This window comes from Doryrhamphus excisus, linkage group LG4 (assembly GCF_037039965.1).
Source record: "Doryrhamphus excisus strain RoL-2023G ecotype Guam linkage group LG4, RoL_Dexc_Guam_v1.1, whole genome shotgun sequence".
Lineage (NCBI taxonomy): Eukaryota > Metazoa > Chordata > Actinopteri > Syngnathiformes > Syngnathidae > Doryrhamphus > Doryrhamphus excisus.
Window position 1 is genome coordinate 11,471,395 of NC_136360.1, and position 121,896 is coordinate 11,593,290.

At 45.8% G+C, this 121,896-nt stretch overlaps 11 protein-coding genes across 25 annotated transcripts in view; 7 read left to right on the plus strand and 4 right to left on the minus strand.

Annotated features, from left to right (window-relative positions):
- The window catches only part of frem1b (Fras1 related extracellular matrix 1b), an 18,108-nt gene extending 11,245 nt beyond the window's left edge, over positions 1-6,863 (minus strand). Inside the window, exons 1-16 of the mRNA XM_078790147.1 lie at positions 6,627-6,863; positions 6,465-6,559; positions 5,822-6,081; positions 5,512-5,711; positions 4,820-5,143; positions 3,408-3,516; positions 3,203-3,334; positions 1,838-2,182; positions 1,628-1,770; positions 1,354-1,550; positions 1,190-1,280; positions 947-1,114; positions 676-884; positions 521-614; positions 147-399; positions 1-62 (exon numbers count right to left, since the gene is read on the minus strand). The exon at positions 1-62 is cut by the window's left edge and continues 127 nt beyond it. Of these exons, the coding sequence (XP_078646273.1) occupies positions 1-62; positions 147-399; positions 521-614; positions 676-884; positions 947-1,114; positions 1,190-1,280; positions 1,354-1,550; positions 1,628-1,770; positions 1,838-2,182; positions 3,203-3,334; positions 3,408-3,516; positions 4,820-5,143; positions 5,512-5,711; positions 5,822-6,081; positions 6,465-6,559; positions 6,627-6,854 (2,910 nt within the window). The 5' untranslated portion in view covers positions 6,855-6,863. The remainder of the gene's footprint in view (positions 63-146; positions 400-520; positions 615-675; positions 885-946; positions 1,115-1,189; positions 1,281-1,353; positions 1,551-1,627; positions 1,771-1,837; positions 2,183-3,202; positions 3,335-3,407; positions 3,517-4,819; positions 5,144-5,511; positions 5,712-5,821; positions 6,082-6,464; positions 6,560-6,626) is intronic.
- A 12,536-nt stretch (positions 6,864-19,399) lies between these two features.
- On the plus strand, positions 19,400-58,873 carry nfia (nuclear factor I/A). 8 transcript variants are annotated; one of them, XM_058073934.2, is made up of 12 exons: positions 19,400-19,611; positions 30,769-31,297; positions 49,677-49,742; positions 49,821-49,895; positions 54,657-54,774; positions 54,850-54,974; positions 55,191-55,238; positions 55,450-55,785; positions 56,412-56,590; positions 56,798-56,963; positions 57,347-57,438; positions 58,710-58,873. In XM_058073934.2, exons 1-12 carry the CDS (start codon positions 19,444-19,446, stop codon positions 58,722-58,724), a joined length of 1,917 nt encoding a protein of 638 aa, XP_057929917.2. In that variant the 5' UTR covers positions 19,400-19,443; the 3' UTR covers positions 58,725-58,873. The 8 variants fall into 8 exon arrangements, with proteins under 8 accessions (XP_057929917.2, XP_057929918.2, XP_057929921.2 ...); XM_058073935.2 differs by having other exon boundaries at positions 56,412-56,575; XM_058073938.2 differs by having other exon boundaries at positions 55,630-55,785.
- A 3,773-nt stretch (positions 58,874-62,646) lies between these two features.
- On the minus strand, positions 62,647-64,257 carry tm2d1 (TM2 domain containing 1). Its single transcript, XM_078789896.1, has 6 exons — positions 64,088-64,257; positions 63,745-63,814; positions 63,574-63,682; positions 63,410-63,501; positions 63,210-63,283; positions 62,647-63,118 (listed from the first exon to the last, which is right to left on the minus strand). The coding sequence occupies exons 1-6, from the start codon at positions 64,223-64,225 to the stop codon at positions 63,008-63,010; spliced, it is 594 nt and encodes a 197-aa protein (XP_078646022.1). The 5' UTR covers positions 64,226-64,257; the 3' UTR covers positions 62,647-63,007.
- A 273-nt stretch (positions 64,258-64,530) lies between these two features.
- patj (PATJ crumbs cell polarity complex component) lies at positions 64,531-90,005 on the plus strand. Of its 7 annotated transcripts, none has more exons than XM_078790148.1 (48): positions 64,531-64,603; positions 69,212-69,244; positions 69,311-69,489; positions 70,357-70,554; positions 70,648-70,784; positions 71,177-71,375; positions 72,089-72,217; positions 72,528-72,776; positions 72,845-72,947; positions 73,076-73,164; positions 73,247-73,376; positions 73,448-73,507; positions 74,213-74,274; positions 74,346-74,402; positions 74,485-74,619; positions 74,806-74,976; positions 75,080-75,151; positions 75,467-75,634; positions 79,783-79,992; positions 80,094-80,171; positions 81,473-81,733; positions 81,880-81,907; positions 81,993-82,050; positions 82,184-82,261; positions 82,355-82,426; positions 82,526-82,703; positions 82,893-83,003; positions 83,096-83,158; positions 83,274-83,367; positions 85,474-85,670; positions 85,840-85,931; positions 86,118-86,184; positions 86,263-86,358; positions 86,429-86,506; positions 86,582-86,626; positions 86,819-86,873; positions 86,952-87,076; positions 87,161-87,244; positions 87,308-87,501; positions 87,874-88,021; positions 88,095-88,169; positions 88,244-88,385; positions 88,448-88,479; positions 88,547-88,669; positions 88,756-88,860; positions 89,013-89,110; positions 89,175-89,298; positions 89,364-90,005. In XM_078790148.1, the coding sequence occupies exons 2-48, from the start codon at positions 69,217-69,219 to the stop codon at positions 89,508-89,510; spliced, it is 5,424 nt and encodes a 1,807-aa protein (XP_078646274.1). In that variant the 5' UTR covers positions 64,531-64,603; positions 69,212-69,216; the 3' UTR covers positions 89,511-90,005. The 7 variants fall into 7 exon arrangements, 6 of the variants coding, with proteins under 6 accessions (XP_078646274.1, XP_078646276.1, XP_078646277.1 ...); XM_078790150.1 differs by having other exon boundaries at positions 88,247-88,385; XM_078790151.1 differs by having other exon boundaries at positions 87,164-87,244.
- Positions 90,006-91,021: 1,016 nt separating this feature from the next.
- On the plus strand, positions 91,022-96,582 carry scinla (scinderin like a). Its single transcript, XM_078790154.1, has 17 exons — positions 91,022-91,182; positions 91,698-91,890; positions 91,965-92,119; positions 92,257-92,418; positions 92,500-92,649; positions 92,866-92,946; positions 93,013-93,148; positions 94,152-94,240; positions 94,321-94,536; positions 94,611-94,744; positions 94,823-94,913; positions 95,015-95,185; positions 95,263-95,437; positions 95,512-95,630; positions 95,697-95,774; positions 95,839-95,899; positions 95,966-96,582. Exons 2-17 carry the CDS (start codon positions 91,710-91,712, stop codon positions 96,124-96,126), a joined length of 2,160 nt encoding a protein of 719 aa, XP_078646280.1. The 5' UTR covers positions 91,022-91,182; positions 91,698-91,709; the 3' UTR covers positions 96,127-96,582.
- Positions 96,583-96,604: 22 nt separating this feature from the next.
- On the plus strand, positions 96,605-98,849 carry LOC131129059 (retinol dehydrogenase 8). The gene is made up of 6 exons (XM_058072174.2): positions 96,605-96,836; positions 97,419-97,580; positions 97,647-97,826; positions 98,011-98,104; positions 98,210-98,393; positions 98,459-98,849. The coding sequence occupies exons 1-6, from the start codon at positions 96,740-96,742 to the stop codon at positions 98,687-98,689; spliced, it is 948 nt and encodes a 315-aa protein (XP_057928157.2). The 5' UTR covers positions 96,605-96,739; the 3' UTR covers positions 98,690-98,849.
- A 199-nt stretch (positions 98,850-99,048) lies between these two features.
- dr1 (down-regulator of transcription 1) lies at positions 99,049-101,498 on the plus strand. The gene is made up of 3 exons (XM_058072179.2): positions 99,049-99,780; positions 99,855-100,018; positions 100,793-101,498. Exons 1-3 carry the CDS (start codon positions 99,561-99,563, stop codon positions 100,937-100,939), a joined length of 531 nt encoding a protein of 176 aa, XP_057928162.1. The 5' UTR covers positions 99,049-99,560; the 3' UTR covers positions 100,940-101,498.
- Positions 101,499-105,136: 3,638 nt separating this feature from the next.
- On the minus strand, positions 105,137-106,337 carry LOC131129062 (growth arrest and DNA damage-inducible protein GADD45 alpha). Of its 2 annotated transcripts, none has more exons than XM_058072182.2 (4): positions 106,246-106,337; positions 105,923-106,024; positions 105,636-105,849; positions 105,137-105,559 (listed from the first exon to the last, which is right to left on the minus strand). In XM_058072182.2, exons 1-4 carry the CDS (start codon positions 106,284-106,286, stop codon positions 105,446-105,448), a joined length of 471 nt encoding a protein of 156 aa, XP_057928165.1. In that variant the 5' UTR covers positions 106,287-106,337; the 3' UTR covers positions 105,137-105,445. The 2 variants fall into 2 exon arrangements, with proteins under 2 accessions (XP_057928165.1, XP_057928164.1); XM_058072181.2 differs by having other exon boundaries at positions 105,137-105,562.
- Positions 106,338-106,688: 351 nt separating this feature from the next.
- sec16b (SEC16 homolog B, endoplasmic reticulum export factor) lies at positions 106,689-112,005 on the plus strand. The gene is made up of 16 exons (XM_078789923.1): positions 106,689-106,963; positions 107,153-107,404; positions 107,470-107,546; positions 107,625-107,706; positions 107,880-108,037; positions 108,128-108,270; positions 108,330-108,391; positions 108,459-108,585; positions 108,658-108,879; positions 108,948-109,045; positions 109,290-109,371; positions 111,054-111,171; positions 111,245-111,356; positions 111,420-111,525; positions 111,656-111,793; positions 111,862-112,005. Exons 1-16 carry the CDS (start codon positions 106,917-106,919, stop codon positions 111,985-111,987), a joined length of 1,950 nt encoding a protein of 649 aa, XP_078646049.1. The 5' UTR covers positions 106,689-106,916; the 3' UTR covers positions 111,988-112,005.
- Positions 112,006-112,207: 202 nt separating this feature from the next.
- Positions 112,208-113,911, plus strand: LOC144898365 (uncharacterized). Its single transcript, XM_078790155.1, has 7 exons — positions 112,208-112,409; positions 112,489-112,606; positions 112,666-112,820; positions 112,888-112,916; positions 113,000-113,050; positions 113,124-113,176; positions 113,247-113,911. The coding sequence occupies exons 1-7, from the start codon at positions 112,307-112,309 to the stop codon at positions 113,251-113,253; spliced, it is 516 nt and encodes a 171-aa protein (XP_078646281.1). The 5' UTR covers positions 112,208-112,306; the 3' UTR covers positions 113,254-113,911.
- Positions 113,912-116,694: 2,783 nt separating this feature from the next.
- glulb (glutamate-ammonia ligase (glutamine synthase) b) lies at positions 116,695-118,576 on the minus strand. Its single transcript, XM_058072173.2, has 6 exons — positions 118,296-118,576; positions 117,849-118,010; positions 117,637-117,783; positions 117,438-117,565; positions 117,176-117,375; positions 116,695-117,109 (listed from the first exon to the last, which is right to left on the minus strand). Exons 1-6 carry the CDS (start codon positions 118,459-118,461, stop codon positions 116,791-116,793), a joined length of 1,122 nt encoding a protein of 373 aa, XP_057928156.2. The 5' UTR covers positions 118,462-118,576; the 3' UTR covers positions 116,695-116,790.
- Between the last annotated feature and the right edge of the window lie 3,320 nt (positions 118,577-121,896).

The window sequence follows — 121,896 nt, forward strand, 5'->3', positions numbered from 1 at the left end:
GTCACCATCAGAGATGATGAGGGTGACTGTGTCGTACACAGGCTGTGGTCCGATCTCTCCTCCTGCATATGAAGATATAAAGACGCCTTTTAAGGATAACTACCCCACCCCCACGTCTCCTTAGGGTACCTCCCATGATGCATCACCTGTGTGCACATAGTACACATGACCCTGCAGCAGGTCCTGCTGGGAGAACTTGTCTGCGGGTAGACCCGCCCTCTGCAGCTCCCCTCGGCCAGGACGTCTTGCCAGCATGTAGGTCAGCCGAGCATCCTCGCTGTCCCGGTCCGTAGCCGACAGGTAATCCGCCGTCACTTGAACCCGCCCTCCTTCCTGGCAGCTAAGCTGGCCTCGCAGACCCCCACCCAGCTGAGGGGGCTCATCGTTCACAGGCAGCACCTGAAGAAGCAGAGACGAGAAGATGAGCGAACAGAATTCACCTTGACTAGCATTTTTTTCCCTCTGCGGTCATTCCAGCTCATGCTCGAGAACATTCCCAGTATAACTGGCATGGACTCACCTGGATCAACAGTATGACTTCAGCCGAGTTGACGCCATCTGTCACCAGCAGAGCCACGTCATCCTCGTTGGTCTCTGAGTCATCATGGATGTACCTGCATCGAAGCAAAGGTCATCAGGACCAAACAAGACATCTTCCTGACGCAGGACGCCAACCTGACAGAGAGCCGTCGCAGGTCGCTCAGCATGAACCACTCTCCCTGACGTAGGGTCTGCCCTCGCAGCTCCAGACGACCTCGGCGAGCTTCCCGCTGAAGCTCCACCCTCAGTGCTTCCTCCAGACTGTCACGGTCCCGGATCAAGAGGTGCTCCTCTGTTACGAAGGCCCCGCCCCCTTCCTCCACTCTCAGCAAGTTGGTGAAGACCTGACCAGGGACACAGGGATTAGCAGTCAACTTACAACATGAAGTACCTGACGACCTCTCACCTCTGGTGCCTGGTCATCCACTGGGGTGATGGTGATGTTGAAGTGTAGGCCGGAGATTGTGCCGCCGTGATGGTCGCTGACAGAGAAGATGAACTGGACGAAGAGAGGGTGTGGACCAATGTCCTCCACTGGTGGCATAAATGCTACCTTCATATGGTCCACTGCATGCTAGGACGGCAAAGCAGACATTTGACGTCTACGTCCATTCTCAGACAATTAAACATTGAACGTGTTGTGCTCAACCTGCGTGAAAGACATTAATACTGGCGCCATTGGGTCCCGCCTCATTGGGGTGCCACTGTCTGTATAGAAAAGACGCCCGGAGTCCATCAAACTGGAAATGGAAAGGAGGTTAGCACTATGCTGGTATTGTTCGTCAGATCATCAGCCACATCATCAGGCGTTACTCAGGATGTAGTGGGCTGAAGCAGGGGTGAGTGATGACGTATGTAAGATCTGTGTCCGGGTGTTCTGTGTGGCTGAAGTGCAGGTGGGACCGTGTGATGTAAACCACTTCCGTCTCCTTCACCGTCAGTCGGCGGCTGCTTCCCAAAACTTCCAAAGGCAGCTGGTCCTCCACTGGGAAAATGCTCACTACCACCGTCTGTGAACGAGCAGAGCGATGAGCAAAGCATGCTGGGAGGCGGCGAGTGGGGTGGTCCACTGGCGGTGGTGACTCACGTAGGTGTGCGAGAGGTTTGGCGGCTGCTGGCTGTCCGACAGAGTGAAGTCAAATGAATCTTCAAAGTGTTCCTCTCCTGAGTGCTGGTAGTAGATCTTACCCAGGAGCACATCCCGTTGGAGGAATCTGTCCACAGGAACTCCTGCAATGACGACTCACCATGAGCCTGTTTTCTTCCACTGTGCCTCCAACAGGCAGTGCCACCTCACCTGGCTCCTGGGGGGAGGTCTTCTTGACCAGCTGCCCAGTCTGAGGGAAGGTGGTTATTTGGTAGAGGATGTAATCATCGCTGGAGTCCAGGTCAGAGGCCAAAAGTGTGGATTCCTGCAGCCGCACGGCGCCCCCTTCCTGAACCTCCAAGGCCACGTTATTGACCAGGAAAGGTGGCGAGTCATCTTTGGGGAAAATGTTGATGGGGAACTTGTGGCGGATGCTATGGCGGCCGTCGCTGATGCGAAACACGATGTGGTCACTGGTGGTGTCGCTGTCCGAGTGATGGTAGACCACCACACCCTCCCTCAGGTCCCGCACTCGGAACATGAAGGCCTTCGTGCCTGGAGACAAAGAATCAAATACGATCAATCTGAAAGCTCCATTTCCCGAACCCTCCTCAAGGCTTTATGGAGACACTTAAAAGCAAATAATTGTACTGTTCATAGAGTTGTAACGTTTTTGCGTTACAAGCTGAATCCTTCCATTGTTGTGATGCTGTAAGAATAAAAAGTAGGTCGCGTCATCTGTTGGCGCTCGTCTGCTGGCTGGCCTTTCTCGCAACATGCTAACGCTAACAGCACGGTGTCACATGACCATGTGTTGTTGTGGCGTCTGCGTTTCGCACTTTGATTCAATTACCGACTGCGACACGTGCGGCATCGCCGCCTGGAAGTAACACGTTTGTCTTGGCGCCCGAAGGCCCGCGCTGCTGTCAACACCAAAACATGGCGTCCGTCCCGGTGGTTGCCCGCGTGCCAGGATGGAGATGGGGGGGAGGGCTTCCTGTGTGCGTGCGCATGCCAGGGAGACATAAGGCCAAGGTCACATGACAGCTTGAGAGACGAGCGGTCGCCAGCCCAAAACTCATTAGCGACGCTAGCGATGGTCCAAGTGATGGAGAGACATTGGTAATTGGGCCCAAAGGTGGCGTTGGGCACGCGGCCCATCAAGGACCGCCGGGGATGGGAGGGGCGTGTGTGCGGTGGGACAGGCACACGTCCATTTGGCTGAAGGCGTTGGACGAGTCCCCATGCTGCGCCGTCCTCGCCCCCACAGTTGCTGCACAGGGGTCAGCCGAGCCCCCAGTCCCTCAGGGACGCAGCGTTCCTCATAGGCGTGATGAAGAGGATGACAAAACTTGGATTAAAAGTTTTTTGTTGACATTTCACAATAATAACACGTCAACATGGAATCATGTAGCATCCAATAAAATCATTTCTCCCTCATAAAACAATTCTCCCTCTATGTAAGGTCAAAGGTCCCTGCCTCCTAACAGCTAGCTGAAGTGACATGCACCCTCCAATCAGCTCAGGCATAAACAAGGACATGAGTACAAAAACAAACCCGCTACCCAGACTCACCTTTCACACTGAGACGTCCGTGAAGAGGCCCATCCACGGCCACCAGGAAGACGGCGTCAATGTTGTCGTTGTCCACAATTTGCAGCTGCTCCCATGTGATTGCTCGGGCCTGACCCTCCAGCAGGTCCAGACCTGAGTGGCCACAAGTACTGTCAGCATAAGAAATTCTAGTAATTTTGTGCTGTGTTGATATTTGCACGAGTACCCGTGTTCCATGACACTCTGGGTGCGTTTGTCTCTGCCACTCTGATAGACACGTGGACCACGATGGGTGGGCTTGATGCAAAAGAACCATCTAAGGCCTGGAACACCACCTGAGACAGGACCACATCAATAAATTTAGGCACCATTTCCATCTTCACTAAGTACACATAATGTTTGTCTTGTGTCTAATGTGTGTCTTGTTGTTTAGCTTGGCAACAGGCTAGCACACTAACTTCATAATATTCGTATGAGCTTGCATAGTAGTTAATGGAGCAAATTTAGACAATTAAAGCTAAAAGAAAAAGCAAAACTTTGCTTTGCTTACCAACTTAGGGATATATACAGTATTTGATTATATTTTCATTACCAAAACACTCAGCCTGGCAATGAGATACTCAAATGATACTCCAATTCTACTCAAAAATGGCTAATCATTTCATTTAATGTAGAGGTCTACACAGCCCCACAGCCGTGGCACGACAGCCACAGCCGTCCACAGCTGTGGTGAGATTTGAGCGGCCAGCCGAACAAGCGCAGAAATTAAATTACCTCTTTTCAGCTCAAGATTGTATAAATTGTGTGAAAAAGATGATATAAGGAAGGATTATGGACAATATAGGTGACCTTTCAAGAAACAAATGAGGCTATCAATATTTTTTATATTAGTTTTCCATAGCCGTGGCCACAGCCGTGGCCATGTTCTTGAGATTTCTTTAGCCGAGGAGTCCGGCCAGCCATGGGGCCAGCCGCTCCGTGCAGACCTCTAATTTTTATGTATGCCTCTTCTATAACCAAAGACATACATTCCAAAGGAATAACATTCAAAAACCGTCACAAAAATAATTCCAAAAAACAGAACCACACAGGAACCTGAGGTTACATGCTTTTTAGGTTATTTTACAAATATTTGGGGGGAAAATGTGCCCTCTAAAATTGCCAGAACTTGGGTTTAGTACGTGCATTTTAAAAACGTTTAATTTCAAGCGGATCTGTGATGCTTTTTCCACTATTCTGACCTATAAATGTAGTTAGAATGTTGTATTTTCATGTTAAACGATGCCAAAGTTTCAGATAATGAGGTCTGCACATTTGGAAGTGAGCCCAGAAAGAAGTTTGGGATGGCTCAAAACGCTCAGTTTCAAAAAGCGGGGTCAAACTGCCCCTTCGTGATGTCACCGATGAGCGGACTTCCTCATATGAGAGTGGTGGTAAGCCAGATAAACTCTCTGCCCTCCCCCGAGCTCTGCTCCTCTGTTTACGAAACACACCTCAGGCAGAAGTTATTGCATCTGATGATTATATTTGAATATATTTTTATCATCTAACATGTTGTTTCAGGTTAGCCAGCATTGGCATGTTGTATTCAGTCCAAGCATAAGCAAACAGATGTTTTGATTCGTGACGACGTCATACCTCCATGTTGTTACGTTGCACTCGGCTGCTGTTGGGCGGTTGGTAGGCCACCTTCAGGTTATGGAGGTCCAACCATGTGAAGGACCCGATGGGCTTGGTGTGGTCGTCCAAGTGGGCGATATAGCCTTCAGGGGGTGGGACAGTCACATTAAACATTAGGTGGTCTTTGGGGGTCTCGTGGTCTTCGGCATCCAGAGCAGCAGTGGTGAACGGGGTGAGGATGAATTGGTCCACTTCCAGGATGAAGGAGGCCATGAAGGCAGCCTTAGGCAGCTGGTTGGGCATGGCTCCACTTATCAGAACCGGTAACCACAGTGTCTCCATCTTGTTGGGAAAAGAAAACAAAGTCGTCAAGTGCAAACTGGGGTGTGAGGATCATGCAACACGTTGTAAAGACGTGGAGAAGAATATTTATTGATGCCAAATCTTTTCAGACGTTCAGCGAGAAAAGTGCCGGGAAGCGACGCCTCTTGCCTGCCAATGAACATCAGAAAATATCACATTGCTACGACTCGTTGAATTGATGGAGATGTGGATTAGCGTGAATCATCTTTGGTGTTACACTGCTATGGTACTGCTATGGTAGCATTTGCAGTGGTTAGCTACAGTAGCATGTTAGTGTGTTGTGATGTGTTTAGAGGACTTTTTTTTAAATAAAACAAATGTGGTCCAGATGGCCACATGACATTTACCTCCAACAGTGCCCTGGTAGCCTTCTCTCTCAGCTCCACACTGATGGCGATGTAATCGATATCAGGAGATGGCGGGCTTAGGTGTTGATACTTGAGGCCTGAGTTCAGGAAGTCCTGGCAGCTGGTTTTCAGGAAAGGGACCTGTTTGGTACCCCCCACACAGGCTTTGTTTCCTGGGCAGACTGCCACCACGTCACGACCTGCATGGCAGTGGAACGTTTGTGATAAAAGGTTTTATTTTTAAAAGCTTTGTTGACATCTCTAAGTGTCCACTGAGAACTAAGCAGTGGTTTGTCTTTTCGCCTCGTACCTTTCCTCTGAGAGGCGTCGTCCTCTCTTACCAGTTGCCCAACAGCCAGCACACCAGCGCCGGAGCTGACCAGTCGTACCGTGCATACTGCATCACCTCTGGTTCTGATGGTGAGCACCGAGCTGTCAATGGCGTTTGACAACGCGTAGAAGTCAGGAACCACCAATCCAGTACTACCCAAGTCCACTAGGCTAGATCCAGAATTCACCACACGCACCAGCAGAACCACCATCTCCACCCAAGTCTCTGAAGATGTGAACCTACATGGGACAATGGCAACGTCTTAGGACTTCATCAAACTTGCCTGGACTTTGTACTGGGCCAGCTCTACTAGTGCACTAGTCTAGGGTTGAATGTGACCTTGGACTGGACTGGGCTAAGGACTACATGAAGAATTTGGTCTTAATTGCGGGATTTCATATGGATCATGGGCTCAGGACTCAGTGACAAAAGACAGGACTGAATTCATGACTAGAAAAAAATAACATAAATGAATTGTGGACAAACAACAGATGTGGACTCAGGACTAGATAGATAGAACAGCACTGGATTCAAGACCTAAGATAAAGAACAGGACTCAATTCAGGGCAAGAGAAACAGGACATGACTGGATTCAGGACTAGAGACAAAGAAGAGGATCAACCTGTAGACCCGCAGCAAGACAGAATCACGATCCAGCAGAGGACTTCCATGGTGTTGGTACTGGACTTCCTGGGGCAGGAAGTCGCAGTCGAACACCTGACAATAAAACAGTTGAGTGCATACTGATGAGGGAGATTAGAAGTCAAAGTGGCCGTATACGAACCTGTGGTGTGAGGCGGCCCACTCGTTGCATGACGGGCTCGTTGAGGACCACCTCCACCTTGCACTGAGCGTCGGCCTCCACGCTGATGGTCAGCTGCTCTTTGGTGAGGAAAGCAGATCGTCCCCTCGCCACATCCATGCCTGTATTGACTGCCACTAGCGTCCCACCACCCACAGATGCTGCCACCGCCAGCAGGAGAAAGGCACTAACGGTGGCCATTTTGGACATTTGTGTGAAGACTTCCTGTCAGGAGGTCAGCATGTCACTATTTACTATGCTAATGATTGCACTGAATTTTGACCTGTGTGTGTAGCTAGCTGACTTAAAGCCCCCCAAACATCTGACTCTGCCCACCACTGTTCCACTGAGCATTTTTTAAAGCTGAAAACAATCAAAAGAACTTTAAAAAGCTGTGTCACCCCACTCTGGGGCTAGACTGGAGAGGGTTGGTCTTGGTGAAGGTGGGTTGTGGTCAGGATCAAAGCACCAGTAGAAGCCCCTGCGTCCCTTCCTGTAACGCCATGTGGTTTGTCATAGTGGAGGCGGAGAGTGGTGTGTTTGTGAATAGTCCCTGCTGGTGTCCACAGCTGGACAACCGTTCAACGTGCAGTCATGTGACTCCATGCATTGTGTGTTCGTGTCCACAAAGGCACTCTAAGAACAACTTTGTCGTGTAGCTGTGCGAGTGTGAGGCTAGTTGTCACTTACCTTGCTGAGTGTGTGTGTGTTGCTTTGTCTTCAGTGCACGTACTCATACACACACACACAGATAGACGTCAGGAGCATGAGAGTTCTGCAGCGTGAGAGTCAGCGAGCAGACAGGAAGTGTGCTGACAAACTTCAAGACTTTAACAACCCCCCCAACACACACACACACACACACATAGCCACCCCCGCCTCTGCTGGGCCCAAACTACCCCCCTCCCCCCTTTTGTCCCACCTAAAGAAAGACAAGACAAACTTTATTGTAATAAAACACAACACTACATGATTACACACATGCTATATTGTCCCCACTGAGGTCTGGTAGCTTAGCACATGCACTCCGGAAGAGGTCATGACCTGGCCCTCATGGCGACCTGGAGCTCACATCAAGACGCAACCACCCGTAAAATCGATTCCGGGGTCAAACTGAGTCCATCAACGGCTATGTTTGAAGTGCCATGCAAGTGTAAAAAGAAATGAAGCAGTGGTAATAGTATAAAATGCTAACTGTGCTAACAAGGAAGCATATATTGATGCTGGAGTCTTGCTGCTCTGAATGGAATGTAACTTTCAGTCTTTCTTCTTCTTTTCTTCTTCCCCTTGTTGACGTTCTTTCTTTTGGAAGAAGGACAGAGAGACAATTATATTTTTCTCGAAAATGATCATCTTTTTATCTTTTTCGTGGTCACTGTAAAATGTTAGCCAGAATGTCCTTTTATTTTAGCTGGAGAAACAAGAAGTGAGTGATTGTTCTTTGTGATGTTCGTGTCTTTTGCAGACAAGACAAAAGTGTTGACAAAAAGGAAAAGTGCGTCGTGTTGGACTTCCACTCGACTGTCCGCCTGCTCTGATGTCTTCTGACTGTTAGCCTTTGCGTGGTGACTCCAGTGTTTGGCCCCATGCCCACCTCGGCCCCCGGGCCCTGTCAGCCTGACGTTAGCACTCCTCTGCGGCCTGGAATTAATTTCCCTTTTTCGCTGACCTGGAATGTCACCCTGCAACTAAAGCGGGCTAAAAAGGAAGTAGGCGCTCAACTGTATTGGTGGACTTTTCCTAAGATGAAGCCCCGCCCCATGCTGGCCGCGCTAACTGCAGGCTGGGAAGACTTTTAAGAACTTTCTGGACTCTACTTCCAGGTAGACACCCCCCCCCTTCTCGATCCCGCTTCCATCCTTGACCACAGTAAGAAGCGGTGCCTCCAGAGCGTTGTTGGTAGCGGCATCAAAGCGGTGTCTGAAAATATTCTGTGTCAACATTCCCAAAGACGCCATCAAAGACGAGTCAGACGGGACAGATGCACGCTCAGACGCTGCTAGCATATAAGCACGTGTGCTAGGTTAGCAGCATAGCTAGCTAATAAAACTGACAGGCGCCGTTCAAGACCCTGAATGGTGACCAGCGGACCCTCAGAATCCCGCTGACAACTTGTCATGTCCAATATGTCATAGCCACAGACTGACCCCGCCCCCCCCTCTCCCCCAGCACCCCAAGCAAGCGGGGGTCATCATGAAGAGACAGTGATCGTGTACACACACACACACACACCCCTAGCCTTGCCGTCAGGATCAGGTGAGGCAACAAGGGGGCTATCACCTCCAGAGGAGAGGGCGGGGGGCATCCCTGGCAGCCAAGAGGAAGGAGGAGCTCATCCTCAAATTATGCTAATGAGGCGTCGCTTTGATGCAAAACAAGCCAGACTGGCCGCTAATGTTTGTCCAGTCGTGAAAGGGCGAGACTCCCTGCGAGAAATATCAAGAAAGGGGGGGTGAGGGACAAAGGGGGGGCAGTCTGGGCTATAAGCGGTGCAGCGCGGGGGGCTCCCGCAGCGTTATACATTATCATATTTCCACGTAATTACTTGCTTTTTCCACATGAAATGAGGAAGCAGCTCGACGGTGCGTTCACTGCCCGCAGGACACGCTGCCTCACCGCAGTCTCCGCCCTACCCGTTACATGACCTTTGACCTTTACTTCCGCTCTCACACACACATTCTACATAGCATTGTGCATGTACAGACATCAAACAACTTTTGCTAGCTAGCACAATGGAAGGGGTGGGGTTTCATGTGTCCCCTTCGTCTCTCTCCATCTCTGATGTGACATCTCTGTGCTCTCCCTGGAGGTCCCAATGGAGCGACCTGAACAAGTTGTGCGGGTGGGTCGGGGCTCTGCGTGCTGCTGAGCATACTCAGTGAAGCAGCAGACGAGCAGTAGCTTCACATTAGTGGCTGGAGGCAGGAAAAGAGCTGGCTTCTATCCACTTCCTGTCTGTATATCCATGCAAAGACTGAAGGTCGCCAATCACAGTCTGACATCACAACTTTGTCCTTCATCTCCATGTGATCACTTTCTTCTTTCCACATTCTGCAAATGTCAGGTGACCTCAAAGGAAGTGACCTTACACACACGTGCACACACACTTCAATGGTTAATGAACATGTTAGTATGATCATGTGATCTAATGATAGCTGATTGGATGCTTGTCTCGTCTTCTAGGTGGGGCTCAAAGGAACAACTCCTCACCCCACCAATGGCCCTTGTACCACCTTGGCATCAGTCTGAGGCGTCTTATTGCCATGGAAACAAGATGTAAAGGTGAGAAGCGTCAGTGTGAAATAATCTTCACAGTCTTGGCTGTTAGAGGTGTGTGTGTGTGGAGGGGGGGCCATGGCGGCGCTCCAGTGGTCTGGCCGCCGCCCAGTTGCTTCTTCATCAGAGTGAGCGGTCAGCCACCGCCTTTCACAGCCAGCTGACATCACTGTGTGTGTGTGGGGGCAGCTGGGATTGCCCTCCTCATCCCACATGGAGGTGTGTGATGTGCAGCCAGGAGGGGGCGTGGTGGTGTGTTGAGGGTGTGACCTGCCAGTGGTGTGTACGTGGCGGTGAGGTGCTGCCAAGTGTGTTGACTGACAACAAACTCCTTGTGCGTGTGTGTGTGTGTGTGTGAGAGAGAGAGAGAGAGAGAGCGATAGGTTTAGGGTGTGAAAAGAGCACACGGTGACCGTTTGCCGGTCCAACATGGTGGCCGTGAGTGCTGCTTTGATGCTATGTCAAACAAACTGTTGCACTGTGGGATCCGACTGTTTTTACGTCCCAAAATAATACTTTCCCAACAATATGCACAATGTTAGCATGTGCTGATGCTAACAACTCATGCTATTATTTAGTTTGCTGCCTTTTAACGTAAACACCGAGCTATGCTGTGAAGCTATCATGTAATAAGAAAGTGACCCTCATTTGACCTCAAAGAAAACTACTTGTTCACGTTGCTAATGTTGTTTGTGACTCTTTCCATGCTTGTTACATGGTGAGCGTTCATGCTAATTAGCTAATGTGCACACAATAAGCAGAGTGCACAAAAATGCATGTCATGTCTCACTAAGTTACACACACACACACACACACACAGTGTTGTGCTCAACATCACAGCAGAGGTTAACGCAAACATCGTCGAGATGTTTTCAGGTCACATGCAAATTGGAATTTTACTGTGGCGGGGTGCACGCAGCCACATTGCAGCCTCATTAAATGTCAACGACCACATCTCATTAAAATAAATAGAACTTTATCATCAATGAGTTTTTAGTGCTTGTAAAGGAGTGCCTTTTTAAGCGCCAACAGAGTGTCATTTGATGTGAATGCATGTGCTTTTCCTTGTGCTGTGGTATAAGCTGGTTACTGCAGCCATCTTATGTACTTTCAATTAAACAAAATAAGAGCTCACTGGTCCAAATATGGTTCGTTAACATGGGAGGCTAATGAGCGCCGTTGTTGCTGTTAGTGTAACGCGTAACGCTGCAGCGTGCACGCAAAGATGACTTTGATGCCTACATATGCAAATGAGCTTGTAAATGTCAAATTAGCATAGATTAGCGTGCGTCCAGACGGCTGCTTTGCATACGTCAGCGGCGCTTACCACCAGCATCCCGTCGCCACGGAGACTGATGGAGAGCGACAGAGCGGACGCCTGATTGATGGATGGACGCGGGGGTTACAAGGGAGGGGCTGTAGCTGAGGGCCCAGAGAGGAGGAAGTTAAAACACAAAATTATGCTAATTAGCTAATTAATTAAATGTGCCGGGGATGGGGCGTTCAGTGACCCCCAGACAACTTCCTTTCATTACTTCCTACTTTGTTTCTCCTTATTGTCTCTTTTTTGACCAGGGTTAAGGTGAGGGTTAAAGATTAATATTATTAGTAGCAGTAATATTATGGGATGTAGGTTGATCGCATCGCTCTTTTAATTAATTACAGTGCTTAGACATCATTAATAAATGAATAAAAACAACTTATGGATAAGTTCTCTTATAAACTGTTCATGCCTTTTATTCACATGTGGGCCTAAGCTGCAAAGCTCCCCCTGCTGGTAAAGCCTCAGAACACACATGCACACACACACGCACGCACACACACGCATTAAAGATACATGAAGGGGGGGTGTCAGTCCAGATGTTTCCATGTTGTGCCTGTTGTTGTCACTTGAATAGTTAAATCATCTTAAACACGTTTCATTTATTTATTCAACATTTTTTACTCTGCTCACACACTTCTCATGCAAATGTGCACATCATACACACACACACACACATATACACTTTGTATGACTATAACAACAATGTTATTTGTTTAATTTCTTTTCAATACCGTTCACATTGGATAGTTACTTTGTCAGCATGTTGATGCCGTACGGTCGCCATGTTTTTGTGGCAGCTTGGTCCCGCCCCCCGCTGGCCAGATTGACTGGGTTAGGTCGGTTGTGCTGTACTGGGCTCATGTTAGCTTGTGTCATGCTGACAGGTGAATGAATGAATTCAATATAAATATAGAGAAGGTGGTTCTAACTCAATGTAAAGCCTTGTCAACATCACTGGAATGTTCTCGAGGCTTTGTGTAAAAGATTTTAGAACAACAAAGCAAGCTTTCATTGTGAAAAGCACTTTCAATAATTGTGCTCATGTTAGCTAAATTATTCCCAAAGTGACGGCGCTCGCTGGCTTCATGGCTGAGAGCAAACGTTGAAGGCCGTCGAGCGTGAACGTTAGCGGGCCGCCAGCGGCCTCGGAATCTGCAGTGAAATATTTAAATGGACTCTGGAGCGAGGCCACGCCAGCGTCTTCTTTGGCCCGCGGGTCGGCGGCGCTACGCTGCTGAGGGTCAGACGTTCTCCAGAATATAAAAGTGGATGTAAATGCGACATATTGTAGCGGTTACGGGCTCGCTGAGTTTCTGCCTGGGGGCCGCATGCTGGAGTCATCCGTCATCGCCTGCGACCGCCGCCACCTGCTCGCTGGGGACCGCAATATGGCCGCCCCTCCGTCATTAGCGGCCCGTACTAACTGCTGTGACAGAGGCGGGGTGCGGCAGGAGGGGGCCGGCGTGGCTGATTAGCGTAGATGAATAGTGGTTAATATCATTGTGTCAGCCTCTCATTAGCATCATTAGCATCATTAGCCTGAGCTAAACACAGCGTTTACCCAACCTCAGCGTCCACTTGTGAGGACCACTGGGGACTTGGGAACATTTCTCCACGCCTGCTTAGGCGGGATATTGTCTACATCGCTATGTGGCGTCCTCAGATCAACATCACACAGATCATTAGATGATATCAGTGTCTCCATGACACATCAAATACTTGAATGACAGCGACACAATGGCTGTTAAAGCTGGAATTCCCTCACTCTGACTCACTTTTGCAGGTCAAATGATGTCCTCATTGCATTGGAACAGGAAGTGTTTTGACGTTTGACCAGTCACAACAACATGAGCATGTCATGTAAATTTTTAGCATGTTTACTATGGCATGTCTTCGCAAGCTTCATCACAGTCAAGTGTCCTAGAAGTGCTTTCTCAGCCAGATGACAGCCAATCAGAACTCTGCAAGGATCCTTTCATCTGGATCTGCATCCTTTACCCTTGGATCTCTTCACCTTCTCATCTTTTCAGCTTTTCGTCTTTCCAACCTTTGTCTTTGTTCTTTTACATTTTGTCGTCCTTTCCCCCACTGCATCTTTATTTTCATTTTTTCCTCTCTTCATCCTTTCATCCATTCATCTTTATCCTTTCGTCCTTATCTTCCACTTTGATGAACTTCCTGAGGAAAAAGAGGCGTCCATCTTTGTAGCGCTCTGTTAAACATGGCCGACATTCCCCACAAGCAGATTGACACTCGTGTGTTGGACATCTGCTGTTGGGGGGGGTTCAACATATGTGTGCCCCTCCCCAACTACCACCAAGACGACCAGCTGACGTCATCCAATCAAAAACACCAACACTGACTTACGGACTGACTTCAGGACTTCTAGGTCAAAAGGTCATTGTTACCTCACATCAACTTGACTTATAGTAAAGGTAGATAACAATATAGATATAGTGTGGTTAGATAATATAGATGTATATGTCATATAGATCTACTGTAGGTAGCATAGATATGATATGGATAGCACTGTATAGATGTAGATATACAGTGGAACCACGGTTAGCATTCGCCCTAGTTTGTTGCCACATTGTGCCTTTGGGAAGGGTCGCATCTTCAATGAAGGTAAAAGTAACCTTAAATGTTCATTTATCTCTTTCACTCGTCATTTTTATCCATCCATCCATTTTCTATATCGCTTATCCTGGATAAGCTGGAGCCTATCCCAGCTGGCTTTGGGCGAGAGGCAGGGTACACCCTGGACTGGTCGCCAGCCAATCACAGGGCACCTATAGACAAACAACCATCCACACTCACATTCATACCTATAGACAATTTAGAGTCACCAATTAAGCTAGCATGTTTTTGGAATGTAGGAGGAAACCGAAGTACCCGGAGAAAACCCATGCATGCACGGGGAGAACATGCAAAGTCTCTCTGTTTGGCATGCACGCTAACCACTCGCCACTGTTCAGCTTTCTATGCTTTTAGAATTGTTTTCTGCATGTATAATTATGATATGATATTATGATGGGAAATGATAAAAACGTTTTTTGTGTTAAGGGGGACCTATTATTCTATTTTTTGTGGCCTTTGTGGTCCCCTGTAGAGCAGCTCCACACAATAACCCGCACAAAAGCGTTCTAGATCTTCCAGGCGGCTTCTCCTGGCCAATACTGTGGTCCTGGATGGACGCACAGTGCATAGTGTGTCCGACACCTTTTGCAGCTAGAGCGTGCTGCTTCTGGCTTCAGCAACAGTTAGGCGGAGTACTGTGTGAAGTGCCTTTGACAAATATTTTTCTCTAGCTGGGAATCATTAACTCCAAGATTGAAGAAAGATTTCCTGGGAGCCATAGCTAACAACCATGGCGAAGCAGAGCTGTTGGGACAGCAGTCCCAGAAGAGTCCTGGCCTACAGCCCATATAAGGAAGACCAGCTTCCTGTGAAATCACCGGGAGCTAGTGTTAGAAAAAACTCTGTGAAAGCAGTGTTCAGAGCCATTCTAAACTTCTCTCAGGGCTCACTTCCAAATGCTCAAACCTCATTACCTGAAACTTTGGCATAGTTTAACATGAGAATACAACATTCTAACTACCTTTAAGGGTCAGAAAAGTAGAAAATACATAATAGGCCCCCTTTAATGTTTTTGAGGGGCGGCACGGCGGTCGAGTGGTTAGCGCACAGACCTCATAGCTAGGAGACCAGGGTTCAATTCCACCCTCGGCCATCTCTGTGTGGAGTATGCATGTTCTCCCTGTGCATGCGCAGATTTTCTCTGGGTACTCCGGTTTCCTCCCACATTCCAAAAACATGCTAGGTTAATTGGAGACTCCAAATTGTCCATAGGTATGAATGTGAGTGTGAATGGTTGTTTGTCTATTTTCCTCGTGAGGAAAAATCAGTAGAAAATGAATGAATAATGTTTTTGAGATGAATGAATAATGACATAGAGATGCTCAAGTGGAGAATCAAACCTGGATCTTAACCACTCAGTGATCATGCAGCCCAAACTATCATTGTAAAAGTATATGTGTTTTGTGTTCGCATTTTCGGCTGTCTGGAATGGATTCCATTTTTTTCTTTCAATTTACATTATAGGAAACATGGATTTGGTTAACATCCGTTTTGGTTAGAGTCTGACCTTCTGGAACAAATTAATGGTGCTAACTAAGGTTTCATTGTACTGTAGTATAGATGTAAAATAACTAGATGAAGTGTAATACGGTGATTCTCAGTGTCAGTATGTTAGCTGTGGCTGTGGGCAATCAAATTAATTATGCTAAGTAGCAGTAAAGGTGGGGGGTGAGGGTCTGGATTTGACAAGGCTGGTGGCATTGTTGGCAGCCATCATCAAACAATTTTACTTACTTTTTAACAATCAAATCTTTATTACTTGATCTTTCCATAGCCTGCTCATTATCTGGATGGTGTGCACCCTCAATGCTCCGTCGTAGAAAGGACATTAACAACAAGTCACCAAGCTAACACATGACTCTGACTGGAGAAACCGGGGGGAGGTGTCCCTTGAACTTTGGAAATATTACTTTTAATTGATCCACTGTGTGTGCGCATGCGTGTGCGTGTGTGTGGATGTGTTAGCAGGCCTCATTCAAAGTTGTGGAAATGTTGGTTAGCCCTGCCCACCTGAGCTCAGAGCAGGAAGTGGGCGTAGGCCTGAGGGGCGGGGGGGGGGGGCTGTCACAGGCCATGAAGATGATGGACTTGGCCGCCACTCAGTGTCGCTCCTCCTGATGGGTCATGATGGGCCAAGATGGACGCTGGCGTGTGGCCCCACCCCCTCCAAGGCCGCCTCACAACATTGTGTTGTCGGGAAGCTGCGACGGCACTTTTGGCATAGAGGATCCGCCTCGGTGCCACTTGGCTGCTGTTCCCGACATCCTTGGGGCCTTTTGTAGCAAGCGGCGTCGCCTGCGTGTGTTTGTGTGCACGAGGAGCGCACACCGCTCCACCGGCTCCAAAGAGGGAACGCCGGACGCCACAGTGCACGTCACAACGGATGAGTAGGGCCTGGTAATTCATCAGGACGCCGCCAAAGGTCACCAGCAGAAATAGTCACGCTCGTCTATCAAACACCTGACATGTGACTTTAGTGACCTCATTCACGGCTAGGTTTATCTAACTTTATGTAAGGCTAGGCTACGGCATGCTAATTAGTGATGCAAACATTATTTGAATACATTGACTTTTGTTTACTAGCTGTCAAATGTGGAAAAAGTCACATGTGGCTGTAACTTCAAAGCAAACTAACACGTTTAACGAAAGTAAAATAAATGTGTCTGATAGTCAAAGATACAACAGGCCCGTCATGAGTGTGTGATGCGGAAAGGTCATTAAATATGGCCGATATGGTGAGTGTGTGGTCATGTGAAGTTGTCCAGGAGGCGGGACACGGCACCGGGTGGCGTGCGGCCGCCGTGACACCCTCTGGCGACACCCCCACAAGGACCAAAGACAAAACAGATGTCCAAAATAAGGACCACGCTCTACATGTATGTATGTGTGTGTGTGTGTGTGTGTGTGTGTTTGCGCATGCGCACCTTTATAGGAATATGTCAAGGTCACATCAACATGAAGGTCAACACATGTAATTTATTTTATTTCGTTTTAACTTAACGTAACAGGATTGACACAAGGCAAAAGGTCATCCCATGTGGCTGTAGAGGACGTCAAAGCGTTAAATGTAAGTCGACCTTTTTTACGTGACATTATATGTTGTAGAAATACTTTCATGACCTCGGCCAAGGCTGCGGTGAATATTCATGAACAATCACACAGCTGATGTGTATTTGTAGGATGAATATTCATGAATAATTCACAGACTAATGACTTCTCTTTAACAGAAGTCATGTAAAGTGTAATGTACCCCCTCCACACACACAAAGTCATTTATCAGTTGTTATCAAACCCCCCAAAACCTCCTTGGTGGAGGTAACAGCAGCATAGACCAGTCATGTCTTCAAGGTTCACGTTACACCCCCCCTCACAAACACATTCCTGCTGTGTCGCCACAAAGGGGGCTCTGTGTGATGGAGGGCCAGGTATTCCCCTCCACCTGAACCCCGCAACACACACACACACACACACACACAAACAATGGCATCTCTTCTTGATGTTTGTTGTTAAGACTTACCGTTCATAATTAGCGAACAACACAATGAAAATGACAACCTTAATCCTAAGGTAACTGCTGACCCTGAACATGGACAGCGACCTGCAGCTGGTGGTGCTCTCAACAGCAAATACAAGCTTATTATTGACGTTAACAGCGCTAAGAAAGTTAGCATCTTCCTGATGACATACCCTCATGACAAAGACACCATGTGTAGCACTTTATAAATATAGTGCAACCTTGGTTAGCTTTTTTAATATTCATTCCAGAAGTTCTGACCCCAACAAATGTTAACCAAATACATTTTGTTAATCAAACTAATCCGTTACAAAAAACCTAAAACTAAATTTGTTTTTATAGTTTTGACATGCATAAAACAATTCGAAATGCATATAATCCATATACATTTTGAATGAAAGGGACAAATGACTTTTACCTTCATTGAAAAGGTGTGACTCACAACAGGAAGGTGATGGTGGTTAATCTCGCTACAACATGGTATCTTTGGGATACCGTTACCTTCACAGTGAAGGTAAAAGTACCCTTAAATTTTCATTTATCCCTTCCATTCATACAATTTTTAATGCAATTTAGATGTGATGTGTGCATATCAAACTATAATTGCAACACTGTAAAAACATGATTTTTGTTAACATTTTCCTCAACCACTGATGACATCATAGATGGGCGACGTAACTTCCAGTTCCGGTTGCCATTTGTTAGATAGCTAAAAGGATGCTAACAAGGAATCTGTTTTGTAATAAAGAAATGCACAAAGTACACATTTGGACTCACATAGTGTATTCACAACAAGACGTGCTATATTTTTGCGCTAACCAGAAAATGCACAGAAGCTGAGGCAAAATTGTATGGTGTAAATTTTCAACGTTAACTGAAAAACACGCTAACTGGGGCTCATGCTTACTTATTTACTTTTTTCTCCTAAAGTACATCTCATATACCAAAGGTCTGGAAAATTATACTGCATACAATACAACATACATACATATATTGTACGACACAATGATGATGGCGGGTTCCTGTGTAGCTATGCGAGCACAATTTTCTACAGTCATCTTTCTTACAATCACAACATACAGCAAGTTAATTTATTATTGTTAATTCCTTACTGGAACAACATGTAAACGCGGATGCATCTTGGATTGCTGATCATGCAGAGCTGCGTATCACAAGGTGATGGAAGCCGCTGGACAGCAGACACAAGTGTAGTTGTACTGCTTGTCTGACCACCAGGCTAAAGGCTAGATTGTGGATCTGAGTACCTATACATGCCATCATTTAAAATATGCTTTAGGCTGGCATTTAGCTTGCTGTAGCTTCCTTTGTTGTGAGTGACCAACTGTAATTATTCCAACAGTCACTTTTATTGCAAATGTTACTCCAAAATCCGTATATCAATGTCAAGCTAGCTGGAGGGTTTGCAGCGGGAGGAGTGTCAAAAATAGACTTTGTTTTTTTTATCAATGACTCATTCACTTGCAGGATTTGGTATTCACAGGTGGTCTCGGAACATAGGCCCCATGGATAGCAGGTATCTCCAGAAAATATGAAAACAACATGAACATTTATAGGGGAAATAATGAACACTACATCACTATTACTATTACTATTACTCACTGTTGAGTATTTTTACATAGTCTTTTTAGTTTATCGTTTATGCCTGTAATTTTTCCTCTTGTCCGTTCATACAAACATAAGTGTAAAGGTGGTTTGATGTCACTTTTATAACATTTTTGAAGTCAAATAAACCAGTAGCATTATTTAATATAAACATAAAGATGGATTGACTGCGTTCAAGTCATAATCTACTGTTTTATTTTAACACTCACTGTAATATTTTGTCAACAACGCCTGAAATCATTTCACAGAAAAATATAACTTTCTTAGTATGTGTGTGTGTGTGTGTGTTTGTGTGGTAGGAGGGCGTTATTGAAAGGGGGGGGCGCTCACCTTGCTGAGCAGCTCTCCTCCTCCTCGTCTTCTTGTCTAGTTCTAGTTCTACTTCTAGTTGTACATGTCCTGGTCGTGGCTCGTGCACGGCCCATATGTTCTGGAGCGGACGTGCACATGTTCTCGTGTCAATCAGGTGTGTAACTTCCGCTGAGCGAGCGCACCACATGAAGCTGACTGACGGCGCCATGGCGGGAAAAAGCGCAGAAGGTTCCATCAAATGGCAGCTGTGCTACGACATCTCAGCCAGAACCTGGTGGATGGTGAGTCTGAAGCTTGACTTTTTTTTTTAAACCAACCCTAAAAGTTGAGCAAACAGTGCCGCTTAAAGTGCCGCTTTGTTCCGCTTACGCCGGCCGAGTCCAGCAGGTCGATGTCCCGCTGGACCGTGGAAGAGGAGGCTGTCTCTGTTTTCTTTAAAAGTATCTCGTTTTTGTGTTTTGACATTAGCAGTTTCGGATTTCAAATAGTCAGAATTATTATTCCGAATCCGGTTTCAATTTAGTAATTAAAATAATAATTTAAAGTTTATTTAATTAATATAGAAATTCAGTTTTTAATAAAATCTACATTTATTTATTATAAGTGTGTTTGCATAAACTATTACAATCAAATGGAGCATTAATTTTAAAATGTTCTGTTTTTATCTGCCTTTTTTGATCGTGTGTTCAGTCATGACATACAATTCCATACAATACAATTTAAACTACACTTACATCAAGCAGACCACAAAGACGTCTCTAAAACGTTTGATTGTATTTTGCCCTAATTACATTTACTTAATTTGCATTGTCTATATTTTATTTCAGCACAAAATTACTTTGAACGCGTGCACATTTTAAATAATAAAGTAATCCTAATAATATTAGCAAGAATTAATAAGAAGAACAATATAATAAAAAATACGTAATGGTTTGACAGCAACATGAAAATGAAAATTTTATTCACACGCATTCGTCACTCAATCTGATGAAAATATTATGCAATGCGCTTTAAAGGAACAAAGCGTATTAATGAACTCAAATTAAATTCATCACATTTCAACGCTATTTATTTCCTGCTTGTGTGCGCGTGCGTGTTTGTGTTTCTAGCAGTAAATGAAAACCAGTGAGACTTTTTGGCAACTTTGACACATACGTGTATTTATTTTCTTAGTTATAGTGTTCATTATTAAGATGTTACATTAAGATGTGACGGCAAATTAATTATAATGATTTTCCAAATACATATTTTTTCTTAGCAGGAAATGTAATCAGCTCGTGACGATGGTGTGTGTGTGTGTGAGCGCACGTGTGTGCATGTGCGTGCGTGTCAAGCTGTCAGTCATCGTTTGGCCCCTCCTTCATGCGTTCAGGCCCTCCCCACCGTCACCTGATTGGTCCGATTATTTCGTTAACAAAGTTGAATCATGTCCGAACTGATTGGTCATGGGTGGGGGAAGAGCCCAAAAGCAATAGATTCTTGTCAGAATCCTCTTCATCTTGTTGTGTGGTGATGTGTGAGCTTTCATGTGATTGGTTAGTGAGCTGCAGGTTGTTGTCATGTTTGAAAGCTTAGAGGAGGAAATTGAAGATTTAACTTGTCTGCCCTCCCCCTGACTGTTCTTCATAACCATGACAACCAAGCTTTTTCTTCTTCTTCTTCTTCTTCTGGATGCACAAGCAGCCGTCCAATCAGACGGTGACTTCCCATTACTGAGTCCAGCAGCCAGTGAGGTCACCAACATGGTACCAGAAGATAATATAGGCTGTGATGCTCAACTGAACGACATTGCTAAGATAGGCCAATATGCTATGCTAAACTCTGATGCTAATATACGCTATCAGCATAAACTATATACTTCAATGCTAAGCTAAGGCCTGATGCTAAGCTAGACAAATTTTCTTCTATCTTTATTTGAATGTTTCATTAAATACGTCCTAAACAAGCCCTTTTTCCTCCCCATGCTGCTTGATGGCTGCCCCCCCCCCTTGAGAAGGATGGCAAGCAGCCAAGGCAGCTGCTTCTTCTTCGGCCTTGTTGTTGTTGTTGTTTGCTGACGGCCTGCTGGGAGGACAATAGCATGATGATGATGATGAAGGTCTTCTTGGTGACTGTACTCATTGGCCAAATGTAATATTTTTGGTGACCTTTGAACTTTGCAGGTCACATGATGATGTCATGAATCTTTTTTCCAGCATGGCCGTGCTGTAATGCTATCATAGTGTTTCATTCTATAATGAGAACGAGCGCTACTTAGCGCTACTTAGCTCGTTAAAGCCCAGCAGCCAGATGTTCCCATCTGCCCCCCCCCATTATAATATAGCAGCGTGTATTAGCTGTGCTTACTCTGGGAGGGTGCGACCTCCCACCGGTCCTCCATTAGCATTAGCACAACAGCGCTAGTTAGCATGTATGCTAAAACACGTTAGGAGCACATTGCTTCCAGCTGTCCAGTCGGGGGCACACAGCAAGACCACCGTACTGATGTTGACCCCATCAGGGCAGGCGAGGACGAGCAGCTGGTAGCAGCATCATGGGTGACCTGGGCCACTGTGGGAGGGATTTTTAGCATCATCGCTGCACATATAGAGTAGAAGGTGAGGGTGTTCTTAACATTGTTGTTTGTTGAAAGCTTGTGTAGATGTTGTCTTCTAAAATGTCTCTAGGACAACCCCCCCCCCTCCCCGTCCCATGCATGACTCCCCCCAGTGTGGGTGACGAGGGTCTGAGTTCTGCCTGATGGCGGTCAGGCCGGGTCTGTGTACAGATGTTCATGGCAGCTTTTGCAGGGGGTCACCTTGAAGAGGCCATGGCATCATGTACAACTCCCCCCCGCCCTGACGCCCACCGCTACAGCTGGCTCCTTGCTTAATCCCCCACACACGAGGAAGGGGGGGTGGTTTGCAGCGGGGGTCATGCTCATGTGAGACCATGGTGGTGTTCTCTGGTCTCCGTGTCCAGGCGACACCCAATCTGCTTCATTAAAGCTTCCTCTCTAGTTTCACCTGCATGCTTAGGCTCCACCCACATGCTACACCATTGGTCGCTCTAATAACAACAATGTTTTTCATCAAATGTCTTTAAAACTAACCTTCTCAGCTAATTAGCAACATTGCAATTGTTAGCTCAACACTTTGCTAACTGGATGAATTGTTTCTGACTACTACAGCTAGCTCAGAAGTTAGCTTGTGAGTCAGCTAACAAGTTGGCCTGCTCGGTTGTAACACCAGCGAGGCTCGGTTCCGTTGTTAATAGCCGCAGGTTCTGGCAGAAAGATCAGCATTACCTTTGTTCACGTGTATAAAGTTAAGCCCTTCATGGAAGTTAGATGGAAGCAATTTAGGATGTGCAGATGTGTGACTGATTAGAGCATGGATCCACTTTGGACCTCATGGTCCGCACCAGCACCAGGACGACAGCCCAACTGTGACTTTGAGAGGAAGTCTTCCTGTTGAGTTTAAAAATATAGAGGTGAGTACTATTTATTTTTAGGCTATAGTCAAATAAATTGGAAAGTGGAGCAGAACCATGCATGCCGGGTCAGACAGGATGTTTGGTCTCCAAAGAAGCTCTTGATTGCTTCCTGTCAAGCAGGTCAAGGCCCACACCGCAGCAGGCTTACCTTCATGCTCACCCTTGACCTATGCGTGCTCATTGAATGATGGCTGGGGTTATGACGTTAGAGGTCACAATGTTCCATGACCTCTGACACCTGCAGAGCGGATGACTCATCACAAGGTTCCCCTCCCCATGTTGGCACAGTGTCATGTGACTGCAATGGATACCTGCTCACTTCCCTGATACCCCACCAGCACCCCAGTGGGCTGTTGTTCTCCTGCCCCCCAACCCTGGTGACGTGGTGTTAGCATATTAGCACTTTGCATGCTAGTGGAAGTCACATGGCTACAGCTGTGGCCGGTGGGAGACGTTCTCAGAAATTCTACAACTCACTGACGATATTGTGGTCACTGCTGTGTCGTTTTAGAACTAGTTTTCCTCTAAAAGCATTTTGGACACGGCAAGCTTGGGGGGGTGAGCTAATAAAAGTCAGCAAATGGGGGGGGCACGGTGGTCTTTATTGGAGCGGCGCTGTAAACAAAGGAAGCACTCTGCTGCTATCTGATCACATGCTTTCTCCTCACGCCAGCAACATGGCGGCTCATTAACACCCACCATCTGGTCCCGCCTGCATGCCGCCGCTCAGACGCCATCTTTGAAGGGTCAGGGGTCAACACCGTGACGATCCCATCACTGTGACATGACATCATCGCTTGTTCAGATGATTGACACCTGACTCGTCACAGCGAACGAGACCGCGATTGGCAGCTGCAAACATGATGCACATGATCTCACAGAACAACATTACACACCCCGGACCCTTAACCCATCCTGGGCTGTGTGTTATTCCCATATTACCAGGGAGATGTTAAATTTGAAGCGAGACGTCCTCCTCTCTCCGTCTTTATCCTGCGTGATGGTGCCTGAAGGGAGCAGCGGGCTGGGGGGGTGGAGGGAGTCGCTGGTGTTTGGGGGGGTCTACAGAGCAAACAACAGCCATGTGCTTCTCGTTAAGCTCTGCGGAAATAAGTTCTGACCCACTTCTTCTCGGGAGGGAACATCTATTTATCGGGCCCACAGGCGGGAATCCCAGCCTCTGTGTGTGTGTGTGTCGAGGATGTGGGAGAGAATACCAGAGACAGGGTGAGTGTGTGAAGGAGGCGCATCAGATGGTCAATGGGGTAGTCGGAGGATGTTGATGGTGGGGGCTGTAGGATGATGTCACCGCTGTAGTTGTCTGTAGTTCGTTGTCTATAAGTGTAATTCTACATATGACCTGTGGGTCATTTGTGTTCACACCTGAACACACCTCTCCTGCATCCCCCAAGCCCGATGACGTGTCACATGAGGACATGTCCTTCATGTTGTCATGTGTTCAGCCTGTGCATCCTGTCTCAAGGACACGCTGGCCTCTGTGGGGGTTGAGGACGGAGCCCCCTGTGCCCCCCCGTGGCAGGAAGTGAATGAAGGATCCAGATTTCCTGACAAACATGTCTGGACGCGTGCCCAGGTGCAGCGTCCACGCCCTCCATCTTCCATGGACCTAACCATGAGTAATGGCGCCCCCTACCACCTCCCCCACGTGTCCTACTTCCTCTCCAAGCATCCTTCATCGCCCCCGTCATGTTCATCACTCTCCTACACGCACTCACGCACACGTTCACATATGGTGAACGGTGATGATGAAGGAAGTCAAGACCCTTCCACTTTCCTGCTTGTAACAGTTTATTTTCACTTGTTTGTAAAAACAAAAACTTTGTTGAGGACTCTAAAAGGGGCGTGGTCTGTTCAGTAATGTCTTTTGTAGCTATGGTTACACGTAACCACGTGGTGTTCTCTACTATAGTGTGTCTGTCTAGCAGCCACTGCCATTGTAATGTAATAATAAAACACAACCTACAGTAATGTAATAGCAGCAAATGCCCGCTAGAGGGAAACATTGCACTGAGAATAGAAGCAGTGGTGAACCTCTGTCTACTACCTTGTATTATTGTCAACTGTCAATAATAAATATTTATATTGATACATTTTTATCACAATTTCTCAAATAGAAAGTGTAGCTTTGGACCAAATCTTATTGTATTATTATGACCCCCCCCCCCAGCCCTTCTGCAGTGCAGTGTGAAGACATGAAAGAGGATTGGAGGCCCAAAGAGCAACGCATGTTGCAGGAAGATAGCCGCCACCTTGGCGCAGTCTCCTCATGTTAGTCACGCCGCAGGAGACAAGGCCCCGCCCATCTGTAGACAGACACACATACAAGCTACATAAAACCTTGATCACATTAACTTAAGAGTAAACAACGCGTCATAATTGGAAATCAGCGACACTACAAGCTTTATTTTGAAATCCCTGTATCAGCTTCCAGTCACCAAAGGTCTCTGGTCACTTGACAGAAACGTCAACAACTACCAAATTATCAGAATATTTTTTTTGGTTGGAATCGAATCACAATACTTTAGCTGGTGTGCATGTGTGTGCCTCTCCAGCTGTGTGTGCAGGTTGTTTTTACGTGAACAGCTGGCAGGTGTCCTCTGTTGCATTCACTTGTGTTCGGGGAGTGACTGCACGTCTGTTATTATTTGTGTGTGTGTGTTTGGTCTTGCTGATAGAAGCCTTTGTGTGTCATGTGACCATAAAGCTTGTTAATCTGCGCCAGGTCACATGACAATACAATAGTTACTCTACAGTGGCACCTCGAAGGTGGAACACAGGTTGTTCTGGAATGCTTGGCGGCGTATGAAGTGTTCAAGTATCAAATCAATATTTTCCATCGGAAATAATAAGCACACAAATAAATAAACTGTGGCCACCATAAAAGCTTTATTAAGTGTAAAAATATGTGAGGCAGATTAAAGGTGTGTGTAAGCAACAAGGTGATGAGTATGAAGAAGAAACATCAAAACATTGTACACATTCCATCTCCTCTTCTCTGGTTATCGTCACATTTTTCCCGTTAGCTGAGGTCTAACGTGATGTTGCTGTGAACACTTTTCCAAAATATTTAGTTTGAGCTGAATTACACACTTTATTTTAGGGGGTTTGACGTTGGCTAGTTAGGTAGCTGCTGGAAATGACACACGTTTATTTTCAAAAGTTCAAAGGTCATCTTTCCATGAAGCTGATTTGAATATTTGTGTCAAACATGAAGACGTGTCACAGTTTGACATGCTGCCATCCTATTGGCTGCTGCTCACTCCATGTTTCTGTGTGAGGACATATGTGACGCACACACACACACAGACTCTCATCAATGAAATTCAGTCGGGGGGTGGGGGGGTGTTCCGGCCTCTCCCCGTGCTCTGCCAGGCCATCTGTTCATCACTTCACCACACAACTGCTTCCTGTTTCATCCCCACACACACACACACACACACACACACGCACACACACACACACAGTGCGGTGGACTGGTTGAAGTGGACTTCACATGCGCTGATGACATTGTGTGTGTGTATGTGTTGGTTCTGATGGGTTCTGTGAGGGAAGGTGCTGGTCCACCAAGCTGACTTGGTCTTGTTGTTAGCCTTTAGCCTTCACACTAATTTGTGTTGAGCTGTCAATCATCTTTGTTCTTATTTAGTTCTTCTTCTTTACTTTTGGACTTGTTTTTGTTTCCTCCTTTCTGACCTTATTTTCTTCCTCCTCCTCCTCGCCCTTGTTTCTTCTCTCTCTCTGGGCGAGCGAGCTTGGCGAGGCTTCAGGCCCGCTGGTTCTGTTGGCGTCGGTCCAGCCTGGCAGCGCCTCAGTGGGAGCAGGTGGAGCCCATCCCCCGTCTCACACAAACACACACACACTTTGTGTATCTTTTTGCCCAAAAGGCTGCCAACATCAGCCCGTCTCCATGGCGACGTCCATGCTCACTTTTTACATTGCTGCTCACGTGTGATTGGTTCATGTTGGAGGATGGGAGTCGCACCATCAACTCTTCTTCTCCTTTGTTTCTTTGCTTGTTTGTTTTGCTGTCACTGCGACGCTTGCAGTTTGTACACATGCTTTCATTTGAGGAGCTCGCCAACTTGTGACTTTGTTACCCATCATGGTCGCCAAGCACGAGAATGACGTTGAAGAGACAAGCCGCCATCTTGTGTTACCGTGCAGGATTCCATACAGGAAGTCGATGTAATCGTGTGCGTTCTTTCTTCACTCCCTGCACGTTTGACGTCATCCTGACATGACGGCAACAGTTGAGGAACAACCTCAGCAACAGAAACTGCTATTAAAGTGGTCAATAGTGTCACATGACACAAACAGGAAGTGAGAGTCACATGAGGTCAAACTGTAATCAGATTACTTTTTTCTTGGTCATGTTATTTGGTTAAGATTCTAAAATGTTCTGTTCATGACATCATCACCCACTTCATGTCTGTGATGTCATGTCTGATTGTATGACCTCAGTAAAACATGTGAAACACTACATGTCCGTTAACGCACCTTTAAGACTTGGCAGAGGTCACAGTTCATCAAGGGTCTTACTCTTGTTGACAAAAGAGTGAGTGATCACCCGCAAATAAGAAACAGAACCAAAAGCACTTGAGTGGACTTAGTGTTGTTCTCCAAGTTGAGCAGTCTGCTCGTGAGGCCACAATCACTTAATGCACTCACACGCACGTACACACGCACACCCTAGATCGATAGCCAGTGTGTGATCAGTTCGTGCTGCAGGGCTCGCGCGCGCGCACGGAGGTTTCACTCAGACTGTCCTCTGGCGGAGAGCAGAGGTGTTGGTCTCGGTCTCGGTCCCGGTCTCGGTCCCCATCCCGGAGTTCGGAGCGGCAGCAGGCAGGACAGGAGAGAGGAGGCGGCGCTCCTCCTATAAATCCTCCGAGCAGTCAGCGGGCGCTCAGAGGCGAGGCGGCCGAGCGGCAGCGCGGCGATCCCGGCTGCCTTCTTCGCTTGCTCCCGCTCTCTCCTGTTTCCCGGGGCTCGGCAGCGCCGCAGGCCGACCACAGCGCACCGCAGGGCGGATAGGCGAGTGGCGGCGGACCGGCGCTTTGACATGCTGGTTCGGGACGTTGTAGAGGTTCGCTTGGTCCCGCCTCAGCGGACTTTCCGTCCTCCTCCGCGACACTTTGGACTTCTCTAACGGGACTTTTTGTCCTGAAGCTGACATGTTTGACGCTGGACGGCCCTGGGCCTCTAACAGGTCCGCAGAGCGCGTGTAAGCCAAGGCGGGGTCAAAGTTCAGCCGAGCTTGGAAATGTGAGAGCTTCGGGGGCAACAGGAGGGCTCCACCCCCCCACTAGTTTTTTCTCACGCACATACGAGCACGCGCACAGTGGACCAGACATGTACTCTCCTCTATGTCTCACGCAGGTGAGTGCACGCGCTTCTTCTCACGCACGTCAAACTTTGCTAAAGTTCACATGCACACACGCGCCGTGTGTGTGCATGTTCGGACACGGGATTCAACTTTGTGTCAAACTTTGCTGACGTGCCGGCTCGCTGATGCGCGTGCTTGTGCACAGCCACTCTTGTGTCTGTAAACGTGCTTGATTGAGGCCGCAGACGACCTTTAGTGTGCGCGCGCGCGCGCGTGTCTGTAACCAAATTGAACTTGGTTGTGTCCTCTTGTTCGTGTTCAGGGTCAAAGGTCAGCCTGCAGCATGTTTTTCATGTTCAATAATCCAAATGGCAATTGTACAATTTAAATGAAATGACTTTCATTGAAATATGCCAGTAAGTAATTGTATTTCATTTCAACATTTACAAGTGTGTGTCAAATTCGGCCTGCTGCTGATTTATCACTTATAAAACATTATTTAAATTCAAGTCATAAACATCCATAAATAAAACATTTGTCATGTTTTTCATGGGATGCCTTTTAAATAATCTGCATGAAGACACTTGTGTGATTATTAATGTGATTAATTATGTGATTATTAATGCAATTAATTGTGGGATTTTTAAAATGTGAGGATCAGGCAGTAAAGAGCTAAACTAATTTCAAATTCACTCCATATTGACTGTATTAGTACATATATTGATGTAAATTCCTCAGCATTAATCTAATAGTAGAATTTTGCATCATGAATTAAAATGTTTGTGTTGCATTAAAAATGTAAAATGTCAAAGCAGATGAAAATAAATGTTCATCTTTATAATGAAAAAGAATCTAATGATCTACTATTGCTGTACTTCGTTCTTATTGATTGGTAATAAAAGACCGATGATGTCTTAGTTGGGGGGGGGGCGTAGGCGTGAGCAGAAAATAACAAATAAAAATAACGGCAGTTAAGGCGGTGGGTTGGGAGGGTCACGTCCTGTTCCGGTTCTTGGTGGACCTCAAGTCCACTTGCCGTGCACGTATCACAGTGTGTCCCCGTGCGAGCCGCCAGCCTTGCTGTGTGTGTGTGTGTTTCATTGGGGGGTGTACTGCAAAAAAGAGATGTTCCCATTTATGGCTATTGAACGTGTCATTCATGTTTCATCTAGAATGTTGGAAGCTGTCTGTTTTTCATCATTCCAGAACATTCTAGAACATTAGAGCATCTCCTCATGATCACCATGTTAGTGAAATTTCATCAAAATGAACAAGATGGTGAATACATCACAGCATATCATGGCAATGCAGTGGACTGGGAAAGAGTTCTTTTAACTTCCTGGTGGCTGTGACATCACAGCAATGGTTAAACGTTTAAGAAAGATACAACCTTTGACCCTCTTGCTGAAAGAGTGTACATTTGACCAATCATTGTAAAAATAATCTTACGGTTATTGATAGTATTCCTTCTTTTTAAACGTCTGACTCGTTAGAGTGGAGTGTAAAAAGTGATACACTGTAAGGAATGTTGGAATGTTCCTCCGACCAACATCTACAACTGCAGCGCACACTGGAATGTGTGTGTTTCCTAATGGCCGCCTGAGGACACACACACACACACACGTCTCTTGTGGCGGTGTTTGGGGTCGTCCTGCAGTGAGAACCCGGCGCCGGTGAAGCGGGTCGGGCCGCTGGAGGAGCTTTGAGAGACAAACCCGTCGACTTGGAGCGCCTCCAAGAAGAAACAATGTGTTGTATTCAGGGCCCGCGACTAGGGGGGCTGGGTGGGGGGGGGCGGTGTTAGATTAAAGAACGCCGTGCAGCTGGCGCTCTGACGCTTCAAGTTCAAATTTTAATTTAAACAACTGAAGATGGAACACGGAAAAAAATAAAGAAGCATTTTGTTGCGCTTTGCTCCAAGTCAACGTTCACATCCTAATAATACAGCAACAATGTTAGCATGATAGTCAATCAGAAGGATTGAAAAGTCAAAAGACTTGACAATGTTCACAGCTGCTCTAAATAAAAACAAATAAGCACAAGAAGCGATCAAACAATCACAAATAGAAAACAAACCAAGATGTAAATAAAAAGTGTTAGTGTGCTTATGATTAATTAAGCACACTAATGAATGACGGCTGTGTTTGTGTCAAGAGCAGGTGCAAGGGCCCCCCAAATGACGTGTTGTCTCCAACATGGCATCTGTATGCGTTCTAGCTTCTTTTAGTCACCTGCATGACTTTTCACGACTTTGTACCGTTTTCAGTCTGAAGCTGTTGAAGATGCAGGAGGCCTCCTGCCTGGAAAAGCATCAGAACCAATATGACACAAACATTCTCACACAACACCTTTTATGCTGACTTTACCAGAAGAGCGCTGTTCTGTTTGGCCTCTTAGGGTGCGGTCACATGTCATGCTTGAGTCGCTAAAAAGGAGCTCCAATATGAACGCTAGACACACCAGATACGGACCTGTGTTAACATGACGGTATGAAGAAATGACCTGTTTGTGGATGACAATGGCGCTTTAAAAGTATATTGTAGAAGCTTTTGGGAATACCGAGTAGTGAATCAATGTGCCTTACAATCATGCTGACTGACGTTGTTGTTGTTCTCAGGATGAGTTCCATCCATTCATCGAGGCTCTGCTGCCACATGTCCGCGCCTTCGCCTACACGTGGTTTAACCTGCAGGCCAGGAAGAGGAAGTACTTCAAGAAGCATGAGAAGAGGATGTCCAAAGAGGAGGAACGTGCTGTCAAGGACGAGCTGCTCGGCGAAAAGCCCGAAGTCAAACAGAAATGGGCGTCGCGCCTCCTGGCCAAGCTGCGTAAGGACATTCGGCCTGAGTTCCGTGAGGACTTCGTGCTGACGGTGACAGCCAAGAAGGCGCCATGCTGCGTGCTGTCCAATCCTGACCAGAAGGGAAAGATGCGACGCATCGACTGTCTGCGTCAGGCCGACAAGGTGTGGCGCCTGGACCTGGTCATGGTCATCCTCTTCAAGGGAATTCCTCTGGAAAGTACGGATGGCGAGCGCCTCGTCAAATCTCCGCAGTGCGCTAACCCTAGCCTATGCGTGCAGCCGCATCACATCGGCGTCTCTGTCAAGGAGCTGGACCTCTACCTGGCCTACTTCGTGCACGCAGGTGAGTGCAATCTGACAAATTGCTGGTTAGCTGTCAAACGTTTGTTAACAGACTTCATAACGTCTTGCAATGTGTAGTTCAGGTCATGGGGTGAAAGGGAAGGGGACAGGGCAGTGATGTGAATGGCAGATTGATACAACCAATGAGCTGTCAGCTAGTACCCAGTACGTCTTGCACTGCAAGCTTCTACCAATGACATCCTTGAGAAGTCATAACGTGAGTGTGAAAGAGACAAGCTGGGAGTCAAAGGTCAACCCCCCCTGCACCCTCTAATTTACGAGATAACTCGGGGTGGCGGCCCCCGCGACACACAGCACGTGCTGGAAGGTCAGAGGTTGAGACCTCTATCATGTGACGGTTTGAGAGTCTCGCCTCTCATTAGCTCATGCCCAGGCACACACACACACAGAGCACAGAAGAAAACACGAAAGGTCAAGTGCTGATCAATGGTTTAAAAGAAGACATTAATGACAGCGGATGATATTTATCATTAACGTGCAATTCACCGCTCACTTTTCATCAAGAAGGAGTCCTGTGTGCTGTTTGGGACGACTGGTCACGGCTAACGAGAGCAAATCTCGTTAAGAGCTCAGAAGGGAGCTGGATCACACAAACACACACACACACAGAGACAGAGGGTCATGTTAGGTGATAGGTATTCAGACAACATTGTAAAACATTCTAGAATGTGGACGTTATCATGATGCATTGTAGTCTGCAGTGTGCGTGTGTGTGTGTTTTGAGAAGAACACAACATGGCTGCCATCATGTAATGACACACTGACTGTGTTATGGTTCTTGAAGTGCACACACATGTTGTAGTATCAATGAGCTGCATGCTCATCAATGAGGTATCACACAAAGAAAGTTTCAGCACCTTCTTACCAACATCTGACAGACCGACATCGTCCAGCTCTTCATTACAGACACCGAAATCAACTTCCCACAAGCTAATATCAGGTCAGATCTCATTAATGAATGAATGAACACATTATGCCGCACGGTAGAGAGTGGTTAGGATGTTGGCCACATAGTCACACATCTCTGTGTGGCGTTTGCATGTTCTACCCGTGTGTGCGTGGGTTTTCTCCGGGTACTCCGGTTTCCTCCCACATTCCAAAAACATGTTAGGTTAATTGGCGACTCCAAATTGTCCATAGGTATGAATGTGAGTGTGAATGGTTGTTTGTCTATATGTGCCCTGTGATTGGCTGGTGACCACTCCAGGGTGTACCCCGCCTCTCGCCCGAAGTCAGCTTGGATAGCATACCCAGCATACCCTCGTGAGGATAAGCGGAGTAGAAAATGGATGTATGGATTATGCTTCTTGTACTGTGAGGCCACTGGTTGCACTTTGCAAATAAACACTGTTTTTGCAAAATAAGACAAAGTGTGCAATCTAAGTTGTAGAAAAAGTGCCATATTTGCTTGAAGCATTTTGTCTCAACAGTCTTTTTTTTTCAAAATCATGACCAAACATCAACTGAAATAACAATAAATTCACAAATAAGAATACTAGTACATCACAGTATGTACGTCGTATACGTATATCAGGGTGCACCCACCTTCTCAGCATGCAATTTACAAGTCAGCATGATATATCTCTTACTATTTTTTTGCATGTTTGTTTCAGATCATCAAACAAATGTAAATATTAGTCAGTGACAACACCTGTGAACACATTTTTAAAATTACACTTTCTCCTATTAAGGGAGAAAAAACAATCCAAACCTGGCAAAACTGCGCCTGCACTTGGTGGAGGTAATTAGTGCCCTATGGGTTTTGGAATCACAGACGGAATGGCAGAATTGGCCAAGATAAATGAAATTTGCTGTTATACGCGGAATATCACGGAAAGTGACATGAATGAAATAATGTCAAAATGGGGAAGTATTTTCCCCGCGGACTGCTCAATTGTTGCGGAATCTCATCACAAACACGACGAAACATGTTGAAACAACCTTGGCCGCAGCTCCTCTTATGGAGCAAGGATGGATGTTAGCAGGGTTAGCTTAGTTTAGCAGAGCATGCTAGTGCAGCTGTGTGTGTGTGCGACTCAGGATGAGTATATTTTCACAGATGAGTATATGTTTCAGCACTTTAAAGACCATGTCACAATGCCCGCCGACGACGTGCAGGTTCTGATCGAAAAAAAAAAGCCAAGAGGCATGTTTATTCCTGCACCCAGCTCGTCTTAACCGACATTCTCAACATGCACAACACACTTCCAACATTGCCACATCTTGTCTAATTGTGCACATCTTCCTTAATCACAAGCACAGAGATTACAGTTTGTTGAAGACTTTAAAATTTAATTAAGATTTTGTGCAGAGACTGACATCCCATGAGAAAAGTTAGCCAAGCTACCCCACCGATCAAAGGTGTTACACACCTATTCTTCCAGTTATTTATTGAAATTCAAGTTGTCCAACAAATAGCTTGAAATGGTACAAAGTTAAGTAGTGAAGTGCCAGAGGTAAAAAAAAAAAAAAAGGTTATCCAAAACTGAGAATTATCCGAAAAGGCCTGTTTAAGGGACCAAAAAATGGGTCAACAATTTAAATGGCAACTGCGCTTTTTAAAAAATTTGGCCCATCATTCACAATCCAATTCCAATCACAGTATGTATATCAAATGATGCAATGTTGTTAGAAGTTGAAATATGTGTATCCCAATGACAGCATAGTAATCTATCTCATATTAACTCGTATTCTCGTGTTATAATGCACAGAAAAGCGAAAGAAATATGTGTTCATATTTCACATAAGGAAAATGATGGGCAAAATTCCAGAAAAAGTGCACTTCCACCTACAGGTGTTCCAAGTTCTGGAGTACTTACTACTATACCTCCTCTGCCTGCATGAAAAACAGTGTCCAGAACACACTGTGGTGCTATACGCTCGTGAACATCAGTTGATCGGCATTGTACTGGTGAAATTAATACATTGGCAAGAAAAAAATGGAACTAACAGTGGAGGAGAGAAACGTTTTTTACGTTTGTACGTAAAACATTTGACCGGTAGTCCGAATTACTGGACAAAATGAGCCAATGATGTGTTGCATCAATAAAGGTAAGGATTTCAGGATTTGAATTAATGGAGAGTTTATTTACCAACCTAAATAGCACACATTCTAAGCTGGTAAAATAAGTAGAAAAGATAAAAAACATAATACTAAAAAAATGAAAACAGAAAAAACTAAACTGGGGAAAAAATAAAAAGTAGATTTTGTAGGATCCTGGATAATGCTGGCAATGAAACAATTTGGAAAGGAACACATTCCTATGGGGCACAAACATCCGTAAGAACAATGTAATGTACAAAGTATGACATTATAAACTGGGCTCATTCAACATGTCTCCCGTCACTTATGAATACTGACTGCAGGTAGATGTGTGTAATTAGTAGTATTAAAGGAAGACGCCTTACTCCCTCCTCACTGCACTGAACGGTCATTGCAAATTGCATATTTCTCATCCAAAGGCAAAACCTGTCTAATATGAGTCGGCTTTGAATTTTGTTTTTGCTTGGGGGGTCGTGGGTCGTCTGTCTGTATTGATGGGGGACGTGCACAACTGCTTGGCGTGCGTCCAGGAGGTGAAAGACACAAAGAGCTCCTTGTTGTGTTGTTGTGTTGTGCAGCTGCTGGTCACATGTTCTTAATTATTGACAAGTCAACAATTAGCTGAGCTGCTAACTGAATTATTCACGTCTTTCTCTCGTTCGCCACTCGGAGGTGCTGCCAGCGACCGTGGCGAGGCGGAGTCACGATTCCTTAGAACCACAATCAGAATCAGTGGTTGGGTGTGCTACCGGAGATGGGATAGTAGCATAGCTAAGACTCCTGTGCTGTGTTTTAATTGCATTTTGAGTCTAGCTGTCCTCGACTAAGGATTTCATTGTCAAACCTCAGTTGTTTAGCTTTAGTCCGTAGCCAACTAATAGTCAAATGTTTTGTGTTTGTTTGTTTTTCAAGAGCAGAGCTAATGGTGATCCCAACAAATAGATTTCATTTGCAACTCAAAAAAACAGTCTAAACACACACAGGAAGTTGGTTTGCAATGACAGTATTTAAGTTAGTGATACAGAAAGCTAGGCGAACAAAACCAAATACAGTCACTGTTGGCACACGTTACCAGTGCACACAAAATAGGAACGACATAGCTTCAAAAACAACAACTTGCCAAAACTCGGTTAGCAGCCTAATTTATTGCATTAAAATTGACTGTCGGGATATAAAATGAGGTTGGCCTAACAGCCTTACATGTTTTATATAATATATATAAGAAGCTGCAGACACAAGTTGCGCTTCACTTTCTGGAGTCATCTTTAACCTTTTCAACATACTTTCACACTTCCATCCTTCCACAGGATTTTTTTGCGGTCATTATGAGCCAATAAGCCCATCAATGTTGAGCGTCTTTCTCACTTTCAAAGCTAGCGCTCACCTCAGCTCCTTTGGATTGTGCCAAAGGAGTCAGGACTAAAAGTCAGGACTAAACATGGCAATTTTATGCTGCCAAAATCTGGAACAGTCTTCTAGAAGATGTGCAACTCGCCTCAATTCTGGCAATTTTCAAATCCAGTCTGGAAAGGTTTCTATTCAGCCATGCATATGACAAATGAAGATCTGGAAGATCAGGGTTTGAATCTTCGTTGGGCGTCTCTGTGTGAAGTTTGCATGTACTCCCTGCGCCTGCATGGGTTTTCTCCGGATACTCCTCCGACATTCCAAAAAGATGCATGTTAGGTGTGCCTACTGCCTGAAGTCAGCTGGGATAGGCTCCAGCATACATCTGCAACTCTAGCGAGGATCAACAGCATAGAAAAAGGATGGATGGATGGATGGAGGGAGGGAGGGATTTTAGGCAATTTTATGTTATGACCTTTTTCAACCGAACATTTTGAGCCATCCCAAACTTCTTTTAGGGCTCACTTCCAAATGTGCACACCTCATTATCTGAAACTTTGGCATTGTTTAACACATAATACAACATTATAACATTTATAGGTCAGAAAAGTGGAAAAAGCACAATAGGTCCCCTTTAACAGAAAGTAGGCGTTTTTTTGTATCAAAATATGCTAAAATATTCATTGTAGAAACTTTAAATCTCTGCTAAGTAGGATTCAGTATTAATAAACAGAATATTTTGTTTTTTTTAACAATATTTTGTTAATATTGTTAGAACATAGGAAACCGGTTTATGCCGTTCTAAAAAGATTTTTTTACAGTATTAGAGCTCTGTAAACATGAAGTAATAACCTTATATTCACCTTCATACTTGTATTATCTAATATAGATAGTAGACATGGAAAGCAATAGTTAGATATAATAAATTATAAATGTATGCATTGGGCAAGCTCCTTGTTGTAATATGGGTCAGTCGTAGATGGCGTTAAATAAAAAGATCAGCCTATCATCTACCCTCACAATGACGTTGATATAGTTAGTCTCTTGATATAGTCTCGCCAGTCTGACATGAATCTGGCAGACATAGACGTACACGCCGAGACTACTGCTAGCCAAAGACGGACGCCGCTTTAAGCATGGCAATATACTAACTAGTGAGCCTCCAATTTGAATGGGTTTGAAACTGAGTGAGGAAGAAGGACAAAATTAGAAGCCAAAAACCACTTCCACATGGAATAATAGGCACCACAACCATACAGTGTGGGAACGATGTTCTGTAGTCAGAATGTGATCGCATCACATTTTTATATGATTTGATGGTGAGATTGATAGTCAAATCAGAAAAGTCTGAATGCAACGGTCGATTAGTGGACTATTCTAAGACACCCCTAATTTTGAGTACATAAATTTGTTTACACTACTGAGAAGTACAGCGAAATGCAGTTCACTGTCACAACACATACGTTGCACTCAACATGATCAAAATGTGCAGTAATGGACACTTGCTGCCCTCCATAGTCACCATCTTGGCTACGTTGCAGAAGGGGAGGGACTACCAAGCAAAACATGACAGCGTGATATTGACCTGCAAATGAGAAAAAAATCATAACAAATTCTTTTTGAATGACTGCATATTTGAGACACTGGCAGTTGTTTTATGGAGCAATCCAAATGTCCATCAAGTGGTTGCAATTCACACTCATGTACATTGTATACTTACTGTAGTATTCCGTTTGAGGAACAGTATTGGTATTCCCAGACTATGTCCTCGACCAGTACCAAGCCTGACCCGACATGCATGGAGTGATGTCATCATGGATGGAAACGTGCTCGTGCACATGTGTAGGACAAGCAAGCAGACGTCCTGCTGATGAACAGGGTTTCCACAGAAGGACAGCAGGGGTCGTCCCCCTGTTCGTGCACTTACACACACACACACACACACACACAGAGTACACATGCACTGCGGCTTCCCGCTAATGAAATTCCGGCGCTGTCCATTAGACGGATGGAGTGAGCGGAGCTGCTGACTCAGCACAGGTAGGACAGCTCCTCGTCGTAATGGTCCGCAGAGCAATTCATTTGGACCCGCGCTTTACGTCCTCGGGTCAGCGCCGCCTTTCAAGGGTGCAGTTGGGATGTGGGGGAGGAGGGGGTGTCTATAAGGTAATAGTATTCATTCTTAAAGAGACGCTCTTCAAAGACATGTCCTCAAAGTTGGACTTTGTGAGGTTCTGCCTGGCGACTCACCGGAACTAGCCCCCCCCAACTTCCCCAACCCCATATATGGCATCAAGCGCGAGTGTCCCAATCTGACAGCAATGCCCCCCCTCCCCAGGTCACTGCAAGAACAATTTAGGCAGTGACAGCCAGTAAACAATGACGAAGTGACGGAGGGGATGCTGACTGGCTGCTTCAACAGCTCAATGTGGGGGGCGGGGTGTTCTCACCCTGCAGGTGGACACGCCTACTGAGGAGAGGCTGCTCACCTATGACCTCGTTAGCAGAGTCAGTGTTGACTTAGCAAACATGCCCTGCCTTATGATTCCTCTCTGTGACTCCGCCCACCGGGCAAAGGCATTTACTGTCTTCCATCACCATGGCAACAGTTGCTGAGGCTCATGGGTAGTGTAGGACGTCTTCCCACGTCCTCATCCTCCTCTGAGGTTGCCGTAACAACGCCTCCTTCCAGACTCAACAAATTGAGAAACAACAACAAGCAACACCCATATTAGCATGTCAATGGCTGCTTTTTTGGGGGGGGGTGCATGGATGGATTGAAGGGATGAAAGAAGAGGAGAAGGAAGCTGCCTTCCTCATTCCCACACTTGTCTTCCTCCAGGCTTTGACTTTTTGCATCATTAGCATCTCATTTGCATAACTTGTTGCTGGTCTCCAACAATGGCCACCACGACATGGACACTTTACCTCTGCAGCATCACCATGCTGACAGAAAAGCCCCGCAGGCCTCCACTGGACCACCGATTCAAACGTTTCAATGTGACAGATTTACACCAGCTGGTCACATGATGCAATAATAGAGGCGGAGCTTGTGTGGCTCAGACTCCACCCCTTTAGCTACGTTCCATGAAGTTTCATTTCCTCTTTCTGAACGCGACCCCCCCGAACCACCCACCCACCCGCCCATCCGGTCCGTCCTGGCTCCCCTCCTTGTTTCTTCCCTCCTCTTTGTGTCCTTCCATCATTTCCTTTCCTTGTCTCCTTCCCGTCGTCCTGTGTCAGCATGTCCAAGGTCTTTTGGAGGGGGGGTGGACTTAAAGATGTCACCACTGCAATTAGCTGCAGGCTCTATTAACCCCCCACCACTCTTCCCCCTGCACTTAAATCACACAGCCATCTTTAAGGTGCTAGGACTCTTCCTCCTCCTCCTCCCCCTCTTCTGTCTTCAAGCTCCTCCCTGATCCAACTGGACCAGAACTTTCATTTCATCCACCCCCCCTTAAAAAGACTGATTAAAACTTGCTTTGGCACTTTGATAGATTCTTTATTGACTTTTACATTTATCAAACATTCTCTGGCAGACTGTGTGTGTGTGTGTGTGTGTGTGCACAGTGCTGCAGTGTGCGCACACTCTTAACTGCGAGCATGGTTAGCTTAGAGCGCACTTCACACTTCACGTTCATGAAGACAGTAGATACTGTACATGCAAGTAAGAGCGGCAATGAAGACTAATGTTTCCCTTCAGTATTGTCCAATCATCTCTCTCTCACTCTTGGCTTGGCTCCGCCTCCTGATATTTAATCAGCCATCTTTGTTATGGTGTCCACACAGCAACAAAGCTCCACTCCATCTGGACAGCGGAACGCCTTTTCTTCTTGGCACTGTGTACTGTTGTTTGTATGCGGGAAGGGGGGGGGGCGTCAACACATATGAGACACCTGAAAGCAAGTGGTCATGTGACATGTGTGGAGCTCCTCAAGGTTGTGTAGTTTGACTTTGTCACTTTCACATCTGCTTCTTTTTCCCCCTGTGTTTTGTTGTCGTGCCAACCACAAGTTCTGTACATGCTGGCAAACTGCTGACCTGTTGAACTTTGAAGTTTTTAATGGTGCCGTGTACTGCTTTGTGTTTGCGTTCACGCTGGAAGTCGACATCTCCTGTCCCGCTAGCAACCATTCATCATGAGTACATGTCACAGCTGTATACACGCGTGTCACACATGCTACGTGACACGCTATCTGACTTACTGTGTGTATGTGTGTGTGTGCATGCAGTCTATCCTGCCGAGCAGTGAAACTTTAGACACAGACGTCATCACACACACACAGAGGTGGTCCTGCGAGCACAAATGTGGACTCGGTAACCTCCATGAGAATATTTACCGGTCCTGCTCGTGCTGCCTAAAAAAGGACAATATGGAGCTGAGCTTCATCCATGCAGACCTGCACCAAGGCCCAATTATATATCACAGTGTCATGGAAACAGGAGTTGAGAACATTGACAGAGCGAATCTTCCCCTCCCATAAAAACAATCATTTAAAAAAGGGAATTCTTATTTTTGTGTATCAGATGACCGCCACTCTTGAAGGCTGTGATACTGTCATCATCATAATCATAATAATAGCATCATGAGAGGCTGTGATTGGCTGGTACGAGTCACATGAGCAGCCTGCCTCCTGCTGCAGGGAGGTGGGGGGACGGCGGTGATTGCGTCCATATTGCTTTTAAAGCTCAGCCATAAATGAAAATGTCAGGATGGCTCCAGCGCCTCCATTTTTAAGGAGGACCTGCAGCGCCCTAACTCCGCGGAGAGCACGGGGTGGGTGGTGGGTGGGGGTCATCCAAACAGGGCAGAGTCAGTCCTCATCTGAATGTGGTTTATGTGGAACAATCTTTGTTGTTGGGTCGGGGGCCTTTCTTGGGGGGGTCGGTGTTGGAGGCAGCAGATCATAGCTGGGGGGCGGGGCAAGGAAGCATCCAGACACAGGAAGTTGTTGTCAATAAAGAAGAGTGTTTAGCCAAGAGGGGAAGGGGAGGGGGGCAGGAGGGCAAACCCGGGGGAAGATGTAAGCTGACAGACACAGGAAGTACACCACCATTACACCACCACGACCCCCCCCCACCTCCCTAAATCCCACTGCCTACAGCATATGGCCCCCCACCCCTCTTTAAGAAATCCTTCCCTCATCCCTGTGAGGCCGTAAGGATGAAGGAATTCTTCTGCACTTTCTTCCTGGGGGGGCACTCCCTCCTCCTTTTTCTTAAAATACTTGTGATGCTTCTCTGCAGTTGGACTGTGTGTGTGTGTTGGGGTGCAGGTGCTTTGGCCCCCGAATACAATAACAAAGGAGTTCTTTGATGGGGGGTGCATGTTGGAGACGTGAGAATGGAACGGGGGGTTGTTTTGTAAAAAATTGGTCTGGTCTGTAAGTGTGCACGTGTGTGTCTTAACTTCCTGACTCTCAGCCAATTGTGTGTGTGTGTGTGTGTGTGTGTGCGCGCACCAGCAGCTGACTGCATGGCAGCTTAATGACACTATTGACTGACACACACAAACGCACACACACAAAATTGTGTTAGAAGTGAAAGTGAAAGAGAGACGAAGCGAGGTGTGCGAGACACCAAAGTGGGAAGCGACACGTCCCAGACCGCCTGTGGTGTGGCGAGCGAAGATCAATGTGACCACAGCAGGCGGCCATGTTTGTGAACAGGAAGTAGGGGGGGAAAAAACAAAGTGGGGTTGGTGGAGGGGAACTAGTTTGTCCTGTGTTTACAGATCAATATGTTTGCTATGTGGCTAATTAGCTGCTGTACATCTGACCACTACTGACCCACATTGTTCTGTTGGGGAGGGTCACATGGGGGTTGAGCTGCTCGCTTAGATGTGTGTGTCTGTGCGTAGTGATCTGATGAACAAAGTCGTATGAGGTGACTTGACCTCGTTAACACCTCGTTAGCGTCGGCAATCCTCATTAGACCTCATTAAACTATGACATCATGGCGTCCACACACGTCAACATTATTATTATCTGCTTCATTACTAACATGAAGGTCAGAGGTCATAAGTGTCCTTATATAAGATGGAGGTGACCTCGTGGGACCTCAGACTTTGGTGTACAGATGGTTTTTACTTTCACGTCGCCATGTTCTCTGGCCTCCAATCCGCTTTGGCATCAATCTGCCACCATGTTGCACCTGTCGCATGCCATCAGTCTGCTGGCGGTCACCTGACCACCTGGGCCGAGACAGCAGAGTCGTTTGCTTCTTCCTGCGTCATGGGGTGTGTTCAATTGGTCTTGACCTGATCCTTCTCAGAGTGGCTGATCCGTCCCATGTCCTCGTATGGCACACATCGGACAGGACGCTGGCAATCTGGACTAGAAGGAGAACTTGATCACTTCCTGTTTGTCTCCTAAAACTTTAATTCAATGGGGCATGAGCAGTCCAGAAATGAGTTTTTATTGGATTGAGAGAAATAAGTAACTGATCTCAGCGCAAACCCTTGTTTGCAAGCACAGAATTACTATTATTTTGTATTTCTTCCATTTATAAATTATTGTGGGCTCTTTCACACCAAGCTTCTTGTTGATCATGTTATAGTCCATTCCAGTCTTGTCCCTGAGGTTCTTTGACAGCTCTTTGGTCTTGCTCATGTCGGTGGAGAGGTTTAAATAGAGGAAACTGAGAAGAAGATACATAGTTTAGGGATACTAAGGATACAACTATTTTGTCAATTTTATTTTTCTGTATTTTCTTATGTTTGTCTATCTCTTGTAAAATAAACCTACCATAAAAAATATGGACTGCTCATATCTTTGGAAGGGGATAAACTTACAAAGTCAGCAAGGGGATAAAATACTTATTTCCCCCATCTCACTGTCCAGCTCTAAACAAACATTACAACTCTATTGTGTGTTTATTTGTTGTCATATAAAGGCATAAGGATTGCAGTCAACAGTTATGATAAAAAAATACTACTCAAAATCAGCTGGTGAGATAGGAGACCCCTGGGATAGTATCACCATCATAAGACTGGACAGTGGACACATAGTTGTTCAATGACACACGTACCCCAGGAATGTAATATACACTTGTGGCTGTCCTGTGGGACAAAAACAAAGTCACCGTGGTAAAAAGTCACATTTGGAGTCCGAAGACCAGAAGCTAGCAGACAGTGACAGCTCGGCACAGCATGTAAACAAAGATGCAAGAATAGTCACATGAGTGATCAAACACTAGTTGGCATCAATTAGCGTAGCCTGTGGCAAGCTCGATACAAGATGCGTTCGGTTTTTGTGATCGGCTTTTAAAGGCGTTTTGATCACGTGTTTTCATGAAATTCGGCTTAGCATTCCTACTTACTATGTTTCATTATTATATATTTGCATTATTATGATCACATGTACAGTACTTGTACAGTACATGATTATTGTGACACATTATTATGTATAGAAATTATGAATTTACATTATTGTACAGGACAGCACAATGAAGCAAAAAAAAAAAAAGTCAAAAGAGTTTCAAAGATTCCACAACGACCTTGCAGCGCTCGTAAGTGTTGAGCATCATTTATATAGAAAGTGTGCACGTGTGTGAGCATCTTGAAAAATGGCCATCTCCATCTTTAGGTGGCCGAGGCTCTCCATTACCAGAATGGGCTGAGTCACTGCAGCGCGGGAATGTTAATGAGGGCCAACCCCGCCCCCACCTCAGACGCCCCGGCACCCCCCCGCCCCACCCCTTCTGCCGCCCGCCTCTGGCTTTCATGCGGCCTCTTATCTCATGATGCAGCACATCAGTCCATTGACTTATTTAAGCGCCGCCGCTTTATGATCGGGATTTTTACTGTGCACCGTGCGCCCCTGCACACCCCCACCCGCCTGCCTCGCGTCACTGAGCTCGCCACTGCGACAACAAGCAGTCATGCTGCTTGTAGGGACGCGTCAACACCCAACAGGAAGTAGATGAGTGCAGCAACATGGTGTCATACTTGTTCTTGTCGCCGAACAAAAGTGTTAATGAACTTAAATTCGCTAACTCACTAAATGCATTTTATAGTGTAATGTATGTAAATACGACCAGCCTAGGGTGTACCCTGCCTCAGCTGGGTTAGGCTCCAGCATACCTGCGACCCTCGTGAGGATAAGCGGAATAGAAAATGGATGGATGGATGTAAATATTGGAGGCCTTCATTCTATCAGCGATTTTAAAACTAAATGTGACAGCTGATATACAATATACATGTACAACGCATGAAGACGAGCACCAATGTAGCATATCCGCATTATTAGTATCATTAGCATGAGCTAGCATTAGCCAGCTATGCCAAATAATCATCTCAATGACATAAATATTTCCCTCTCACACTTCCCCCTCAGCCCCCTCTTTACAGCACGTAATCCCCCCATCCTGCCCCCCCAACCAGACGGGAAAAAGCAGTTCCAAATCCCCTCCAACAATAATGAGCCTAGCATTGGAGGATCAGCCACCTTATCCTCGCTAAGGTTGTTAGCTTCCAGAACAAGTCACTCGCAGCCCGCTACCCGCCCACTGACACCCCCCTACCGCCTCCCACTGGTGCGTCTACTTCACAAGATAGATGTTCGTGCTCAGCCTCGCTAAAGATGGCCGTGCTGATGACCTCACTCGTCATCAGGCTCATCACATGGACGCCATTGTCATTCAGCCAATATATCACTCTTCACTGTTGATTCTCATGTCCTAGTTGACTCTCATGGCTCTCATGTTGACACAGCTCGCCTGATGTTGACTTATGGTTCTCATGTTGCTGAGGTTGGCTCATTGCTCTCATGTTGATGCATGTAACTCTCAGAGCTTTCATGTTGTCGTTGAGGTTGACTCAGGCACTTCTCATTTTGCGGTTGGTTCTTGTGCTGCTGAAACTCACTCAGGAATTTCAGGAATTGATTGATGGTTCTCCTATTTTTGAGACTGACTTGTAGCTCTCATGTCGTTGTAGTTGACTGGCATGGATCTCATGTTACTGTAGTTGACTCATGGTTGTCACGTTGCTGAGGTTGACTGACACTGGTTCAATCGAACCACGTGTCAACAGTGACATGTACTGCAGAACTGTGATTGGTTAGCTTTTTTTTTTACAGTGGAACCTTGGTTAGTGTACGCCCCGATCAGCGTGTTTTTCAGTTAACGTTGAAAGTTTAAGCCAGAATTTTGCCTTGGTTTGCATACATTCAAATGCCAGCACTTGCAACTGTTTTTGACTTTGGGTTATTCAAGTGGGAAACACTTTTGAATTCAAGAAGCAACTCATGGCAAAACACAAAGGTGGTGTTCATGTTGACCTTGTTGCCACATCGCCAAGAATCCCGTCTTCAGCAAAGGTAAAAGTTAATTGTGTTTACATAATTTCTTATGGGAATAATGTATGAGGATAGTGTCTGCTTTGGTTTGTGTCAGACCTTGTGGAGCTATTTCATGGCCAATGTTCTACAGTACATTGTTTCCGGTTTGTAGTCTTGCCTGTTTTTCCTTACTGAAAGCGCCATTTATAAATCCAGAAGAAACTGAGGAGTGTATCAACAATGAGCACTTATAATATTTGCTTCCTCCTATCACAATAAAAGTGAGTGATGTCCCACATCAGTTAGTTCCAGCTTCAACAACGATCTATGTATGGCTTCAGTCGTTATGGAAGCTAAATAGTTAGTCAACAACAGTTGTGGTTGCGATCCCTTAGCGATTTGGCACAGAATTGCAAGTAACATGCTCAGCCTCCGCCAAAGAGCTCCAAAAGAATCAAGATGCGATCAGAAGGGTCGGTCGGTGTAGGGACTATGCCGTAGCATAATGAAACCTTAGTCGTGTTGTAGTTCTAGGACTTGTTTCAGTGGTGGGCTGCTAACAGGCACTCCCCCTCCCCACCGGGCCTCGGGGATCCTCCTGCTGTACAGATGCCGTTACAGATGGGACCCTCGTACCTGCCTGCACTGCACAACCCCCCCCACTTCCTCCCCTCCTGATCTTCTAATCCATAAATATGTAATTTGTTCATCTGTCTGCATGAAATATGCATATGAAAAGCAGACGTGTGCTATTGTGTTTTTGCAGGTCATTAACAACGCATTAAGCTAACATGTGACACCACGAGAGGAGGGGGCACACCACTAATCAGATGGCGGCTTACCCACCTTTACCTTTAACCACCTCTTCGCCTGTTCACCCAACTTTAAGGCTAAACTTTATCCATAAAGACATGTTGGTGATGTGTGTGTGTTTGCATGTGTATGTTAATATCAAGATGTCTGCTGATGTCTGAAGCTGAGTGAATCAGGCAGAAAGGAGGATAAACAGGAATGTTCTCTTTCCGGTGTGCGCCCACTATACACAGAAACACACACACACAGAGGTCACTGAGGTCTCATTACGTCTGCACACGCGCATGTCATGTCATGACTGCTCACAAGACTGTCAAGTTCTGCCATGACACCACTCGGGGGCGCTGTTCGTTTGAAACCCCTCCCCCCCACACACATTTCACCCTCAACATCCTCATGGCCGTGTCGCCCTCTAACCTTTGGGCCTAGCTGATGATGCGTGTCGCCATAGAAACCTCTCAGGGTCATCATCTGAGAGTAAAATAAATGAATAATAATGTGAAAATATATTTTATTCTTGTGGTGTCATGTGCACGGACGCCGTAACACTTGCACGTTGATTGTTTCTTTACATTTCTAACTCGGCTTCACCCACCCACCCACTGTGACCAATGACCTCATCTCCCTGCAGCACTTCTCTGTATTTGTGTGCGTGCATGTGTGCATGTGAGCCTGCTCTTCATCCTCCTCCTCAGTGATGAAGAATTGTGATAATCGTTGACATGCGTCACCATGGTGACGCTCGTTAAGCACAGCCGCGAGATGGCGCCAACGCTGGTATGATGACATCATGAACATGAATCCTGACCTATAAGTCCAGGTCAAAGGTCGGAGAAGTACAGCGTCTTTGTGAAGGAGTGAGCAAGATGATGGCAACGAGGCGTCGTTGAATTGGCGGCCATGTTTGTTTATTAATAGTAACGAGGACGAGGATTAACGTCCTCTTTGATGTGCTTTGCCAACATCATCGCTCCTCTTGTTTGTTTGCAACACACGTTTGTGTGCACGTGTGTGTGTGTGTGTGCACATCAGAGGCAAAGACAACAAATGAAAATGTTTCCACGTTCGCTCTTTCTCTCGCTGCTCTTTGTGTCTTTTTCTTGTTTTATTGGATGCCCAGTGGACACACTAGACCTCACCACAAATGACCACAACCCGCCTGGCCTGCCCTGGCCTGGTCTGACCTGGTCTGACCTGGTCTGACCTGGTCTGACCTGGTCTGGCCTAGCAAATAAGATGAGACATGATGGAGGGCAGCAGTGTGTGTGCGCGTGTGTGTGAAGGATTGTGTGACTCGTCAGAGTGAAGAGAAAGGAAGTTCACTTTAAAGTTAAGGAGGCAAAAGAGGAAGTAGACAAGAGGAAGAGGAAATGTCGCATGGTTGAGGGTGTGTGCATGTGTACGTGCGCGCCATGCTCCATTAGAGAGTTATAATTATGGAAAGTGAGGCAGCGCTCAATCGATACAGCAATTCATCAGTGTGACTCCGCCCACTCAACACACACTGCTTCGGCCCGCCGTCCACACGGAACCGCTGACCACAGGCATGTGCACACGCTCACATGCACACACACTTGTGTCGTGTCAGCATTTAAGAAGTAAATTGTTTTGAGTTGATGTCAGGTAAAAAGCCATTTTTAATGTCACTTCTATTGTTGTTATAATTATTAGTATTTAATTTTATACAACAAAAATACATTATGTTAAAACGTGTTTTATGTTATATTCATGTCAGTCCAATCAATTCAATGTTGCAAATGTTTTGTTTAACTGTCGAGTGAAGCGTCTCCCAGGCGTGAAGGATCTTTGAGGAGAAAAGTACGGAAAATCAATGTTAGTTGCTCACCAAGCAGAGGTCAAAGGTCACACATATTTACATCCGTATACCAGTTAGCTGGCTGCTTTCCAGTTTACAACTCTCATTGTGACTGGGCCGCCAGTCTGGAAGGTCCTGGAAGGTTTTTAGAGGGTTTACGACTGCGTGTGTGTTTGTGTGCATGATTGTGTATTTGCGTGTGTGTGTGTGGCATCTTTTGTTCTGGCAGAAGGTACAACATGGCACCCGCTCAAAGAAAACACACAGAAGCTTCAAAATGGTTGCCAACGATTTAAGATGGCTGCCAGACTGGAGAGAGAGGGCACACACACGTGCACACTCACACGCACAGACGCGCACACACGGGGCATGGGGTAAGTGTGTGATAGCGAGTGTGACAAAATCCCTGTTTGTGTTACTTGAGGGTGTGTGTGTGTGTGTGTGTGTGTGTGTGCAGTTGGCACGGTCCAACAATGGAGACACAAACAGGATTTTCACACACACACGGCGGGTGAGTTTCTTTAAAATGGCGGCATATTGGTCAAGTTATGAAGATCCTTTAACAGTTGAGTAGTTATTATTTAAATTATTATTATTATGTACATGTAAATTAATTAGTATTCAAATAATAATTTATTTGTTTATTGGCAATTTATTTTGTGAATAAACCTGACATTTTTAGATAAAAAAGAAACAGGGTGGTTGTTAAACACTTTGAGATTATTGCAGTATTTATGTGTGTTTTATTTTTGATGGTTGTGATTTATTGTCAACACTGACACATAACATTGGTTTTCCATAGTCATTAATATTGTAGTTTTATTGTGCATTTGTAGAGTAATTAAAGAAGCTTCAGAAGGATAAAAAAGTAAAGTTTACAACGTGAACGTGATGCTTGCAGGGGGTGGGATTGGTGCCATGATTGACAGCTATGTTCATTCTCTGTCTGCAGGGACGACGGCCGTCGTCTGATTTGTGGCCCTTAGCAAAATGAATTGTGTCTCCTCATTTCATTAAAAGCTCAACGGGATCGATAGCTTGTTTTTGTGCTCGAAGTCGCGCAGCCGGGTGGGAACGTCCAAGGAACTCTTCCAGGAAAAATGATTGTACGAAATGTTATAAGTGTGTGTGTGAATGTCAGTCTCTGCCCAATACACACCTCTCTGCTCAAACACACACTTACACCGAGTGACTTTTCCCACTGAAACCTCTGACTTCTTCCTCTCCAGTCACAGGAGACCACACACACACACACACACACACACACACACACACATACACGCACACACACTACGTGAAGTTGTAGAGATGTGTGCTTTTATTGTGAAGTCTACCAGAGATAGCAAGGAGGCTTTTACATTGAAGTGTTCGTGGTATCACTGTTCGGAGGGTGGGTGCAGACGGGCCACTCGGCTCCCACGCCTCATTTGCATATTTAATTAACCTGGACTGGGGGGGTGACGGCTGAATGAGCTTTGAGGGGTAGGGGGGCAGTGTGTGAAAGTGCCCTCCAACACACACCCATTATCACCCCCCCTCGCCAAACCCTCCATCCCTCCTCTGGTTGCCGTGGTTTCAGTCTGATGCTTTTTGTTTTAGGTTGCTCACATACACACAGCATGCAAAGTGTGCATATACACGCTTGCGTGTGTTCCGTTGTTGACCTGTGATCTCTTGGTGAGCACTGCTTCCATGTAGCATCCAGAAAAGAAGGTTTTTGCCTAAAAAGAGCTTTTGGGATGAACGAGTGCAAGAAGTGATCATAAATTTGACCTGCGACCCGGCCGGCCGCGTGCCATTCGTCTCCTGAGTCACGGCCTGCAGCCTCAGGAGGATGCCTCATATTTCTTTGCAGGGCCGCCGATCGATGCGCCGCCCGCCGCTAAATCATGTGTCTGCGTGGGAGCACAGTGCATGCTGGGAAAGGAGGGGCGGTGGGGGGCTCGGGAAGGGATGGCCTAGCCTCCGTATGCACGATGTGGCGGGCGTCTGTGGGGGTGTCAAAGGTCAATGCCCGGTCTTGTCACATGACATTCAGGTGTCTGTATCCTTGCAGAAAGTGGCCAATCGGAGAGCCCCAACCAGTCCAGTGAAGCAGACATCAAAGAGCAGGCAGAGAACGGTGAGTTGCATGTGCACGCACGCGCACACACACATATCCATGTTATGTTATTAATGTGCATGTACGCGTGTTTTCCAGGTCATTTGGGCTTCCAGGACAGTTTTGTCACACCAGGAGTGTTTACAGTGGCTGAACTTGTACGAGTGTCGCAAAGTAAGTCCACACACACACAGAGAAGAGCTGTCAATCATGGTCAAGTGTTGTCAGGAAGTGTGGTCATATGACGCTTCCAAATAAAGCTATGCAACTTTAATAATCAATTCACACATCAGAGGTGTGTGTGCGTGAGAGTATGTGTATGTGATGGATTGCGCTCTGGTGGGGGCGGGGCAAGGGGGCGGGGCTCTGAGTGTGCTGACAGGCACTTTCCAGCAGCAGCAGCAGCGATCGACATCCTCGTATAGATCTCACTGTCACTCTCTCTCTCGCTCGCTTACTCGTGCACGTCGGCACTTTTTAAAGGTCACATCCTCACTCGCCCCCCAGACCCTTTCTTCCCCTCCTGGGTAATGATTGGCTGCAGCGGATGACGTCATAACCATTCTACTGTACAGTGTTGTCATAAAAGAGACAAAGTACTCTGCATCGTCAATGTGACGACTATTCTGATCAAAACTTTTTACTCACGCTAATTCTTTTAAACTCCGTATGTGTGCATGTACGTGTGTGTGTGTGTGTGTGTGCATGATGGAGGACCACTTTGACTTTGACACACACAACACACACACTCTCCTGCGTGTGTGTGTGTGTGTTGTGTGTGTCAGCAGATTTTCAGCGATGCGGCTGTGGAGGAATGTCTTATAGATTAGTGTGTGTGTGTGTGTGTGTGTGTGTGTGTGTGCAGGTGCAACAACACAAATGAGCATTAAAGAAGACAACATCTTGTTAGTTTGGTAACCACGACAACGCTTTGCTGACTTGACTTCACTTCCTGTTCAGCATGGACAAACATGAGGTCAATGCACATCAATGGGCCACATGAATAGGGACACCAATTTAATAGACACACACACACACAGATGCATCAGGTGACCTTGGCGTTGTGCAGCCATTACACAATTCACTGTGTGTGTGTGGATCAATATTCTATTAAAGCAGCACACACGGGGGGTGGGGGGGTAGATAGGGGCGGGGTCAGTGATGTAGTGTACTTAGTGTAATTGGTCACTTGACTGAATACTGCACACTGCTACATCATCATCTGGTCCTCTTCATGTCCTCAACTTCCTGTTAGCGACGTTGCAGTGAGAGCCGAGCACAACATGTAAACAAGATAGCAATGTTAAAATCCTAGTGATATAACACTTAACAACATTAAAGCCATTATCATTATATACAGTATATTGTCATAAAAATTTACAGTTTTGTTTATAACATTTTTAAAACAATTGTGAACATTTTACTGGCTGCCAATATGATATTACTGCACTCTCTCTCTCTCTCTCTCTCACACACACACACACAAACTGTGTACAAGAGACATAAAATTCATAAAAACAAAGTTTTTGTTGCAGTTGGAGCTGATGGTGGTAAGGATTTAGGGATTAAGTTGATAGGAAGGAAAACACCCCCATGTAAACAGATAAGCAGGAAAATGACCCACTTGGCACCTTCTTAGTACCTTCTTCTGGAGCCTTTCCCACCACACACACAAAGACATCCTGCATGCTTCATCCTGCTCTGCTTCCTCCTGCCCTCCCTCTGTCGCCCCTGGCAACACAGGCACGCACACATATACATATGCAATCACACACATACACACTCCTGATCAAAATTTGAAGATCCGTTTGTGAGAATGCAAAAAGAAGAAATTGGAGTGAGACCAAAAAAAAACAGAGTTATAAATGTATTGCAAACAATCATTAAAGTGAAATAGGCTGTTCATCATCTGATCAAAAGTTTAACATCATTGCTCAAAAAACTCAAATGACCCCCCCCCCCCACTCCTAAAATAGAAATAAAATGTAATGTATGGCCGTGTCATTCCAATTATGTCACATTTGGTTTGGACATGCTTGATGCCAGTGTTTCAAGGAGGCTAGTGGGAATGTTGCTCCAGGTGGTGAAAATGGCTTCACGGAGGGCATCCACTGTCTGGAACTTGATAAGCTTCCCTTGCCATCCATCCCAAAATGTTCTCAACTGGATTTAGATCAGTAGAACATGCAGGATGGCCCAAAAGAACTTTGTCAGGCGGGCATTGTGAACTGCCATAGAGAAGGGCCTTCAGTCATGAGGGATGCCCCTTGCAACATCTCAACATAGCCATCTGACCATTTGACGCCCCTGCACAACCTGAAGCTTCACTGTTCCATTGAAGGAAAAAACACACCAGATTCCCTCCACTGTGCCCTATGTAAAACATCCCAGGTGGGATCTCCTTGTCATGCCAGTAACTTTGGAATCCATCAGAGCTGTCAAGGTTACATTTCTTCTCATCAGGGAATAAAACTTTCTTGATGTTTGGTACTCTCATGCAAATTCTTTTTGTTGAAGGAAACAAGGCTTTGAAGGTGTATTTTGTTCTTAAAACTCTACCACTTGACTTTTTTGCAGAGGTCACGCGACTTGGACTCAAGTCAGACTGGAGTCGTAATTTTGATGACTTTGGATTGAAATTGACAATATCATCAAAGACTTGCAACTTGACTTGAATTTTGACTTCAGACTTGACTTGAACTGTCTTGTCTTGACATGGACTGTTGAGAGCTGTTGAATGTCTTTATTTGTGAATTGACTCAAGGCTTGGGAAGTCTTACAAAACACTGACTCTGCTTTTTGGTTCCATAAGCGTCAGGATGTTTTAAGAAGAATTGAGTAAGATGTCTTCAATTGACTGTCTTACTGCATCCAACATCAGCAGCAATGGGGACCTTGTTTATGCCGCTCAACAATCCCACCGCTTCAAAGAGAGAAAACGTTTTTGCCTTTGCCATCAAGAGATCATGACAATGTCAATACCTGACATAAAATTACATTGAATGCAAATGCAAGATTTTGGCTTTTAAAGGCTGTGGTCTTTAACTTATAACCAGCTGATTAACAGCCTATTTCCCTTTAATGCAATGAATTGCATACTCAAACGTTTTTTTTCTCATTCCAATTTCTACTTTTTGCATTTTGAAACTCTACTTAGAAACGCCTTACGATCCAACAGTGTATTGAAGTGTTTTTACATTGAGCTAGTGAGTGTGATGTCACTGACATGGATGGAATGAAAGTTGACAAGAAGATAAATATTTTGACATTCAGTCTTTTATAAATGACATAATTCACTTGGAATGTTCATTTTACCAGAAGAAAACTCTAAAGAATGTGTTTGTGTGTGTGTGTGCGTATGTGTGTGTGATAGATGGACAGCGCTGAGCTCAGCACAAAAGTCCAACTAGCCAGCAGGTCTTGTCAGGACTCCTCCTCCTTTCATCCCGCCATCTTGTTCTCTGTCAATAAAGCGATGAAGTGGTAGTGGAGGGGGAGAATGAAGGAAGGCTTGTCTGGAGGCGCGGGATTAGACGGATGTTGAGGTTTAATGCTGATTGTTGTCTTTGTTCAGCAGCTTGAGCATAAGCTTTTTTTAAAAGGAGGTCCTCTTCACCTGATGTGACCTAACGGACGCCGTGCCTAGATTCATCTCCTAATACGTAAATGAAACACCAGGTGTTGCCCCTTGGAGGCAGCATTGACTTTACTTAACAGGTGACAGCATCATGTGATGTCCATGCAGCAAGTGTGGCATCTGTAAAGCTGAATCTTAACACGAAAAAAAAGGATGCGATGTGATGGCAAATACATGTTGTCGTATCGTCATATATTAATATTGGGGCTGTAAACATTTCAAACAGATTAATCCTTTTTAAAATGAATTGTAATCATGATTAATCATGGTGGCCATCTGCACATTGGAGAGTGGTTAGCGCGCAGACCACACAGCTAGGAGACCCGGGTTTGATTCCCCTCTCGGGCATCTCTGTGTGGAGTTTGCATGTTCTCCCCGTGCATGGGTTTTCTCCGGGTACTCCGGTTTCCTCCCACATTGCAAAAACATGCTAGGTTAATTGCCGACTCCAAATTGTCCATAGGTATGAAAGTGAGTGTGAATGGTTGTTTGTCTATATGTGCCCTGTGATTGGCTGGTGACCAGTCCAGGGTGTACCGCGCCTCTCGCCCGAAGACAGCTGGGATAGGCTCCAGCATGCCTGCGAGGATAAGTGGTATAAAAAATGATGAATGGATAACCATGTTGGATGAGTGGTTAGCATGTAGGCCACACAGTTAGGAAATCGGGAAGACCTGTGTTCGATTCCCAATTGGGAATCTCTGTCTGGATGTTTTCTCTCTGCATCTGAGTAGTCTGGTTTCCTCCCACATTCCAAAACCATGCATGTTAGGTTAAACTGTCCATAGGTATGAATGTGAGTGTGAATGGTTGTTTGTCTATATGTGCCCTGTAATTGGCTGGCGACCAGCCCCGGGTGTAGTTTACAGCTTACTTAAATGCAGCGAACTGTACATCCGAATTATAAGAGTTATGACATGAGTGATATCCTTATCACTCATGTCACTCACTTCATGTTTTTCTATTTATATGATTCCTGGTTATTTACACACACACACATTATGAAGCCATTTGCGGATGTCCACTGTGCTGCAGTCTGCCGTCATAACAGAGAGGCGTGCTTGCTCTGGTGCGCATGCATTACTTACAGTAAATTGAATGTAATTAATATAATACATTAGTCACAGCCATTCACGCATTATTTTCGACCGCCATAATTAATATACATATATTATTGCCTGTTTTGTTTTAAAACATGATGTAATATACAAACAATGGCCTTGTGCTCTCTGCAGTTGAGTAAATAGCATATCCTGATAGTTGTGATGTTACTGACTGTTACTGTTGTTGTCTGTCAGCGCCCATTGCTGCTGGTAGCGCACCAAACTTCTCCTTGGCGGACCTGGATAGCTCCTCCTACTACAGCATGAGTCCAGGAGCCATGAGGAGGCCCCTCCCCAGCACCTCCTCATCCAGGTACACACACACACACCCACACACATGACCTGGTGTCCACCATGACCTCAGCCTAAAAGGTGACGATGTGTGCAGCTCAGCCAAAAGGATCAAGTGCATGGAGGAGGACGTGGACAGTCCAGGGGAGGAGTCCTACTATCCTGCTCAGGGTCGTTCTCCAGGTAGCGGAAGTCAGACCAGCAGCTGGCACGAGGAGCCAGGTACTCTGTCGCCATGGCAACCACCATGCCCCCTTCACCACCAGACACACACTTCATGCCAACTTTTTAACCTGCTGACTGTGTGTGTTTGTGTGAGGTGTTGTGTATGGCGCCCCCTTTGGTGTTGTTTGGAATGTTCACGCTGCTTCTCTTTTTCTTCTTCCTTCTTTTCCTCCTTTTGCTTGTCATTCCGACTTTCCCGGTGTTGGAAAGCAGGATATAAGCTGCGCGGCTCACTAGCTAGCTCCTTCATCTCCCGACAAGGTAAACACTCTGTCACCTTTTCCTTCCTTCTTTCCTCTCCTCCTCATTTGCCTACCCATTTGCCTCCACCCTGACCCCGCCCATCTGGCAGCGTGCTGATGACATCATCAAGCCTCATACATTGGCCGTAGACATCATGTGTGTGTGTGATGAAGTGGATGTCTGGTGGGAGGGTCCTCCTCTCATTTTGTCACTTGGATGTGATGGGCAGATCAAGAGACCCAGAAAGTCGTGTTAGCATCCTCCCAGCATGCACCTGGCTGCAGCTGTCACACAGGCCCCGCCCCTAAAGATAAGCCACACTCTCTGTACCCACCCCTTCCCCAGTTCCCCCATGTATTAAAGAAAATGCTTACAAGCTCCTCCCCCTCATGGTCATGGTTCTTGGCAGGGATGGCGTTGGCCGGCGGCGCCTTAAAGAGGTCAGCTTTCTACGAGGCCACGCCTCCACCTACTGGCCCCGCCTCTTCCTCCTCTTCTTCTTCTTACTCCTCCCCCCGAACGGCTTTCACGCATCATCATCGCCCAGTCATTACCGCACCTCGAGGTGAGGTTCAGTGCCCCCCCAACCCCCCACCCCCGCTTGTCAACCTCACACCCCCACCACCCCGTCAGGAGAAGAGGAGGAAAGTGCGTACGTGTGTGTACGTGTGTGTATGTGTGTGTAAAGTTCACATGCAGCCATTAAGCAACACAAACATATTAGGGTGAGTGTGCATTGCATTGACTACAGTAGCCAATCAGTAAAGCTCATCTGCTTCATCTGGATCTTCTCCAGAAGATTCCACAGCTTCTCTTCATCCTCCTCCATGGAAGACATCTTTGTCAGGGAAGAGGAGGAGGAGGAGGCAGTGAAGCGATGCAGTGTGCAAAGTGGAACTAATCCTGACTTGTGTGTTCTACACGACCCCCCACCCCACCCCCTTACATAGACAGAATGATAAATGTGAGCAGACCGTCAGTGTCTCTTTAAACGAGGCCTTTTCACTAACGAGCAATCACACGCTATTGGTCCAATTACAGCCTTTAGACTACATTTGATTGACAGGTGTGGCTGATTCGTCATGTGTCAGTCACTGTGTATTTGTGTTACTCTGAAACCACGCCCCCTTTTAAATGTCCTTCTGTCCTCTGTCCCCCTCCTTTAACTTCTTTGTCCTGCCGTACCCACAGCAAGCCCCCACGCCCCGCCCTCCAGCCTGCATTTCTCCTCCTCCCCCATCCTGCAGCAGCCTGCCTCCTACTTCTCGCACCCGGCCATCAGGTACCACCCCCAGGAGACCCTCAAGGAGTTTGTGCAGCTGGTGTGCCCTGACTCCGCCCAGCAGGCCGGACAGGTGGGCTTCCTCAACGTAAGCGCACGCAAGTCAAATACACAATCATCCCTCTTCAGAGGGGCGGGCCGCAATGTGTGTGTGTATGTGTGTGCGCGCGCATGTGCGTGTACGCGTGCGTCTACACTCAATCAATAAACACACACACACGCTAGTGTAAGAGACCTGTTGCTTTTTAAGATGTGAGTCATTCTTTAACACCCGCCATCCCTTGTGCCACCCCAGCCTAATGGTAGCTCCCAGGGAAAAGTCCACAATCCTTTTCTGCCTACGCCCATGCTGCCCCCCCCTCCGCCTCCCCCCATGGCCCGGCCCGTCCCGCTGCCAGTCGACGCCAAGCCGCCCTCCACCTCCTCCACTGAGGGAGAAGGCAACTCACCCACCTCGCCCAGTGAGTGCACACACACACACACAATGTGAGATAAAAAGTAACTAGGTAAAAGGTGACTACTTAAAATAATGACTAGATATGAAGTAACAAGATTAGATAGAAATTAACAAAATAGAACGTGACTACATAGAAAGTGACTTGAGAGTGGCTAGATGGAAAGTGACTATGAAAATGAAGAACATAAAACATGATAGAACTCGATAGAAGCTGACTCCAGTCCGACAAGATAGAAATCAAATCATAGAACCTTACTAGATATAAAGTAGCTAGATAGAAAACAACTTGATACAAAGAGACTAGATGACTAAATAGAAAGTGTCGACAAAGTGACTCGATAGAAATCATCTACATAGAAAGTAACGACATGTTGATGTCGTTGTCAGCCTACTCTGCCCCACCCACCACATCTCCTGCTCAGCGATTCGTCAGCGTGGGACCACGAGACCCCGCCTTCAACATCCCGCAGCAGCCGCAGGTAAGAGCACACGCACGCGCAAGCACACACAACAAAAGGAACAAAAGTGGTCCTGATGGGACAGACATCAGTTAGAGTGTTTGTGAGAGCGAGCCCCCCAGGGAGCATACTGTAAACAGTCCCCTGCCTCTCATTGCCATGGTGATCAACTGGACTGTCTGTGCATCCCTGTGTGCATGTATCTGGGTAGGTGGTGGGGGAGGTTGGGGGCAGATGGCAGCAGCTTTGTGTGAGGGTGGGCATCGTGCCCGTGGCGGTCAGCATGGTGGTTGCTGTGGACGACAATGGCGGTTGTCCATGGAGACAAAGATGGTGGGCGTCATCATGGCAGCAACACACACACCAGGGTGGCGGGTGGTATCATCTAGAGGCAGGCGTCTGTCACGTCACATGGTAACGTCCAGGAAGTGAAGTTCACTCTGAAGGGATATCAGTGTGTGTCCTATGTGCACATCGTCAAGGTGACTGTACGCATGCGCGTGCGTGTGAGTTGTGCTGACTCAACTGAACACTGGAGGGGAGAAAAAGACACAAAAAAAAACGTCGGCCATCTTTGTTTGTCTTCACTTGTCGCACGTGTGTATGTGCATGTGTGCGTGTGTTTGTGTGTTTGTGTGCGTGTGCCTCTCACACACACACACACACACACAGACACCATGTGACATGGATATTTGCATTAGCATGTTCATTGGCTTCATGTTGTAAGGTATCTTCTTCCTTGGTGGGGATGACCATCTCTCACACACACACACACGCACACACACACACACAGTGAGAGTGTTGTGAGGACAGTCTGCAGTGCAGAGCGAGGAAGAAAAGTCACAACGTCAGCAAGTTGTATTGATTAAAAACTAACCTTCCACTCTTCTTCTCCTCTCACTACTACACACACACACACACACACACAGCAAGGGAATCACAACAAGTCAGTAGTGTACACACAGCCATACACAACCACACTCGCTGCAAACTTTTTCGTAAATGTCTATTGTTTAAAAATGTGTGTGTGTTGGTTTGGCTATGGTGGTCACATCCTTTGCTATCTGGTTGCCCCTAGTAACCAGACATGGCCAACCCCTTTGGCCAACTTTGGGACAGCGAAGAAGAGAGGACCGAGGGAAATTGGACACACACACACTGACATACGTTGTCTGTGCTGAGTTCAATGTCTCCTGTCAAGGAGACAGTGGGACATAGCAGCATTGTGCTGAGTTCAGGGTCGCAGTGGACAGGTGTGATGTATCAGTCATATGACATACGTCTCTCCACAGTGGTACCTGGGATAACAACTCCAGAGGCCCCTCCCCCTGCCTGCACCTGTACAACAATGGCTGCAGCCCCTCCTCCTCTGACAAGAAAGATGTCCCACCCCTGCACCCTCTCCCCCGGACCCCCGCGCCTGACTCCGCCCCCACCAGCGCCAGACCCGGCAGCATCAGCATGGCTCGGGCGGGTCCAAAGGTCCAGTAAGGTGACTGCCTGGGTCACATGACTTTGTTTGGTGCCAGCCCCGCCTCCTGAGCCTTTCTTTTTTTGGGGGGGGGGGGGACAAGACTGAAAGACAGAGCTTCTTCCTGAGGACCCCCCCCCCAGCTCAGTCCTCACACCTCTCCTCTAGCAAGAGGGGGGTCTTTCCAAGGACAAGGATGCCCCTTGATGGAATAGTCTGTGAGTGGGCGGGGCTTGTTCAGTTTTCTTTCTCTTCACATCATTTCGGCTCCTCCCTCTCCAGTGCGATGACGCGAGGGGGCGGAGCCACGTGGAATATCGACGTGAGGAAAGTGCAATTGTGTTGGCTAGCTTGTTAGCAAGCTAGCTGCTTCTTTTTCCCACCAGTCCGCTCACACCTCTGGACTCTAAACTAGTGAGGTACAAAAGATGTACGATTACTATTACTATTCCTATTATTATTACTATTATTACTATTCTTCTCATGCTTTGTTCGTGGTGGAAATCCCTTTAAAAGTTCCTCATTCATCGGACTGAAATTAACTTATTTGCTAAACGAGCACATGTTTTGTTTGTTTAAATCCACGACAATGTGACTTTTGACCTTTTTTCTTCTTGCTTCGTGTTTGCGAGATAATCTCTAAGGGGCGTGGCCTGGTAACGGGCTGCTCCGTGATTGGCTGGCTCTCCAAGAGGCTTGGTCCAGTCCAAAGCACTTAGAATCAGGGGGTGTGGCCTGGTGAGGACGCTCTACTATCTATGTATATGACTATAAAGTAAATATGAACATATAGAATATATACACGTGCATGTTGTAGTGTTAGTGATATAGATGACGTAGTTAGTCACATGACATCACCGCTTCCTTTTCTATCTCATGTTAACTCCTCCTCCCCTCCTGGCCCCGCCCCTGGCCATCATCATGTTGGCTTAGATTCCTCATGGACGTGCCTTGAGGAATGCCGCAAACCACCCGCTGACTCCCGACTGATGACTTTTTGTGAAATGAGCAAACTCCGCTAATGGTTCGCTTCTACTTTATTGTTCAAATTAGCAAATAAGCTAACGGCTAAGGCGGCCGCTAAAGACGATGAGTCTCGTCGTAAGCTAACAATATGCTAGCTATGCAGACTTCAGCCAAACAATCAACATAGTGCCTAAAACAGTCAATTGAATCCAGCTAGCTACATGGGCTAATGGCTTAGCCTAACAAGCTAACACTTAACAACTTGTAAAATGGAATTTGGCCACTTTAAATGCCAACTTTTCTGAAAGGAGAAGACAATCAGTGGTTGAGTGAACTGATAACAATAAAGTCAGCTGGCTTGCAGCTGTGAGAACCTTCAAAGGCGGCGTGCTTATTTCACTATATCCCCTCACCTGGCGGGTTTGGACCATGATGCTGGTCATGTGATGCAGAAACGTCTTCCTGTTTCTTGTTGTGCTAATTCCTGAGAGACGACAATGTTGATTTCTGACTTTATTATGCAAAACTTGCACTTCCTGTGGGCTTTTCTTTCTCTTTCTGTCAACCAAAGTTAGCACGCGACCGGCGCCGCCTAGTGGTCGGTCCCTAAAAAAAAAGAAATCCATAATCACGACGACGCCCCCAATCCCCCTTTGTGACGATCTCGCCAAGCTGAGCCACCGTCACTCCGGGGACTCGACTTCCTCTTCTGACTCTGCGGTCGCTAACGAGCCTTAACGAGTCCTAACGACGAAAAGGTGTTTACACTTTGTCATGTGATCACGAACTTCCTTCCTGCTGACGTGCACTAAAGCCCACAAAGGGGTCACATCCAAGGGTCACTAAAGGTCGTGACCCACAACGACTGGTGAGCCAAGGTCAAAAACAGGTCAAAGCAATATTTGTGTTGTTGTGTGTTGTTGTGTAGCTGTTGTGGTGCGGCAGCGAGGACATCACACCTTTGTGTACCTGGACTCATGATGCTGCCCCCCCCCTCCCCCACATACACACTCTTTTTTGTTTTCGTGTGCTTGTAATGATGATGATGATGATGTGATGAAGATGGCTCAGCATCTTTCTTTTCCTTTGTGTTTCTTCATTCCATGCGGAAATAAACTGCTTGATTAGATCAAGATTCTTTTTTCTTTTACATCTTTACTCCTCATCCTCATTCACACCTCACTTCCAGCCATGGTGGCCCCGCCCACATCATAGCGCCCACGATAGCAGCAGTCTCCTGATAGTACACTGCACAGGCTGATTGTTTGTCACGTGACCAGTTCTGATGGCGACTTTGTGAGCGTGCATGTTGTCACCTGCAGCCATGACGACACATGATGGCAGTATGACCACAAGTCAAAGCCCCGCCTCCAGATAAAGCCTTGCTAGAATGTTATGTGACTAGCTCTATCTGCCCCCCCCTTCCATTACTGTCCATCGACTAGATACCCCCGCCCCCCAATTCTTTTCCTGCAGGAGACCAATCAATGTTGTGTTTGTGCTGAGCTCAGCATTATCCTGACACAACCCCTCAATAGGTCTATCTGTGTCGCCACAGCAACACTTCAAACGAGCCAGCCCTGCCCACCACCTGAGAGAAACCCCCACACCCCTCAGTCCAGTTGGGGTCGATGGGGGTGTCTACCACTATCGCCCCTAAACACCCTTCCATGTCGATGCTGCTTTGATCGTTTCCTCAAGGCCATAAAGTCTGCTCACAAAGTTAGCTGAAGTTGAAGGACGCCACCAGTTGGGGGGTGGGGGGGTAGTACCTAGTGTAAACCTGCACCTTGAATACTCACGACGTGTCGCCCCCTTGAGGCAGCAGTGGGACTATGTGACATCATCATCATTGTCACGTTGAGGACGGCATCCCAGCATGCTCTGCTCACCTCTCCACTTCCTCATCCACTCATCCTCAGACTCCTCTGTGCCTCTTTTATGCCACCCACTGTCCAATTCCTGTATCCATCAGTGACTTCCTGTTCAAACAGGAAGCGTCTCTATGCAACAGAACCACAACAGAATAAAGACGCTAACATGCACACAACGCCTCTGTTATTCTTCTGTTTTCAACAGCCATGCTAACAGCTCTAGCATAAACATACCCACACTCTGCCCCCCATTCCACCCCACCCTTGGGTGCTTTCTGGAGTTTCCCAACTCTCAAGTTTCCCCACCACAGAAGAAGAGTTGAATAATTCACACACAAACACACACAGTGACCTGATGTGAACTCAGTCTGACTGAGTGTGTGTGTGTACTTTGAGGATACCATTTCCTGTGTGGCCAGAAGGTCAAAGGCCCTCATGTGATGTGGTTATCAAGACAAATGGGTCACACAACTTGTGTGATCATGGCTGATGATGTCATCAATTATTCATGAAGCACACACACACACTAGTTGTAGTCCAGTTGAGGAGTCACGTCTTCAAGGTTGTTCAAACATTAAGTTTAAATATGATTTTTCATCTCTTGACATTTAGTTTTGACAGGCTGACTCCGGAGGGGCCACTTCCTCTTTCTGGATCAGGTCATGTGACCTTCCAAACACAGTTAGACTATTTCATCAGTGAACTTTTGCTTCTTTTCACACACACACAAGGAATATTATAGACTTGTATTTTTTTTTTACAAAACTGTGTTGCTCGTTGCATGTTGAAATACGATTGTATTCTTTTGTTTCTCCCATTAAACTGAAAGACCATTTTGTATTCATTAGCGCAACACCGTGCTAACGCAAGTGTTAGCGCCCTCTCGTGTCCAATCAATGACATGAATAAGTATATGATTTAAATACTTTATTTACAATTTTGTAACTTAACAAATGACACTGTACATATAACTAAAGTCACACTTATTTTAAAACGACATATTTTTCTTCTTATGGAGGAACCTGAAGACATTATTTACATTTTATACACAGCATGAATCACATTCATGAATCATGTCAGAAGATCATCGCACATACAGTATAGTGACGTCACTATAGTGCTTACAGCCACTCAGGGTACATTGGCATGCTATCTGTGCATTGCTATCAGATGTTGTGATGATATTACCCTTTTCATAAAGTTGAAACAAGTTCTCAAGTCGATAGTGCTGGCTTTGATGTAGAAAGTGACATTGGAAAATGAGTGTCTCCACGTGACCTCACAGAGACAGGTGTGGCTTCCTGTACGTCTGGTTGGTGATTGATAGGCGGGTCAGGCGGGCACCGTAATAGTCAACGATGTAGTCAGAGCCGTCTGATGGACCTACGATCTGAATGTGACATGATGATAGTTAGCGCCCCTAGCAACCACACCAGAAGCACCGTTTCCTCCCCTTCAACATGACTGACGTCCCGACTGACCTGCATGGCGATCAAGATGAAGTCGATGAGCGTTCCGATGCCACAGAACCCGACCGTGCAGAACTTCAGCAGCCCTAAAAGGAAAACACAAACAGCTGGCTGATGTCTTTGTGATACCAAAGTGAGCAACATCATGTACATCTCCAGAAGACAAAATAATCACACAAGGTGTGGGCATGAATGCAAATCTGTGTGTGTACCAAGTGCAGGATATCCAAGGTAGAAGCGATCGGCACCCAGCCAGCCGAGGAATAGAGACAATGCCACCGCCACCTTGTAAGAGTAACCACTCCTGACAAAACCAACGCACACACACGTGTTGACAATATGTGAACTACATCAGAACGTTTGTGTGTATACTCACACATTCCTGCAGGGAATGGTTTTGTTAAAGCCCACCTCCTTCCCACTGAACCTGAACTCTGTCCCATTGGAAAGACGGCAGATGATATTTGGAGCTGGGAGACACTCCACTGTGCACACGGAAGTTAGCAAAAGGAATAGCATGTATGTTGGAATTCATGCTGATACTTACCCCAAGCTGTGGTGTCTCTGCAGTTTTCAGGCTCCTGGGTGTTCTCGTCTATCTTTGGATCGTTACACAAATATGTGAGCCCAGTCAAGGAGTAACACGGGAAATCAGAACCGAAGAGACATATGGTTATATTACATCACTGTCATCAAATATTGCCACAAAAATAATTTTCCTACATATAAATGTACACATGGCACCTTACATTGTCACTCAGTATGAAATCATCAACACTAATTTGCACCGCGAATTAATGGAGCTTAGCTCTCAGCTAACTAGCATGCTAGCCGCGTTAGCACTCGCTACATCAACTTCGCAAGGTGGACATAAACAGGTCATGTGAAGGATATTGTCCAAGTCTCAGGTTGTCGCAGCTGTCCACTTCCTCCGCCACGACAACCTTTAAATGGGAATACACACAATAAAACAAAATGCCCCACAGACCGGAGCGTAAACAAACGACCCTTCTCCGAGTGGACGACATGTTTGATTCTATGACGTCACAATGTGTCGCCTTCAGAGCCTATGGAAAAGATAGAACTCCCCAAAATACCAGGTTTACACTGGTCACGGGAAACAGTTCAGAAATCACTATATCTGAGGATGCATGTTTTAATTTATAAGATGATTAATTTGTTAAATCAATCATTTGAAAAACAAAAAACAGAATATACACATTTCAAATGTATTTTACTCATTGTAATCGTTATGCTTGTTTTTCCATTGTATAGTGTAATGTGACGGATAATGTAGCGTACATGAACATGTTTCTGGCGACGCGATTGAGAGCAGTCTCGGTAACTCCAACAGTCAGCGAACGCACCATTAAAGCGACACTGGCATCAAACTGGATTCACTTCAAGTAAGTTTGATTTCACTTTGAATTCTCTTAAATTCGCCATGAACCGACTCTCGTTTGAATGAAGGCTTTGTTGCCAGAGGGTTTTAGCCTTCAGCTTTATATTGGAACCGAAACAGACTTTGTTGGCGGGTAGAGATATGAGTTAGCATGCTAACGGCTAGCCGACGGAAAAGTTGTTAAAGTCAAGATGAAAACATACAATGTTATTATGTCTAACATACACGCAAACGCACGCGCATACGCACACACGCACGCACACAGGGGGCACTGTGTCGTTTGTGGTTGTTGTATTTGTAGTTGTTAGAGGGCGGATGCACCTGCTGGTATCAACTTGATCGTGGGCATGTCACATAGAAGAAATATTGTATATATTAAACGTACGTAACACAACAGTCAAGCTTTATTTCTACCTTAAAATTGTTTACCGAAAGTCGCCCCTCCCCCCTAACAGGCCCAGTTTCACTTCCTGCGTTCAGGTGTCCATAGGTGAGCAACACGCGCTGATGATGAAGTTGTCAATTTTTGTGCAATAACGCTACATTCTAAGCTAACGATTTGTGTTAAAAGGCAAAATAATATATTGTCATTTGCTTAGGTTACATTACAGTACATCAGTACTTTTAAGTACATCACATGTTTACAGTTTCACAATACAACATGTCCGACATGGAGTTGGAAGCAACAGTTAATTTAATCCTACACCTTCTCTATTTCACAGAAATTACCAATAATTTGATCATTTATTTATGTTCATTTATTCATTTGTGTTCATTATGTACCAGTTTACTATTTTTTTAATAATAAAAGAAAATGTGTGAAGATGTGTAATGGAAGAGTTTGTAGCTAACGTTCACAGTACAATACAGACAAAGGAGTAAAAGTTTGGAAATTAGGAAGGTCAGAATTTGTAAAATACCACAATTAATGAAAAGAAGACACAGATGATGTGTCACAAGATCTAAAAACAGATGAAAAAGACCTTAGCACTAATAATACATTTTCCAACCTCAATATATTACCATGTGCACGTGTGTCTGTTTTCCTTGTCTCTCGCCTTCAAACAGCTTGGAAGTGCACTTACCGGCACGTTTGTTCGATAGAAAAATTACATGAATGGGGGTGAAGTCTTTTGTAAGTCTCTCTGTCTGGAGGTGGTGCTGGTAGCATACATACAGTGTAGAAGAGTGTAGCCTCATGCAGAGCAATGAAAGGTAACGTAGTAGAAAGTGAATAAGTAGCTTGCAATATATTGACATAGACTTTTTTTTTATTTTTAATTGTACCTTTTGTAAAAGGGGACCTATTATGCTATTATGCTTTGTCTTGAGTTGTGGACTCCTATAGAGCAGCAACACACGATAACCTGCACAGAAAGTTTTGTAGATCTTCCAGAATCTGCACCTACTCCCGTTGCATTTCCTTGGCTTTCCAAAATGGTTTGTTTTAATTTATTACACCCACAGCCCGCCTCTGGGCACACCCTCTCCACTGTGATTGGTCACTTCCAGACTACTGCCAAACCCCACTTTCTAATTTTGCAGGTATAGGAGTTTATAATAAATGAATAAACCATTTGCAGATCTTACAATGACTTACAATGACAATGAGACTTACATTGTCAGACTACAATCCTGACACAAAATAAAAAAACATTTGGTCATTAACATTTTTTGCAGGACTACCTGTGTTTAGAAAAACTCAGACTGTGGTGGAAAAGGCTATTAGCAACTCCAGACATCAGTGAGCTTGTAATTTGCATGCAAAGTGTGCAGAGTGTGCAGGTAATGCACACTCTATAATGCTACACAGACAACGGCATACTTAAAGAGACCCAGTTAGGACAATGATAAATTAATTTGTTACTTACAGCTACTGACTCTTCAACATGACCAAGTAACGTTGGAAAGGCATCAGGCTTCAGCAACAGTTTGGGAGATAGTCCAGCTTCGCCCATGTTCACAAAACAGTCCCACATTTGTTTCATCAGTGGTCAGAGCTTACTTTTTTAAATGGTCATATAAGGTTTAGTACAAAAACTAAAATTGTCACATCCGCTTATGATCCATATTTGAAACAAAACAGATTTAGATTCTTTTTACCCAATGTGTAGCCATGAAAGTATTTGAATGAAGAACTGCTTTCTATCTGTGCTGTTGGGTTGCCGGGGGGGTAGTCTAATTTGCATAATTGATCATGATGCAAAACTCACATAAGACTGGGAATTTTCACAAACTCGGACTCAGTGTCTGTGTGTGACATTAGCTCATGCTTGTAAACTTTAACAACAGAACATGAAGATCTTAACTTACCAATCACAGTGGAGTGGGCTCGGTGGGAGGCGTGCGAGGAGGAGGGTCAGGGATGGAGTAAATTATACAGACCTTTTGGATGGGAGGCAGGAAACCCAAGGAAACACTGCAGGATTAGGTGCAGAGTCTGGATGATCTAGATAGCTTTCTGTGCCGGTTATTGTGTGCAGCTCATCTGTAGGAGTCCAGAACTCAATGCCAAGCCCCCAAAATGAGTACACTGAAAGAGTTTAAAAATGCAATTTTTGATGTGACTGGGTTTTTTTAGGCCATGGGTTTTGATTTGTTGTTTGTGTGTTTTGACTGCAAAGTTTCCAAGTCACACCTCATTGCACCATAGTAAAGAATTGTTGACTATATGGTATTGTCGTATACCATGTTCCTGGAGTCGTGGCATCGTGAAACATTGAATGAATGATGCCATTTGTGTCTGTCTTTTATAGGCCATCCTGGTGGTACACATTGCTGTACAGCAATGCTCAATAGGTACTCCCTTTTGAGTCATATCACCAAACTCCAGTGATTTTAAGAAGTGGTCCATGCAGGGAGACGTGTGTGATATCTACATCTAGTTACTATGGGGCATTATATGGAAACTTTGCGCTCAAAACACACAAACTATAAATCAAAGCCCATGGCCCTAAAAACCAGCCACAACAAAAATTGCGTTTTTAAAGTCCCCTTTCGTTTTAACAACTCCCCTTCAATGTAATAATGTAAGCCACACAAACAGTCCCATTATTATATGTTTGTGAGCAAGTCCAAAATCGTGAAAAAAAAAACCCCAAAATGGTACCGTCAAATCTACAGTGCATCCGGAAAGTATTCATAGCGCTTCACTTTTTCTACATTTTGTCATGTTACAGCCTCATTCCAAACTGTATTAATTTAATCTTTTACCTCAAAATTCTACACAAAATACTCCATTATGACAATGTGAAAATTTGGAAATATAATAACTGTCTATATAAGGTCCCACAGTTGACTGTGCATGTCAGAGCACAAACACCAAGCATGAAGTCAAAAGAACTGTCTGTAGACCTGCGAGACAGGATTGTCTTGAGGCACAAATCTGGGGAAGGATACAGAAAAAATTCTGCTGCTTTGAAGGTCTCAATGAGCACAGTGGCCTCCATTATTCGTAAATGGAAGACGTTTGGAACCACCAGGACTCTTCCTAGAGCTGGCCGGCCTTCCAAACTGAGCGATCGGGGAAGAAGGGCCTTAGTCAGGGAGGTGACCAAGGCCCCGATGGTCACTCTGTCAGAGCTCCAGCGTTCCTCTGTGGAGAGAGGAGAGCCTTCCAGAAGGACAACCATCTCTGCAGCAATCCACCAATCAGGCCTGTATGGTAGAGTGGCCAGACGAAAGCCACTCCTTAGTAAAAGGAACATGGCAGCCCGTCTGGAATTTGCCAAAAAGCACCTGAATGACTCTCAGACCATGAGAAACAAAATTCTCTGGTCTGATGGCTTTCGTCTGGCCACTCTACCATACAGGCCTGATTGGTGGATTGCTGCAGAGATGGTTGTCCTTCTGGAAGGCTTGGTCACCTCCCTGACTAAGGCCCTTCTTCCCCGATCGCTCAGTTTAGAAGGCCGGCCAGCTCTAGGAAGAGTCCTGGTGGTTCCAAACGTCTTCCATTTACGAATAATGGAGGCCAATGTGCTCATTGGGACCTTCAAAGCAGCAGAAATTTTTCTGTATCCTTCCCCAGATTTGTGCCTCAAGACAATCCTGTCTCGCAGGTCTACAGACAGTTCTTTTGACTTCATGCTTGGTGTTTGTGCTCTGACATGCACAGTCAACTGTGGGACCTTATATAGACAGTTATTATATTTCCAAATCATGTCCAATCAACTGAATTTACTGCAGGTGGACTCCAATTAAGCTGTAGAAAGATCTCAAGGATGATCAGTGGAAAAAAGATGCACCTGAGCTCAATTTTGAGCTTCATGGCAAAGGCTGTGAATACTTATGTAAATGTGATTTTTTTGTTTTCTATTTTTAATAAATTCAAAACATGTCAAAAAAAAGCTTTTTTCACATTGTCATAATGGAGTATTTTGTGTAGAATTTTGAGGTAAGAGATTAATTTAATTCAGTTTGGAATGAGGCTGTAACATGACAAAATGTAGAAAAAGTGAAGCACTGTGAATACTTTCCGGATGCACTGTATCTGTGGCAGTACAAATGTATTTGTGGCAGTCTACCAGAAATGGGCAGCTTTACCATAAACTGTAAGGCTCCAAGCGGCAATTTCAATGAGGAATAACTGTCTTTCCAACTGTCCTTCCAGACGGAATGACCATGTTTGAGAACATTGGAGAAGGTAACATCACTTTATAATGACCTTTATTCAGTGTAGACACCTAATATCCACACTGTGTTTCTCCAGTGTCGCCAACCGAGCGCCAGCAGGTTCTGGATGCTCTGGAGCGTCTTCAGTCCAAGCTGGTTCAGAAGGAGGAGTGGAGCCACAGCGAGCATGTGGGCACCCTGAAGGAGACCCTGCAGAGTCCTCTGTTCACTCACATCCTGACCCTGCAGCACTCCATCAGGCAGCTGAGGAACCAGGTCAGAATCCAGCCAGCACAGCGCACATGAAGGAAGTAGACTGTGGTCCAGTGAGGACATGGTGCATGTGGATCAGTATTCTGTAGCGACCAGCCTTGACAATAAACAAGCTGCACTCCAAATTAAGATAATGGCAGGCTTCATATTGTAAGTGCTGCGAAGGTCACACTGGAGTCTATGAAGGCGTCGCCCAAGCTGTTGGAAGCTTTATTTATACCCCCTCGCATCCCCCCACCTGTGCACGGATCTATCAAGCTTTAATATCTGCTGTCCCGCTTTGACTAACGGCCTTGTCCCGCCGCTATTGATGAAATGGCGCTGGATGGTGCGCCGTCAGCCCGGCCCAAATAAGCCTCAGACTGATACGCTTCTACAATGTGAGAGTAAAGGTCATTAATAGATTACCTGCTCACGGAGCACAGCAATCTATTGATTTTCTACACAGCTCACTCTCTGCTTCATTACTTCTTATTCCAACATGTCCTTGTGTCTCTGTGTGACCACACTTTGTCCTCTTTTGTCCACTTCTGTCCCACGCGCCACTCTCACTCTTAGCACTTACTATTAGCATTTTTTCATTAACGTTCATTTGCATTTAGCATTAGCATCAGCATTTACCATTCGCATTTCTTGGCATGTATTTTTTGTATTTACCGTCAGAATTTGTTATTTGCCTTACCATTATCATTTTGCAATTATTATTAGCAATTCCTTTTGCATGTATTATTAGCATTTACTATTTTCATTTAGCATTAGCATTTGGTATTTGTAATACTGTTAGTGTTTACTGAAAGACCAATTTTCACTTTTTACTCCTTTCTGGTACTCATGAAAATAGTCCTACTAACATTCCATCCTTCTCTGCAGCTGAGCAGTATGCCACCAGCTGCTGGCGGCGAGTTCAGTTTTTCCAAAAAAGGTCAGCTGATTATGAGCGCAGGGGGCTCAACTCCGCCCACCCTTTCTGCCTCCTCAGCCATCCTGACCGATGGTTCGGCTCCACCCTCCCGTCAGACTCCACCCCCACCTGCCGACCTTCAGGAATGGATCCTGTCCGCTGCCAGGGTGCGCGCATGTGAACATGAACAGCACTGCACAGCACTCGCATGAAAAACCTCACTCACCAATTTGTGCGCATATGTGTGTGTGTTCCCTCAGGGCCGACACACAGAACGCATCAGGCTGACTCGGCCGCAGTCAGGTGGTCTTGGTTTTAGTGTGGTGGGTCTTCATCCAGGAAGCAGCAGTCAGGATGTCTTCATCAAACACATCCAGCCTGGAGGCGTGGCCCAAAGGTAACATGCCTCTCAATTAAAACACTTGTTAACCCATGTTAACCAAAAAAAAAGGAGATGAGCTGAGGTGGGAGTTTTTGTTCAAGTTCTGGACTCTTGTTCGATTCCGAGTAGTTCAACCACTGCACTGTTTGGGTTCAACGTTTGTAAAAAGTAAAGCTAACAATAAGAAGGTAGCATTAGCATGTGGCTAGCAGAGCTACATTAAATGCAGCTAGCCGAATGTCTTGTCTTGTCTTCATATTCATTCATCAAATTGGAGCAGCAGTATTTTAGCAGCAGTAATGCTAGCTCATGTTTTTCAGACACATTAGTCAGCACTTAGAATGAATCGTTATTGTTGGAGCAGCGTCTCCATGGTGGTGATGTTGGCCATGTGTTGGCACTGGCAGGGATGGGCGGCTTCAGGTGCGGGATCAGATCCTGGTGATCAACGGACGCCCTCTGGAGGCGGGGATAAGCCATCAGCAGGCCCTCACCTTGCTGCAGCAGCCTGGAGAGACGCTGGAGCTGCTGGTCGCGAGGGACCGCCCACCCAGGGAATCACCAGTAGCAGTTCCTGCCGCCTCTACCATTGATGATAAAAACATGGTAGGTGATGTTAAATAGCTGATCTTGCTGGCACTCCAAAAGGACATAAGTCAGTCATACGTACATGTAGGTCACGCTCCCACATCACAGGGACACCGATTGTAAGTCAGCTGACTTTGTTTCAACCTCAAAGTGAGCATCGGAGTCGGCACTCCTCATGTGTAGGGTGAGGCGGACGTGGTACTGCTGACTTTTCTCATCTTTCAAAGAGTGACCTAGATATTAAGCAGCCCTCATGCTAATTGATGGTCATGTGATGTCAGCTTTGTGTCTAATGATTCTGCCCTCCTCATTAGTACACTCGCTCACACTGTCCCTCTTATTTGTCCTTGCTGGTTAGACCCGACCACGTCCCGCATTCCTGGCCTCCCGACCACCTTCCTTTCTCCTATTAAGACCTCTATTGAGGTCACATGAAGCAACACGGTGCTGAACCGTAGATTTGTTAGCTTTTGTGACTGGAGACTTGGACCTGCCATCACCGCTGATCTTGTAACAAAGTCTCGTGTCCAGACCTGACAGATCCACTTTGTCCTAACATGTAAAAGGTCACAGAAAAAGACATGTGTACATCAAAAGCGTTAGCATTAAAATTGTTATCATCTAAGCCAGGACAAACTCATGAATGAAGACTCCTGGGTGTGAAACAGCAAGAAAAGATGCAACTCTTGGAGAAATATACCCTCTTGTCTAATGTCCTGTTTTCCTCTAAGGGTCAGTGGGGTCACGTGGAGGAGATCCAGCTGGTGAACGACGGCTCCGGTTTGGGCTTCGGTATCGTGGGCGGGAAGACTACTGGTGTGGTGGTGAGGACACTCCTCGCAGGCAGCGTGGCTGACAGGGTATGTATGTTTCTGCGGGGGCACCGCTTGATGGTCTTCTTCAAAAGCTCCTCCTCCTATCTCCAGGTCAAAGGGCAGGGGAGCAAGGAGGTCTTGGTCATAGCAGAATGCACTTGTCAACCAAAGTTTAGGACAGTACAGCTCAGCTGACTTAATGAGGCAGTCGGACTGGAGTGTGGAGGGAATGAGCATTGCTCTTCTTTGACCTTGCACTCTTCTCTGTGTTGTCTCATGTCGTTTGTCACATACAAACATCTGGCCCCTCCCCGAACTTTCATGGTGACTTGTCTTTTTTTCCTCCTCCAATCAGGATGGGCGTCTCCGCACAGGTGACCACATCCTTCGCATTGGGGCCACGCCCACCAGCGGTCTCACCAGTGATCAGGTGGTCAAGGTGCTGCAAGCGTGTGGGAGTCATGTGACCATGCTGATCGCTAGGGACCCACACAGCCAGAGGACAAATGCCCCGCCTCCCCCGCCACCACCAGACTCTTCCCCAGTGTCCACATTACCCCCACCACTTCCAGAGCAACCTCCCCAGCGGCGAGTCAACAAAATGGTGAGCAGCGCATCTGTCTCTTGATACTTCCTGCTTCCTACTTCCTTCTTTCTGGTTGTGTGTATCAGCCCAACTTGGAGGGGTATGAGATCCATGAGGTTCCGCTGATCAAGAAAGACGGACAAAGCCTAGGAATCTCCATCATCGGCCACAACCCACTCACCAGTCAAGGTATCTTTTTCCGTGACATCACAGGGCTGTCAATAACCAGAACTTTCTTCAACTTATGTTAGCTTGCTAGAAGATGCTGAAGTGTTAGCGTCAAGGTCATGCATTATCCCGTCTCTTGTTGTCCTCAGACGCAGTGGGCGTGTTCATCAAGCATGTGGTCCCAGGCAGTGCCGCGGATCACAGCGGGAACATCCGAGTGCACGACCGTCTGATTGGCGTGAGGGGAAGACAACTGAACCATGTGACCTTCTGAACTTTTGAGTCCAAGTTTGTCATCTCTTCTCTTATTGTCCTCGCAGCTGGACGGCGTCAGCGTGCACGGTCTGACCAATCAGGAAGTTGTGGAGGTGATGAAGCAGACGGGCCGGACCGTGGTCCTGACGGTGGTCAGGAAGAAGACCAGAACTCTGGAGAGGTCCCTAGACAGAGGTACAGTGTCAACTCATTGTCCTTAGGGACTGTGTGTGTCAGTGTGTTCTCATATTTGATGTGTGTGTTAGTGGAATCTTCTCGCGGGTCACTGCGAACGTCACTGGAGGTCAAACAGAACAGGAGCAGTGGTGAGCGAGCACACACACACACACACACACACACATGAAAAGTTGACGCTGGTCCATAAAGGTGTCATCACACTGCTTGTTTCCTTTCCTTTGTTTCCTTTTTGACTCCTGATCATGTCCTCTTTTGTGGTTACATCAGCTTCAGTTGTTGATAATAACAAATCAATAAATAAAACACACATTCCCATTCAAATGCTCCATAGCATATTAGTTTTATGCTAAAGTGTAAAAGATGAAACATTGTATGCTCTCTTTGTATTGCTTGTTAGCTTTTCAAGTGGCCGAAACGCCACGCTCGCCATTGGCACACCTTGTTGCTGCTGGCTGTAGCTTCTCTGACAGGCTGGCAGCGATGTACGAGCGTGTTTATTCATCTGTACGCTGCAGATTAATGATACTGGTAGGCACGCTTAGCAATGCTAATTTAATCTAAACACTTCCACCACTGCAGTGTTTTGTTTTTTTTCTTGAGTAGCGCCATGTTCGCCAGGATGTGCAGTGCATGTTTGCACCACACCTTAACAGTCAGGTAACCATGGCGACAAGTCTTACATTCCTGAAGAAGACTGCCAGTACATCTAAACTTCAGAATCCTGACGACGCACTTAAGGAGGACTTCCTCTTGAACTTTTTGACGGCTATGATGAGCGATGAAGCAAGATGAAGACTGTAGCTAACATTTTACTACACTCATGTCGCTATTAGCTCCAGATGCAGCGCTGAAGGCCAAGTGGCAGCAGTCTTTGGGTCCGGAGTACCAAGTCCTGGTGAGATGTCCACTTGTGGTGTGCGCTTTGCATGTTGTGTTTTAAGTTTATGACCTGTGTGCGTGTGGCAGGTGATTACGTTGCATCCTGTGATTGAAGACGACGCTGAGCTGCAGAGGTCCTCCAAGGTGACACAGCGGCACATCACAGCCTACCAACCCCATGTGACTTTGCCCCTGTGGTCCTGTGACATGTTGTGTTGATGTGCAGCTACTGCCTGTCCACATGCTGAGGCTCGGTGTGGAGTTAGACTCCTTTGATGGCCACCACTACATCTCCTCTGTGGCCCCAGGAGGCCCCGTGGATAAACATGGCGTCCTGAGACCGGAGGACGAGCTGCTGGAGGTGAGGACATGGAGCATAGACAAGCTAATACTGAGCTCATTTTGTTTTGCTTCTTGCATTGTTTACATGTCTACAAGCAAGCCTAAGCTGACAAAATGACATTTTTCACAAGGCTGAGCTCTAACATGTTGTCCTCTTTGTGACAGTGTTCATGATGTAAATGTGTGTTCTCTTCATATGGGGCAGCTAAATAATGTGCAGCTGTATGGAAAGTCTCGTCGGGAGGTTGTCTCTTTCCTCAAGGAAGTGCCTCCCCCTTTCACGCTGGTCTGCTGCCGACACGCAGCCTTTGACATGGAAGCAGAAACGGAGTCGGAATATGAATTAGGACAACGACCAGTAAGCAGCATGGAGGACGTATGTCCTGTTATCCTCACTATAATAATAATTATTAAAATGGAATAGAACAACCAATAAACCACATGGATGGGATTGTAAAGTGTTTGTGTACGTTTGTCAGCTGGAGATGAAGCTGGCGTCGGCTCTCTGCAGTAACACAAGTGTGGTGCAACAGGAGCACCAGGTCATGCAGGTGAATTCTGTTCTCATGTGTTCTTTGTGAGGTTTAGCACAGAACTGGTCCATATAAAACAACACAAACCATGTGACATGTGACTAGCTTACTAGCTAACTAAGCTAAGATGATCCCTACAAAGATCACACATCATTGCTAAGCTGTAATTGTGCTACTGTGTGGAGCCATATTTGAAGGCTTTGTCACACAATGGCCACTTGCTCCGTGGCCATCTTGTAAGCTGACTTGGCGGACCAACCGGTGCCGCCTGCTGTTGATAGCTAATGAAGAAGTTTAATAGCCAGGGAAGTTTTACGAAATGTGATGTGACAGCAGGTCATTGAGGCTATGGAGGAAGAGGAGGAGCACGAGAGGCGTGAACACAGCCAAGACGACGATGAAGAAGAGGGGGAGCTGGCTTTGTGGTCGACTGATGTTGACATTTTAGAGCTGCACAAGGAAGCAAATAGAGGTCTCGGCTTCAGCATCTTGGACTACCAGGTAACATGTCTGTTTCTTAAATGAGCATCCTCTATGCTTTGTCTGGGGGGGAACTTTAGGAAACGCCTCTCAGCCGACAACCCCTCCCCCAAACCTCCACATTCCGAGTACTTTGTCTTTAGGCACAGCTTCACCTCTAAGACCTCCTCCCTGAGCTGAGGGGGAGGAGCGAACTCCAGGTGAAGTCCCGGGTGGTCTTCATGCATTCTACACCCGCCGGGGGGGGGGCTTCCTCCCAATCTCGTACCGCTGTGCAGGAGCGCATGTGTACATACATAGAGTGTTATGTGTTATGGCTAATCAATCAAGGCCCTCACTGGAGAGATTATGGTAGATATGGTAGATAAATAATTATAAAAATTAAATATTTTATATAATTTAAAATAAAACATTTAATAATAGTATATTTAAAATAATTTAAATTTAACTAATTTGTGCACACCTGGAGGTAAGAACAAATCAATGTTGGATTTAACAAATGGTACATATGTACATATACATTTGTCCTAACCAAATATTATGACATCACTACTATTAGTGTAACATAAAAAAATTACAAAACTGTGGCTCGAAAAGCTTTTACTAGCCAATGGTCGGTTATCTTTATCTTCAATGAAGATAAAGAGCTGGTCATCCCGTGCCATCATTTCCATTATAAAATCACAAATTGCTTTCGCTCTCAGGTTGTCTCCGGCAAACTTTCAAACGGCAGAGTGATGGTAACAAGCCCCGGGCCCCTTAGCAATGCTGCCGTTTCAGGCGGCTGATAGTTTGATGTGTTGTTTGTTTTTCCCTCGTCGCGGAATGTTTGCAGAGCATTAGGCAAAGCGTCTTCCTCTGAAACAGTGACACATTTGCTCACCCTAAACCACGTATAGCACAGTACGGGAGTTTTTCCATTGGAGTTTTTTTTTTAAATACATTAATGTTATCGGATTTATTGGTATGACACCATAATTCCTCATACTGGCTCCGTCTGGTCCGATAATTGTCATAGATAGATAGATAGATAGATAGATAGATAGATAGATAGATAGATAGCTTGAACTAAAGTACAGTAGATTTACTGGGACCACCAGCGAGGGTGGAAAAACCATGAATAATTGATACACCCATAAAAAATGCCTATTTTTGACACATGGCTCACTCGGCTCAACATTTGCAATAAAAGACACTAATTATACTCAACTAAAAACAGTAGAGTGGAATCAGCCCCAGAACCCTCTCTTTCACTTTTAATTGTTTTCAATTGCCAATGTTTACTTGTGACACAATACAGTTTTAAGCCCTAAATATGCCTCACACACTTATGTAACACATTTAATGTATTCAATAGTAGGTAATCACCACTAATGAATGATAATGTCAGATGAATTATGAACAGATTTAATCAGAGTCACAGTGTAGCTTTGAGGCTGGTAGACAGGCTAGCGTTAAAGCTAGCAGGCAAGTTTTATGGCCCGGATTAATTGTCAAAGCTAGTGCGTCTGCAGCTAAACACACCTCTGCATCTCACCACTATGGTGTGTTCAAGGACCGCAGAACAAATTGAGAAATCTCAACACTTGACGAAAAAAGATTCAACATCGGTGAATGTAAAAATGGTGGCTTTTATAAGAGTGGTATTGTGGTATAGATATGTATCTATTTTTTACGACTTATAGTAAATTAGATGTGTGTTCTGTGGAACAAATGGCATATTTTCAAAGAAAAAAAGGATTTTTCAACCAAAAATGTACAAATCCACCGTATTTACAAAACTTAATAATTTCATGTATGCTGACATGTTGTATGGGAACAACTGTAATGAAAAGTGGTGTATTGTTTGTATTGGACTTGATGAAACTTGTAAGGTGCAAACATGTCAAAAGTACAAGTCAAAATGTTTTTTTTCCAGCTGCTAGGAATACTTTGACATGGTAAAGGTCTTCCAGTTCCCAAAATGAAGTGTAGCGCTTCTGTAGGAGGAGACTCTGACTCTCAGCACCTGTAGCCATCTTGGTGCATCTAAAAATACAAACTTGGCAAGCTGCGCAGCGCCGACGCTGCCCCGGCTTCACCACCAGGGAATGCACCAAATGTACGTGCGCGCCAGCCAGGAGAGAGTGTGCACGATGCTTTGAGTGTCTCTGAGGTGTTTGCCTTCCGTCCTCGCGGTTACTTGGGTTGGCTGCTTGAGCCCTTCGACCTCCCAAACTTTACTCTCAGTCAGAGCAGATCATTTCCTGCATCAAGTGTACAAACTTGACTGCCCTCCAGTCAACATGCTACATACTACTGCAACACACACCTCATTCTCTGTCCTGTCACGAGAACACACGTGTCCATATTCTTCTCTTTTTTTCTGCCTCATGACAGCAGAATTCAATTAACACTTGGTTACTAGGTACGAAATCTCTTGCTAGGCTTGTCACGATAAAATCAAACTCGACAATTTTGCCGGCCTAGATATATTGAAATGTGCATGCGTGCTTCTTTTTGTCCTCTCTCTCTACCAAACAGGCTAGATGATAAGCGGGATCACTCACTTACATTTCAGTGACAGTGACTCTCAATGTATAACACCTTATTGTGCATCAAATACTAATTATATTGCTGCATCCAAAACATGTAATTTCATTTTGTAATTTTATTTTTATTGGCGTTTTTTGTCTTTTTGTTTGTTTAATTTATTGTATTGACAAGCTATTCCAATGACAATGTTAACTACTCTACTACTACTACTACTACTAAAAATTACATTGTTATGCCACATAGTATTGTATTATCAATACATGAATGAAAAAGCGTTCTCAAAATAATGTGGACAATAATATCATTTAGTGGCAATTATTGTCCAGCAAAATTAGATACAGTGTTGTAACAGGCCAACGTCTTACCTGTGCCTTTGCAAACATTCACTTTTGATTGACACTTGACAATTGACATTGAAGCATTTATTTAACAATATGCAGGAGATCTCTCATTTTGCAGGGGTTATGTTCAGTTGACTATAATAATTTAGATGCCCATAAAAATGGCTATTTTGGACACATGGCACTAACCCCCTGACCACCTCCAACCCCTGTTGCTTGATTGATGTTCATGTTCTCCTATGATTTGGGATCAATATTTGCATTGAGAGTGACGTAGATTAGATTAGGCTCCAGAATTCTGGATGTGAATTTCTCTCAGAGATGAATAAGGTATCTAGAACCCTCTCCTTCTTTCCTCAGCATGACTCTCACATGCTTATTAAATGCATTTCAAAGTATAAAAGGAAATTTATAGATACTCACCACTAATGAATGATGATGCAATGTGATCAATGAACCGATAGAATGGGAGTCACATGGGGAGAGGTTGTATATAAGTTTCACTGTTGCGTCTCACTGTGTTTTTTGTAACACAGTATGTTTTAAGGCCGGATTGACAAGGTCAAAGGTATTGCGTCTGTAGCTTAACACACATTTGTGTCTCACTGCTTTGGTGTGTTCAAGAACCACCAAACAAAGCGAAAGCTCAACGCTGAAAGAAAACATCAGTGAAGCATAAGCATGTAACAATTTTGGGCTGGTACATGCTTTACATATTATCACATATTTGTAAATTATTCCTGACCTAACGTGAATGAGACATGTTTTCTACATAAAAAAACGGACAGTACACAGTACAGTTTTACAAGTGCAAGGATAAATTATTGACGGTAAAAAAAATACATTCCAATTACAGTTGAGTTATTTTCAGTGTTTGTTTTCAGTGATCTGGCTTCTCTTTGAGCTCAGCTCATGGACTGTTCACTTCCTGGGTGTCTTTCATCACTTTCTATCATGACCAGTGTGCATGCTCGTCAGTGACCTCTGACCTTTGTGCTTCTCGCCAAACAGCTTGTTGGTGTTCAGTGGTCTTTGTCTCCCCCTGCCGGTCACTGCCATCTATGTCACCTGTTGTTCTTCACCTTAACCTCACCTCTTGTTTATTTTACAAGCACAATATTCAAAGACTTTGCTTTACTGTGAGGATGTCTCACTTTGTTGGAAATTAAATACCAGCTTGTTCTTTTTTTCTTTTTTTGGATCCTCACCCAACAGTTCAATAAAATAGGAAGGTATTGCTAAAATCGATAGCAGTGATGTCATCAGACGCTGAACCTTTTGTTTACTCTCCAGGACCCAGTGGACCCCGCTCGCTGTGTGATGGTGATCCGCTCTCTGGTTCCTGGCGGCTCGGCTGAGCGTCACGGTGGTCTGCATCCTGGAGACCAGCTGGTGTCTGTGAACCGCATTCAGCTGGACCAGCTAAGCCTGGCCCAGGCCGTGGAGGTCCTCAAGTCTGCTCCGCACGGCATCGTCCGTTTGGGAATCCGCAAGCCGCTGGTGGTAAGGGCCCACCTTCAGGTGCTTATTCGAGTCTTTAGAAGGGGTGGGGTTTAATTTACATGGAGGCGGGTGGTTATTTACTGCCAGCTTCCGGCTTACAGGTGGAGGGAGACAAGCGAGGAACCAACAGCGATGCCGATCAGATGTCAGTCACAGACACGGAGACACCTCCACCGCAAGTAATGCCACATTTACAATATAATCACCAGTATGGCCGCCATGTCTCCTAACTGAGATACGTCAACTCTTCAAAGTGTCTTTGACGTCTTGCCAGTACTTAGTGTTTCATCTTCATCCTCCATCTTTATCTTCGTCTGCCCCGATGTCTCGCTCACCCTTCTTCACCCTCCCTTCCCTGCTCATCACCTTCCTCCTCTCCTTCATCCTTCCTGCTCTTCTTCATGTCTCCTCCTCTCCTCTGCTTTTTCCCTTTTCTCCTTCCCGCCGTCTCACAGAGTTGCTGACTCAGCTGGATGAGGGGATGCAGCAAAGTGCTCCATCAGCTCAACAACCATCACTGCACTCTTAAGTGGAGCGGGGGAGGGGCTGCAGGGGTTGTTGGGGGTTGCTGTCATGGACACTCCGCTAGAAAGTACTACTGCAGTATAATATCAAAGTACAGTAGTCATGGTGGTAGTGTGGGTGGAGCACTTCCTGTTTTGCTCCCATGTCTACTGAGGAGTTGTATTCCATGAAGATGTTTGGGGTCAATGTCGTCAGGGTGGGTAGTCCTGCCAGGTTCACAGCTAGTGGGCATAGAAATCAGCCGCAGTCGAATGCATGTGCGCTGGTGTTTGTGTTTCCATGGCGACGTTGACAGCCAAGGAACTTCTGGAGTCAAACATTGCATTGTGGGTCAGTCCACTGTTGGTGGAGCCATTACAGCACTAGTGAAAAGTCACTTTTGAAAGTTTGATTAATGCTTCTGATTATCAAAGTATTTTCTAAATGTAACCTTTGACCTTTGTGCACCACACGGGTCAGAAGCAGCCTCCATCTCTTCTCCCGTGACGAGTGCAATGTGATGTCAGCAGCCCTCATCACCTAATGGCGGCGGTGTGAAATGACGAGGCTCTTTAAATCTTACGAGCGTGAGGCCAATCATCCTGTTAGCGTGATGAACTCTCCGCCGCCGTCTGCTCCTCGCCTTCATTAAACGGAGTCTCGGCCCAGATGAAGAGATGAGGAGCAAAGTCCTTGCGGAGGGAAATTATCCTAAGTGTTGTCATTAATACGCCGCGGTGCAGGCTAATGTGTGCGTCGTAACGTTTAGAACAGGAAGTGCTGACGAGGCTCTTTGGCGACTTGACGAAGACCTTTACATGCACGCTGATGAAGGCCGCGTTCAAAGTCAGGACACTTTTACTGCAAACGACGGAGGGGTGGGGCTTTCATGGCCGGTGTTTGAGTAGCGACAAATCATTGTGAGATGAACATCATCCTCATCACCTCTGACTTCTGACCCCGTGGTTCTTCGCAGGGCTCTACAGAAGATGACTTTGGTCAAAGGCAAATGGAGGAGGAACCAGAGCTGATCCTGGACGGCGGCCTGCCTCGCTATGCCACCCCTTCTCTGACCTCTGACCTTCCTGTGGAGGAGGGCAGGGAGATGGCTGTGGATGATGAGGAGCAGAAGGAACAGATAAAGGAAAAGAAGATGAGCTCTCTTCCCAGAAAAGCTCCTCCATCGTGGGAGGAGTGGAAACTGGCGTCCTTACTTCGAACAGGAAGAGCTGGGGAGGCGAGTTAGCATCTTAACTTAATGATTGCGAGAAGATGGAGGAAATTCTTTTATTTTGAAACTTTAACAAGAAGAAAATGGAATAGATTAACACTTACCGTAGAGTACAGGTTGAATTACCGCTGGTGTGTGTGTTTTCCTTTCAGAGTGTGAGAGGAGATGTTGAGCTTCCAGGTGAAACATTTTTTAACATTGCTTTGTTGTTCTCCTTCCAACTATGTTATGATGACATGATGTGTATGTGTGTGTATATGTATAGGTGAATCCAGAGACATGGAGGCCGACTCAGAAGTCACTGTGACAGATACAGACACAGAGTCAGTAGCTCCTTCAGTTTGTCATTGAGCTTTTGTCGCCCCCTGCTGGTCAAAGGCGTCTCATGTTGTTCGTTTGCCCCTGCTTAATGTAGACGGGATGTGGTTGACTTTGTTGTTGTTGTCTTTTGCGGAGGTCCATGAGAATGATAGACATGGAGAAGAGGAGGAGGCGGAGTCAAGGAGGATATTCTGCAGCTCAAAGTGGTCACAAGTAAGTCACCTGTTTAATTGTCAGGCAATTCATGATTGATACCTCTTTTTGCACTGTGTGTGTGTGTGTGTGTGTGTGTGTGTGCGCACGCAGAGACCTTCCTGAGCGTGAGGAGGGTGAGGGAGAGGAAACCCCAGCCTTCAGTCACTGGGGACCCCCCCGCAGGTAAACAAAACAATTAAAAATGTCTCACTGTGATTTGCATTCCAACACCATACAGTATTGGCCACACAGGCATCCTATTGTGCATGTGTGTTTTTTTAGGGTGGAGGTCTGGCCTGAGGAGGGCCAATCGCTGGGCTTGAGCATTGTGGGAGGTCATCACGTCATCAAGCGTCTGAGGAACGGAGAAGAGCTCAAGGGAATCTTCATAAAGCAGGTCCTAGCTGGAAGTCCTGCTGCCAAGACCCAGTGTCTGAAGACTGGAGACAAGATCCTGGAGGTGGGATGGGACACCTGCAACACTTTCATCTGAGGGTGCAGTCTAATGGCGGCATCTGGCATGTTATGAATTGCAAGCCCAGTGTGATAGCTGTTTGTGGTCTGGTCAAATATCTGAAGGTGTTGTCCTCATGGTGAAAGTAGGTCTTCATGAATTGAAAACCAACATGAATGAATGTGTGTCTCTCAGGTGTCAGGCATGGACCTGCGAGCTGCCAGTCATGAAGAGGCTGTCAGTGCGATCAAAACAGCTTTGAGTCCTGTTGTCTTCATCGTCCAGAGTCTGTCTGCTATACCACGGGTATACACACACACATTAAAAAGTTTGCGTGATAATTAGAATGTTACATGTACACACCAACATCTAATGTAAAAAGTGTGTGTGTGTGTCAGGCGGTGTCTCTACCAGTGGCCATGTCCAAAAGACACAAAGCAGACAAGAGGACACACTCTCTGGTAAGAAGTGTAACCACAAACGAATGTGTGAGTGTTGACTACCAACAACTGGCGATATCTGTATACATCTCAATGAACGGAAATGTAAAAATACATTGTGTGTCTCCCATTGCAGGCCCCGGCATTAGCCCCGCCTCTTGTGCGGCAGCCGCCACCTTACAGGCCTCCCAGTCAATTAGAGCTGAGCTCAGAACTGAAGCAGGCCAAAGGTCAGTGACACACATTTTATATGCTCCACCAGTCATTCTTATAGATCACATGTGTCGACAGAGGGCCAAAACACTGCAGGTTTTCTTCCCAACCAGTTTCCCCAACAGGTGATTTAATTGACGAGCTCCTTCCTTCAAACCAAAGGCGGGTTAATCATTAAAATCACCTGCTTTAGTTACCGGCTGAAAAGAAAACCTGTAATGTCTCGGCCCTCCATGGCATGAGTTTGAAACCCCTGTTATAGATGGCTCGCTAGTAGATGAGGGGGGCGTGGCTAATGACAGCAGAGTTGTCCTCTTATGTTCACTGCTAGCAGTTAGAATCTAGCTGTACACTAACAAGTGTTTCTCTGTCTTTGCAGGCCTTATATGACAACCCCCACCCTTCCCCACTTTACAAAGTTCCAATGTGTTCATTTCTTCTTCTGTCACTGCATTTGCTTTTTTTGCTTTGGTTTGGTGCATCTCGTACAGATGGATGGGGCTTGTCAGGGCTTTACTGCTGCTGGTTGGTGGGTTTATCTTGTTGTCTGCTAGTGGGAGTGGCTATAGGCATGGTTAATACGGAGGTGTGGCTCGGGGGAGTGGGTGCATACCCTCAAGTGGGTGTGGCAAGTAGAGTGAGTGGCTGTGGTCAGTGGAACGCTAGCCTCTGTTTACGTAAATGAAGCACATAATTAATGACTTGATTTAATGACATTATTCATAAAATAATTTGGTTAATGAATGACAAGGTCTGTGTTTGTAAACAGCTGGTCGTGTTGTGTGCTTGGGGGCAGAGGAGGAAACTCTTCTATTTTAAAAACAATATTCATATGTAGTGGCTAGATGTGTTGTCAATATTATAATAAACTCCATGTTGTTAGAATGTTAGTGTGTGTTATTTGTACTGGAGGGGGCGCTGTACTAGTGTGGAGTCAGGTGGGGGCTGATGGGGATGGGAGTGTGTACAACTGAGCCATCGCTTTCTGTCTGCCTCATATCACAGCAGCACAGCAACGTGCACACCCGCATTCTCACACACTCTCTCTCTTACACACACGCTTGCACACGCTGTGTTTCTGGATGTGAACGTTTGGATGTCGTGACTGAAGTATGGACCATGTTCCTGTCAGGTTAGTGTGTGTGTGTACGTGTATGCTACAGTGATTATGTCACAGATGTTACCTCTATGTAGAGGTCACCTTTAACCTCATACCATACACACACACACACACACAGTCGTCATGCTGCAGTGTTTTTGAGGGGGGGCAGCTCTTATTTGAAAGTGACAGCATTCTCCTGATGTGTCTGTGTGTGAATTGCGGGGGTTGGGGGCTGAAGGCTACACACACAGCCTCATAACTGCTTTCTGCATTAGCCTGTGTGTGTCTGTGTGTGTGTGTATTATTGGGCTCTCTGTCATATGACAAACATCCTCATGCCTCGGTCTTGATCAGCTATCCCATAATATTTACTACCATGCCGGCATTGCTGCAGAAATGCTAACAGTTAGCTATGCTAGCTCAGCATGTTGTGAAGGGAAGGCTGACTTTTTTTTTGCAGTAATCATTCGTAAACAAACAAGCATATCCTGAGAAGCAGGAGTGTCAACGTCTTTCAAAGACATTGGACATTACAATATATACAGTACAAAAAACCAAGCAGTCATAATAAGGATATGATAATTATGAGATTTTTACCTGAGGTGATGTCAGTAAACTACATGCCATCTTGAATGGGAAATGCAGCAGCAATACAGCTACTTTATCTCATTGACACTGACTAGCACTACCTCAGCTGTACATTTGATTTCTTCTTTTCTAATGCTGACCTGTCAACTTTCTGTGCACCACTTGCTCAGATAACAGTGGTGTCCTTCTTAATGTGCACGACTGGTTTGTGCACAGGCTCAGCAGCATGAGGGTACAGTGGGAAGAGAATGATTTATACTCCATGGTCACCTTCCTCCTTGTGTCCGTGTACTTCCTTTTTGGTGTCTGGTCTGTGTTGTGGTGACAAAGCTATTTAAAAGTTAGCATGTTAACAAAGGCTAAAGGTTCCTTGCATGGTTCTGTACGGGATATGTAGAATGCTAACTCCTCACCGCCATCCCTGCCACTGCAGAGCGTTGGTGTGAGCGTTATGGTGACCTGCGGGGGGAACTCTTGTGTGTGGAGCTGGAGAAGGAGCGGCAAGGTTTGGGTCTCAGCCTGGCAGGGAACCGCGACCGCTCCCGACTCAGCATCTTTGTGGTGGGCCTTCACCCCGGTGGGGTGGCTGCACGTGATGGACGCATCCATGTGGGGGATGAACTCCTAGAGGTGAGGCCATGCTTTTGTCTGTAACATTTTAACACTTTGTATCTCAGAAGTGATGGAATTTGATTTACAATGACATTGCACAGCCTTACAGATAACACTTAGGGCAAACTTTGTATTTAATTGTCATCATTTGTCATTGACGAGATGATATGCTGAACGTGTTGGACAGGTGAACGATCACATTCTTTATGGGCGGAGTCACCAGAATGCCTCAGCCATCATCAAGAGCTCCGCCTCCAAGGTCAAACTCATCCTGCTCAGGTAAGAAGGTCTTTTTGTTGTCATGATTTTATTAAGCCTATTTCAGATTGTGTTTAAATTGACAAGAAGTGTAATGTCACATTAAGAGTTTGTTGAAGTTAGATCAAATTGACTTCTGGCCAGCCCTTCTTGGTTGATGATGTCATGAAATGTTTTCAGAATTAACTGTAGCATTGCTTGTTGCAGAAACCACGATGCTATAAACAACATGGCCGTCCCGCCGTTCCCCCCTCCCCCTGCTACCATCCCTGAGGTACACATACCAAAAGCCACATGCCACTTCTTGCTCAGTGGCACTCAGTCATTATGCACTTTTTGTCAATCTGCCCAGCCAAGCGTCCCCCCGCCACCTTCAGGAGACTCTGCCTCCACAGACTGGCCCCGCCCCCCAGACAATGTGATGCTCCTCCCATCTTCAAACATGCAGGTCAGGATCATTAAATATGCAAACGATCCCACATCCTCCCCTGCTGCTGAAGTCACCTGATATCACACAGGACGAGACAAGCCAACAGGCGGAAGGAACCAGTGATGTCGCCCCCTGCAGTCTGAGGGAGGACGACACCATCTTGGAGGTACGCTGGCCAGGTGCGTTGACCTCTCTCCCCTGAAGTCATGTTGCTGAAAGAATGTTTGCTGTTTCCGTCCAGACATCAAAACATGAGCAAGTTGCCAAGGCCCCCACAGAGCAGCAGGTAAGGAGTAACAATCTATCCATCAATCTGGCTTGGTCAGTGCGTGTCATGTGATCAGAGGTCAATCAAGAATGGGTACTCATTGACTGGTCAATACATTTTGTTGTACTATTGACCAATGTTGTTCAACAATAACATTCATCAGTCATTGAGATTATTGATGACTGATAACTGATCAAAGTGTGTAATCAGTCGGGCAGGTGGTCCGGCGGCAAAGGCGGGGGTGCGTCACATGACACAATCAAAGGTACAGACACCGGTTGATATGCACATGCAGGTGCACACGCACAACAATTGATTGCTTTGTTGACACGCTGAGCGGCAGGAAGCTCCGCCCCTTCAGAGCCTCGGCACTGTGCGGTGCTTCCCGGTCAGGAGACCACCTTGGAGATCTGGAAAGGTGGAAGTGGACTTGGACTCAGTGTCGTAGGAGGGAGAGACACGCAACTGGTAGTATCAACTTAACTTACCTTAACTGACATGTTGGACCTCCAGTCAATTATGTGTGTGTGTGTGTGTGTTTGGCGCCCCCAGCAGGCCATTGTGATCCATGAGGTTTATGAAGAAGGTGCAGCAGCCAGAGATGGTCGACTGTGGGCGGGAGATCAGATCTTGGAGGTACATCACTCTTCTCCACAACACCCTGATGATTATGAGTATAATGGTGAAGATGGCCTGCAGGTCAACGGCGTGGATCTGCGGGGGGCGTCACATGACGAGGCCATCTTGGCTCTCAGACAGACGACATCCAAAGTTCTTCTGACGGTTCTGAGGGACGATGATCACTACCCACATCATCAGAACCTGGACGTCTTTTTGGTGGACCTCCACAGAAAGAGCGGACGAGGGCTTGGTGTCAGCATTGTCGGGAAGAGGTCCGCACCCGCCCTAATGACCATGGCCTCATCTCATTTCATGACAACATATAACGTCACATAATGTATAACATGTCACATAATATGTCATACTGTATGTAACATGTAGTAACATATACATAACATAACAGGTAACAACATGCGTAATGCTGTATGAACATAACATGTAGCATTATATGTAATGTTGTGTAACACAACATAAAACAACATATAACTTATAGTGTACTACATGTAAGATACAGTAACAACATGTGATTTAATGTGATGTAATATGGAACATTCAATAACATATGGCCATATGTAATACGCAACAAAGTAATGGATGATGTAACAGAACATGTAAGTTACAGCATGTAATGTTCGTGTGTACAGGAGTGGCAGTGGCGTGTTCATCTCTGAGGTGGTCAAAGGGGGCGTTGCTGAGCTGGACGGTCGTCTCATGCAAGGAGACCTCATCCTGTCTGTCAATGGCCGCGACACAAAACACGCCTCCCAGGAAGCTGTGGCCGCTATCTTAAAGGTGACACACTCACACACACACATACACAGTGAGGCTTCAGCCTCGCCCCCTAACCTCTACGATCTACACGCAGTGTGCCCGAGGTCCTGTCCTCCTGGAAGTGGGCCGACTCAAAGCAGCTTCCTGGTCCACTTGCTCAACTTCGCATGTGAGGACACACACACCTCGGTGTATAGTGAATGAGGGACAGTCCAGCGTGTTTAAATAAAGTTTTTGTTCTAGAAGGATGACGTTGGAGGAGAAAGTGTTGCCACCCCTCCCCTTGTGAAGATGTTGACTTCCAACCCATGCAGCGACCTTTTAGCTCCAAGCAGCAGCATAATGTCAGAAGAAGATGTCACTTCCTGTACTGATGAAAATACAGGTGCGTCACTTTTGTACTTGCTGCTAGAGCGTTAGCATTCTAACATCTTCTTGCCTTGACAGACGCTGGCGTCCGCACCGTGCACATCATCAGGGTAACATGCACACACACACAACTTCCCTATGTGACCTTTGTATCATGTTGTTTGCTATCCTCCCCAGGGTGCATGTGACTCTCTGGGGGTTAGCATAGCAGGGGGAAGAGGTAGCCCATTAGGAGACACCCCCATCTTCATCGCCATGATTCAAGACGATGGCGCCGCAGCAAAAACACAACAACTCAAGGTGTGTGTGTGTGTGCGTGTTTGCACATGCAGGGATGTATGTGTGGTCTTTCAACCACATGACTGTGTGTGTATGTGTGTGTTTAGGTTGGCGACAGGCTTGTTAGCGTCAACAATCAATCAGTGGAGGGTCTGTCACATGACGACGTGGTCAACATGATGAAACACACACATGGAGACATCTGTCTGCAGGTCACACACAAACGCTAACACAAGCATGGTCCATACTAATAGCTAATGCTAGTGTCTATGCTGTCCTCAATGAAAGCTCCTAGCATACTAATGTGTTAGCATGACGTGTAAACATGCAGTCTGATGCTAATGCTAGCTTGTGTGTGTGTCAGGTGGTGGCAGATACTAACATGAGTGCCATCTTCAGTCAGCTGGACAACATGTCCACTTTGTCCTCTCACACTGATGACACACACCTTGCACACGCATTGTGAGTATACACACATACACACATGCACTGCAGTCCAGGACTAACCTGCCCTTCCCTCCTCCAGAGGTCCACGTTCCCGCACCATCCGTCTAGAAAAAACTAGTGATGGACTGGGCTTCAGCATCGTTGGAGGATTTGGGAGCACACATGGAGATCTTCCCATCTATGTCAAAACTGTCTTCAGCAAGGTGTGTGCGTGTACGTTTGTGCACGTGTACAGCTGCCCCTTACATGCTTTTATGTGTGTACACAGGGTGCAGCGGCAGTGGACGGGCGCCTGAAGCGAGGTGATCAACTGTTGTCCGTCAACGGTCAAAGTCTGGATGGTGTCACACACGAGCAGGCAGTCGACATCTTGAAGAAACACACAGGAGCTGTCACACTGGAAGTACTGTCCTAACACATGCACACACACATATTGTGTGACAACGATACAGCTAAATGCCTTGATGCCAATACTAGCAGTGAGCCTTGTTGTTCAGTGCTTGCTAGCAAAGTGTGCTACATTAGCATGTTGTGCTGTGAACAAAAAACACTAAAGTGACGGCAAATATGACTTTATATTGACCGCTCCTGTTTTTGCTCTTTTTTTTTTTTTTTTGCTCAGAATGTTCTTTTGTGCCCACAACCATAACAGCAAAGTCTTCCAAATGTTTGTTTTGTCTCATTAATGCTTAGCTTAGCATCACACATTGGACCTAACAAGCTAACTAGCTAGTCTCCTGCCCGGCTCAGCTAGCTAGTAGTCTTAGTGGGGCCAATAGAGGGAAGAACTGCATTGTTTTGAATTGTCTCATTCTTTAGCTGTGTTTGCACTAACTGACAAGACGTTTGTTAATTCACATATTGTCTCATGAAATAATCCAAAATAGAAATAAAATTCAATGTTTATCATGAGCAGATCTTTTGTTTTTTATGCTAAGCTAAGTGGAGGCTAAGCTATTGCTCATAGTGAAGTGCAGTTTTACCGGTACCTTTGCCCTGGTGACACAGAACTGAGTGGGTTGGAGCCAGGTCCGATACCCTTGGGACAGTGGAACACACCCTGCATGACACGGCTGCTTGTGCCAGCGACACCAAGCCGTTCCTCAATGTCACTATGGTCGAACCCACATACTGGACCAGTCAGGACCAGACGACACACAGCACACATCAAATGGTTTGTGTTCCAGAAAATTTCCAGAAAATCCCAAGTCCAATTCATCCGATATCAGTGTTTCCGGTGTTGGTGTTGATTGTGCACACAGGATATTCTAAGAATTAGAAAAGCTCCCTTTAACTTTCTTAAATATTCAGCTTTAGCCTTATTAACATTTTGGATTGACTAAACAGTGCAGTCATCCTGGACGCGATGCATTGTATATGCCATCACAGTGGTCTTAGGATGGAACCTTGGAGGACTCCTTACTTGTCAAAGACAAGTTAACCAGAACCATCTTAGAACTCCTCCATGTTGGTTCAGCGACATTCTTATGAAAGCTGTGACTGGCGCCGATCCGAAACGCCCTCTGCACTTTTGCAACACAAAACACAGGCGGGTTTGTTCTGGTCCGTTCAAGTTGGGACAAGACTTTGTGTTCATCCGTGTGGGTGTGTTTGTGCCGCATTGTGTTCACACTTCACAATCAGGAAAAATGTGCTGACTCGGCTCAATGTGATGGAAGCAACGTTAATGTGAGGCGACATAGCTTTCTTCTTCCGTCTGCACACTGTAATACGTGTAATGAACACAGACCAACTTGAGGATAACACTAACACACCCTCAGGGAAAGTGCGTGTGTGTGTGTGTGTGTACTACACGCCAGACGAGCACATTATAAGGTAATGAAGCTAATGCTAAATAAAAAATATTAACAAGTCACACCTTTATTTTTTTAACAGTGAAAACAAACTTTGTTCTCCAGAAATGAAAAGGAGGACAGAAAAGGCGTGTCTATGCTGACACATGGGGTGGGGGTGGGGTCGAGGCCACACCCTCCTGACACCCTACCTTATATAAGAGATGTGCTTCAGTGAGACGTGAAGCTCAACGCAAAGACTTCCTCTGTGACAACTTCCTCACTCATCAACAGGTAACACGCTTATGTAACACTTTTTAAACATGAGCGTTGTAAGATTGTTCTCTTTGTTGAACTTCCTGCTGCACAATCTTCAAGACGGCGTATGTGCTGAAGGCACAGAACAAGTTATTCTTTTCTATTTCATTGAGGAGTTTGATGTCAGGAAATTAAGTTTCAATCCAAACCCAGAAGGGAGGGACCATTCCATAATAATCTTGGTAATAATAGCACAGGAACTAGTCAGGTGAGGTGGGACACACCCCGGGCGAGCCATGACTTTAACCAGACAAGCAGCAGATCTTGTCTTTTGTTCTTTTGTCTTCTCGGATAAATAAGTAGATCACATTTAAGTCATTGTACTTAGGTTATCTCAAGTTACTTCACACATGTTTCAGGTCTATAATCTCCTCATAAATAACTAACTAAACAAACTCACATGAGATCTTGGCAACAGAGGCAGGAAAAATACTCCCTTTCGGGCACTTGGCTCAGGTGTTGGTCTGTGTTTGATTGTGTTGTCACGTCAGGTCTAGAAGAGAATGGCGACCCATAAAGAGTTTGAGGTGGCAGGGAAGAAGCCTGGCCTTCAGGTGTGGCGTGTGGAGAAGATGGACTTGAAAGCGGTCCCGACTGAACTCCACGGAAACTTCTACACTGGAGACTCCTACATTGTCCTCTTCACCACCACGGGGATGGCTTACAACATTCACAGCTGGATCGGTACCTGTGATGCCTGGCTGTGCACGGATCAGAACCACAAGTCTGTGTTTGACAGCCATGGTGTGTTTGTGCAGGCGCGGAGACGTCTCAGGATGAGCAAGGGGCCGCTGCCATTTTTATGACCCAGCTCGATGACTACCTGCAATGCGCCGCCATACAGTTCACGGAGTTCCAGGACCACGAGTCTGTTAACTTCATGGGTTACTTCAAGAAAGGCATAAAGTACCAGGTGACCTGTTAGCTTGGCTGCATGCTCTGTCCAAATATCATTACTACATTATTCATCTGTTATTAGTCTTATTACTATTATCTAATATATGCCAACATGGTTTGAGGTTCCTACGCGGACATGCTTCTCTCTCTCAGAAAGGAGGCGTGGCATCAGGCTTTAATCACATCATTACAAACGAAACCAAGATCCAGCGCGTGCTGAAGGTCAAAGGTCGACATCAGATCCGAGCCACAGAGGTGGACCTGTCGTGGCAGAGCTTCAATAAAGGAGACTGCTTCATCATCGACTTGGGAAAGGTGAGCCTACGAGGCACCTGTATCTGTGCTGACCCTTGGGCTAACCCTTTGGCTGACCTGTATTGACGGCATGATTGACAGGACATCTTCTCATGGGCGGGAAGCGAGTGCAACCGCTACGAGCGCCTGAAAGCCACACAGGTGGCCTGCGACATTCGTGACAATGAGCGGAGAGGACGAGCGACGATGCACCTTATCGATCAGGGCTCTGAGCCAGAAATTGTCATAAAGGTGACCTCATCATGTGATCAATTAATACTACCATTAACTTTTGGCATTGTAGAAAAAGACACAATAGAATACTATTCTACTACTAATACTAATTCTAATACTAATACTATTTGACTATTTGAATATGACTTTTTCAGATTTCGGTCTTTGTCATATTGTTTAGTTCTCCCTTCCAACTTAATGGCGGTGTTCTGACAATCATGTCAACATTCTCAGGTGCTTGGACCGCTGCCCGAACTGCCGCCAGGAAGTTGTGACAAACCCACGCTCGTACACAGCCCCGCTACGCTGTACATGGTACAAACATGTCAACACCCTTTCACTGAACAAGAACATCTCGGCCATGGAGACTTTTCTCCACAGGTCTCCAACGGCAGCAACAAAGAGATGAAGATAACGCAGGTGGCCGCCCAGAGTCCCTTCAAACAATCGCTGCTCTCCGAGAAGGAATGCTACATCCTGGACAATGGCAAAGACAACAAGATTTTTATCTGGAAAGGTATTCAGCAAGTTAGCGAGCATGAGACCCTGGCTATGTTGACACTCCAGGTCAATTCTAATTTTCTTGGCTTATATGTGACTCGTGTCTGATTTTTTCAAATGCGACTCATGCGAAAGTAGATATGAATCTGATACGCATGCGATGCGACACAGTATAATACTATGTCCGACCTATATGTGGCCAGAAAATACACACCGACAACTCCACTGGGGAAGAAAGGGCTCCCAGAATCCTGACAAACTTGAAGGCCGCATGAAGTCCAGACACCACGTAGAGACTACATTGATTTGATTTTATAACAATCATTTAAAAAAACACGGCCTGTATAGAGTAAACTACACTTTGACAAAGGAATGCAATGAATAATAAATCACTCAAAATGTAAACAAAAGTGGCCCAGTGGTTAGCATGTTGGCCACACAGCCGGGGGATCAGGAAGACCTGGTTTAGAATCTCCATTTAGGTATCTCTGTTTGCAGTTTGCATGTTCTCCCCGTGCATGCGTGGGTTTTCTGCGGGTATTCCGGTTTCCTCCCACATTCCAAAAACACGCTAGATTAATTGGCGACTCCAAATTGTCCATAGGTATGAATGTGAGTGTAAATGGTTGTTTGTCTATATGTGCCCTGTGATTGGCTGGTGACCAGTCCAGGGTGTACCCCGCCTCTCGCCCAAAGTCAGCTGGGATAGGCTGCCATCCCAGCCTATCCTATAGCATACCCCTGCAACCTTAGTGTGGATAAGCGCCATAGACAATGGATGGATTATTATTTATGTATGTAATGGCACACTTGATGCGGCTCACTATATGTACCTTAGCTCAATAAACTGATTGGGAAACACTGATCTACTGTATAGGTGATCTATAGGTTCTCTTTGATGAGCAAAAATGTTACCATGTCAGAAGCTCCTAAACCAGAACATGTTGAACTTACTGCTCTCTGCTAACAAGTTAGCTTGCTATCTTTGATTCCTGGGTCCACCATGTGTCACCATGCAGGAAGTGATTCCAGCAAGGATGAACGCTCCCACAGTCTTGAAACGGCTAATAAGTTTATCAAAGACAAAAAATACTCTCCACACTGTCAGGTATTCTTCTCAATCAACTGTAAATCTTATTTTCATGTCCAGCAATGTCCTCATTCCTTCCGGGTTTCTAACACGCACAGATCCAAATTGTGCCTCAAGCGGCCGAGACAACCCTTTTCAAAGAGTACTTTGAGAACTGGATGGACAAGGATGAGACCACTGGGCCGAGCAAGACATACACCATCGGGAGGATCGCCGTCGTCGAACAGATTCCCTTTGACGCCTCCAGCCTCCACAAAAACACTATGATGGCCGCCCAGCACGGCATGGTGGACGACGGCTCGGGCAAAGTCCAGGTCAGTAGGCACACCACCCTGCTGCCCCATCTTCTCTGATGCTCTTCAAAGTTGTGCTGGTGTCTTCTTTCCAGATCTGGCGTGTGGAAGGAGGAGACAAGGTGGCGGTGGACCCCTCCACTCATGGAGAGTTCTTTGGAGGTGACTGCTACCTAGTGCTCTACTCCTACAAAATGGATGGCAGAGAAAAGCACATCATCTACATCTGGTCAGTGAAAAAAGCTAGAAGCTAGAAGACAACAAGCACCAAAATATTTGACTGACAGTGGACCACTGCTCCCTTCAGGCAAGGAAACAAGTGCTCCAAGGACGAGCTGGGTGCCTCCGCCATTTTGGCTGTCAAACTGGATGATTCCATGGGAGGCGTTGCAACTCAAGTAACTTTGTTTAAATTGATGTCTCCTCTGTTTTGTCAACAAAGCACTGATTAGCTAGCTGGATGCTAATCCACCTATGTGGTGTTGTTGGTTCTGCTCAGGTCCGTGTCACTCAGGGCCAAGAACCTCCTCATCTGCTGAGTATGTTTAAAGGCAAACCCCTGGTAGTCCACCTGGGTGGGACATCCCGCAAGGGTGGTGACAAGGTGGCAGGCGCCAAGCGACTGTTTCACATCCGCCAGAGCCGCACCAAAGCCACACGGGCCGTGGAGGTGAGCTTGCGTCACAACACTGACAGAGATATCTCAAATAGAAGCTGACCACACTGCTCTTTGGTCTCATGTCTTAGGTGGCGCCAGACGCTTCGTCTCTGAACTCCAATGACATTTTTGTGCTCAAGTCCCCGAGCGGGAACTTCCTGTGGAAGGGCCGCGGAGCAACAGCAGAGGAGATGGTAGCCGCTAAACACGTGGCGGGCATGCTTGGCGGCACCCCCACTGAGGTGGCAGAGACCAAGGAGCCCGGTGAGTGCTGACATCCAGGTCTGATCCCACCGTGCTGACCGGCTAAATACTTCCTGTTTTCTGCTCGCCACCAGCAAGCTTCTGGGAGGTGCTGGGTGGAAAGAAGAGCTACCAGACCTCACTTGTCCTGCGGACCGCAGTCTTGCAGAGTCCCCGACTCTTTGGATGCTCCAACGCCACTGGAAGACTGATTGTGAGATGGTGTTGTGTGAGACAAAGACATATTTGTGTACTTTTATGACAAGTGGCTCGTTTTCAGGTGGAGGAAGTCCCTGGAGACTTGGACCAGTTAGACTTGGAGACCGATGACATCATGATTCTGGACACTCATGATCAGGTGTGTCCTCTTCACCCTTTTTGTCTTCATGTGAGCGGTGACTAACGTTTGTCTTTCCGATCAGATCTTCATTTGGATTGGAAAGGACGCCAACAAGACAGAGAAGAGTGGATGCATGCGTATTGGTAAGACAGACCAGACCAGGACTAGATGTGGAAAGAACCTCATGCGAACCTCTGTTAATATTTCAGCCGAGGACTATGTGAACTCTGACCCCTCCGGTCGCCGTGGTACCCCCATTTGCATCATCAAACATGGCGAGGAGCCCCCCTCCTTCACTGGCTGGTTCCTGGCCTGGGACCCCACCTTGTGGGACAAAGACCTCCTGGCCAGCCTGCAAGTAGCACATTAGCGTTCAAACACTCCTGCCTGTCATGTCGCTTAGTCAGCTTCCAACACTGCAACAAGAAAGCACAGCTAGCCGGTCCACATCTGTCACAGTCATATGGATGTGGATTCAATAGACCTAACTGACTTCATGACTTCATGTCCTAGAGCAGTGTTGTTCAAAGTGTATCTCTGGGGCCATTTGGGGCCTCAGCACATTATAACAATACAAAAACAACAGCAGAAATGTAAAAAGGTGGAATGGAAGGAGAAAAATGGTGATGCTAACAACACAAAGCTGACATGCAGGCTGTTGTTTCTTTAACTTCTTAGCATATTGAGATGGTTTTGGCATGGTTTCAGAGGGTCATGTGATCGTCACACGTTTACCCTGTCCTATCTTTGCTTGTGTTTAGTGGAATTTTCTTTTTTCTACTGATTGCAAACATACTTTTTAATAAACGTCAGCTTTGGAGTGGCAGTAGCTTTGTTTTATTGTCTTGTCTACATGCTGACGTCCTGCATCAGCAGCGCTCTGCTGACTTGCATTTGTGAGGATTAAGCAGCAGGAATTAAAGGAAAGCACCTGCTGCACTCTGGACACTCTCACGTCTTCATCGTCAGCTCCACACAACGCCATGACCCAAAAGGTGGTCCTCATCACCGGATGCTCCTCAGGCATCGGCCTCTCTCTGGCCACACGCATCGCCAAGGACGAGAAGAAGAGGTTCATGGGTAAAACACACCTGCACTCTTTGTGTGTGCGATGAGGATGCTGTAGAAAAGCAGTCATGGTCATATTTGACAAATAGAGGTCAACGGTCACATGGTAGGAACAAAAAGAAGGGTGTTTTAGGGTTGTCCAACTTGCAACCTGGAGGCCATGTGTGGCCCATGCTTTGTTTTTTTATTGGCTCACAGCACATTGTAAAAGTAAGGACTAAAATAATAACACAAAGTACTAAAGTAATTACTTCCTGTTTTCCCTATGCTTGTCCTGTTTTTATTGTTAAAGGTGGGTGTATCTTTGGTGCAGACATGATTAGAGTTCTGCCAAACAACAGGGTTTGGTGATGCATTAGACAGCAAATACCAATTAATATATTTAATAATTGACCGTTTTCTTTTAAACCGTTGGCTGTTATTGGTTAAGGTCAGTGCTAACATACAGTAGCGAGCTGGTGAGTTAAAATTACAGATGCAATTGCAGATTTTCCACTTTTTTAAGCATGGGCGGGTACCTCCCATTATTTTTGGACAGACACGCCCACATTGAGCAGATTACGTGCTCAAATAACATATGTTTAATGGCTGCAGTCTACGCCACCATGAGGAATCTGAGCAAGGGCGAGGCGCTGGTGGAGGCGGCTGGTCGCACGCTTGGCCGCACTCTGGAGATCAAGCAGCTGGATGTGTGCGATGAGACCTCCATCAAAAACTGCGTGGACAGCCTGCCAGAGCGCAGGGTGGATATCCTCAGTGAGTTCCCACACCCACCATATCCACCATGTCTCCTGTCCAACTTTGCTTGACTTTCTGTTTCAGTCAGTAATGCCGGCATGGGCCTGATCGGACCCATCGAATGCCAGTCTATCGACGAGATGAAGACCGTCATGGATACCAACTTCTTTGGACTGGTTAGGCTGCTAAAGGAGATCCTTCCTGACATGAAGCGACGCAAGAAAGGTCACATCGTGGTCATTAGCAGCGTCATGGGGATCCAAGGTGAGGCCCGGTTGAGAACATGTTCTTCTTGAGAACCTTTTCTTCTGAGATTCTTAATGACAACATGTTACCAAAAACAGATTCTTCATGAGAACTTTTTTCTTAAAAACTTGTTCTTCTTGAGAACATGTGCTTCCTGGAAACGTGTTCTTTCTTCTTGAGAACCTCTCTGTGTGCTTTTCAGGGATCCTCTTCAATGACGTTTACGCTGCATCCAAGTTTGCTGTAGAGGGGTTCTGTGAGAGTTTGGCCGTGCAAGCTCTGAGGTTTAAGCTCAAGTAAGCTTCTGTCCAAGAAGCTCTGCTCCCCTTTAACACAGTAGACTGACGAGACCACGTCCAGAATACATCACACTTCACCGCCACATGTTTTTCCATCCTCAGCATCAGTCTAATCGAGCCTGGTCCCGTCATCACAGAATTTGAGCGTAAAGTGTACGAAGAAGGTCTGAAGACAGACCTCAGCAACGCAGACCAAGTGACGGCCGACATGTTCACCAACATCTACCTGAAGAACTACAAACAAATATTTGAAACGCTCGGGCAGACGGCGGAAGACGTGGCCGAGGTAGAGTCCTCCTCTTGCTCCCCATTCTCCTCTTCCTCTTATCTGCAGCCCTTTTTCTCCTGCAGCACACGCATAAGATCATCACCATGGACAACCCGCCTTTCCGCCACCAGACCAACACACTTTACACCCCGATGACCACACTCAAGTATGCAGACCCCAGCGGTGACTTGCCCATCGACACCTTCTACAAGATGGTGTTTGAACACGACAAGGTCTTCAACGCCAGCCTCAACTTCCTGAAACTGCTACGCTGGAGAAGCAGGAAGAGCTTCACCACTGACAAGAGCAACTGAGCACCTCCATATGAATTGGATGAATCACCTCTGCCATCAAAAATGTTTATGACATTGTGTACCAAAGAAAGTGACAATTGAGTGCTCTGCATTATATGTAAATCATCATTTGCAGTAGTTGACTAGTAAATAAGACAATTAATCACTTTTGTTTTCTGATTAATTATGTGTCATTCACGTGTATAGTTATTAATCATATAGGGGCATTAGTGATAAAGAAGTCTTAAAACATCGGACCGATACTGATCTATACCACAAAAAATGAAACAAAAAACATCAAACGATGTACTGTAGTGCGTAAAGCGTAGTTCACTAAAAGTCCACCAGGGGGCGGTAAACGGTTGTTAACCGGCTCGTGTCGACTTCCGCCTTTTTTCTGACGTTATATCCGGGCGAACGTTGGCTCTTATTTCTGGACTTAATTTAAAATCACTTTATGACTTAATGGCCTTGTTTGCCTTATTTGGTTGACAACTTTCTAAATCCGACAGGCTCGCAGTGCTACTTTAATCCACCTTTGTGAGCTATTCGATCGAGCTAGTCCATTGTTAGCCTAGCTTTAGCCATGCTCTCATGCCGTGTTGTTGTTTGTCTGCTGGACTGTTTCACTAATCACGGCTACTAGCTAGTTTGGTCTGTCTGGCCTACAAGGGTTGCTTGCTTTTAACAAGTCCTATCGAGGATGTTTGATGTTGCTCACGCTAGCTAGCAGCTGACTTGTCCGGGGACTCTTCGTTTCGCTTTCAGCTTTGATGTTAGCTTGCTAGCTAGCAGGTGACGTCTGTTTTCCTGGAGGCGAGCTAACATTACTCAGCCAGCTCCAGAGAGGCATCGGGGCTAATTAGTAGCTTTAGAGCTGCTGTCGGTCACGATGGCCTCATCTTCCGGCAACGACGACGACTTGACCATCCCACGCGCCGCCATCAACAAGATGATTAAGGAGACGCTGCCTAATGTACGCGTGGCCAACGACGCGCGCGAGCTGGTGGTAAATTGCTGCACTGAGTTCATCCACCTAATCTCCTCCGAGGCCAACGACATCTGCAACAAGTCCGACAAGAAGACCATCTCGCCAGAGCACGTCATTAACGGTGAGTGACAGCTTAAACTGAAACCCCCTCAATTAGAAGTTGAACCTCACCATCCTGTCCCTCCTTTCTCACAGCTCTGGAAAGCCTGGGCTTTGCCTCCTACATCACCGAGGTGAAGGACGTCCTGCAGGAGTGTAAGACTGTTGCCCTAAAGAGGAGGAAGGCCAGCTCCCGCCTGGAGAATCTGGGAATACCTGAAGAGGAGCTGCTCAGGCAGCAGCAGGAGCTCTTTGCCAAGGTAACCATCTGATAGTGATATTGTTTCAGTACACCATATACTATGTCCACCATTCATGCAGCAAGACACGTGACATGTTAAGCATCACATGCTGCTGAAACACTAAACATGTTAATGGCATTATCTTCTTTTATGCATACACCTGCTAGGATGGAATATCATCCACTCTGTTTTGGCTAAGTAATACAACATAGGCAAGGTTGTTAATGACAGAGCGATAACAGAAACAAAAGTCACACTGTTTTTATTGAATCTCACACAAACACAGACTCCTTTATTATGAACCATCTGTCATCTGGGTGAGACACTGTTGTAATTTAACAAAATTGAATAGTTACTGTCTCTTGTCCATAGGTTCTAATGTAGACACGAGTGTCCACAACATCTCAATCAAATGTCTTGACTACTGCAACAGTAGTCAGTAGTCAATACATGGTCTGACATGGAGCAATATCTGTGTGTGTCTCACAAAGCAGTATCAGTTACCCACCCACTCTGCTAATGGGTGGTAGTCATTAGGATGCATTTTCAAAAAATTGGAACCAAATCAAAGGCAAGGGCTGTTTTTGACCTCCGGGCCGCCACTTGCCCCTGTGACCGTGCAGCATGTCATGTACTGTTTTGACTATTCAAGGATCAAGGTGAAGAAAGCCGAATCAAAGCTCATTAGTGACGATTGGTCAACAAAAACTGTCAATTCAATTCAAATCAGTGTGTGATGTAGTGTGTGTGTGTGGGTGTGTGTGCGCGTCTGTATGGGTGGGGTGTTTTTAGGCCCGGCAGCAACAGGCAGAACTGGCCCAGCAGGAGTGGCTTCAGATGCAGCAGGCGGCCCAGCAGGCCCAGATGGCGGCGGCATCTGCCAGCACTGCCCAGCAGGCCGGGTCCTCTCAGGATGAAGATGATGACGATGACATGTGATCCTGGAGATGCCATCGTCCGCTTTCGCACTGGAACTGCGGCGTCGGAACCATCACCGGTGGATACCATGTCATGCTGACTTGGACGGACGGTGCTAGGAAACATGGGGGCACAGAGGGGTCGGGAGGGGGGGGGTCCATGGTGGCAGCACGCTCAAGACACAGAACTTAATTTGGATCAAGAGACTTTTGTGAATAATTCGCTTGTGTCTGCTACACTTTCTTAAGTTCTGTTTGGACCCAATGAGACAGATTCTTGTCTTCTTACTTTCTTTGTACTTGTTCTTTTTGTTGTGTAGACATTTTGTTCGTGGCAGTATTACTGATCCACTTCACCTTCTGGAACTGGACTTTGTGTCTCGTAGAACCAAAGATGGAAGACAAACTGGCAGCTGGCGATACCGGCTCCAAGTCAACTGGGTCAGTGTGTGAAAGAAGGTGATGCGTGTAAGATTAAAAAAAAAAATGATGCGTCAAACATGGTGATGGTGGTACTGATCCACTTCACTTGTTCATTCCACAACGTTCTTTAAGCAATAAACAACTTCTCGTTTTTTATACCCTTGATTGATTTGTCTCTTTGGTGACAGGGTTCTCAATCTGCTCTGTGCAAACCAAGTCCAACAAGTTCTAAATCATCTTAGTCTTTTTACAGCCTTCATCCAACAGGGAACGGGCTGTGCTTCACTGGTTGGCCCTACCAACCAGCAGCAAAAGGATGAGCCAGGCCTGGATGTGGTCTGGTGGCCGATGTTCCATAAATTCCCAATGGTGAGTTTTACCGGAAGAGGTCAGTTAATTTGATTAATTTATTGTTTCATTGTAATGGGTACTTTGGATTACTTTCGGATTAAATTATGTTGCTAATGGTGTTATTTAATTTGTCAAATTGTAAGTGTTACAGTACTTATGTATGCTTCTGACAGTGTTCTATTTAAAATTGGTTGTTAGTAGTTATATTTATATCGCGAATAGTGCCTAATAATGCCTTTATTTATTTATCTTCTTTTGTCTCTGGTATTATACGGGAGCCAGGCAACGACATTTCGTTGGCAATTTCACTGCTGTGTTATTGTGCAATGACTATAAAGGAAGTCTATCTTTTGTGGCCCACCCTTAAATTGTACAATAACACGTTTTGTCCACAAGGTGGCAGCATTTGCTTACGATGCCCAACATATCTAATGTCTCGTCGCTGAACCTGATCAATGATTTGTTTTTTTTAAGGTGAATTGCAGCTCGTGTGTTGGCAAACAATTATTTATTGCTTCCAAAGGTTGCCTGTGGGAGTTAGTGCACTGTTGTAACAACATGTAACAAGTTGTCATCTGTGGTGGTCACATGACAGGAAGTATTACCTGCTTGCAGCGGTGGGCCACCATGTAGTCCTCTGCTCCTCCAAAGGAGTTCGCTGACATCTCAAATGTCGCAAAGGAAGCCTCTTTGTAGTAAGTGAACCTAAACCGTGTGGAAGTGACATGTTTTTCTTTCATTTATTAATCAGTGTAGATACTTTAAGAGTAATGGATACTAAGGTGATATTACAGAATCAATAAGGCCATCACCAATACATGTCTGCACGTGCCCCCATCCTACGTATTTCAAAGCTCCACTTCATTTGTGAACTCCTCCCTTCCCTCGCTCGCTTTCCCACACACACAGGAAGCAGTGTTAAGTCTTTGACTGCTTATACATTCTCAGGACAAAGTTGTTCACATGTTCACCCTGGACTAGTCTGACTGGTTAGCTCAATGAGTGGTCTTCTTGGAGTTGTCCCCATAACGTTGATTTTACACCTTGAACATTGGCACCATGAGCTACATGCTACTTTCACATGGTTGTTACTGTTGTAAACTCTGCAAATGAAAGGTTTTTTAAGCAATGACCGCATGTTGCATCATCTTCCAGTCTTCCACACATCCCCCAGACAGGCGTTCCTCTTACCGGGAATGCTGTTTTCCAGTCAGTAAAGCAATGTGGAAATGTCCCATCCCGAATACCTCACATTCTTCTGTATTTTTCCAAGTTTGTCCAAATTGCTCTCCCTGATGAGTGGACAGGCAGCATCCTAAGACTGCTTTGGAAAGATGACAAAGTACTTCTAGCTGGACAGGTTGTCCTAGCGAGGTCATGTGACCTGCACACTCTGACACTAACCTGTCAGCTCCTCACTGGCAGGTGACCTCATTCTCACCATTATTAAAGGTTATCTCATACTCGACCCCCAGTGTCCCTTTAAACACCCCCCCCCCACACCACACCTCACACACACACTAACTCCATGCAAATCATCTGCCTGGGGGGAGTAACAGTTACACATCTGCATGCAACACATTTGCATGCAACCCCACCATACCAACAGTCCTGCATCAGCTTGTCTGCATTAACTGAACAGTCATATAGGCATGTGTTGCATCCAGGTGTGTGCATGTATCCAATCCAATAATTTTCTTCTGCTTCCTGTCGTTGGAGCCTCATACAATACACACAGTCCAACTGTGGGGACCAATTGTGCTAAAGGGAGTGAAACTGAACCCTGTTAGCATGTATTGTGGTGTTAGCTGATCTTAGGCATCGTCTCTGTTGCGTCCGTCTGTCTGCTTCCTGAGGGGTGGGGCAGGCGGGGCCTCGCTTCAGTCTGGCTAGCAGATAGAATCAAAGCTCCCAAGATTAGCGCTTCAGTTTGTCAGTGCCTGCACTGCAGACAGTGATAGTGTCTCAGCATTGTTGGCCCGCCTCTTTGTGTGTGGGACCGGAGCATGGGGAGGGGCTTGCATACCTGTCAACCTTTGCATTTGAAAATACAATATATTTTCCAGAATATTAGGGAAAATAAGTAAGTTTAGTAATTATGTTCTGTCCGGAGGGGTGCTGGTGTAAAAACCTGATATGATGCAACTATATTATTTTATTGGTGCTACAGGGTGTGTTCAGTTAAAACGTGAGGGCGCAGGCAACGAAAGTTTACCAGGGAAAATGGGAGGGTTTACAGGTATGGGCTTGTTTCTGGGCAGTTGAGGATTATAATGGGCAGATAATGTTTGCTGATGAGCGATAGTCAAAGAAACTTCTCTTTTGGCCCCTCGGTTTTTTCCCCTTCTGAAATTTTATGAGACAGCAATTGCTGCATGTGCTGACTCTTCCTCATTTACCAGTGATAAATAATTAGTCAACTTCCTGTTGTCTGTCCAATGCACAAAGCGAGCTGGCGGAAATCTGTATGCCAAAGAGTCTATTACCATGGAAACCAGAATTACACTTACCTCAGCACAATAAAACCACCTTTAAATGTTTTTTTTTTTTAAATGAATTGTTGGGATAAGGTGATTTTACATTTCCATCACATGGTTCTCTGTTCCTTCAGACTTTGGTCTGTTTGGAATTATCCACAATTCAGCTTGTAGTCTTGCTGGATATAGTCTTGTGTGGAGGATCTATTTTAAGACCTCCAGTTCACATTTAATCACCGCAACTTCACAAGCCAGCGTTTCCTGTGTGGAGGAAGCGGAAGGGAGTGGGCGAGCGGGAGTGGGATTTTGGGGAGGGGCGCAGGGGGGGTTGTGTGGTATTAACGGGATGCATGCTTCCTGTTTCTTCTTCTGCTTCACGACACACAGCAAACATGTCAAACATCATTTGTCTTTAGCTATGACGCCGAAGTCATGAATCACACTGTGTGTGTGTGTGGAAACGAGGGTTGGCATTGCTTCACATCTCCAAATGTTTGTGTACATTTCTGCGTGTGCATGCGTCATACATCCTACGCTGTGCATGTGAAGGCTGACCAACTGACGTTGACTTAACATCAGCACAAGGTTGTGGCAGTGAACTCTGACCTTTGGTGTTGTTGGGTCAAATGAAGCCTTGTAGTCCTGATCTTTAACGCTGCTCTTATGTGAGTTTCTTATGCAGACGTCCAGTCTCCTGCTTCCACCATGTCATCAGTCTCCAGTGGTTCTGTTTGGTTCTAGAATGTGACTTCAGTGAGTGAAGAACACTGCTCACCCCCGCCTGCTCAGGGCAACTTCATGGCCGACTGCAAAGAACTCTGGGAAAATGCTGATAAGCATAACTGCTACCTTTCCTGGGACAGGAGGGTGCGCATCAATCAGCATCTGTGGGGTTCTTGGACCCGCCCACATGTCAGATAGTCGCGTGTAAAGAGCAAGTGACAACATGTGTTGATTTTTATTTGCATTTATTTATTAATCATTTGCTTCTTCACAGCCGTGTACAGAAACAGACATTTGGAGGCATTCAGATGGAACCAGTTCTTGTTGACACTTGACAAAGTCCAGTGAGCTCCCAAAATTACAGGAACATCTTCTTCACCAGAGGACAACCTTCATCATCATTGTAAGCAAAAGTCTCAGACTGCTCACGTGGTTCGGCCTGGGATCCTGGATCCAGACTGCTGAGTCATTGCTTCATGACCTGGTCCAGCATTTTGCTTTCCCTCCATGGACGTCCACACTGAGATCAACACATGCGACTGCACACTTTCACTTCATCGGTCTGGCAGGTGAACCAGCGGCACCCACTGGTCCCAACCGCGACTGTCCCTGCAGAACCTTTGGAGCTTCCCCAGAGCAGAGCTCTTCCAGGATGATGTCTGCGGGTTCTGCTGGAACATCAAAGACACACAAGGTCAGAAAACAAACAAACACACACACACTGCTTTGGGTGCAGACACTCACCGTGACCAGAACACAGTGTGGGTCCAGCGGTTCCCTTCCGGCCCTGGCCCCTCCCACAAGTTCAGCCAGACGCCGCATGTTGTCGACATGCACGATGTCGATGTGGTTGTCACAGCAGAAGGCGCGGATGAGCGTGAAGTGGATCTGCAGTGCCGCGTCATGCTTGTCGCTGTCGTCGGAGGCCAGTACGCACAGAACCACATTGTCTGAATCTCTGTGGACAGGAAGTAAGTCAGCGACTGGCGGCCCGAGGGCCCAAGGAGGCAGCCATCTTGCTTGGGACTTACACATTGAGAGACTTGGCAGCCTCATAGACACCCACAGTGATGCAACCCTGAGGTAAGGCTGCACTCAGAACCTCCTCCAAGGCATGGGCCACAGACTCCATCCTAATAAGCACACAAATCCAATTAATTTTTAGCATGACAGTCACTTTGGATGATGTAACATTGCAATGCTTCTCTCCTCCTAACTTAATTTAACCATTAATAATACTAATGAACTAATTAGCATCAGTGCACTGAGCAGCATAAGCCATATTTAAAATACAAACATGATATTGCAAACATCGCTAAGAACAAGTCTCATAAAAAATATAGAAATTGTTCACCTTTCAGAAGCGTTTTCTCCACTATTATCCTCAAGCGTCATGTTTGTGTCCGCGGAGTTCAGTTGATACTAATAGTTCTGTTGGATCTAAGAAGTCAGCCTCTTCAAATCCTCAGCTCCGCCATTATTTGCATAAACCCCGCCCACCGACCACAAGGCCTGGCCCTCTTTTCGTGGGAGGTGTTTTCACAAACAGCGGCACCCTGTGGCCAAAGCGACGCACTGAGTTTGGTTTTGGTTTAAGCATTTAAACCTAAAATCAGATACTTTACTAATGCACTTTAATTCTTTTCACTTACCCAATTTTCTCTTCTTGTGCTCTGCAACATTTGTACTGACTGTAAGCACTTTTACATCAAACTTTTTAGTCTCTTCTACTATGGCGCCTCTGCTGGTTGTTAATGGTAGCACGTGCTGACTTGAGATCAGTCTCCATTCCCATCTTTAACTTGACTGATGCTAGCTAAATCTGACCCGAGATCAGAGCCTATTATTTCCCGCCAACGTGGCACATTATGATGATGATGATGGTGCTGCTTTTCACCAGGAGTAAAGACATTGTTTGTACAAACAGCTGTCTCTCTGCACCCAGAACTTGACTGATCAGCTGACCCACGACACTGATGTTGTGCGTGTTGACCTTTGACCTGCCGCTATCATGTCCTTCCTCCTATGTGGAAGTCTTGGATTAACTTTGACCTGTTTTGTATCTCCGAGAGGTAAGAGGAAAAACAAATCTTTGAATTGTTTTTTGTTCTTTTCTTCTTTTGCGTGACGTGTAGTGTGGCTTTCTCCACTATAGTCAGCACCACCTTGCTAAAGACAGAAAAAAATATCTTGTTTCAACTGTCATTGTGTCATTGAGCAGAGATAGTTGTCTCTTGGTAACCTGTCCCCTGCCTCCTCAGCTGTGGACTAACCATGGACCGCAAAGTTCGCCAAAGGTCACAATCTGACCGCCACCCCCACAGGGACCATCGCTTCATGTATGAGCAGGGTCCTCCAGGGCCGGAGCACAGGGTGGCTGACAGGTTTTGGCCCGGTCCTGATCATCACTACTGGACTCAGCACTGTAGTGGTGCTCCTGCTGCCTTCCAGAATCTTGACAACAGCCTGCAGTACTCCAGTGCCCCCCCAGAGCAGCGCTGGCACCTCAGCAGGTGTGTGTTTTGTAAAGACTGAAGAGTGCATTGACATAACAAAGATGGTTATTGTGCTTGTCAAGGCGAGGATACGACTACGAAGCGTACGCTCAGTATGACTACGACGCACAGTACACATACTACAACTACTACAGCACAGGTAAGATGACCGCCCTGCCTCTTTGAGACCCCAACCTTTTAACCACACCCTTCATGACATGTTGCTGTGACCGCCAAGACCAGCATACCTCCTGGTGGCCTCAGGACTCCCGGGGGGCGGAGCGTCATAATGACGGAACATCAAGCTCCTACGCCTGCAGGTGAGGGTATATGACAATCAGTGCATTGAATTATCTTTTATTCATGTTAACCAGTCGATGTTGTCAAACGTGTTTAAAGCAACTGACTTGTCAATCAATCATAGGTTGTATTAAACTGTCTTTATAAGCTATTGTTTATTTCATCAATGTCTTGTCACATGACTTCTTGGAAGTTATTCAAATATAGCGTCATGTGACCCTGGAGACCAGGAGGTGCATCCGTCCAAGGACTCATTAGAAGCTTCCAGAGCTTCAGGATTATCATCTAGCAGCTATGAGCTCAGTCAGTACATTAACGGAGGTGAACAATGCAAACCAGTGACTGACTCAGGTGAGTCTCTTTTTTTAAATTTATTTATTTTCCAAGTAGACATCATGTGGCATCCCATCTTGACTGGACGTTTGCACTTAATGTTCGCAGGTCTGAGTCCCCCGGCGGTTCCTTTCAAGTTCTCTGGCCCTCACGTCGTTGTCAGCTTTGGACCCTCAGGGCAGCTTGTGAAGGTCACGCCGGGTCGCTCGGCACGGGAATGCCTGTGCCAAGTGGAGATGCACAGTCTGGAGGTAAAGTAATGCTTATTTGATTTGATCCTATTTTATTTTCATGTAATTTATTTTGTAAGGTCATCCTGAGTGAGACACACGAGCAGCAGGAAATGAGGAACTTTCCAGGACCTTTAACTCGGTAGCCACCACCTCACAAAGCCATTGTTGCTCTATGAAGGCCCTCTGTCAATTTATTTTATTTTTAGGGAAGATTTGCACAAAGTGGATGTTATTGACTTCGCACACCAAAAGGCGCTGGCCTGCAGCAATGACGACGGGAGCTCTGCTGCCCTCTTGTGGAAGATTCTCATACTGCTGTGCAGACAAAATGGTGTAAGTGCGCAAGTGCCGCGAACTCACCATCAAATAAATACGTTTAATTTCTTCATCATGCTCTCCTTCCAGCAAATAGTTGGCGCCGATGTTGCGGAGCTGCTGATGCAGGGATCACTCTCAGACGGAAGCATCGTGTCCGATGACATGACTCTCATTGACTTCAGCGAGGACAATGTTGCTGAGGCACCCCCTAGTCTGGGAGATGACCTCCTGACGGGAAGCTGCAGTGCTGAGATGTCTAAGAAAAGCCTGCAAAGCTACACTCAGCTGCTATTGGCCGGGAGGAAGAAGGTCCCACCCCATGTCATGTGACCTCAAATTATGAAATTTTGTTATTACTTTTGCCATGTGCTTCACAGGAGGCTCTGGAGTCAGCTATGAGTGGCGACCTGTGGGGACATGCCCTCTTTTTAGCCAGCAAAATGGACATGAGGTCCTACACCACTGTGCTGGACAGGTGAGTAACTTCTCTGATTGGAAGATGGCACCTTAGAGACGGATGCTCACCTTGCCTGCATCCTTTCTGTCCTTTAATTTGTCCAATGCGGAACATTCTAAAGACTTTTGCAACATGTACGTATGTCTTGTATATACTCGTGAAATGTTTTTTTTCCCCACGGCAACCCATGTTGGGACTTTTAGACGGTCCATTGACTGGGGTGTTTCAATGTGACAGTGTGTGAATGACCTTCTGCTGGCAGGTTCACTGGACAGCTGAGTGCCACCGACCCACTACAAACTCTCTTCCAGCTTCTATCAGGGAGAATCCCAGCTGTTGCCACGGTAACACACAAAGGCAACATTGCCAGATACAGTGAAGAAAATAAGTATTTGAACACCCTGCTATTTTGCTATTTCTCCCACTTAGAAATCATGGAGGGGTCTGAAATTTTCATCGTAGGTGCATGTCCACTGTGAGAGAGATAAACTAAAAAGAAAAATCCAGAAATCACAATGCATGATTTTTTAACAATTTATTTGTGTGATACAGCTGCTAATAAGTATTTGAACACCTGAGAAAATGAATGTTAATATTTGGTACAGTAGCCTTTGTTTGCTATTACAGAGGTCAAACGTTTCCTGTAGTTTTTCACCAGGTTTGCACACACTGCAGGAGGGATCTTGGCCCACTCCTCCACACAGATCTCCTCTAGATCAGTCAGGTTTCTGGGCTGTCGCTGAGAAACACGGAGTTTGAGCTCCCTCCAAAGATTTTCGATTGGGTTCAGGTCTGGAGACTGGCTGGGCCATGCTAGAACCTTGATATGCTTCTTACGGAGCCACTCCTTGGTTTTCCTGGCTGTGTGCTTCGGGTCGTTGTCGTGTTGGAAGACCCAGCCACGACCCATCTTCAATGCTCTGACAGAGGGAAGGAGGTTGTTCCCCAAAATCTCACAATACACGGCCCCAGTCATCCTCTCTTTAATGCAGTGCACTCGTCCTGTCCCATGTGCAGAAAAACACCCCCAAAGCATGATGCTACCACCCCCATGCTTCACAGTAGGGATGGTGTTCTTCGGATTGTACTCTTCATTCTTCTTCCTCCAAACACGCTTATTGGAATTATGACCAAAAAGTTCTATTTTGGTCTCATCTGACCATAAAACTTTCTCCCATGACTCCTCTGTATCATCCAAATGGTCATATGCAAACTTAAGACGGGCCTTGACATGTGCTGGTTTAAGCAGGGGAACCTTTCGTGCCATGCATGATTTCACATCATGACGTCTTAGTGTATTACCTACAGTAACCTTGGAAACGGTGGTCCCAGCTCTTTTCAGGTCATTGACCAAGTCCTGTCGTGTAGTTCTGGGCTGATTCCTCACCTTTCTTAGAATCATTGAGACCCCACGAGGTGATATCTTGCATGGGGCTCCACTCCGATTGAGATTGACCGTCATGTTTAGCTTCTTCCATTTTCTAATGATAGCTCCAACAGTGGACCTTTTTTCACCAAGCTGCTTGGTAATTGCTCCGTAGCCCTTTCCAGCCTTGTGGAGGTGTACAATTTTGTCTCTGGTGTCTTTGGACAGCTCTTTGGTCTTCGCCATGTTACAAGTTAAAGTCTTACTGATTGTATGGGGTGGACAGGTGTCTTTATGCAGCTAACGACCTCAAACAGGTGCATCTGATTCAGGATGATACATGGAGTGCAGGTGGACTTCTAATGGGCAGACTAACAGGTCTTTCAGGGTCAGAATTCTAGATGATACACAGGTGTTCAAATACTTATTTGCAGCTGTATCACACAAATAAATTGTTAAAAAATCATGCATTGTGATTTCTGGATTTTTCTTTTTAGTTTATCTCTCTCACAGTGGACATGCACCTACGATGAAAATTTCAGACCCCTCCATGATTTCTAAGTGGGAGAAATAGCAAAATAGCAGGGTGTTCAAATACTTATTTTCTTCACTGTATGTCCTGAGGCTGTGTTTTAATTTTGCTTTTGCGTCATCATGCAGTGGTGCGGCGGCCCCAACCGGGCCGACTGGCGCCCTCACCTGGCTGTGATGCTGTCCAACGAGACGGGCGACTCCACTCTCCGACAGCGAGCAGTGGTCACCATGGGAGACACCCTAGGTAAGGATGCGGTGACTGGCGGCCATTGTTTTCTGGAGGGTGTGTGTGCACACTGATACTCTCCTACATCCAGCCTCCCGAGGCCTCGTGCACGCTGCCCACGTGTGCTACTTGATGAGTGGCGTTCCTTTCGATGCCTTCACCAAGACGACAGCCAGGATGGTTCTACTTGGCTGTAGCCACAAGTGAGCTGAGACGCTGACGAGACACTTCACTCATTTCTACGCTCACATTCACGTCTCCTTCAGGGACACCTTTAGGCGCTTTGCCTCCAACGCTGCCATCCGCTGCACTGAAATCTACGAGTTCTGCCAGACACTTGGTGCCAAACACTTTTCCATCCCATCATTCCAGGTAGAAGACACAACACACAAACTGTGGACAAAAGTATTGGGAGATGTTTTTGTTTTCACTCAGGATCAACATGGCTGCTCTCCAACCTGTGACTGATCCATTCATGTGAATATCTCATCCTGCTATGCAGGTCTTCAAGTTTTTATACGCCACTCGTCTTCTGGACTGTGGACTGGCTTGTCAGGCATTCCATTACTGTGAGGTGATAGGCCGGACCCTCCTCGTGCAGCTAGAAGTCTTCCATGTTTTGACGGAGGAACTCATTAAGGTGGTCTTAGAGTTCTACCAATAAGTGTTCATTCGACAACATGACCTAATGAAGGTCATCCTCCTCAGCTGGCTGAACGCCTCACACACGCAGAAGGTCCTTTTAGTGCGGTTGGTTCGAGTGGCACCGGACAGGAGCCAAGCTGGCTGACAGAACTGCGCGCTAGGCACCATGGTTTTTTGGCAAGTAAATAAAGCTTTTTAATAACATAATAATGCATAAAAATATATTCATGTTTAAAACACATTTTATTCCATAGCTGAATGGGATGTCAGGCTTATGCTTAAAGTCTGGACATACACTTGAACAACACAATCTAACGCCAAGTCAATCAAACTGTCCACTTGGGAAGCTCAGACTGAAACACAGGTTGACAATCAGTTTCAGATGCTGTTGTGCAAATGCAATAGGAAGCAGGTGGACAATCCAGACATCTATGGGTTATTTTATACAGTATATGTCATTCAGTGTCTAAACATACTATGATGCCCTGTAGTTGCTTTGATTGTTTGCATGTGGTTCATGTTATTGTTCTGTGCTCAAAAGAAAGGGCCTGACAGGGCTGACATCCAACAAATTGTTCCTCAAGCTGAAGAGCACAATAACAAGTTCTCAGGTAGAGCTTCATCTTGTCAAGTGAACTTTGGCCACTAGAGGACATTGTTGGACGACTTTTGCTGCTTTTTAACCAACAGAACCTGACATCACTGGCAGTCAGAGTCCAGAAACAGAACCTCTTCACGGCAATAGAACCATGGATGGACACACTTTGGGACAACAATTGTCCTGGAATGTCGGAGGAACTCAGGAATGGTACAACACGTACAATTTCTTTTAGTGCCCACAAAGCGATAACAAGGTCCTCCTTGCAGGACCGAGGCCCAACCTCCGATGCCAAGAGTGACTGGTCACGCCTACCCAGCATCCTCAGCAGCTGTGTGGGACCAGAACACAGAACAGAACACAGCTGGTTCCGAGGTTGGAAGCGTCTCGCCACGTGAAAGTGGGTGGCCTGTAGCAGCACAGTGTGAGTGTCACATGATGTTTACCATAGGATGGCTGCATCTACTAATTTGATTGGATCACTTCAACAGGCGCAGTGCTGCCTTCTGGAGTGGCGCCGGTGAGTAGTGATGCTAAATGACTACAAAGATGGCCGCCTACGTGTGCTGTTTAACCATTCACCTGGATGTTTTGGTCTTTTAGGGACGGAACCAGGTGTCAGAGTCTTCTCACACCAAGCAGCTTTCTTCACAGGTTGGTGGGGCCCAATGTATTTTAAATATATATTCAACAAACTATTATGTGACCGGTCTCCGTGTGATGTTAGAGCACAAGGTCAGGATGGTTCCGTGGATGGTTCCAGTCCAAGTCCCCTGACAGGTAAAGTGAAGTTCTGGTTTTGTTCTCGCAGACATGAGCGCACACTCATCTTTTTCCTGTCTGCTTGCAGGAAGTGATGTCATCACCTAAATGGTCTACCTCCCAGCTGGCGGTGAGAGTGCGCGTGATTGCGTTTACTGCAGTGGCAGTACATGCACTTGAAGAAGGTAATCATAGACACATGGTAAATGTTAATGTTAAATGTTATATAGACTTGAATGTATGTATATTATATATACTGTATATACACAATACATGACCTTTAAAGTGGAAGTATGACACTTTCTTCTTGTGACTCACAAAGTTGATGTCAAAGGCAAAATTTTAACTTTGAGTAATTAGAATTTTATCATTTGAATTGTGTGTTAAACACTCATGGACAAGAAGTGCAAATCTTCAAGTTGATAAATATTTAGTTTAATATTGTTACTTACTTGCATTTTCTAAAAATGTAAAATGTGCAATACTTGAAAGCAGGAAAAGACCATATACAGAATGATTGTGTTTTGTTGTTGCATTTATTAAATTGATAATTTTTAACCTGTGTATTGAAACTAGTACTAGAAGCATTTAGGTGAAGGGCCATTTATACATTATAAAGTCTGACACTCTTATAATTTTTTCTTGACCTGAACACATCAACAGCAGTGAAATTCTAACACCACATCTGTTATCTCTAACTCACAAACTCGTCTCCAGTCCGCTCGTCCTGGGAAGGACACTTCCTCATTGCCAACAAACAGCATGTTGCATTCATCATCTTTATTATGCGTGTTTGTGTGCATTGTCAAAATAAACAGAAAGAAAAACAAAAATGGTAGATATTATCTCTCGCTAACATAACTCTTACTGCAGAAGTACAATGTACTGCATTTAAGAATTCAACTTAGGTTACATGGTGTCTTTGAATGCAGCCCTTCGTGGCTCATAATAATGCAATTAAAATGTGATTCTGCTACTATAAGACCAATTTGAGGCATTTAGACATTTTACCAGTCTTTTTCAACACAGGTGAATGCAAAATGCCATTAACAAGGCATTCAATAAATGTTAATCACAATTCTCCAGTCTCGATAGAGCCTGGAGAGAGTCTAATGAGATTCTGATGAGTGCCAATTTACGTGTTTTTGCCACAAAGTCGCCAGAGCATGATGTTAGTGTAAGTGTAAGCGTGCCACACGCTTTGGTGTGGCTGGTGTGCGTGTGCTTGTGACTGTGCAGGTTGTACATCATCTTGAAGGACCAGTGACATACTGAGGACACTTGAAGGGATCCTCTGCCCCTTCTACTGCTCCTCTTTCATGGCCACCAAAAGTAGAGGGATCATGTGGATGTGGTTGCGGTTGCCGCACTTTGGCTACGGTCAGCAATTTCATTCATTCATTCATTCATTTTCTGCCGCTTTTTCCTCACAAGGGTCGCGGGGGATGCTGGAGCCTATCCCAGCTGTCTATGGGAGGAAACCGGAGAACCCGGAGAAAACCCACGCATGCACAGGGAGAACATGCAAACTCCACACAGCGATGGCCGAGGGTGGAATTGAACCCTGGTCTCTTAGCTGTGAGGTCTGCGCGCTAACCACTAGACCGCCGTGCCGCCCAGCAATTTTTATTTATTTATTTTTGGCTAAAACAAGCTGACATTAATTATGCAAATATTGTGTGTTATGGGTTAGGGCTCGTTAAAAAACATAGAACAGCACTGACATTCTGTGTTCCGGCTGCAGCACAGCAGGGAATCAAACTTTAAAAGACTTAATAACTTTAACGTGACACACACATGGATAAGTGGATTTAACCTGTGTGTGTGTGTTTGTGTGGACTCATAAGGACTTTGTGTGCTGTGCTTTTCATTGAAGATGAATGACTGAGTTGCATGCTTTTACCTTTATGTCTCACAATATGTTCCACTGTCTGTCCTTCTTAGTGATGGAACCAGATATTTTTTAATTGGGTAGCCAAGGTGAGACAATTACTCACATAGGGGTGGCAATAAGTTGAGAACTGAAATGTCTAGATGGCCTTTGGTATGGCCGGAAACCATCGGCCAAGGTCGTTCAAATCGAATTATTTGAATGTAAGACCTTAAAATGTCTAAAAAAATATTCTCATAAGAATCTCATAAGGTGTTTTAATTCATAATGAGGGTGTACGTCCCCGCTCACATGACCTCTGATTTCCAGTCCATTGTGTGTGATGAGGTCAAAGTGGACAAGCTCACTGTTGATTTGAATCGCTTCCTGATTGGATCAAGGCGTCATATCATCTAACACAATCATCGACGATGTGTGCTCATGTGACGTCACTCATCAATCACCACAACCATGCAGGCCAATATTTATCTAAATTGACATATCACCATTTCACACTGAAAACATGTCAGAATGTGTCTGTGTAATCAGCGCAGACACTGCTAGCGTCCTCTGGTTCTTGGAGACTCGATACAAATCTCTTCTTAGACAAGGAGTATAGGACGTCAACAGGTGCCTGTTTCGGACTCATCACGTGTGACAGCATGTAGGTCGTCTTACTGTACAGGCCACTCAGCAATGTGGTAAACATGCTGTATGATGACATTGATAGAGCATGCAGCAATCAAGTAGCATGATGCTACCATGCTGACCCAGTGACCCCCCCCCCCTTTTTTTAAAAATATTTGCCCCGCCCTCTACACATGTTCTGATACAGCATACAACTCTAAGCTAACCATAAAATATACTAATGAGATGCAGAAGCTGGTTATGTTGTGTAGTAATTGAGCACTAAAAGTGTTAAGTTCAAGTAGTCAACTTGACCAAGTACGTGTGGTCATGGTAATGTTAATCTGCGGCTGTGCCAACATACTGCCGTTCACATAAAAAGGCATACATGGTCATGGTCAGGTCATCTGAGCTGCGTCGCACTCCTAATCAGTCACTCAGCCACGTGCACGCACAGACCATCCTTGTTCTTGCGTTGAGACTAAAATATCATCCAACGCACTCCAACACGGCGCTTGTTAGAGGAACATTTGACTCTCTCCAAGTGGGCTCATAGTGGGCTAGCAGAACCAGGACCTCATCCAAGTGTTTGAGCTACCGGGGGGCTACATATGCATCAAGTCAACAAACATTTGTGCATTGTGCTCTACAGTGTTTTAGCTTTTAGCCATTTAGATGCTGTTTTAGTATTGTTTCATATCCTTGCAGGGTAAGCCACATTAACATGATGGTACCTTAGACTTGTTTGAAGTCGTTTTTGTTTATGCTAGTCAAACTGTCACTTGATTAACGGTTCTTGGGCTTTGTCCTCTCTATTGTTTATCCTTGAAATGATTGAACTATTAGCAACTAAATAGTTTTCACCCATGTGTCCCCATTGGGGTCAAAGGTCAGCGGGATGCTGCAGGATGTGGTCGTGTGACCAGGGTCTGTGTGCTTTCATGGCTGCTCGTTTAGCAGCACAGAAAAACATTACACCATGTCTCATAATACTTTTATATTCAGTTATGCGACATAAATGCAGTAGACTTCCTACAAATTCAACTTTATTAAAGAGCAGACAACTACAAATGAAAAAAGGACAGGAATTGAGAAGGTAGAAAAGTGTCAAAAGGACATGTGATCACATGACACATCACTGGCTGTAGTCAACAGGCTCCTCCCCTTCCTCCTTTAGCAAACACGTGCGCACCAGTGCCTCTGTCACAATGTAAGGGTCACAGTTGGCGGAAGGGCGGCGGTCCTCAAAGTAGCCCTTCTTCTCTTGGCCAACAGTGCGTGGGATGCGGATGCTAGCGCCCCGGTTCGCTACTCCCGCCGAGAATTCTCCAATGTTAGAGGTCTCATGATGGCCTGTAAGGCGTCGAGCGTTGTCCAGCCCGCCTTTGGGGTCATACGCACGGATGTGATAGTGATGTCGCTTGGCTAGCCGCTCAATGGCCTCCTCGATGACTCTGCATAAACACAAAAATGTCACTCTCAACACGCTAAGCCATGGCAGCCCGTCAGTGCTCTCTCACTTGAGCCCGCCATCGTCGCGCATTTCCTTGGTGCTGAAGTTGGTGTGGCAGCCAGCACCGTTCCAGTTGCCTGAGATGGGTTTGGGGTCGAAGGACACAACCACGCCGAAGTCCTCGCAGACTCTGTGCAGGATGAAGCGAGCCACCCAAAGATGGTCACCCATGTGGATGCCCTGGCACGGCCCCACCTGGAACTCCCACTGAAGCACAACACAAGAGTCAGCAGGCTTGTCGAACACACTGACCCATTGCTGCTTGTTACCTGGGCGGGCATGACTTCTGCATTGGTGCCGCATATCTGGACCCCCGCGTAGAGACATGCTCGATAGTGAGCCTCCACGATGTCACGTCCGTACGCCTTGTCAGCACCCACGCCGCAGTAGTACGGACCTGAGGGGGCGAAGTCACTTCACATCAGGCCCTAATGATGTTGAGCAGCACTGTGGGTGGAGCCAACTCACCTTGTGGGCCTGGAAAGCCGTTACAGGGCCATCCAAACGGGTGTCCGTCTGTGCCCAGCAGCGTATACTCCTGCTCCATTCCGAACCACGGCCGTTCGTTCTCCACTTTGCTCATTATGTGCTTGCAGCTCTTCCGCAGGTTTGTCTCTGAAGTGCACACAGAAGCTCAGTGGCAGCCCCATTACCCAACACGGCCAGTGGGAGGAACATACCTGCTGGCTGGCGGTTGTACTTGAGCACCTCACAGAGGACCAGCTTGTTGGGGTCCTTTCTGAAGGGGTCTCTGAACATGGCGGCTGGGACTAGAAACATGTCACTGTTGGAGCCCTCAGACTGGTACGTGCTGGACCCGTCAAAGTTCCACTCAGGAAGATCTGGCACACAAACATCACCTCAGCGGTCTTGCACCCTAATTAACTTTATTTTTAAACATGAGACATATTTAATAACTATTTACAAACTTTCAGACATTTCCTATGCCTGTAACACTGCTTGCACTAGGCAAGGCAGGCAACTGGTGGCAACGAGGGGGCCTGCAATTGGGCTGCATGGGGTCCCCGAGTTCTATAACAGTGGCATTAAGCAAAGGACCCCACGTGAAATTTTGCCTAAGCCCCCAAGACTAGAATCGCTTCTGCTTTTTTTCCCCCAGGTCTTACCTTGGATGGTCTTGGGTTCAGAGTCCAGAGTTCTGGTCTTGCAGCGGAGACCCTCTCCGGAGCCATCAATCCAGATGTACATGGCCTGTACCTTGTCTCCCTGAGGGAGGTCCAGATACTGCCGTTTGACGACCTTGTTCAACTTGGAACTGGCTGAGGTGGACATAGTCACAACTTACAATCTGGAAGAGAAGAAAGGCAGGCACACACGCAGGTGAGACGTGCACGAGCGTGATACAAGCACGTAGTGACGTAAGGTATAAAAGTAAAGCGCTTCAGCGACCATATACTGTCAATAATTCCTGCCTCTACCGCGCGTCTTTTATAAGTCCAAAGCGCGTGCTCGCCGCGTCTGATTGGCCACTCGTGACCGCGCTCCTCGTGACGTAGGGATGGGTTAAGGAACACATGAATGAAATTAACTTTACTGTTGTGGTCACGTGAGAAATTGAATGAGAAACTGATGTTAAAACTTACGTTTGATTACTGGGTAAACAAACACTGTGCCACCTAGCGACACAGACTCTCAGGACACTTTGTTCCCAAAACAGTACCCAACGTCCTTGAACAACAAAAAAGAAAATCATATAAATAACAAGTGATATCATTACAACAGTTTCACTCTAATAATGACAAGTTACTGAGTTGCCTACTGGTGTTGCTATATTCTGTGTCAAATATTCTGTTTAACAAACTAGTTGACTAGTCAAGGTGGTCAATCCAGTGCTTATTCGATTTATTCGATATGTTAATAGATAATATTATTCTGTGGAAATCTTGGCACTATTGATTGTAGCCTGTCTTAGTTTTTTTTATGTTTATACATGTTCAAGTCAAGGTTCACACATATACACAGAATTTGTACAAATTACAAGAGGTAATTCAAAATACTGACGTCGCTGTCAAAGCAAAGTGATATGGCGCCACCTTGTGGAATTTCCACAATAAATCCACATCAGACACATGTCAAATAAGGTTATCATCAATATTTCAGAGTAATTCAAACTCATATTTGTGGGACATCTAAATTCATTAGACCCAGTGGTTATTTCCAAGTTAAAATTACTTATTGGTACTTCTGGCTTCTTAAAACGTAATAAATATAAAAATGAGACAGTTATTTCAACATCTCTTTGAAAGGAACAGCTCACCAAGATCCGGCTCTCCTCATAGACCCATAAATCCCATCTCTATGCCAGATGTATGTAACATAACATAAATATGTAACATAAATATAGACGGCACAAATTATTATAAACATGTCAATAATAATAAATCGAAATATACTTTTCAATATATAACAATCTAAAATAAAACATGTAAATATAACCTGTACATACATAAAAATGTAAATTAGGATTATGCTGGAGCCTATCCCAGCTGAGATTGGGGGAGGGGCGGGGTACGCCCTGGACTGGTCGACAACAAATCACAGGGCACATATAGACAAACAACCATTCACACTCACATTCATACCTATGGACAATTTGGAGTCGCTAATGGCTCGTCCAATAAAGGCTGGTTCAAATAACATAACATGCATGTTTTTGTTATGTAGGAGAAAACCGGACTACCAGGAGAAAATTTTGCTTCAAAGTAATGATATATGAATATTGTGTCTAATGGGTGCATATTTGCAACAACCGCCTAATGATGATCGTGATCATTCATTTGTCGTCTCACCCATTAAGCTGCCAGAATGTTCCACAGCACGAGCTGCTAATCCTACTAATTTGCCAGCGTCATTATGGTAATCATTGATTAATTATTGATTGACTTGAATAGCTAAGGTGCAGCGTCGAGATAACGTGCGTTTTTTGCGACACGCGGTGACGTCACACGCACGCCTGACTATGGACCAATGACTGTTAGAAGGCACGAGGTCTGTGTCGTATGCCGACGTCACATCGTACTTTAGTGCAAACATTTAAAGCGGAACCAAAACCCCAAGATTAGACTTTTTTAACGGCTTGGAACGTCATTTGAGTAACTTTAAACTATGAACGTTCTGATGAGGAGAGCCTTTCGTAAAAATAAAATGACTAAATTATTTTTCCACTGCAAATTAAACGTCACTGCATCTTGTGCCCCCAAGATGGCGCCATCACTCTAGTCATGTAACTGTTTATAGCAGAAGTTCATTCATTCGTTTGCTACCGCTTTTCCTCACGAGGGTCACGGAGGTGCTGGAGCCTATCCCAGCTGACTTCAGGCAAGAGGCGGAGTACACCCTGGACTAGTCACCAGCCAATCACAGGGCACATACAAACAACCATTCACACTCACATTCACATTCATACTATGGACAATTTGGAGTTGCCAATTAACCTAGCATTTTTTTGGAATGTGGGAGGAAACCGGAGTACCCGGAGAAAACCCACACATACACGGGGAGAACATACAAACTCCACACAGAGATGGCCAAGGGTGGAATTGAACTCTGGTCTCCTAGCTGTGAGGTCGTCGTGCAGCCCTTGTAACAGACATAATGTTTAAAAATACATTAACGTATTTCCAGTTTACTTTATGAAATATACATTAAAATGATGTTCTTAAATATAAAAGCTATTTATTTACTTTGAATACTAACTTAATAATGAACTTAATGTGGTACAGTTTCAATTTTTGCACTTCAGTACTAATTTTTGCCCGTACAATTCAATGAAGCAAATGCCTCAGCAGTCGACATCGTGGCTGCGTAGAGGAAGAAGACGGACTTGCAAGCCTTTCCAATCTTGATTGTTTGTCTGTACAGTATGTGTACTGCGATTGACTGGCAACCGGTCCAGGGTGTACCCTGCCTCTTGCCCAAAGTCAGCTGGGATAGGCTCCAGCACACCTCCACGACCATTGTGAGGGTAAGCGAGCGAATGAGAGCAGAATAAACAGGTAAATAGTGCGATCTTCATGGTAAGTGCGCAAAGAGAGGACTGTCATGGATTTGGGACATTGCCTCAATTTGCTGAACTAAATCAACAATGTACACAAGGTGTACTAACTGAAGTATTCCATTTGAGACACAGTAGCAATGGGCCTCTTGAGGACAAAAATGTCATCGTTGTCCTTTAACCCTCAGCACTAAGGAACGCCTCCCCTTGAAAACAATTAACTTTTTGCATTAATTGGACTTTGAGCACATTTAATTGAACAGCAAAACATTTTCAGTTCATTTGCGTCGACCTCGTTAGCAGAGCGCCTAGCTAGCTTGTCAATTAGCAGATTAATGGGAGAACTTTTGAGAAGTGGAACAGGCCAGCTGAGAGCGCCTATAGACGCTTATCGTCAAAGCCTGCTTGCACGTGCGGCGCACGATTCTTCACGTGGGAGATGAGCTGGCACAGGCCAGCCATCAGGAGAAGAATGTTGTTTATGGAGCTACTTCCTCTCAATCCTATTTCACTCCATTGTATTCCTTTGACTAAAAAGTGGACGTGGACATACAGCCAAAGTAGTAATTTTTCTATGAAAATTGGGTCAGTTTATGTCTAAGTCTTGTATTATTGTTAACTTCATCATTATGTTACACACCATCAAAACATCCACAGAAACTTCTGTTTCAGTGCAAAAAAGCATGGCAACCTGGGTTCTCCTGGATTTACTA

Coding starts and splice junctions, on each gene's coding strand:
- nfia (XM_058073934.2), top strand. CDS start 19,444: ATGTTCTGGAGCGGACGTGCACATGTTCTCGTGTCAATCAGGTGTGTA. Junction 54,975..55,190: donor CAGCTGGCACGAGGAGCCAG/GTACTCTGTCGC, acceptor GTTGGAAAGCAG/GATATAAGCTGCGCGGCTCA. Junction 55,786..56,411: donor AGTCATTACCGCACCTCGAG/GTGAGGTTCAGT, acceptor CCGTACCCACAG/CAAGCCCCCACGCCCCGCCC.
- tm2d1 (XM_078789896.1), bottom strand. CDS start 64,225: ATGTCGTCCACTCGGAGAAGGGTCGTTTGTTTACGCTCCGGTCTGTGG. Junction 63,502..63,573: donor ACCATTCCCTGCAGGAATGT/GTGAGTATACAC, acceptor TGGTTTTGTCAG/GAGTGGTTACTCTTACAAGG. Junction 63,284..63,409: donor CCTTGGATATCCTGCACTTG/GTACACACACAG, acceptor TTTTCCTTTTAG/GGCTGCTGAAGTTCTGCACG.
- patj (XM_078790148.1), top strand. CDS start 69,217: ATGACCATGTTTGAGAACATTGGAGAAG. Junction 72,218..72,527: donor CAGGCAGCGTGGCTGACAGG/GTATGTATGTTT, acceptor TCCTCCAATCAG/GATGGGCGTCTCCGCACAGG. Junction 89,299..89,363: donor TCAAAACTGTCTTCAGCAAG/GTGTGTGCGTGT, acceptor GTGTGTACACAG/GGTGCAGCGGCAGTGGACGG.
- scinla (XM_078790154.1), top strand. CDS start 91,710: ATGGCGACCCATAAAGAGTTTGAGGTGGCAGGGAAGAAGCCTGGCCTT. Junction 91,891..91,964: donor CAACATTCACAGCTGGATCG/GTACCTGTGATG, acceptor GTGTTTGTGCAG/GCGCGGAGACGTCTCAGGAT. Junction 92,947..93,012: donor GCCCCGCTACGCTGTACATG/GTACAAACATGT, acceptor TTTTCTCCACAG/GTCTCCAACGGCAGCAACAA.
- LOC131129059 (XM_058072174.2), top strand. CDS start 96,740: ATGACCCAAAAGGTGGTCCTCATCACCGGATGCTCCTCAGGCATCGGC. Junction 96,837..97,418: donor CGAGAAGAAGAGGTTCATGG/GTAAAACACACC, acceptor TAATGGCTGCAG/TCTACGCCACCATGAGGAAT. Junction 98,105..98,209: donor GCTCTGAGGTTTAAGCTCAA/GTAAGCTTCTGT, acceptor TTCCATCCTCAG/CATCAGTCTAATCGAGCCTG.
- dr1 (XM_058072179.2), top strand. CDS start 99,561: ATGGCCTCATCTTCCGGCAACGACGACGACTTGACCATCCCACGCGCC. Junction 99,781..99,854: donor GCCAGAGCACGTCATTAACG/GTGAGTGACAGC, acceptor CCTTTCTCACAG/CTCTGGAAAGCCTGGGCTTT. Junction 100,019..100,792: donor AGCAGGAGCTCTTTGCCAAG/GTAACCATCTGA, acceptor GGGTGTTTTTAG/GCCCGGCAGCAACAGGCAGA.
- LOC131129062 (XM_058072181.2), bottom strand. CDS start 106,286: ATGACGCTTGAGGATAATAGTGGAGAAAACGCTTCTGAAAG. Junction 106,025..106,245: donor GGAGAAAACGCTTCTGAAAG/GTGAACAATTTC, acceptor TGTGCTTATTAG/GATGGAGTCTGTGGCCCATG. Junction 105,850..105,922: donor GCTGCCAAGTCTCTCAATGT/GTAAGTCCCAAG, acceptor TCCTGTCCACAG/AGATTCAGACAATGTGGTTC.
- sec16b (XM_078789923.1), top strand. CDS start 106,917: ATGTGGAAGTCTTGGATTAACTTTGACCTGTTTTGTATCTCCGAGAG. Junction 107,707..107,879: donor TCAAGCTCCTACGCCTGCAG/GTGAGGGTATAT, acceptor ACTTCTTGGAAG/TTATTCAAATATAGCGTCAT. Junction 109,372..111,053: donor GAATCCCAGCTGTTGCCACG/GTAACACACAAA, acceptor GTCATCATGCAG/TGGTGCGGCGGCCCCAACCG.
- LOC144898365 (XM_078790155.1), top strand. CDS start 112,307: ATGTGGTTCATGTTATTGTTCTGTGCTCAAAAGAAAGGGCCTGACAGG. Junction 112,917..112,999: donor TGCCTTCTGGAGTGGCGCCG/GTGAGTAGTGAT, acceptor TTGGTCTTTTAG/GGACGGAACCAGGTGTCAGA. Junction 113,051..113,123: donor CCAAGCAGCTTTCTTCACAG/GTTGGTGGGGCC, acceptor GTGTGATGTTAG/AGCACAAGGTCAGGATGGTT.
- glulb (XM_058072173.2), bottom strand. CDS start 118,461: ATGTCCACCTCAGCCAGTTCCAAGTTGAACAAGGTCGTCAAACGGCAG. Junction 118,011..118,295: donor TGAACCCAAGACCATCCAAG/GTAAGACCTGGG, acceptor TTTGTGTGCCAG/ATCTTCCTGAGTGGAACTTT. Junction 117,376..117,437: donor CAGAAGTCATGCCCGCCCAG/GTAACAAGCAGC, acceptor GTTGTGCTTCAG/TGGGAGTTCCAGGTGGGGCC.